Below are 138,938 nucleotides of genomic sequence, written 5' to 3' on the forward strand. Positions count from 1 at the left end.
TGGATGATCCACATCTCAAGTTTGGCGCTTATGAGTACATTGACCTTTACCTGAGGTTGGAGGATGCGTCGAACATTTTTTTTTTAAAAAATTATTATTAAGGGCAAGGAAAGTTCTGAACCTGGAATGCATGGCGGAAATCCAAAATCCTATTTACTAAAATATTAGACCATATGCATGCATCGAACTTAGAGTAGCGATTCTAACACTTCGATTTTAGTATCTGGCACTTCAAATCGAGTTTTCCTTATTTTTCCTTACCCAGGATGCGAGCGTCGTACGCTAAACCGGGAGTCTCAGAATTGCTACCCTTGAACTTGTAACTCTTGAAAAATCCACAGGGTTTGCTGACTTTCTAGTTAGAAAATGGGCAATGTATGTAGCAAAGACTTTTATTTATAATGTGAGATTTAGGTGAGGTAGGCAGCTGATTTGAAGACTTGAAGAACAAAACATGTAACAAATTTGGACTAATCAAAGAGAGAAAATACAACGATCATCACCCCCTTCCATCAAATTACAAAACAAACGCAACTCAGAACCCAAAAAGCTCTCTAGGCCTTCGGTGCTAGCTTAGACTTGATTTTGTTAACCTCCTTGGTTCCCACCTTGAACGTCTTGGTCAGCACATCATCCGGCACCTCCGGCGTGGCAGCGAACAACGTGAGGGCGATGTTCTGGGTGCCCTGCAGCTGAGAGTTAAACGCGGAAATCACCGAAGCCGGACTCTTCCCATTGTTGTTCTGGAAGTGAACCAACCCTTTGGGGAACACAAAGACTTCACCTTGCTTAATAGTTTTGCTGATGAGCTTGTTTGCTGTGGTGATAAATCCAACGTCCAATACTCCTTCTAGAACGTAGACAATTTCTGTGGCTCTGGGGTGAGTGTGGGGTGGGTTAATTCCGCCGGGGGCATAGTCAATTCTGGCAAGCGAAATGCCGAGGGTGTTGAGGCCGGGGATTTTTTCGACATTGGCTAAAGTCACCAAGGAGCCGAATGTGTTGTTGGTGAGGCCTGGTTTGGCTAGTCCGGTGAAGAAAAAGTCCTCTGCTGTTGCATTTGCCGCGTCCTTGCAGACGAATCCATTGACTTTCACCGCTGTGTTATATACCACAATTCACTTGGATTAAGCAAGAAATTGTACTAAAACTGATACTTAATTTCCAGAAATCACGAATTGGGTTTATTTTTAATCAGGTTCTAGTGTATTAGTGGATCAATTTGATTGTTTGTTGGGGGCTAATTAGGGTTCTTATTACTCGGAACCTCGGGTGCAAGTGAGGATGGTCTTAAACCAACTGAACTACAAGCTCTTTGCAGAAACATGATTAGTAGGCTCAACAACAATAAAGTGAGAGAAAATTGAGCTAATCAAAGGACGACCCCAACTCAACAAAACTTTCCGTTGTGCAAGAGTCAGGTAATCAAATCATGGATTTTTCTTAATTTTTTCCAGAAATCATGATTTGGGTTTACTTAATCAGCTTCAAGTATATGTTAATGGCTGAATGAGATTAATTATTGGGATGAGGATCCCATCCGGATCCAAATGGTGGGGATCCTAGGAATCTACATATCCTAGCTGTTTATCGTATGTCGTACGATGAGAAATAATTTGAATTTTATTATTTAAAATTAGAGAATTGTTATTAGCATTCCAAAATTCTTATTTGGCACTCCAAACTTTCTATAATTAGAAAGAAAAATACACTTGTGAGAAGTATCGAATGAGATTTTTGGAGTGCTAATAATAGTTCCTTAAAATTAAACACAAATAGTACCTAACGAAAAATGACCGCACAATATACAATGAACGGTTAGGATGTAAGAATTCCTAAGATCCCCTACATTTAGATCCGGATGGGATCCTAATCCTAATTATTGGAGACAATTAAGGACATGATTACCAGACATAAACACAATAAAGTGAATAACCAGCAAAAGAATTATAAATAAAAGAAAAGCTAAGAATATTAACGCAGCAAGTTACAGAAAAGAATAAAGAAAATACCAAATCTCTCCTGAAATCATTAGAACTTGAAAAGTTGCTAATGAACAGGGTCAACTTGTAATTTGCAATAATTGAGGGGACAAAGAAAAGTGGCAACTTTAGCTTTTTAATTTTATTTTCTTCTGTTCTTTTGACATGAATTTCTGTGTTCACTTTTAGCACTAGAATACTGAAACACTGGAAATATAGATGAAGAAGAAGAAGAAGAAGAAGAAGAAGAGGAAGTTACCGGCGGTGAGGTCGGCGACGCAAATGTCCTGAAGCATGTCGGGATCAGCGGCAGAGCTGCCTAAGACGGTGGCAAAAGCCACAAGAAAGAGAGCAAAGACAGCCGCCATTGGTGGTGGTGCTAATTAGAAAGAGGAAGAGAAGAGTCTGGATGTGTGAATGAATAGGAAATGATTGGTAGGATTAGTATTTATAGCAAAGGAGTAGGTGAAAGTTGAAGCCTTTGGTACGTACTGTGGTAAATATTATAAGAAAACTTAGAGCTGTTTGGTATCGTATTGAAAAGTTTCGTCATTTTTCAAAGATTAATGTTTAAAAGATTATATTTGTAGAAAAATTTGCGAACAAAGTAATGTGTCAAATTTCATAATTTGCAAACATCGGGAAAGCAAACCTAACATGTGCTTAGAAGTAGCTGAGTTACTTCTCATATTGTTAATTAATCTTACGGAAAAAACCTAATTTCTTTTAGAAATCAAAACAAGTTGTCATACTTATGAACGTAAACTTTAACGACAACACGTGCTCCACGATACGCGATTTGCAGAAATCGCTTTTCATAATTGAAACTGTTGCTGAAGCTGGTAATATTTGTTGTCGACGTTGTGAGTGAAGGTAAAGGTAAAGCATGAGGCATGCCCCCAAAGCAACGTCATGACATAAGAGTCCTTGACCATCTATCTGCTTCTTGAGCAAACCGTTGACCCCATTTGCAGCCATTTGCGCCTCCACCGGATCTTACCCTCTTGTCTTTGTTTTTGTTTATTTTTAGTATTTTTGTCTCTATGCATCTTTATTTATTCTACTAGTAATTGTACACAGTGAGATGTACTACACAATTTCATATATCAAAAGTTTAACTCTTCGTTTGAAAGTCGTTAATTTGATTTTTTGGCAATTACAGTTTAATAAGTGTGTATAATTTTTTTATTTATATTTTTTATGTATTATTTAATACGTTTTTGCGATATTTTGTAATGAGAATTAATTGTTATGTAGCAAATATTCGGCCGAAATTTTGGAGCATCTCTAAGAGAGATGTCAAATTTTAAACATCAAAATGATATTTGATGACTCATGTGGCAATTTGATATTTTGAACAATTTTTTGCTCCACTTAATATGCTAAATAATATGTCTGAGATCCAATTATTGAGACAACCAATCAAATACTTGAACACGCAACAACATTTATTATATATTGCATTAGATCCCTTAGAAAATCATTTAATAAATTTGACAGCAAAAGACTTTGTCTTCAATTAACTCAGTGTCACGTAAGAAATTGAAAGCTCGGTTGGAGAGGGTCTGTTACTATTTTTTACTGTGATTTATCTACTTGGCATTTGTTGACATCTCCTTTAAAAATTCTATTAGTAACCTAAATATGAAAAGTGAGAGAAATTGGAATACAAAGATTCACACTGTATTGTCATCTCGAAGCTTTATATTCATTCAATATGAGCTAACCCTAAATCTTACTTTGTTTTTTTTTATATAAACTCAATGACATATGTAGTGACACATCATTCATGATATTATTGCTTTGAATTTGACCTTTTGGTAAGTTTTTGGTTCCCAATAAGCAGGTTTTTTTTTTTTTAATAGATATAATATTATCTATATTAAAAAGTAAGACAGTTAACTAAATCTCACAATGGGATAGTTATATTAATTTTATTCAAATTTGCTTTCAACTGATATTAAGATCTCTCACTTACAAGTAAAAAAAAATACAACTAGACTTTAGTACTAAGCGGTTGTATTTTTTTTTCATTACGCTGTAGTTTTTTTCCAATAGATAATTAAGTAGGAGGGTTTTCAATTCATGGAAGGGGATAGATTTGATCATTTGAGTAAATACCAGGTAAAGGTTACGAGCCACCTCATTCTATTATATTCTATTCTTTAATTGACCATTTAACTTCAATCTGATGAGTAGACAATATTGCCTTCTTTTTGACTTATGGTTTTACACTCGTTCACTTCTTTTACTTTCTCACAACTGATATCGACATATAATATACTTATTAGTAAATATTATATATATATATATATATATATATATTTATAGATCTATCCTTATGATATTTTAACACATATTTTATTGTTATAAAAAATAGTGCATATGTTATTTAATTTTTTTTATTTTTTTTTTAAATAACACGTGTTATTTTTTTAATTGGACCAATCAGAAAATGATTATGTATGTTCGACAAAAAAAAAAAAAAAAAATTGTCATGAAGTTGAATTTCATTAATTTTGTCATTAGTTGTTCTTAACCTTACAAAAATAAATAATTTGTCCTTTTGTTTTTATATTTCCAATTAAGTTGGTACAGCTGAAATTTTCTTATAATAATGTCATTACAATATATTATAAATAAAAATGTTCTCTTGATCATTTCGTGACCATGATCAAAGAATCCATGACCACTCATTATTAGATCTGATATTACGAGTTGTATAAATTTAAATGTGCTTTCAATATCAAATCCAACGCAATGCGACCATGTAATATTAGTCATCACATGAATTAGACAAAGTGACTCACATAAATAAATTCTAAAACTAAGCGTTTTGGAAAAGTATACAAGTTTATTCTTTAACAAACTTGACGCTGCTAAATTGGTTAGGTTGCAATTGCTAACGGAACACTTGGCAAAAAACGAGTGCAGTAGCATTCTAGAAATCATACAGCTGACATCACTTAGTGGGATAAAGATTGGTTATTGCTTCTAAAGGTTGCAATTGTTGTTTCCTTTGGTTGAGCTGTTAGAAAGTATGGAAAGCCAAGAGTGGCTCCATCCTCCAACCGCCACAGTGGGCTCCCAAAAACTCCTTTATTTATTTTAGACTCCATTGTTTTAGGAACATTCTCTAGTTTTTTCTTCCCAGAATTTGACATGTTTTGGTGGTTGCTTCCTGCAAATGGCTTTTCTGTTATCTGTCACACTGTTTGCAATTGCACTAGAATGTCATAACTTTGGTTGGTTGGAGGGCCTCCATCTCCAAGTTTATCAATCATTTTCCTAACCCCATCACTAAACCACCTTTCTTAAATACTAATCATGCTTTGAGCAGCTGTAAGACGACCATGTCAGCATCATTAAGCGCCTTACTGGTTACATTTAGAAAATAAGATGGAAACTTTCAAGAGCATATGCTTGTTTTGGAGAATCTATGTCCTAGTGCGTGTTTGAAAATTAGCTGTACACTCCATTGACTTTGGGAATACGTAGTTGGGTTCACATTAAGTAACCAAACCCATTACTAATAACAACTTTGGTGAATTTTGTTTTGGTTATGTTTAGTGCGATTAGGGGCCAATAAAAAATGTGACAGTGTTTGATTGATATAAACTTGAGCTCATTGTAGACATTATTTATTTTTAACGAATATAGTGTGGATTTAGCGGAATGTTGGGTGGTAAAAAAACAATTCTTATAAAAAATGAGTATAGTGAAAATGAGAATGCTTTGTTGAATGTGTAGGTACACAAGAAAAGATATGATTAAGGGCTGGTTTAGTATTGCTGTGCTTTGAAAAAAAACTGTTTCTGCTATGCTGTGAGAATAAGCAGCTGTGAAATAAAGCAGCAGAGTGTTTGGTAAACATTTTTGTAAAAGTACTTTTGAAAGAAAAAAGCAGTATTATAGTGTTTGGTAAACTTTTATGTAAAACAGATGTGAAAAAAAGCCGGTTTTTCAAAGCTGGGTTTTGTAGCTTCTTGTTTTTGGCTTTTTTTTCACCCAAAACTGTGAAAAAATGCTGAAGCTAAATGTTTACCAAACACAAAAACAGCTCCCAGCTTTTTTTTTTATACCAGCTTTTTTCAGAATCACCTCAGTACCAAATCAGGTCTAAGAACAAGGATATCCAAGATAAAGTAGGATTGACTGCAATTGAAGATAACATGAGAGAATATCAGTTAAGATGGTTTGGACACATGAACCAAAAACTTGCAGATGCTCCAGTTAAAAGATGCAACTATAAAGTAGGGACACAAGGCAAAAGTGGTAGAGGGAGAACTAGGAAGACTTGAAAAAAAAATTTATGAAAAAATATGGAGTACTTGGATCTAACGGAGGACTTAGCGCAAAATTGAGCACAATGACGGTCTAAGATTTATACAGCGGATGGAACTTACTTCTATGTGCAGCTTATCAATTGGAAGTTACGAAGAAAGAAAACATGTCACATGCAAGCATTTAATTGCGATTAAATCCGTATTTTTATTCACAGATATGATTTATTATGCAAGTCAATTGTTAAAATTGCCATTCCTGATTCTCCAGTCTATACATATCTCGCAGAGTTGACATTGAACTGGATAAGGATGAATATAATCTGGAGCCCTAAAAAGGTATATTTTCCAAGTATTTATTAAAATAAAAGAATATTGAACAAAAAATGCAACCCCAAGCCAATAAGGCTCTCCATTTTGCGAGCACCAGGAGAGGAATGTCTGTTATACACAACCTTACTTTTGCTTGAAATGTACAAATTGAAGAACTGGATTTTGAATTATAGCAGAAATCAATTTGGAGATTAGGCCTCATTGTGTGCTCGTTTGATTCAAATAATCATTTAGATTGGTCACCAATAGTCTTTACATGAACACAATCCACCCTTGAAGTGATGAAACCGAACACGATCCCTAACAATTATTTCCCGATCGAAAGCTTGTGAAACAAACTTTGTAAACGAATGACAATCTCTGCAGACTCTCAGGTTCTTTACTATTCGTAAAGGCGTTCCTTCTGGAGTTCTTGCTAGGCCAAAAGCAATTGCCAGCTTCTCGCTGTGACATGAACCGGAAGTTCCCAAACAATCTGTGTCTGTGGAAGTAAGTTCAGACGCTGTCATGAGGGAATCCTCCTGCACGTAACCATGCAGAGCAGCTCGATGAACTATTTTCCTCAATTTTTGGTAAATTTCATTAGCATCTGGATGTGACTTGTCGTCCACGACAAATTTGTGAACCTGATCACCAATTTCAATCCAGCTCCAACCAGGAGTGGTCTTTACTCCCTCAGTTTTGATCAATTTTCTCATCTTTGCAACACCATCTGCATTTTTCTCTGTAGAATAAATCGAAGCAAGAAGCACATAGTCCCCTGCATTAGCTGACCCTAGCTGGATTAGATTCCTCATGGCAATTTCTCCTATTTCTACATTTTTATGAATCTTGCAAGAGCCAAGCAGAGTCCGCCAAAGGACCGGATCCTCCTGGGCACGCGAAGTCCCAATAAATTGAAGCGCCTTTTCGAGCATCCCAGCTCTGCCAAACAGATCCACCAGGCACCCATAATGCTTAATTCCAGGCTTGACACTGAACTTGGAGCTCATCACATTGAAGTACTCGACACCCTTGTCAACCAAACCTTGGTGACTGCATCCACATAACAAACCAAGAAATGTGATGGAGTTTGGCTGGACTCCTTCGACCAACATCCGCCCGAAAAATGAGATTGCTTCTTCTCCATGACCATGTACTCCATACCCAACAATCATGGAGTTCCAAGTAAAAACATCTTTCTTCCTCATCCTCTCAAAGACGCAAAGAGCACTATCCAAGTTACCACATTTAGCATACATATCAATAAGCGCATTCCCAACATAAACATTCTCCACAAGCCCCTTTTCACTAGCAATTCTATGCATCTGAACTCCGATATTCAGTGCGCCCAAGTGAGCACAAGATGAAAGCAACCCAACAATCGTAAACGCATCAAGACCCACATTCTCATTTCTCATAAGCTTATACGTCTTCAACGCCATATGGTGAAGACCCTTCTGAGAGTAGCACGAAATCATAGAATTCCAAGACACCAAGTCTCTCTCAGACATATTATCAAACACCTTCTCTGCACTCTCAATCAACCCATCTCCCGCATAGGATCTCATAAGATTGGTGCAAACAACGACGTCCTTTTCGTACCCATATCTCACCACAGCTCCATGAACCTCTTCACACTTCTTCCGGGCCTTCAACTTCTCGCAGGCCTTGAGCACGAAGGAGAAAGTGAATGTATCAGGAGGAGAATAGGAACCAGACGAAAGCATGCGATTGTAGTAAAAAATGGCGTGGTGAGGAGAAGGGCTGTTGGAGAAGCCTCTGATGAGGGAATTCCAATCCTGGGTTTGTGGGTTTTGGAGGTGATGATAGAAGAGCAGCTGCGCGTAGGCCAAGCTGCCGGAGACGGAGACGGCGCAGAAGTTGAGCAGCTTGTTTGAAATGGCGGGATCCGGTTGAAGACCGTTGGTGATGACGTGGGCGTGGATTTTTTTGAGCCGTTTGAGGCTGTTGCATCCTTGCAATAGGGATCGGATGGCTTTGGTTTTTGAAATTTGGCACATTTGACTTAATTTTGGGTTTGGGTAGAAGTGTGTAATGTTTTAGTAGAGGCACATACCGGTCCTTTATACAAGCGATATTGGAACAGGAGAATTGAATAAAGTATTTGTGTGACGTGAAAAAATCAGTTTGAACATGTAAAATCTTATGTACTTGGAGTCGAAAAAGTCATGAATCAAAAAGATACCGTTCAGGTATGAGATAACTAGTTTTACCATTTTAGGGTAAGCCCTACTTATTTTAAAACATGTTGTACCTTGCATACCCATCCATGGTTAGTAAACATCATCTAAATGTTATTGTCCACTTTGATGGCTTTACAGATCCGGTAAGCCATTACCGGATAGGGAATAAGCAGCAACCACGGCAGGAGACGTTCTGATGAACCGGGAGTTCGACATTTCACTGGTTGGACAATTCTGGTTACAAGAGATTGCATGAAAGGAGACTTACACACCAGGTTTGATCTCCTTAACCTCCAATTAAGGTGGCGTTAAAACACTGCATACTCTCTTCAAAATTTTACATCAAACATCCTCCGAAAACAACCTAAGTCTTGCAATCCTAACGTAAGAAAATGAAAGTGCGTCAATCCGTAGCGAGTTTGCTTTACTCAACTCCATCTCGCTTGAAGTTACAAAGCAAATTCAACTATTTTTTCTTTCTACCGCCACCAGCCTTTGCCTTTTTGTTCGTGGTTTCTTTAACCGTGCTTTGTGGTGTTTCCTGCAACAAGGATAAACAAATATTACAAAAACAAAACTAAAAGATGATAGAAAGTCCTATTAAAAAGACCTTAAAAAGGCAATGCAAGATGAGAGTGCAGGAATAAACAAGTGATTTTGCTATAAATTAGAGACATGGGGCCTTCACACGCACATATTTATGCTAATTACTACAGCTTGAGCTCAGGAAACTAGAACTGTAAGACCCCGGTTACAAGCTTTTCATAAAGTTCTGCATTCTAGCTGTGGCAAAACGCGATAGCAACAATTCATTTTTCCTATGATACTGATGATATAAATTAAATGAGATTGGATTAAGCACAGATTGTCTGTGAAGCTTCACCAAGGTTTTCAGCTTCATGTGCCAAAACAGACGCCTTTGGCTAACGGCATCAAGTGCTTGGAGCCCAAATGAAGAATTGGCAGACTTATGCTGCCAATGACAGTGGGCCTCGAAGGATTACAATCTTGTAGAAAGAACATCTTATGCCTGGTTGCTGGTTTGGGACATTTAAGCACACATTTGCTTCCCTGTCATTCAATGTAGCAAGAAAGAATGATAACCTGTTCCGCCATTTTGTTCTTTTCATGAGTTAGGGAGGAAAAGGCAATCTGACAGAGACAGATCAAAATCGAAATGAGGGGAACCTGTAATGTTTCAGCATGCAGCCTTACGAATTTCCGATTAAGATTCAATAAGATGTGCAAAGGAATGAATATCTTATCATGTAAAGCAACGCATTTAATTCATATCATCAATTCTGTTCAGCAAAGGGAACTTGTAATAACCTGAGAGACCACTAGTGAGTTCACAGTAATGACGTGTAAGACCAACAAAGAACTCTTAAGCCTCAAATAAAACATAAATAAATGCCCAAGGAAGATAGATGATACAACCAATTAATGCATAAGAGTGTTGTCTGCCTCTAACCATATATATAGACACAGAGAGAAGAAAAATGGAAGCTTAAAACACTTAATGGAACCATACCTTTCGTTTAATGGGTACAGATGGGTTAGCAGTCGGCTTGAAAAATGATTCAAGTCTGTGAACGATAAAATGAATGATGCCTTAGATCCCAATAAAGAAGGAAATTTGTGAATTCATAGCTATTCATACTAAATCACTCACCTTCCCTGCGATGACTTGTTCTTGGCTGCTTTAATTTTTTCTATTGCCTAATCAACAGAGAAGTCGAGATAAATAAAGCTTACAAGATACGGAAAAAGAATCAACTTAATCTCAGGGAAAGCACGTAAAATTGCTGAGTAGGAGCACACCTTTGTCACTCTGTCACTGTTAAATCCATTTTCATTCACCAAAAACACAGTCAGTCCCTGTAAAAACGAGAAGACGATTTGAGTACTTTGACATGCAAGAGTCAAAAAGATACATCATCATATAAAAACTGTCAACTGGCAAGTCATTTACTTCTTCATCTGGAGCTGTCCATTTAATCTCAACTTGTTCTTCATCAGATAAAGCAACTGGTTCCTTAAAAAGTCTCCGAGCCTCTTGATAGGGCCACTCCTCTGGTATTTGGTACCTGGAGATAGAACAACAATAAATGTGCATATAATTACAGCAGAAACAAACCAGGGCAATAGCACAAAGTGCACCCATAAAAAATACAAATTCATTTTCATGCACCGTCGTATATATAAAATACAAGTCCAAAATACAAGATGAACCTTTCTTTGTTTATGTTCTCGAGTATACTCTCAATGGAGCCATGCTGACGGATGAGCTTCAAAGCTGTCTGTCCTCCAATCCCTGTAGTGTAAATTTATAAGGTACTGAGTAATGGATGCATAGCTAAGATTTCAAGGAAACTAGAGAAACGAGTCTCAATATTATATATGAGAGAAGATGTGGTCACAAACTGAATTTGAAACTCCTATGTACCTCGAATGCTGTCACAATAATCACATCCGGAAAGAATGCACAAGTCAATGAATTGATCCATAGTAAGATTTAGCTCCTCCAAGACCTGAAGCAAGGCCACAATTAAAACCGTGAATCAAATATTAGGCAATCACGACATTCTTAAAAATTTGTAAGCACCTTAGCTATATCGAATTCCATGACAGGGATTTTCCTTGAGCTAGGATCCATCAAATGACGAAGAAACTTAGGTGCTCCAAATGTAAGGGAATCCATGTCTTCAGAGGCCACAGCATAAACCTGCAACAGACAGAAGTTTAATTAATGTCGTATATTTCTAAGGACATGTTCAGGCCAGGAAAGAAATGGCTCCTATTAATTCAACAAAATTTGATGCCGTATATCCCCCCTTGGAACGAAGCCTTTTTGCACAAATAGGGTCCACATAAATACTGTAGAAATATAAAAAAAATGAAATACTAAAGTAAATGGCATTCTTGTAAGAATCCTTAAACAACTCGTAACGAACTGGTCACTTGCCTTTCCAGATTTGCAAAGCACAGCACACTGTGCCTCTGCTTCTGAGGGAGCCTGTGAAAATCAAAACATCGTGAATTACAAACATTCATATTTGTTTTCACACTGAAATTCAAATCTGCAACAGCTTGCTTAAAATATATTATTTCCCACCTCAACTACAGGCACCCCCATGAGCCTTAGAAGTCTTTTGCAGTCATCATTGTGCTGCTTTGTCACCTGTCAATACAAGAACCACATGGACTCAAACATTCTATTTCTCATATAACATATCTTAAGTGCAGTGATGGTAATTATGGTTACAGATAACAAAAGAAATACAGGCAAACCAACCTTTACTGTTCGTTTACTGTACTTCTCAATATCTTCCTTATTGCCATCCTGGAAAGAGTTGAAGACAATAAAAACACTGTGAAATGCACTTTACGTTGTCTACATTTTACCAATCAAAAAGTCAAAAATAATATACACGCACCTCCACAGCCGCTGCCAAATCATCAGTGGCATCTGCCCTCTTTGAGTAACTGCATCACAAGTTCATTATGTCAAGCATTATTGAACAAGTGCATTGATCAGTAACCATGATTAAGGAATTAGTCAACAGGAAAGCTACCGCTTTGCCAGCTCTTGTTTCTTCAATTCTGGAGGCTTCCCATCGAAAACATAGCTGAAAAACAAATTTTTAGACCGACACTTGTCAATAAGCTTTTGGGTTAGATAGGACAACAAGAAGGACAATATCAAGACTAACAGAACATATATTAAGGGTAAAGAAACTAATTACAGTGGTTTAATTCCAGCTTCCAGAAGCCTAATCGTCCGTGAAAACATGCCTTGCAGATGACTACAATGAACCCAGATAAACAAAACCCATGTCATTATTTGCAAAATATAAGGTTCTTAGCAAACCCACTTAAGTAACTAAAAGTTTAGAACTTTAGTAAAGGGTACCTAGTAACTTCACCAGCCTCATTGGTGAGCATCTCAGTCCCAGTTCTTCCCACAACAATCTACAAAATTCCACAAAAACCCACTTCAAAATTAAGCTTCCTTAATCTAAATTCATGCAGTTAATACATAAATTAGAGAGAGAGAATACAAGGAACTGGTAAATGCTCATGCTGGCATCGATGGCGATCTTTCGGCCGAAATAGCTCTCGAATTTCTGCTCCTTCATGGCCTTCGGGGCATTGTCCGCCAGCAGCTTCGTTAAACCCTAACATCACAACGTCCACAAATCATAAAATCCCATTAGCCAATAAATCCCAGAATTAATTCAATACTATTAATCTGAAAACGAAAAATTGTACCTTTATACCCATTGCAGAAGAAAAGAGGAGAGAGAAAGAGTGAAATGGAAAGAGAGAGAAGAGAAAGGGTTTTGGCTGGAGGTTAGGGATGAATCTGCTTCCCGCCCTCGAACTCCCAAAGGCCAAAGTCTCTGGTGCTTGTTGGGGCTCGTGCAGGTGGGCTTACTCTTTTGCATTGGTTAGTCCCTTTCATGGGCTATATTTTGGGCTTTCTATTCCATATTGGAACTTTTTATTATTTGTTTAATTAAATATATTGGAATCTTTAATGAACCCATTTTTCATGAGGTAAATATTCCCGGATTCTGTTCTTATTGTCGAGAAATTTTTTAGTATGCTATAAAGCCAGTGCACCAGAAAAGAACGGGAACTCGGTCGATCTATTTTATGATGAAGCATCCAAAGCATAACTGCACATTCACACGATTTTTGGCGAGATATAAGAACATTTGATGAAACCGGTGAACCACACTTGCTTTTGGATAGATGCTCGTGGCCAAAAACCTATTTTTTGGTCCTAATTGATTGAACTTCACCTCACCCATGCTGCCTTTTGATGGGAAGTTTACTTGAGAATTTCAAGCTCATAGTTGACTGTACTATTTTTCCACTTGGAACCTAAATAAGTTATGGATTAGTTTTTCGTAGCAAATCTCAAATAATCAGAACGCGGAAGAAAGAAAATGATATACTAAATCCATCATCATTCCCACTACTATTTGTCTATGTCAATATTTAGTCCACTCAGTTGCACTAGATTTAACTTTGGGTTTAACTTTGGTAGTCAATTTAAAATCGAAATAATTGCATGTGGTAGGTTAGGAATCGAAAGGGAAGGATAGGAGAGGTGACCGGCATGAAGGGTAAAGTTAATTGGCATTTTTACGAAAGTCACTTTAGTTGGTTTTGAAATTTAGTAAGGCCTGGTTTGGTATTGATGTGATTCTAAAAAAAGTTGGTATAAAAAAAAGCTGGGAGTTGTTTTTGTGTTTGGTAAACATTCAACTGTAGTTTTTTTTCATAGTTTTTGGTGAAAAAAAGTCAAAAACAAGAAGCTGCAAAACCCAGCTTTGAAAAATCGACTTTTTTTCACATCTGTTTTACATAAAAGTTTACCAAACACTATAATACTGCTTTTTTTTTTCAAAAGCACTTTTACAAAAAAGTTTACCAAACACTCTGCTGCTTTATTTCACAGCTGCTTATTTTCATAGCACAACAAAAGCAGTTTTTTTTCAAAGCACAACAATATCAAACTAGCCCTTAGAAACATCTTTGTGAATATTGACCGGATTACCAGTGCCAACTTTCTAATTACTATGTACACCTGAATGAAAATCTAGTTTTCGTAGCCTATCGATCATTTGAACAATGAGCAATTGAGCACTGCTAATCTTTTAATAACTATGAACTTATGTATATAAATTTATTTTCTATAATATGAGTTTGTTGTATGTATATATTTCTAAAACACTTTAAACACCCGCAATATCACGCATACACTTTTGCTAGTTATCTCTTAGATAAAGTGGTTGTATGACCACCCAATGAATTTTATCAATTCCTCCTACAACACTCTGTTTAAGTGCTTTATTAACTACGTAATATTAATAGATTATGCCGCTTGTATAATACTTTAACTGAGATTTAAGGATATTACTTTAGAGGTTTGGATATCTTTGTTTAATTAGTCTATGATTAAGAAAACAGCTCTTAAATTAACTGCAATATCGATGGTACCGATACAAATATTCTTGCTTCGTCCGTCACAAGAAATGTGAAATTACCAAAGCAAGCCAAAGTTCACACTTTTTTCTGATGCTGGTTTCTGTTTTGGACTTGTAAAATGATTGGTGAATAATATTAAGAGAAATGCTAAGTGAGATTCTCTGTAGATTCTCTGCCACCTCGTAGTTACGTGTCAACATTATAAAATATTATGTCAAAACATGAGATGTCAAAGAGTCTATAAAGAGTCTCACTTTTGAGAATCTCTTTAGCATTTCTCATATATTAATACTTAGTTATTATCAGGCAGATTTTGAAACTACAAAGACATGATGAGAACATGAAATTTTGAAGCTTTGGTCCCAGAAAACATGGTGAAATTAATCAAGATCCCTTTGAGCTGCATTGTCTACTACTAAAAGAGTATTTGGATAAATGAGAAGACGGTTCACTTCATGTGCTTTTCTTCCCCTTTAAATTTGCAACTCGGTTGATGCTTTCAAAGTCTTTGGTTCCAGGGTTTCCTTTTTTGGGTTGTCCTAAGAAAAAAGACCGTTACATGAGAAATTTTTTCTAGCCATTGTTGTATCAACACATAGTGTGTACTAAAAGGGGACCCGAATCAAACATTCGAAGATTCTCCAAAAGACCTTCACATGCTTGTTTCAGGGCCTCCAGGCGGTCTTGGTATCACTTGGCCCCAATGTACATCCGTCCTTGCTCACATATCCTAATCATTGAAAAACTTCATGGAGGAATCAACCAAAAAAATGAACATAGAGTTCGTCGAGAGCATACAATTAACTTCATTTATCATAATCCAGACATTTAATCAAACCTAATGAAAAACGACAGGTTCGCAAATGCAAAATGGACAAAAATTCACAGCAAAAAAATAAGAAGGTGAAAGTTCCAAGTTGCATTCCTCCACTTGAGGGACACGCCATGACAAAAAGAGACAGAGAAAGACAGAGGTAGAGAGAAGAGAGACAGAATCGTAAATTTAGATATATATATATAGAGAGAGAGAGAGAGAGAGAGAGAGAGAGAGAGAGAGAACAAAGTTGACAACCATAAGGCGATCAATCCGATGCCTTCAACGTTAAATACTAGGCCTCTTTTTGTGCTATATGTTCAAGGGCTCGTGTCAAAAAACAAGTACTCTCAACTTATTCCCAAACAATGGTAAGTAAGAAAACCCTAAATCTTCTTTCTGTTCATGTCTGTGTTTTTTGTGTTACTCGTGTTAATGTGTTTCACAATGTTCTGCACACCAGGCAGAAGAGAATGCCAAGCCAACCTACAGCTCCCTCGAGCCGGTGGACAAGAAGAAGGGAGGACTCACTGCCTCCAGCTTCATTTTCGGTAAGTAGCCATTCTCAGAAAAAAGGGTGTGCGGAAATCCCTTCTGTGCAGAATTCTATCTGGTTATACTGCTTGCTTTTGTATATATTGGTTTACACTGCATTTTTTTCTTGCTTGTATAGTGTTGCTGGCGTTGGACAGCATGGGATTCGTCGCGAACATGGTCAGCATGGTGCTGTACTTTATGTACGTGATGCATTTTGATCTGGCGCACTCCTCCAACCTTCTCACAAACTTCATGGGATCAACTTTCCTCCTCACCCTCGTTGGAGGCTTCATATCGGACACATTCTTGAGCAGATTCACAACATGCCTGATTTTTGGCGTAATTGAGATACTGGTAAAGAAAAAAAATTCACATGATTTGGTATATTTTCTTCTGGTTCTCCAGTTCTACTTATGCCACGAAATTTTATAAAATTTGTTTCACTTTTAGGCTTTGGTGATGATGACAACGCAAGCTTATTCAAAGCATTTGCACCCAATAAAAACTTGCCCTTCAAATTGTGTCCAAGGCCGTATCGCTGCAATGCTGTATGGATCCCTGTGCTTGTTGGCACTGGGAACAGGTGGCGTGAGGGGAGCGCTGCCGGCACTTGGTGCTGACCAGTTTAACCGGAAAGAGGAAGCGAAGTCGCTGGCGACGTTTTTCAATTGGTTTATGCTCAGTACTACAGCTGGAGCCGCTATTGGTGTCACGTGCATCGTGTATGTGAGCATGAATGTAGATTGGTACTGGGGTTTCTTTATATCAACTATTGCAGCCGTTATTGGGTTCTCTGTTCTTGCAATGGGTAAGCCTTTCTATCGCCTCCAAGTCCCCGGCTACAGCCCCATCATAAGGATCGTTCAGGTCTGCCTCTCTCTCTCTCTCTCTCTCTCTCTCTCTGTTAAAGGCCTTTCCATCTAGTCAAACTCAATTAGCACAAAAACTTTATTAATTACATTTTAACACATGTCAGAATATTGTGACAGGTTATTGTTGTTGCAATAAAAAATAGGCGTTTACCGCAGCCAGGAAGCTCGCATGAACTGTATGAGATTAGTGAGAAGGAATCAAATTATACGGAAGAAAAAATTGACCATACACATCAATTCAGGTACCATTACATTAATTTATGATTAGTGAGAGTTAAATTTACCCTTATATGCCATGCACTGAAATTGTCAAATTACCTTTTATGTGCCTCACACGTGACGATTTCCAAAAGAAATTGGTGCCTTATATGTTATGACACATTGTACTATTTTTTTCTTCTAATGGTATCGAATCAGTTGTCTGGACAAAGCTGCCATACTTGGCAAAGGCTCCAAGCCCGAACCATGGAAGGTTTGCACAGTAACACAAGTGGAAGAAGTGAAGGTCCTGACAAGAATGTTGCCAATTCTCTTCAGCACCATCATAATGAACACTTGTTTGGCACAACTCCAAACATTCTCAGTCCAACAAGGAAGCATCATGGACCTCCACTTGGGCTCCATCGAGGTTCCGGCGCCATCTATCCCCGTCATTCCTCTCCTCTTCATGTCCATCCTCATCCCACTGTATGAGTTCTTCTTCGTGCCTTTCGCGAGAAAGATCACAAAGCACCCAGCAGGCATAACGCAGCTTCAGCGCGTTGGTGTTGGACTAGTCCTCTCCGCAATCTCAATGGCAGTAGCGGGCCTGGTGGAAGTGAAAAGAAAGAACCAAGCCAACAAGGACCTAACAAAGATATCTCTCTTCTGGCTTTCGTTCCAATACGCTATTTTCGGCATTGCTGACATGTTTACCCTAGTAGGGTTACTTGAATTCTTCTACAAGGAAGCTCCAGCAGGGATGAAATCGCTTTCTACTTCGTTCACTTTTCTTTCACTTTCTTTTGGGTACTTCTTGAGCTCAGTTTTCGTTGACTTGATCAATGCCGTGACGAGAAGAGTTGCTCCGAGCAAACAAGGATGGCTCTATGGAAAAGACCTAAACAAAAACAATTTGCAGCTATTTTACTATTTCTTGGCAATCCTTAGCTGCATCAACTTTGTGAACTATGTATATTGGGCTTCATGGTACAAGTACAAAGCAGATGAGACAGATCTAAAGCTGCAGCTTAAAACTTTGCACCAAACACCTCTCATTCACAATGATGCAAGTGTTGTTCAAGAAAGTGGAAGCAAGATTGATGAAGCTGCTGCCTCCACTGAGGAAAATAAAGAAGAAAAGGTGGCAACATGAAGGTCAAAATAAAAGAGAGAGAGAGAGAGAGAGAGAGAGAGAGAGAGAGAGAGAGAGAGGGCGAGAGAGCCAGAGACAGAGAGGCTTTGTTAAACCCTAACATCACAAAATCCACAGATCATGAAAAACCATTAGCTAATAAATAATATTGCTCTGAATAAAAAATATCGTACCGTTATGCCCATTACAGTAGGAAAGAGGAGAGAAAAAGAGTGAAATGCAGAGAGGGAAGAGAGGGTTTTTGGCTGGAGTTCGGCTGCACCGTGCTGATAGGGTTACGCTCTGTATTGGGTAATTTTTTGTATTTGGGCCCTCAAACTTTGGGAGCCTTCTGATTATGGACTCTAATTTGGGCTTTCTACTCCATTGAAATTTTTCTTAATATGTTGGAATTTTAGTGAAACGCATTTTTTATAAATTTTGTTTGATCGTATGAATCATATGAGATACATGTTTGATTGTATGAAATAAATTTAAAGTGATATTTGTTTGTTCGTATGTGATAAATATACCTCAACAGTTATATGATATGTAGTTATTCTGGTATGAAAAAGAATGTGCTCTCCTTATAGGCACCAAAGTTTAAATCTTTATTCTTGAAGTTTGGATTATCTGTTTTAAGCAGAATATTACTCCTATAATTTTTGTTGTTATTGAGAGTTTTGGGGTTAGCTAGTGACTAGTGATGATGGTTGGTAGGAGTAGGCAAGGTTTAAGTTTGTAATCCTTTAATTTCATAAAAAACGAAAAACGTATTTAATTTCTTTTTAGATTCTCGAGATGCTCAAAGGAAGATCCATAGATGGACCAAGGTTATCCCGGCACGCACCCAATGTCGGTAAAACACCAGTGAAGGTCCTCCGGGGACCCTCCAATGTTTCGACATGGAGACTGGTTTATGCCTATGGATATATACGGGTTATGTCCGGGTAATTTGTTTATTGTGTTAAATGACATATAGTTACGCCAATCAAAATTCTAGTGCATGATGCATCCACGGAGGAGTTGTGAAGTTGCAGAAGCTTTCTCACAAGGAAGAAGAGGCATGTTGACACACTTTTTTTTTCTTGGTCCTGTGTCAGTAATTTCTTGCTTTATCTTACTAACTTTAAATGAAATGAACTGTTTCACAGACATGACCCTCACTCAATATGGGTTAGATTTCAAATGAACTTAAAGAGTGAGAAACCCAATAAGTTGACCTTTTATTTAGAATAGCTAATTGAAAAACTTTCTTTTTCTTTTCTTTCTCCATGAAGTATAGTAAAGCTATATTTTATGATCTGGCTAAAAACAACATTGAGGTAAATTTTTGTAATTTACTAAATTGTAATGTTGTTTTATCATAATTTATGAATAAAGAGTGTTATTGTGTAACTCTCAATGTTATTTTCATCCAATTTTTTTTAAACGTTTTAAATTAGAACCTCTCAGTTAAAATTTTGAATCCGCCACTGTAGATATTTTTATTGTGAGTAATAATTTATTAGTTGCATGATGATTGAGATAAAGATAAAATGCATATATATGTGTGTGTGTGTGTGGTACTGGGGCATATTCTCCCCTAACATTGTGTAGCAGGTAGCTAGCTACTCTTACTGGAAGCCATTGGGGTTTTCTCTATGCACCTCCCATACCAGAATCACATAATTGAAAGTGAACATATGAACCCTTTTTTGGCACTGGAAAAGAACATGAACCTTAACAGATAAAATCTGACAAAACAAGTACTTACTATGAAGAATGTGGACTGATAAAAAGCTGCGGGAAAAAGGCTACAACTGACGGTAAAATCTTCGGGTAAAAAGAAGAGAAGGCAAAGGGGAAGGAGGTGGAGCATGCTGCATATGCAACAACTTTGGAAAAAAGCATACAAAAATCAAAAGAGGATTTGATGGAGATAAGAGAAAGAAAGATGATGGAAATAGAAATGGGAGGTGGGGGCAACTCCTGCTTTAATCATGTAACAGAATATTTCTGGAAAATGCATAGGCACTTAGACAGGAAACATCATCAGCAATCTCTGTGACTAACTTTTCTTACATCAAAGCCATTTTTGAGCTGAAGGTCCAACTATTTAGGGAGACTGGTTTTCCTTGTCAAGTTCAAGTTGTTGGAGAATTAAAACAAATTTCAGTTATTGAGTTAGAGGCATGAATAAGGATTAATGAAGATAGAAGCCCTAGAGTTGTAATGTTTGAAACTACCAGAGTCGGTCATAATATTTATTTCTCCAGATGTTTCAGCTACAAAGTTGTTCTTAATTAGCTAAATAAATTAAGATGTATTGTAGCAGCTATGAAAATCATGTATTGTTATCGGTTTTTGATGTGTGAAGAAATCTGAAAGTTTTCACGTTAAAAGCCTCTCCCTTCTTCACTACATAAAGTTTTACTTAAGATTTCTATCCCCCTTCCTCCTACAAATTGGTATCAGAATTCTGATCATGTCATTAAACCGTCTGAATCCGAATATTTTCATAAAGTTAATGAAAATTGAAATGCATTTAGAATCCAAACTTATTCCAATAAAGAAAATCCCGAAGTATTCCAATTTTTTTATAGCTAATTATTTACTAAAATTATATATTTTGTAATCATTTTTGTAACTTATTATTGTTAGTTTTGGATACATTTACATTTTGCTCATTGTTTTTATATTAACCACACAAGAAAATTTCTTGGATTTATACATCAACATATAACAAATATTAAGAATGTACAATAGCCACTTAGTACTACATTCTAGGGGTATTATTCTTTACTTGTAAATGAGATGTCTTAAGTTCGATTCTTGCTAAAGACGAATTTGAACCATATTATTGCTAACTCATTGTGAAGATAAACTCACCTCCTCCCTTTAGTGTAGATAATATAGTTTGTTCAAAAATAAAATTACAATAAAGTGCATGTAGGAAAAGGTTCGAGGATATTAAAAATTTGCAAAATATATAAATTTTCGAATTATATTTCAAAGTTTTTTAGATTACTCTTATCCCAAAAATTTTGAATTTAAAAATTATGGTCTGATTATGAAATTTTGTAATGAAAATTGGAACATTATTTTTGACATGATCCGTTATGAAGTCGTCCTTAGTCCTACCAAATAAAAAGTTAAAATTTTGTTGTTTGGAGCCTAGTAATCAAGGTGTCCTTAAAGTTGACAGTGACATCAAATTAATTGAACCTTTTCTTTGGTCCTAATTGATTGAACTTTACCTCACCCATGCTACCCATTGATGGGAAATCTACTTGAGAATTTCAATTTCATAATGCATATAGTTGACTGACACTGTACCCATTTTCGTTATAAATTTGATTAATTCTTAATTATCACTTGTTGTCAAATGTATCTCTTATGAATAATTCTTAACCATCATCTGTTGTAAAAAAGATATAGTCTCCAATTCCAATCAATCCAAATTTATTAGGCCTTTTTATAATATAATTCCCTTTAATTTTGTATTTTTTTTTCCATTTAATGAAGTTTCATTGACTAAAAAATAAAATCATCGACGGCATCTATTTTGTTTTTGTCTAAAAAAAATTCTGTAATATCACTAACTATATTAAATCACAAAATAAGAAGAAATAAACACACAGATATATACATATATATATACCCACACACAACTATTTAGAGGGAAATTCTACCCTTGCATGGCCACCCAATGAATATTGTCAATTTCTCTGAACAGCCTCTGTTTAAGTGCTTTATCAAATGGCATTGTCATCTTGCTTGGTAGCAACTCCGAAGTACTATTGGACGAAAATGGTGAATGGATAAGTGGATTAATTAGTATATAAATAGGGACCCATGACCTAAAGAAGCTTTCGATCAAGTCGAGTTGTACACGGTTGTTAAGGCCCATTTGGCTTGCTTCCTCTAATTTAAAGAAACAGGTATGGGAGCATGACCCCATAACCTAAAGGGTCATTATAAGTCTAGAATGATAGACGTGAATTATATCCATTGATTAGGGTAGTGTGAAATTTAAGAAATATTGCTTGAGAGCTTTGGATATCTTTCATAATATCGTGACGGTTCACTTAATTGTATTTGGATAAATGATAAAGCATATCAGTTGAGTATCAAATAAAATTTAACATGAATACGTGAGTAGTTAAAAAATGTGTGTTTATCATTTCTCTACTACAAATATTTAAGAAAAATGAAATTTTTTGAAGCTTTGGTCCCAGAAAACATGATGAAATCAAGATCCTTTTGAGCTGTATTGTCAACTACTACTAAAAAAGTATAATGAGATGAGGGTTCACTTCATGTGCTTCCCTTCCCCTTTAAGTTTGCAACTGGGTCAGATGCTTTCAACTCGGCCCCACGGTTTCATTTTAGGAGGGTTGCACTAAGAGAGTAGAAGTGGTACATGATAAATTTTTCTGTGTGATTGTCATGTTAACACGTGATATTATTAATTTATCGACACATAATATTACTAGTTTAGTTTTGCAATACACATATACATATAATTAATAGTACCATACCCCAACTCAGTAAAATATTAACCTTATTGTTAACATATATTATAATACATGACTCAATAACATCAAATTACTAGATAAGGCGAAAGAATAATATAAGTTATAAAGCTTGATCATGTGGTGGATCGAAAATATTTTATTAATGGTGCACTTGGCCAATAACAAATTATGGTCATGCCAAATCACCACCGCCGTATTCTAATGAACTGTTCAGTGTATTTGCTTTAGGAAACTTTAACGAAAAACTTCCGGTACTATTCATTTTAACGAAAAATCATATTTTTACTCTAAAAAGTCAATATTGGTACTATTCATTTTATCCTTTTTTTTTGTTCTTATTGTTAAAACTCAAAGTTTTCAAGCCCTTTTGTTAGGATTTCTTGCTAAATATACTTTAGGTTCTCATATGATACTTGTGAATTTGCTTCACTAAGATCTCTGTATTAAGGTTAATGAGATGTTCAATAAGTCTGTATTAGGGTTAATTAACAAACTAAAATACAGCATATAATGATAATATTACAATAATTGCATCGAGACTTTTTGCATATATTGTATTCACTTATTGAATTGTGCAGGTTTCATTTCATTTATACTTATCAACTTTTATCTCCTAACTAATTCGTTACAAGTTACAACTCAATATAACAAGTTTGATATCTAATTGTGGCTGATAGACAACATGTGATATTACAAATTGAGTGCTTTTTGTTTGTATAATTTTAATGTTCCGTGACTATCTAGTAAGACTGATCAGCGACATATAACCTAATCATTGAAATACCTCATGGAGAAACCATTTGAGCATAGTTGTCCGAGAACATACAATTAACGGCATTCATATGTTCAAAATCATCATAATCCAGACACTCAATCAAACCTAATGAAACATGACAAAAGGGTAAAGTTCCAAGTTGCATTCCTCCAACACTGAGGGACACACCATGAGAGAGAGAGAGAGAGAGCAAAGCTGGCAACAAAGGCAATCAATCTGATGCCTTAAATATAAAAAAACTAGGCATCTTTGAATGCTATATGTTCAAGGCCTCTTGTACCAAAAACAAACATTCTCAACTTAATTTATTCTCAATTTTCAACCATGGTAAGTCAAAAAGCCCTAAATCTTCTTTCTGTTTATGTCTCTGTGTTTTTTGTGTTACTCTTGTTAATAGGTTTCACAATGTTCTCCACACCAGGCAGAAGAGAATGCCGAGCCAGTTTACAGCTCCCTCGAGCCGACAGACAAGAAAAAGGGAGGATTCACCGCCTCCAGCTTCATTTTCGGTAAGCAACCATTCTCAGAAAAGGGTTGCAGGGAAATCACTTCCCAGCATGCTATTTATATCCTTGCTTTTGTATATTAATTATGGTTTACAATGCATTTATTCGGCTTGTGTAGTGTTGCTGGCATTGGACAACATGGGATTCGTTGCGAACATGTGCAGCTTGGTGCTGTACTTTCTGTACATGATGCATTTGGATCTGGCGCACTCCGCCAACCTTCTCACAAACTTCATGGGATCAAATTATCTCCTCTCCCTCGTCGGAGGCTTCATTTCTGACACATACTTGAGCAGATTCACAACGTGCCTGATTTTTGGCGCAGTTGAAATACTGGTTACAAAAAAATTTCACATATTTTGTTATTCCTGTTCTAGTTCTACTTATGTCACAAACTTTAATAAATTTTGTTATTCGCACTTAGGCTTTGGCGATGATGACAATTCAAGCTTACTCAAAGCATTTGCACCCAAAAGAAACTTGCTTGACAAAGTGTGTCGAAGGCCGTATCGCTGTCATGCTCTATGCATCCCTGTGCTTGTTAGCTCTGGGAACAGGTGGCGTGAGGGGAGCACTGCCCGCACTTGGTGCTGATCAGTTTAACCGGAAAGAGGAAGCAAAATCACTCGCAACATTTTTCAACTGGCTTTTGCTTAGTACCACAGTTGGATCAATTATTGGCGTCACCGCCATTGTGACCGTTAGCACTGAAGTAGCTTGGTACTGGGGTTTCTTTATATGCACGGCTGGAGCATTTATCGGGTTCGCTGTTCTTGCGATGGGCAAACCTTTCTATCGCCTGCAAATCCCCGGCGACAGCCCCATCATTAGAATCATTCAGGTCTGCCTTTCTCTCTTATCAAACTCTTTGCGCGCAAACTTGATTATTTTACTAGTTAATATTAACTAGTGTAATGTGGCGAAATGATGTGACAGGTTATTGTTGTCGCTATAAAAAATAGAAGTTTACTGCAGCCGGGGAGCTCTCATGAATTGTATGAGATCAGTGAAAATGACCCAAAGTATACTAAAGAGAAAATTGCACATACAGATCAATTCAGGTAACATTACATTAATTTTTTGTTAAAGTTCGCCAATAATTTGCAATAATTCAAACAAGGCTTACCAGATGGTATGTTCCCATCTTGGCATGCCAAGATTCTTCAAAATTGACAAGAAAACAAAAGAAAAACATATGACTAAGGAGGAAATTGATAATACAACGAAAAGTTCACATCAAAGTTTCTGTGCATGTGATAGGGTTTTGCTTTATGAAGCGAACTTTTTGGACCATGATATCTGTTTATTTATTTGAGGGGTAGACAGGATGTGAAGTTTTTGGAATCTTTTAATCATTTTTTTGTTGACTTCATTAGATAGCAATTTACAACTATGTAGATTACTTCATTTTTTTACTTCTAGAAAATGGGCGTGGCATTGTAGCTTACAGTTCTGAACAAGATTTCACAAAGAAGATCGATTAAAAAAAAAAAAAAAAAAAAGTGCTAAAAAACACGAGAAATTTCCATCTAGTTCATGTAGTAATACTTTCGTTCATGTATTTCCAATTGCACTGAATTTAGTTTTTGGAAGTATGCAGATTGTTTCATTCAAGAAATTCATCAACTTATGATAATTTTTCGTAAGAAACATCTGTCAAATTACCCCCGCCTCCAACCCATGTGTCGCGCACTTGACGATTTCATTCATGATATTAGCAAAAGTCGACGGATGTCCTTAAATTTAAATAGTTTATAAAGTTTCACTTTCGTTCCTTTATTTACAATTACTTCGAGTTTGGTATAAACTAAGAGATCAGATTTGTTGCAATTGAAAATATAAAATAAAAATAGATCTTCGTGATAACTACGTGGATTAAAAACGAATTTAGACCGTAACTAGGTAATTAGCGTCTTTTTTTACTGCATAGTATTGTACCTGTAGTTTAACAAAGTTCAAACTTTCATTCATGTATTTTCAATTGCTCCGCATTTCCTGTAGTTTGTAGATTTTTCCACCCAAAAACATCCCTCAACTTTTGTTGATTTCGTATACAAAGTCAGTCAAAATTACCCTTTCATGTACCCCGCACTGAAATTTGTCAAATTTACCTTTATTTGTGGCTCAAGTGACGATTTCGTGCAAGAAATTAGTGCCTTTGGTTATGACAGAGTAATGAGTACTAATTAATTACTGCCTAATGGTATTGAATCAGTTGTCTAGACAAAGCTGCCATACTTGGCAAAGACTCCAAGCCCCAACCCTGGAAAGTTTGCACCGTTACACAAGTGGAAGAAGTGAAGGTCCTAACAAGAATGCTGCCAATTTTCTTCAGCACCATCATCATGAACACTTGTTTAGCACAGCTCCAAACATTTTCAGTCCAACAAGGAAGCATCATGGACCGCCACTTAGGCCGCATTGAGGTTCCGGCACCATCAATCCCCGTCATCCCTCTCCTCTTCATGTCCATCCTCATCCCGCTCTACGAGTTCTTCTTCATCCCCTTTGCGCGAAAAATCACAAAGCACCCGTCAGGCATCACGCAGCTTCAGCGCGTCGGCGTTGGACTAGTCCTCTGCGCAATCTCAATGGCAGTAGCTGGCATAGTAGAAGTAAAGAGAAAGAACCAAGCCAACAAGGACTTCACAAAGCCGATATCTCTCTTCTGGCTTTCTTTCCAATACGCTATTTTCGGTATTGCTGACATGTTTACCCTGGTAGGGTTACTTGAATTCTTCTACAAGGAAGCTCCCGTAGGCATGAAATCGCTCTCCACCTCGTTCACTTTTCTGTCACTTTCTTTAGGGTACTTCTTGAGCTCGATTTTCGTTGACGTGATCAATGTTGTGACCAGTAGGATTACTCCGAGCAAACTAGGATGGCTGCATGGCAAGGACCTAAACAAAAACAATTTGCAGCTATTTTACTATTTCTTGGCAATCCTTAGCTGCATCAACTTTGTGAACTATGTCTACTGGGCTTCATGGTACAAGTACAAAGCAGACGAGGCAGATCCAAAGCTGCAGCTTAAAGCTTTGCACCAGACACCTGCCATTCACAATGATTCAAGTGTTGTTCAAGAAAGTGGAAGCAAGACTAATGAAGCTGCTGCCTCCACTGAGGAAAATACAGAAAAGGTGGCAACTTTATGAAGCCCAATTTAAAAGGGAAAAAACAGAAAAGAAAGAAAGGGAGAGATAGATCATATATAATTAACCAAGGGGAGGAATTATAATGATAATTAATGGGTTTATTTTCTCTATTTTTATCTTCTTTTTCTTTTTTTTGTGTGTGTGTGTGTGTGTTTTTTTTTTTTTTTTGGAATTGTAAGATATAGTGTGTTTGGGACATTGAATGTGTGAATTTTCTGTTTAATAAGTTTTTCTACCACGTTTTCATGAATAAAGAAAAGTGAATTTGTCTTGCAAAAACCATCTTGGCCATTTTGCATGTGTTAGTATACTGGTCCAAACAAATAAAGGCACTTAAGATTTGTTTAGAAGTGCATTTGAATAATTAAAAAAACTTTCTAATAATGTTTGGTGGTATTTCTCTTCACTTGTAAGTAAGAGGTCTTAGGTTCGAATTTCGTAAATGACGAATTCAATGCCCAATTAGGTTCCTCATTGTATGACTTAGCCGAACTTCCCCCTCCTCTTAGTGTAAAATATATTGTTGTGCTAAAAAAAATGGCAATTCAAGTGTTTTTGTTTTGCTATGTATACTTCTTTGAGGGCGAGCCTTGGCGCAACATAAGTGTTGTTTTTTGTGACCGAAACGGGTTGAAGTCGTGGAAATAGCCTCTTTGCAAAGTAAGGGTAAGACTTCGTACAATAGACGTTCTCCCCCACCCCTCTTCTCTCCTCTTTTGTGACCGAAACGGGTTCGAATCGTGAAAACAGTCTCTTTGCAAAATAAAAGTAAGACTTCGTACAATAGACATTCTCCCCCACTCCTCTTCCCTCCTCTTCAACCCTCGCAAGGCGGAAAACCATGCTGGCATGGAATCTCCTTTTTATGCATACTTTAAAAACCCCTCCAAATGAGTTGTAGAAGCAATTCCTGCGCTCAATCCAAATTGCATAGTCGTATTTGAATTTGACTATTAGGTTACGTAGGCTATATTTTGAGTTAATTAGAAACACAGTACAAGAGAGATTGAGGAATTCTGAAATTTCTACATTAATACATTTGTTATCTGTCTTCTAAAATTCCTCCATCCAACATTTTTGTTGCTCATTTCGAAGTGTTCCTAAGCTCATTAGCACATCCATGACGTCCACGTGCCCTAGGTAGAATTTGGGCCGGGCTGCTGCTCTACAGCTCAAATGATTAAGCCCAATGTCAGCTCAACCTACATACAGAATAAGACCCAAAAATGATGCCCTTAGCTTAAATTTGACCTAAATGAAATTAGCTCATCAAGTTTCCCAAACATGGCTTCAACCAGATTTTTTTAACTTTTCCATATGGCGTATTCTATAGTCTACTCTACATGCAGGGAGATTCTAACTCAGATACTAACGTAACTCACGTATACAGACTACAGCTTTAAACTAAAACGTAAGATTCACAATTCCATCTTTATGCCTTATTAGGTCAAACCCACGTTAGTACAGTGGTGTGGAGCTTTCAAGATTTTCCTGTTTTCTTTTTACTGGCTTCGCCATTAGTGAAGCTTGGAATCCTCGGACTAGGACTGTAGGACATGTCCATTTTGTGTGTCCTACAAAAATGCATGCCAAAAGATAATCTGCAAGCATTCCAGTCTTTGCATTATATTACAATTTATTCACGGAACATTTAATAATCATTTCGTTTTAAGTTTTTAAGTTTTTAGTTGTTTGGTAACTATCAATTTTCAAAAAAATGAAAATGTTAAACCAAAAACTAAAACCAAATTTTGAAAACTAAAAAGTGAAAAATGAAAACGAAATGATTATCAAATGCCTCTTAAATTAGTGTTACTATGATATTGTTTCTTGCAGGTTTTTTTAGTAAGGACCAGCTCATGTTATGGTCTAGGTCCTTAGTTGTTGAATCCTTAACTAATAACAATAACTAAGATCCAACGACTAAGAACTCTGAACTATGCAATGAACAGGTTCATATTCTAAATGGTTCTTGCTTGGATGATGAGTTCCACAATGATACTACCATGCTAATTGTGTGGTTAATTAGTGAAAGTAGGCTAATTAATGAGGAATTTTGGAGTTGCAAAAATAAGTGTGCAGACCAAACCCCGATTTGTTGGTGGAATACAATATGTGAGTAACAGCAGTGCGTGACAGAACTTGATGGGTTGTGCCATCAAGCTTCAAAAGATGCATGTGATCATGGGACCATGACAAAGAGCTCAGCTAGCTAGCTCACATGCCACCACCTCTTTTCATTAATTTGGTGGTTTTCCAAATTAACTGGATTCATCATTTAATTATTGTGTCTCTTACACGTGACTGCACCACACTTTTTTTTGTTTTTTGGTCATAAAAGACCAGCACACTTAATTATGTGGTTTAAATTAGATCCATAATGTGAAAGCATTCGCCTAATTGGATCACTTGTGATATAGAAAAATGAAGCATGGTAGATTTTGTAGCAATTGAATCGATCATGGGATGAAATATGAAGCAAACTCTATCTAACGTTTTTTTCTTATTCAAAAGATGATAATAGATTAAGTGAGTCAAAGTACGCATAAGGTTTAGTTATCGAACTAAAATAGTAGAAGCCTCACTCTCTAAACCTGTATAATGTGGATAGAAAAAACTAAGACCCCGGGATTTAGTCATGAATTAAAAGTAGGCTACTTCGTTTTATTCATAACGATTAGAAAATGCTAACTCCTTGATAGAACTACCCCCTCTCTCCCCTGATCCCCTCTCTCCAAAATTTATTAAATAAAGAAAAAAACGAAAATAAAAGAATGCAAGTAGGGGGATGAAGCCAAAATCCTCAAAGAGAAAAACAAAGAAACTTCAACGAAAAAGAAAAACAAGATGAAACTCAAGGTCATGAGCGTGGACAGCAACTACAAAATCTAAAATTATGTACATTGAATCCATGCAATTGAATCTGAATTTTCTTTTAGTTAATTATGTATATATAAATAGCTAAACTAATTAACCATGTACAAACTAATCATGTTTTAATCGATCGCGCACACACATATATATACAAGGGATATTAGAGGCGGAAAAGTACATACACATGATTAACAAACCTTTTGCATTAAGAGAACATATTAAACAAAGGGAACAAAGGGGAGGGATCTTGGATGTGTCGCTCATAAGACTGGTTTATAATGAAAGTTACTATTATATAATGCAGATCGGTACTGGAGCCCAACAAAACGCTTTGAGATCCAATAATTATTTTGAATACACTCTCGAATTCTTTGACTATCTCAAGATATGTAATATGCAAAATATTTAAAGAAAATTAACGAAAAGTTCAAAATTTATTTAGTTTTAATGAAAAATAATAAATAAAGGTGTAATGAATAGTACCAGAGAAATGTAAAAATATGATTTTTCGTTAAAAGTAAACAATACCGAAAATGTTTTGTTAAAACTCTCAAATATTTAAGGTCTATTTGGGATTGCTTTTTCTTAGAAAACATAAAAGTTGTTTTGACTCATAGACGTGATTTTTTTTTAAAGAAGTACATATGAGATACTGTTTTAGGAAGCATTTTCAAGTATTTTTTTTAATTAGCATTTGAATTTATACTAAAACTCTCAGCGTGTTTATTGTAAAAGTTCTTGTCACAGAGGTGTTTTCTAGATCCTAAACTGACTTTTAATCTTACATCTGCTCTCTTATTAGTCCTAACTAAGCTTCTACCGGCAACAGATCTTTTATCTCTGGCGAACTTTTGTATGCTTCTCTCTTTATGCGAATGGAAAGATTTTTACGCTGCTGCTGCCCAAAACGCAAAAACAGAATAATATATTTTTTGTTTTGGGTGCCTTAATCATCTCCCAAGATATACTTGACTATATATATATATAAGCCCAAGGCCCTTCCCACCACTTTAATCCTTGTCTAATTAACTACAATGCACAAGGGTTTATAAAGCCTAATACCAAATCAGATTTGAGCGATGGGGAATTGTGGCATGATTTATTTGTATTCAAACTCCAACAAGGACAATCACACTCACGGGATTCATTCATGGACCTAAGTGCTTTCGGGACTACTCAGAAGTCCGAATAAGCGCTTGTGAGGACCTTCGCTTCGAGGACCACCCAACAGTTTGGGCATGTGGTGAAAGAGAGAAAATCACCATGGCTGTGTAGATGCAGACTCTGTGCTACAAAATTTTTTATTTTTTGAAACAAATGATATAATCTATACTAAAAGGGTGGGGGAGTGGGCTAAACCTCATAATGTGCTAGCAATAATATGGTTCAAATTCACATTTGGCAAGAATTGAACCTAAGACCTCTCACTTACAAGTGAAAAGGAATATCACTTGACCGTAGTATTAAGTGGCGTGATACAAAAGCTTGAACTAAGAAGAAAGATCTAATTTCGGATTAAAAGGAACACAGAGAAGACCACCATGATTCTACTGTTCTCGGTCCTTGGTTGCAACGAAGAAGAAAGGCTTTTTTGTATAGTATTTAATAAATGCACTTAAATCTGTCTAGTCCACCTAAGCCCATGTCTAGGCCCTATTTAGACGCATATGCTCTAAGCCCCAATTCAGTCCAATCAATGCCTACGTATCTTGATTATGACCACTTAATGTTGGAATCTTGAATCTGCTCACGGATCTCACCTAAAAATCTTTTCACGAAGAGCACACACCACACACCACACACAAGTACATGAAAATTCATCCTAATGAAGCAATGAATTCAAAACACAGTTGACAAAAGAAAACACGAGTCCACAAAACCTAGATTACGCAACGTGTGAATGTATGTACTTGTACGTGGTGTCTATTAATAGATGACCAATTCGTTAAGTAAACGCAAAGCATGGTTTGTTGACCTAATCTTAAAAACGCATAGTATGGTTCGTTGTTACCACAAAAAAACATAAAAAAAAAAAGTATGGTTTGTTGACCTAATCTTAATTAGCATTAGCTACGGTAATTAAATTGTGACGTCTCCTCCACCTCATAATTAAGCATTGGGAAGAACGTTGACGTCTCCTCCACCTCATAATTAAGCATTCTCTAGTCTCTATAATTTGTTCATTTCGAACATTCCAAGCTTTTCGTTGGCTTCTAGTTAGCTGGCTTTATATTACAATGCTTTACCCCATTCACACTACAATCTACATCAATCTTCCCTATTATTTCTTCCCAAAGTTTTACGTCGAGATTAAATCTTCTCCACACATGTTGCACGTCATTTTTCTATGGCATTTATTATTGATTGACTCGTGTTAAGCCTATAACAATAAATTAAGACTGATTAAATTTATTAGTATATGTCAATTATGATAGAGATACAAAGAGATTGCACACAAAATGAATATGGAAGATTTGAACAACCTTACCTTGAGTTAACTACTTAAGTAAGTTCATCCTAGTTATCCGAATGAATCATCATATCAGAGATGTAGTTCTTTATATCTACAAGACTATAGTAATTCTATGAATGAAGTGTTGAATATGCAGCAAACGATGTAACATATATCAGTGTGTATGTATACAATATAAGTGTAGTATAGATAAGAGGATTCCGGTTTATACATAGCATACACCCCACCCATGGGCCATGCCATGCATACTAAAAAATCCCTCTTCATTTACCGTTCTCCCGTTTCTGTTTATCCAATGCTTACAATTCACAGTGCTATTTTCCAAAAGTGTATGATGTGCTTGAAGCTTATGTTGATTCTTTTATGACAAAAATTCAGGAGAGAGATGGGTAGGTGAATAATCTTAGGAACAAACCGTACAAGTAAATGTTGCTGTCAAAGTTAGAGAAATTTCACACCTTTTAGTCGTGGAGATTATACATTCTAACCAGGGACATAATTATTTTATTTCATTCTTTCTTATCATGTGATAGAGTAACGTACTCTCAGTTACATGATAAGAGTTAATTAAGTGGACGCAACCTTTTTTTTTTTTTGAGGTAATAAGAATTTATTAAGAAACCTTTAAGAACGTACATAGGACATGCATGTCGATACAACCAAAAGGTCATACAAGCCAAAAAACATCATACAATTTCACATTTACAAACTCGTCATGAATACAATTACATCCTCAACTACCATAGGCATGAAGACGCATATCTAACCAACAGGAAATATAACAACCTTGTGAGTCGTAGAATCAACGTAACAACATTACGAGAAACAGACCGCGCTACCTTTGATGATCTTGCAATTGTCAAAAAAGAAGTACTGCTACGAGTCATCTTCAAAAAACGTCGAGTTTTCTTCTCATAGTCCTTTGCCATGCTCAAAAACCAAAACAAAAACAAAAACCAACCTTAACTCTAAACAATAGCTATTCCTTAAAGATCTAAGTGTGATCCATAAGTTATAGCCATCACAAAAACTCTCCTTGACATAACAAGAGAGTGACCACAATCACGAAAGCTCTTCTTGACACAACGAAAGAACGATCACAACTAAAAAAGAAGTGCGTAAAAATATAAAAGGAAAAGACCAACAGAGATTGCCGCTGTTCTTAAGACCAACAGCCAGGGTCAGCGGCTGAGGGATTTTTTCTTTATATATTTTCTCTAGATGGTACCTAGCTAGGGTTGTAGAGAAGATAATATAAATTGGGTCATACTTAAATTTAAATTTTGCCTGACAAGGAAATTAATTGCCGCCAAAATTATGGATTAATTATACATGTACTTGTTTCCATTCATCAGTGGACAGGAGTCAATATCTTCAGCGAAAAACACTGCACATGTAAAATTTGAACTCCCAAAACTACAATATTCACGAACAAAAGATCAACGACAATAATGACCATGGTAGGTCCACTCAATATGGACCGTCGGATCAAGGTGGTCATGTGATTGTTTTTAGTGTTAAAACACATAAACAGCTGTATGCATCTCAAGCAAACAAATCCCCCACACCCACATTAAAGTCATAGCTATTTTCAGTGTTTCACCATCACCAACCCCACCACCACCTTCCTTCTGCTCTCCAACCCAGAGGAGAGAGCCAACCACTTTTAGTTTAGGGGTGTGCTATTCGCACATCTTATTTTACTTCTCACACATCTCTCGATACTTTATGTTTTTTGATATTCTTCAATTCATCTGATTCGACAACCGAAAATTAAAAAGGTATGTGAGAAGTAAAATAGGATGTGTGAATATCACACCCCTTAGTTTATGTAATGTCACCTGTCACAGCCAGTGGTCTTCTAAAAAGCAAGTCGCAGACCCGCAAGTAAACGGGTTGTTGGAATCCAAGTCAAAATAGGAGAATTACCCGGTTGAAGGAGCGGACTTTGTCGGAAGAAGATGAGAATGACGTACATAGAATGAGTTTATATGATATTATATTATTGAAATTAAATGTCATGCGGTGATAAATCAGTTCCATGCAAGTTACTTCTCAAGAACAAAGCACGATGCAGTGTAGTTTATGCTTGATTGCTATTCTCTCGAGTTGTTCTCTCGTTCTGACACGAAGATGTGTGATTCCACTAGTGGTGATGATGTTGAAGAATAGTTTGGCAAATATATCTTTAATTTCTCACACACCTTTATCAATTTTCAGTCATCAAATCGAATAGATTGAAGATGATCAATAACTACATATTGACAAAAATGTGTGAAAGTAAAAATGAGCATAGGAATAGCTCTATCCATATAAAAATAGTTGTTTTACATAACAAGGGAGACACTTCGATTGCCGGAAATAAAGTGATTTAATTCATTGCACATAAGTTTACGTAAAGCGTTATTTTTACAATTATGTGATGTGACTATCCATTTTATAACAGATAAATTTATTTTATTAATATTATACTTTTAAGTACATAAAATATCAAACCCATCGTAAATTAATTACAACACCTAGACTAATAACACTATATGAAAACCTAATTTTCTTGAAAAAAAAATGGACAACCTAATTTTCTCAACCTTTTGTTCTCACTCAAATCAACGGCTGACATTGTCCGCGACTGCCGTGTCCCTGAAATCCCGTTTCTCTAGCATTGCTCTCCTAAATTACGTAATTAAGATTCGAAACGTGCCTGTGGTGCAATTAAACCTTTAAAAGCCCCCCAAACACTCTTCTCTCTCACACTCTCTAGATTTACTGAGTTTTATCAGCTCCCAAGCTGAAGAAATCTTCCATGAAATGGTATAGCACTTACTGAAACCAGTCACTACCCATTTGGCCCATTTCTCCAAATACCAAGGTAAATCAAAGTTTGCATTTTTTGTTCAATTTCTTTTCCAAGATTTTTTGTAAGTAAAGTTTATATTTTTCAAAACTTGGGTGGTGGCAGAGAGATTTGAATCACTGAACCAGAGAGAGAGAGAGAGGAAAGATGAAGCTTTTTTGGGTTAGCATTGTAATTTCACTTGCTTGCAGCAAATGGGTTGCTGGGTTTATGGAGTACGGATACAATGAAACAGAGATTGCATTGTTGGAGGGCTACGGGGAGTCCAAGGTCGGAGCTAACTTGCTGATGGTCGGACTAACCCTCATTCGAGGAGCTGGAGCTAAACGAGCAGGTAAAATCTCCACTCCTATGATATACATTTTGCATAGTGTTACAAGACGATATTCTAAACTACTCTGATTTGATTTACGGGGATTGGGAATCGAACTCTGACGAACTGGCGTAGCCCACATCTGTATTTTTCATTTTTCGATTCGAAACATTTTGCATATTGCTTGATTTAGATAAAGTTAGTACCTTTTTCCTGTTTTTCTCTGTACTTCTTTCGGAGAGGTGAGAAAACAGATTATATGCTATATATTGATTGCTTTGTTTTGTCCCTCGATTTATGTATTTATTGTAGCTTGTATTGCAATTTTCCTGGAAACATCTTATTTATTACTTTTTGAAATTCTGTTTTCTGAGTTCTTTAATTCCTTCAGTGGTCTAACATTCTGAGTGAGATTCCTGCTTGAATGATTAGCATACTGTTTATCATGAAGCTGATGTGATTGGTGTTAAATTTGTTGTTTATTTATTTATTTTCCCATTCATATAGTGAATCATTTCTTATTCATTGTTCCTGAATGATAGTGACTTGAGTTTTATATATTTATTTGAGATCTGTCTTATTTTTATTTTGGCTTAATTTACCTGCTCGAGTTTTCTGATTTTGCAGTCTGCTTGGATGGAACCTTACCGGGCTATCATTTGCATCGCGGATATGGATCAGGAGCAAATAGTTGGCTCATTCAATTGGAGGTTTGTGATTCTGAGATAAATAAAAAAGAAAAACTAATGACAAAAGACTCGAAAACTTTGAGTTTTAACGATAAAGACAAAATAAAGAGTAAAGTAAATAATACCAAAATTGACTTTTTAATGTAAAAATGTGGTTTTTCATTAAAGTGAATAGTACCGGAAGCTTTTCGTTAAAGTTCACAAATAAAAAACAATGACATCTTGTAATTATGCAGTATTATCTTCATTCTTTTGTATATCAAAATCTTAAAGATGGTTTATGAAATACGAACTTCCAAGCGTGTCGTGAATGAAAATTATCAGATGACTAGTTTTAAAATCATCCGCAATGTTTTCTAAATATATAAAACATGTTTTTTTCATCTTACTTGTTGGTTGATTGATTTCCAAACAAGCCTCTCAAGTCCTTTGATTTGTTGACAATTTGCGTAGTTTAGGAATTGACTTGAATAAACATCTTGTGGCAGGGGGGAGGATGGTGTAACAACATTAGAACTTGTGTTTACCGAAAAACATCAAGGCGGGGATCATCAAAATACATGGAAAAACAGGTAGCATTTAGTGGAATACTGAGCAATAAAGCCCAAGAAAATCCTGGTTTGTTCCTCAAACTTAATGCTAAATTGTCTAAGATTATACTTGCATCTGCTTTTTTCTAGTTTAGTCTTCTTGACCCTCACCTTATCATGTATGGGGTTGCAGATTTTTTCAACTGGAACAGAGTAAAGGTTCGTTATTGCGATGGTGCTTCTTTTACTGGGGATAGTGAACACAAGGTTAGTAGGATGTTCTCAATGTTTACATTTTTCTACCAAATGGCGGTATTGATATCATTTGGCAGCTAAAAATTGGCTTCAGACTGATAAATCCAACATAAATATGGTAGTACTGGATGATAGCTCGACTATTTTCATTCATATGTGCACATGAGATGCTAAAATATAGTGTTTCTTTTAGGCTAAACAACTGCAATTTAGAGGGGAGCGTATATGGTTGGCTGCAATGGAAGACTTGAAATCAAGGGGCATGCGCTACGCCAAGCAGGTACAATACTTCTTGCTTATGATCTATTCACATGCTAAGCCACTTTTTACTGTATATTAACCAATTGTGTTTCAGGCTCTTCTTTCAGGTTGCTCAGCCGGAGGTCTGGCAGCTATTTTGCACTGTGATAAGTTCCGAGGTTTAATGCCAGGAAATACAAAGGTGAAGTGCCTGAGTGATGCTGGATTGTTTCTTGATGCGTAAGTACTATCCGGAATGCATTTTCTCTTTCCAGTGTGGAGGCATGCTCTAGCTTATTAACACAGATTTTAATTGGGAACCTGTATCTTGTAGGCATGACGTTTCTGGTGGACACACACTCAGGAATTTATATAGTGGCATCGTTGGCTTGCAGGTATTGACTCGATCTTAAAGAATTGTAACCCACTACCAATCCATGTTTTATCTTCATGTTTTTTGTGTGCATGTTTTCAATGTACGCTTATGGTATTATATTATGCTTATCACAGGGGGTGAAACCAAATCTGCCACATTTTTGCACTAATCACCTTGATCCAACTTCGGTAATAATTTCCTTTTCCCTTCTTATATATTTTTTCTAACTTGAAGATAGGTGGTTTGACCAAAAAAAAAAAAAAAAACTTGAAGATAGGTGGAAATGTAGAAAAGTTATGTGCACTGCTATTTAGTATTTACACTTCAATTACCATCCTTCCTTGCAGTGCTTCTTCCCTCAGAACTTGATCTCCAGCGTCAAAACCCCACTGTTTATACTCAATGCAGCATATGATTCGTGGCAGGTAAAGTTTCGTTATTATAGGATTTTAAAATTTGGTTTTACCTGATGTTATATGCTGCACAGTGTTTGAGAAATGATGGAATGATTCTGCCTGAAAACAGATCCAGTCCAGTTTAGCTCCACCAGCAGCAGATCCTGCCGGCTACTGGCGCGATTGCAGATTAAACCATGCAAAATGTACTTCATCACAGATCAATTTTCTTCAAGGTGATCCCACATTTGAGGAACTACTTTGAATCTTAGCATTTTCAGAAACAAATTAACTGAATTTGTACAGCTTGTTATGAACTTTTTTTTCCTTTTAAACAGGATTCAGGAATCAAATGCTGAATACAGTAAAACGGTTCTCTATGTCTAAACAAAACGGGCTGTTTATAAATTCATGTTTTGCTCACTGCCAATCCGAGAGGCAGGATACATGGTTTGCTGATGATTCTCCAGTTATTGGAAAGAAGGTGAGCCTCTGATGCAACATACTATATCCAGTTCTCGTCCAATCATAAAAATCAAGCGACCTTAAATTTTAAATTCTTATGTTTATGTGTGACCGATGATATGCAGGCAATCGCTATAGCAGTTGGAGATTGGTATTTCGACAGAACAAGCGTGAAGGCCATAGATTGTCCCTACCCATGTGACAATTCTTGCCACAATCTGAATTTCGAAAGAGCTTAGTTTTCCCTTTCGTTGAACGAAATAGCTTTATAGTTCGATTGAAAATTAATATAGAAGATAATAAAAAGGAAATCTGCTGAGAAAAGCAAATGCCATCAGCAAGCATTTCGCAATTGATGTAATGTTTTTCGTGCAAGTTCTTCATATCTTTGAGTATGTCTCCAACAAACTCAGTTGGTGCATTAGCAAATTAGTAGTTGAAGAGGTAGAGAGAAGTCTCACTTCTTTAAGGAGTTTGTAATAGATTATGTGATGATTTTGATTCTGGGTTCTGTTCAGTGTTTTATGTAAGGTGTTAGCAACTCTGTATTGCAGCCATTCGATTTTTTCCCGTTTCTGGGCAACTTCGGTTGAATTACTCCCACAAGAATTCATCTCCTCTGTTAAATTTTATTTCGATTTATGTTGTGATAAGATGGCCACGGTGAAGTAAGAACTCAATAAACATTCTGATTTAACCGAGAACCAACGCGCAGTCGAATGTTTTACCAGTTTAGGATTTGAGTTTCATTTTTATCTTCATATTTCGAAGGTGGGGGTGGCAGAGAGATTGAGGCAGAGGAGAGCCATGGTGAAGTTCTTGTGCGTCGGCACTGTGGCTAATCCTACCATCAGTATGTTATTTGAAGCCTTGGAACCTCCGTAGTTGAACTTTTGATTTATATTTTTCAGGGATTATTTGATAATTGTGATGGTTTTTGTGTTCACCAGTCACTGTCAATCAGCGTCTGTTACATGACTTGGGAAACACTCTTCTATACAGACAACTTACAGACTAAGTTGCGTAAACTCTGAGATAACAAAAACCGAAAGAGGGGACGGTTTTTGGGACTTAATCGAAGGATTACCTTGAAGCATCAACAACATCCAATGACAGTATCTGTATATATAACCATGCGGAATCGGAAGTAGTCTGGTTTACCATGGTGGATGAGAAAGGCCTTAATTTGTTCATTTCGAAATCGAACACTCCAAGCTTTTGTTAAATTGAGGAAGTTCATACCGGACATTTCTTCTTAGTTTTTCCCATTTCTGGGCAGCTTTAGTTGACTTAGTCCTATAAGAATTCATTTCCTCTTTTTTCAGTCCATTTCCTTTTATTTTCTGGTAAGTTGGTAAAAAATTGTTGATGGGACGTCTGGAGCTGCCAGATTTGACTAAGCACTAACGTACGTATGTTCAAATCCTCTCCAGTTTAATCAGGATTTGACTTTCGTTTTTATATCTAAGTTTCCGAAGGCTTGGGTGGCCGAGAGATTGGAGGAGAGGAGAGGAGAGCCATGGTGAAGTTCTTGTGGGTTGGCATTGTAACAGCACTTGTTTTCGGAATTTGGGTTGATGGTTTTGTGGAAGAGAAGAATTTTAATGAGACAGTGCCGTCTTTGTTGGAGACCTATGGAAGCTCCGAGGCTGCAAATGACATACTCATGGTAGGGCTAACACTCGTCAAAGGAGCTGCTGCCAAAGGAGCAGGTATGCCATACATTGATGTATACTCTAAAATTGTTGCAGTTCTCAATTAATCCTTATACCTTTTAATTTCCTACTTTGCAGTCTGCTTGGATGGAACAGTACCTGCTTACCATTTGCATCGTGGATATGGATCGGGGGCGAACAGTTGGCTCATTCACCTTCAGGTTTGTGAGATAGATCAGAAAAAATGACATATTTTATACGTTTCTATGTTGACATTGGGATAATTATATCGTAAAGATAGTTTGAGGAAAATAGCAAGTTCATGTTTCCTTTTAGTTATTTTCTTTTGGACTTCATGATTCCTTTTAGTTGATTGATCACCAAGCAACCCTCTGAAGTCCTTGTTGATGCAGGGAGGAGCATGGTGTAACGACACCAAAAGTTGTTCTAACCGCAAGCTTTCACCTTATGGATCATCAGCGCACATGGAACCAGAGATAGCATTTTCTGGAATACTAAGCAATCACTCTGAAGAAAATCCCGGTTTTCTCCTCAAACTTAATGCTACATTGTTTAAAGCTGATGCATCTGCCTTTTTTTTTAACTTGTTTAGCCGTCTTAACCATTATCATGTAAGGGACTGCAGAGTTTTTCAACTGGAATAGAGTAGAGCTCCGGTATTGTGACGGTGCTTCATTTTCTGGGGACAGCGAAAATCAGGTAGGTGGGATGATCTTTCCGTTTACAGTTTCCCACAAAATTATGATAGCGACTATAGTACTGCAGCTATTGGAACGAAAAATTAACTTCCTTGTATCGGGAGGTACTTTGTGTATTTCTGTTCCTGAGTGCAACTTAATATATACTAAAATCCAAACTCGGGTGGCACTGTTCTAGAGCAGTGTACTTCCCTTTTTACCCCTGCTTCTTTTTTGTTATTTCAACTTTGCCCTTCAACATTTTTGTCCGGTTCCTTTTCTTTCCTGTTTTTACAGTGATTCCTTTTCACTGCTTTTGGTGCATTTTTTTTTCCGATTCTTTTGCTTCTCTTCTTTCGTAGCCGTCTGCTCTCTCCTCTCTTCGCCTCTGTTGGTCTCAAAGTGGATAGTTTTGTGGTGAGTTCGTCTAATCTTGCATCCACAACTTTTTTATACAACTGTATGGATTGTGTTCTGTGCAATTTTAGATGTTAGAAGCTTTTAATTTTTTTTTGGGTTCAATTTTAAATGGGTTGTTGCTTTCGGAGTTTTCGTTTGATGACAGAGATGGGGTTTCTGGGGAGAAACTTTTCATCCGTGAGTTTTTTAGTTAGGTTGTGTTGTGGGTCTTGACAAATGGATTTTCTTTGTAAATGGATTTTCTGTTGAAATTGTTTCTCTTCTCATTTTTGGTTTTATTTATTTATTATTATTTTTTTTGTGCCATCGGGTTTTGCATGTGGGTGTATAATCAGGTTTTCTTTTGAATTTCAAGGGATTCAGGTTTTTATTTTTCTAGAACTTTTGTCTGCTGCTTTGGAAGACATTTGTGCTTAAGGTGAGAAACTTTGGTTGCTTGCTTTTGGGTTTTGTTGTAGAATTATTTTTTTTATTTTTTTATTTTTTAAGAGTTACATTCGTGGGAATTCATTTGGTCTTCTTTTTTCCTGCATCTGAAAAATGCCACATGATGTGAGTTTATAATTAAATATGAATATCAAAATGGGTTTTCTGTGCAAATTTTCTTTCTGATTTTATAGAACCGAAGAGGATGTTAACAATAACATTGTGTGATATGCGATCTAAAGTTCTTCGGTGAGTTATTTGGTTTTCTTGCCACATGGGATTTTAATATTTTTTTTTTCGTGGTTTGTGTGTGGTTCTCTGACGTGTTTTTATTTTTAATTTCAGGAAAAGTTAAGGATACGATCAAACGTTTACTGGTGAATTTTCTATTTTTCTGATTGTGTGTGATTTAATTTTTTTCAAGCTTTGGGTGTACTTTTTTGATCTGCTTTGATTTTTAGTTGCAGCAAAAGTTGTTGCTCGAATTTTCCAGTTTTTATCTGCGGCTTTGCAAGCTCTTTATCAACAAGGTATATCATTTTTATTCTTTTTGCTGAATCTTTTGTTGGATGGAATCGTCTTTTGTTTTTGGTGAGTTCTTCTAATCTCGCATCTGGTACTGTATTTTTTTTTCCGACTGTATAGATTGTGTTTTGTTGAATTTTAAATGGTAGAAGCTTCTTGGGTTCAATTTAAATGTGTTGTTATCAACTATTGAATTGCTTTCGAAGCTGTTTGGCTACTCCCTTAACGCCCTTTTTCCTTTTCTTTTCAGTTTCTTCGATTTGCAGCCCCCTTCTTTTTATTCCTTTTCCAGATTTAGCTTTTTTTCCCTATTTTGTATCTTTTGGATGATTTTGTGGATCTTGGTCAGTGCTGTGGGTATTGGTGAATTTCTAGCATGTTTAAGCGTGCAGTTTTTGTTATAATGTATGGATTGTGTTTTGTTCAATTTTAAATCTCAGAAGCTTTTAATGTTTTTTTTTTTTGGGTTCAATTTTAAATGGGTTGTTATCAAGCATTGAATTGCTTTTGGAGTATTCATTTGATAAGAGAGATGGGGAGGGGGGGTTCTTTTGGGTGAAACTTTTGGTCCGCGAGATTTTTAGTTAGGTTGTGTTGTGGGTTTTCGCAAATTTCTATCGTGTTTATGTGTGCATTTTTTTGTTATAGATTTGGAAGAACATAGCATTACAAGGTGTTGAGGGTTTGCTGGCGGGGGAAAGTAGTAGCGTTAAGATTTTGCAGGTGAGATATTAGGGTGAGAGAAAAACGGGACAAAGAGCATCGAAGACACATTTGGGATTAGGGGTAGCAAAACAGGGGAAAAGAATATGACAGAGGAATGGACTCTTAATTTTTTCTTGACTGGTTTGGGATTTTGCTTGCCTTTGGGGTTGTCATTGGCGTCAAGCCATTTGATGTCAAGTGGTGTCTGTTTTTTCATAACTTTTATTACTAATTTTTATGTCATTTGCGATTTTGTGTCCTGGGATTTCTAAATTTTATCGTTCATTGTCGGTTTTTAAAACTTTTTTTGTCTTCATATGTTTGTTTAATATGTTGTGTTTGTGCTGGGACGCCGTTTTGCAAGTTCTCTTTCCATTTGGGACCACTACATTTTATAAGTGATGAGGGTGAGGTTTAGATACTCAAAACACTCCATTTCTTTCCAAATATGCGCGTTTGGTTCTCTTCGGTTTTAAGTGTTTAAAATTAAATGGTTATTTTGAGAAAATGGTTTATTAGTTTGTCTAATGTGTTGTGATCAGGAATTCAATTGGATTGGATAAAATGCTTTATCAATTTACATTATAGGGAATTTTGTGTATTATGGTCTGAGTTTTATTGCTCATCGTTTGTTCCTTTTTCTTTGTTTGCCGGTTTCTTTTGCAGGGGATCACTATAAAATTGCTTGAGGGTAAGATTTTGATAATAAAATTCGAAACGAGGCGTTACTTTTCTTTTTGGAAACTAATTTAAAAGCTCTGCATAGATAGTTAACTGTGTTGAAATGTCTTGATAAAACCTGAACCTTTTGTTATATGTGAATGTTCATTCCTTACTACAAATATAATAGGCATAGTGGTCTAAAAAATTAAAACCCACTGACACATGACATCAGAAATTCAAACCAATTTCTACTGTTACCATTACCTTCTTTCAGATCATCAGCATGTAGTTCAAATCTAGATCAAACCTAGATGAAATTCAGGTGACATTATTTATTGTCATTTTTTCAATAATTTACATTGTTTTAGTACGTAGGTTTACAGCTTGAGCTGAAGATCCAAGATCATTTTGGCAGAGACTTGGATATTGAAGACACTAATTTTGCTCCTTATTTTGTAGTTTAATGTCCTACTTTTTACATGTTTTATACACTTATAACACCCGCAGCAACGCGCGGGCACTATGACTAGTGAGAAGCTAAAATATAGTGATTCTGCTTTTAGGCAGCAAAACTGAAATTTAAAGGACAGCGTATATGGTTAGCTGCAATGGACGATTTGATGTCAAGGGGAATGCGCAACGCGAATCATGTACTACATTTCTTTATGCTAAAGAAATTTTTGTGTTGCCGTGTTAAGCCACTTCTCAAAGCATATTAATCCATCATACGTTAGGCTCTTCTTTCTGGTTGCTCTGCCGGCGGTCTGTCATCAATTTTGCACTGTGATGAGTTTCGGGGCTTGTTTCCTACAACTACAAAAGTGAAGTGCCTGAGTGATGCTGGACTTTTTCTTGACGTGTGAGTACTGTATCCGTGATGCCTTTTCTCTGTCAATGTTCCTTGCTAGTTATTTACAGTTCAAATTTTATTGCTGATATCCTGTATGGAACTGTAGGGTTGATATTTCCGGTGAACGCAGAATGAGGGATTTTTATAGTGGTGTAGTAAGCTTGCAGGGGGTGCAAGAAAATCTTCCGCGATTCTGTACTAGTCACCTCGATCCTACTTCGGTAAACAATTTTTTTTTTCCTCTTGCAGTTTTGGATTTGAAGATAGGTGGTAACTCTAAGTAAGTTTTACACTGTTTCTTACTTTGCAGTGCTTCTTCCCCAAGAACTTAATTGTGAACATTACAACCCCGCTATTTATACTCAATTCAGCATATGATTCATGGCAGGTAATTGTTCATTGTAAATTTGAATATGGTGTTAATTATTTGAAAATTACTGAACGGACTTTTACTGAAAGAATGCATTGAATTGTACTTCCCCACTTGAAATCAGATCAATAACAGTTTAGCTCCACCATCAGCAGATCCGCACGGCGAGTGGAAGAGTTGCAGATATAACCTTGCAAGTTGTTCTGCATCACAGATGCAAATTCTTCAAGGTGAAATCCCACATACGAGGAAGTTTTCAACTCATAAAAGTTGCAACAGCTTGGGAAACAAACTAAACATGTGGCTTTTGTGACATTATTTCTCTGCTGTATATGGAACAGGATTCAGGAATCAAATGCTGAATGCAGTAAGAGAATTCTCAATGCGTAATCAAAATGGGATGTTCATAAATTCGTGTTTGGTGCACTGTCAAACGGAGAAAAGTGCATGGTATGCTAATGAATCTCCAGCTCTTGGAAAAAAGGTGAGCCTGTTTAACTACTAACACACACAAACAGAAACAGAAACACATGCATTATATGTAGAGAGAGTTTAAGGATATCCAAAACTTACCGTATATGACGGATTATTGCAGACAATTGCAGAAGCTGTTGGAGATTGGTATTTTGATAGAGCAGAGGTTAAGGTTGTTGATGAAACTTGCCGCCATCTGGCTCTCGAATGAGAATTGACTGACAGATTATTTACTTGGTCATTGTATTGAGTTGTCTGCACTATAATACCATCCCTTCTGCTTAATGAAATAACTTGTAACAACTGAAATCAATAGAATTCTACTACCAAGTTCAAGAACCAAAAAACAAATGAATGAACACCATTCTCACTCTTACATTGTGACAATGTTGAGTAGTGCAGTGATACCAGATTCCTTGTCTGGGCCATGTGTTAGTTCCTTGCCTCCAACGCAGTCAATCTCCCATCATGGTCTGGACACTATTTCCCCCTACTCCGCCGGACACAAATTCAAACAGTTTACGTGGATGTATGATGATATTTACTGTTGGATGCGTAAATTGTTGATGATATAAACGTACTTTATATAGCTAGTTACAAGTAACTTCTGGGTCTCACCAATATTAGAGAGTGTATCAACAAATGTGTCAGTTTTGAAGGTCGAAATAGCATCGCCCTAAAAATCAACGTACACGTAGGGTTTATGTGGTGTAATGGATTGCACATATGTAGTGAAAGTTGTTGGGAAACACAGATTAAAACATTCTTCCCTTTTCAGTTTTAATCTTAATTCCATCCGTTGACAAAGTAGATAATTGGCGTCTTCCCTGAACAACCATGTTTTTAGAGACTTCTCTGAGTTTGTATGTATGTATGCATGTATATATATGTATGTATGTATGTATGTATATATTTATATATGTGTATGTGTGTGTGTGTGTAAATATATAAAAACCCTTTCTACTTTGGTAATTGAATAACTAATTAATTAATTGCTATTTGCTTCAGCTGCTTCAGTATTCTGATTAAATTATGCCCCACAGTTCGAAACCAGACAAAGAGAGTTAATAACTTGTGTATTACGTTAATCATCCTACTCCCATGTTACCCTTCCTAATTTGGAACATATCTTAATATTTGCTAGAGAAGGTCTGGTGTTTGTGTGCAGTAAAGGAATCAAATTTCCTATCTCTCTCTCTCTCTCTCTCTCTCTCTCTCTCTCTCAGTTCACATTTTGGAGAGAGTTGAAATTAACAATCTTCAATGATTGTGGCAAGATATGAGACTTTCTCAAATTATTTGGAATGACTTGTGTGTAAGATTCCTCACCATTGACCCCTCGTCTGGAGGGATGAATAAAGATAATGGCCATTTGCAATTGAATAGCTTTTCCTTGATTTATACCCATGTTCTTCATTTGCGTTTCGTTTTTATATCTACGTCTTCGAAGACTTGGGTGGCGGAGAGATTGAAGGGAGAGGAGAGCCATGGTGAAGTTCTTGTGGATTGGCATTGTAACAGCACTTGTGTTCAGAACTTGGGTTGATGGGTTTGTGGAAGAGAAGAATCTTGATGAGACGGTGCCGTCTTTGTTGGAGACCGATGGAAGCTCCAAGGCTTTTAATGACACACTACTCATGGTAGAGCTAACACTCGTCCAAGAAGCTGCTGCTAAAGGAGCAGGTATGCCATACAATGATGTATGCTCTAAAATTTTTGCAATTCTTAATTAATCCTTATTCCTTTTAATTTACCTACTCTGCAGTCTGCTTGGATGGAACAGCACCTGCTTATCATTTACATCGTGGATATGGATCGGGAGCGAACAGTTGGCTCATTCACCTTCAGGTCTGTGAGATAGATCAGAAAAAATGACATATTTTATAAGTTTCTATGTCGATATTGGGATTATTATACCATAAAGATAGTTTGAGAAAAATGGCAAGTTCGTGTTTCCTTCTAGTTATTTTCTTTTCGACTTCATGATTCCTTTTAGCTGATTGATCACCAAGCAACCCTCTGAAGTCCTTGTTGATGCAGGGAGGAGCATGGTGTAACGACACCAAAAGTTGTTCTAACCGCACAACTTCACTTTTCGGATTGGGATCATCAGCGTACATGGAACCATATATGGCATTTTCTGGAATACTAAGCAACCAATCTGAGGAAAATCCCGGTTTCTCCTCAAACTTAATGGTACATTGTTTAAGGCTGATGCCTGCATCTGCCTTTTTTTTTCCCTTTAGTTTAGCCATCTTAACCATTATCTTGTAAGGGACTGCAGAGTTTTTCAACTGGAATAGAGTAGAGCTCCGCTATTGCGACGGTGCTTCATTTTCTGGGGACAGCGAAAGTCAGGTTGGTGGGATGATCTTGCCATTTACATTTTCCCACAAAAGTATGATAGGGGCTGTAGTAGTGCTGTAGCTATTGGAAGGTACTTTGTGTATTTCTGTTCATAAGTGCAAATGAGAAGCTAAAATATAGTGATTCTGCTTTTAGGAAGCAAAACTGCAATTTAGAGGACAGCGTATATGGTTATCTGCAATGGACGATTTGATGTCGAAGGGAATGCGTGACGTGAAAAATGTACTACATTTCTTCATTCTAAAGAATTTTTTGTGTTGCCATGTTAAGCCACTTCTCAATGCATATTAATCCATCATCCATTAGGCTCTTCTTTGTGGTTGCTCTGCCGGCGGTCTGTCAACAATTTTGCACTGTGATGAGTTTCGGGGCATGTTTCCCACAAGTACAAAAGTGAAGTGCCTGACTGATGCTGGATTTTTTCTTGACGCGTGAGTACTATATCCGTAATGTCTTTTCTCTTTGTCAATGTTCCTTGCTAGTCATTAACACTTAAAAATTTTATTGGTGATATCCTGTATGGAATCGTAGGGTTGATATTTCCGGTCAACGCACACTGAGGGATTATTATAGCGGTGTTGTAAGCTTGCAGGGGGTGCAAGAAAATCTGCCGCGATTCTGTACTAGTCACCTCGATCCTACTTCGGTAAACAAGTTGTTTTCCTCTTGGCAGTTTTGGTTTGAAAAAAGGTGGTAACATAAAATAAGTTGTACACTACTTACTTTGCAGTGCTTCTTCCCGGAGAACTTAATTGTGAACATTACAACCCCGCTATTTATACTCAATTCAGCATACGATTCATGGCAGGTAATTGTTCATTTTGAGTTTGAATATGGTCTTAATTATTTGAGAGAGGTATTCACCGAATTACCCCCTGAACTTGTAAGGAGTTGCCAATTTCCCCCCTGAACTTTAATTTTAGCCAATTACCCCCCTGAACTTGTGTAATTCACCAATTTACCCCCTACCGTTATATCTTAAAATTTTCCATCCAATTTTCCATCCAATTTGGTCACATGCTTGGCACATGCTAATGGTGTGAGGGTAAAAAGGTAATCATATACCACAACAAACCTAATCGATGTCGGGTATATGGGGAAGCAGGGGAACGCAAGCCGCATCCTAGGGTTACAAAGAGGAAAGATAATCAAGAAGCAGGGGAATGATGAGTATGGTGGTCAGAGATGGTGGACATCCTCCAAGATACAGTAAGTCTTCAATTTTTCCTTCTCAATTTCCTCCAAGATACAAACCAAGCAAATAATTATCAAATTATTCTCTCTGTCTATCCCTCACAAATGGCAAATATTCATAATGTTGTCCTTTAAAATCAACCGAGCTTCCATCAAACCTTTCTGGGAAAAACTCTTCTGGGTCGTTCCAAATCTTAGGGTCTCGTGCGATTGCTCCTTCATTCACAAGGATGAGTGTTTTGGGGTCCACATCATAGCCTTGGATTTTATTTTAATGCATTTGTTGGGTGAACCATCTTCATTCTGATTATATTTTAATGCATTTGTTGTAGGTAATCATGGAACTTGTTGTATTTTAATGCATTTAATTGGGTGAACCATCTTCATTCGGATTATATTTTAATGCATTTGTTGTAGGTAATCATGACCTATTCACACTTGAAATACACCATGGTGGTCACTTTAAAGATGGGCAGTATGTGGGTGGTATTGTGCAGTGGGTTGACAATTATACTAAAGATTATATGTCCATGCTTGATCTGTATGAGGTTGCTATAGTGCTTGGGTATAATAAAGAGACTGTGGGTTTTTACTATTGGCACCAAATAAAGGGTTTTTTGCAAATTGAATGCGATGCAGATGTGTTTCAGTGGGTTTCACTCATATCTCCTCAAGTTAGGTTGCATTTGTTATACTTGGTTGACTTAAGGAAAATCACAAACAATCTTGCGAGTGATCCGTGTGCAGCTACATTTGTTGATATGGATGTTCAGTTTGAGGGGTTTAATGCGGATGATGAATATGAAGAAAATAAGAGTGTGGAGGTTGTTGGAGACACTGTAGAAGGAATAGATGAAGAGGTTACAGATTCAGAAAAAGAGGAAGATGACGATGAGGTTACTCTTAAGTTCAAGGATTCTGACTATGAACAATCCGAGGAAGATGCTGATAAAGGTGTAAAAAATGTACAGGCAAAGGATTCTATTGAAGAAACACACAGAGAACTTGGTGAGATCTCCACTGAAGAATACAATTCAGAAGATTTAGATAGTGTTAGGTCTGAGTCTGAAGAGCATGAAACCAATGTGAGGGTTAGAAGAAGACTCAAAACACCTAAGCTACCTCAATATAGGAGAGAGTCAGATAAAATCAATCCCACTCTTCATCTAGGGTTGGAATTTCCAAACATGAAACAATGCAGGGAGGCAGTAAGGGCATATGGCGTGTCTGTTTGTCGACCGCTAGATTGGGCAGTGAATGATTCCAACAGATTACGGATCAAGTGTCTAGGAAAAGCTGCAGTACCTTGTCAATGGAAATTGTATGCCTCTTTTGTGGGGAAGGGACCAACAGTTAGAATTAAAACCTATAATCCTGAACACATTTGTGTAAGAGAGGAGCATTCTAAATTTGCCACCTCCTCTTGGTTAGCTGATCGGTTCGATGAGGAGCTTAGATCGAAACCCGATATGCGTGTGACTGGTTTCATGGAACTTGTGAGAAAGCATTATGGTATTGACATAACAAAAAACCAATTTTACAAAGCAAAGAGAATTGCCAAAAAAGTGACAGAAGGTAGTATAGATGAGCAATATGCCAAGCTTTGGGATTACTTGGAAGAGTTGAAAGTGAGAAATCCTGGGAGTACTATCAAGGTAAAAACAGATTTCCAAGGTGAAAACCCTATTTTTAAAAGGTTGTACATATGCTTTGCTGCATTGAAGAAAGGCTTTCAACAAGGGTGTAGGTCTATAGTGGGTTTTGATGGGTGTCATATTAAGGGACCCCATCCTGGTCAAATCTTAAGTGCTGTTGGTGTTGATGCCAATAACGGCATGTTTCCAATAGCATTTGCTGTTGTGGAGGTGGAAAATAGGGAGACTTGGACTTGGTTTTTGGAGATCTTTTTCGAAGATGTGGGAATTGAGAATGGAAATGCTTGGACATTCATCACTGACAAACAAAAAGGACTAGGCGATGCTATTCGGAGTCTGATGCCAACTGCAGAACACAGACATTGTGTTAGACATTTGCATAATAATTTTAGAAGTGCAGGTCACACTGGACTTGCCTTAAAACAGAGATTGTGGGCAGCAGCAAGAGCAACTACTGTACCTGCTTTTGAAGCTGAAATTGAGGTGATGAATAATCAATCTGATAAGGCAGTGGAATGGCTAGCTGATAAGCCACCTTGCCATTGGAGCAGATCTTATTTCAGAACATCGGTAAAGTGTGATTTGTTATTGAATAACATGTGTGAGTCATTTAATTCTGCAATTTTAGATGCAAGAGATAAACCGATTATTACGATGTTACAAAGGATTCAAAAATATTTGATGTTGAGAATGGCTAGGCTAAGAGAGGCTAAGTGGACGCAACAAGTTGGACCTAGAATTTTAAAGATTGTTGAAAAAAATCAAATGGATAGTTTCAGTTGTTTTGCCAATTATTCAGGGAATGATCAATATCAAGTGCATACTTTGGTTGGTAGTATGTTTGCAGTAGATTTGGAAAGGCACACTTGCTCTTGTAGGAAGTGGCAGCTATGTGGCATTCCTTGTCCCCATGCTATATCCGCAATTGCTAGGAAGGAGGCTAGTCCACAATTGTTTGTTCACTCACTTTACAAAAGGCCAGCTTATGATAGGTGTTATGAAGGGTATATTGCTCCTATGCCTGAAAAAGAACAGTGGAAGAGAACCTACCTTAGGCCTATTAAACCTCCTTTTTACCACAAACAACCTGGAAGACCTAAAGGCAAAAGAACAAAAGCACCAGATGAGATAAAGAAGGGGGCAACAAAGCTAAGGAAGTATGATGTTGTAATGCATTGCCAAACCTGTGGAGAGGAAGGACACAACAAAACAAGTTGTCCACAAGGGCTACTACAATCACAACAAGGTTTTGGACTCACAAAAGAGGTAATTTGATCAACAAGGATTGTATTTATTTTGAGTCTTGTTATATCACTTATCTAGTCGCTAAGTGAACATAAATAATGTAGAGTCATGGGCGAACATTCGGTACAAGCATATCTAAAGGGTCTAGCTCAAATGCAAAAGGACCTAAAACGCCAAAAGGAAATAACACAATAAGTGGTCTTAACTCAAAAGCAAAAGGATTGGCCACAGTTGCAAAGGTAATTGTAAATTGGACTTGTATCAAATACTTATATTGTGTTTGACTCTACTATATATGCAATTGTATGAAATTACTAATTGGGTATAAATGGTTTTGATGTAGGAAATTGGTGCACATCACCACTCATGGGCTGCTCCATCTCAAACTAGGCCACAAGGAACTTCTAAACTACATGTAATAACAAGAATCTGTCTTTTTTAATTTTAAAAAAAAATGTTATAGATTAATTTTTGTTGTTTTGGGTTTGCTAACATTTTTGTTGCTTCCGTGTTGAATTGAAATAGGTGAACCGAGGTGGTCGTGTGAATCAAGTCACAAGGAAGGCTAATGAAATGGCATCACAACCCCAACATGTTGCCAAAAAAGCAAGACCATGGAGAGTGTAACTATGATGTGTTGGAGGGCCTTTCGTACTGTTAATGAAAATCTTTGGTGTTGAGGTTAAGTTGTTCTTTTAATGGGATTATGCTGCAGAACTATAAAATTGATAGGTTTTATTGGTTTTGGCACTAGGTGCAAGTCTGTTGCATATTTTTTGTGGATGTTGTTAACTTTATTGTAGTAAGAATCGTTAATTTCGTTTTGGTAAACTGGGCGCTGAGCCAATATTTTGCAGTTGCTAATTAGACTTTTATGGTTAATTTAGATAAAATTGTTCGAAGTGAACTAGCAGAAGAGAAGAAGAAAAATAGAATGTCCACATTATGAATAAAATTACCTTTTTACCCTAAAAAAATTGGCACGTGCTGTGCATGTGACTGAGTTGGATGGAAAATTGGATGGAAAATTCTCAAATCTAACATCAGGGGGTAAATTGGCCAATTTTACAAGTTCAGGGGGGTAATTGGCTAAAATTAAAGTACAGGGGGGAAATTGGCAGTTCCTTACAAGTTCAAGGGGGAAAACGACAAATACCCCTATTTGAGAATTACTGGACAGACTTTTACTGAAAGAATGCATTGAATTGTACTTTCCCCCTTGAAATCAGATCAATAACAGTTTCGTTCCACCATCAGCAGATCGGTGCAGCGAGTGGGAGAGTTGCAGATTTAACCTTGCAAGTTGTTCTGCATCACAGATGCAAATTCTGCAAGGTGAAATCCCACACACAAGAATTTTTTTTTTTTTTTTGAAGTCTTAAAATTGAGAAACAAACTAAACATGTAACTTCTGTGACGTTAACTTTCGGTTATATATGTAACAGGATTCAGGAATCAAATGCTGAATGCAGTAAAACAATTCTCAATCCCTAATCAAAATGGGATGTTCATAGATTCGTGTTTAGTGCACTGTCAAACGAAGGAAAGTGCATTGTTTGCTCATGAATTTCCAGCTCTTGGAAACAAGGTGAGCCTGTTTAACTACTAACACAAGCAAACACAAACACATGCATTATACGTAGAGAGAGTTCGAAGATATCTAAAACTTTGTATGTGACGGATTACTGCAGACAATTGGAGAAGCTCTTGGTGATTGGTATTTTGATAGAGCAGAGGTTAAGGTTGTTGATGAAACTTGCTGCGATCTGGCTCTCGAATGACCATTGTTTGATCAAATTATTTACACGGTCATTGTATTGAGTTGTCTGCACTATAATACTACCCCTTCTGCTTAATGAAATAATTTTGTAATAATTGAAATCAATAGAATTCTACCATCAAAGTTCAAAGACCAAAAAACAAATGAACGAATTGGATGAAAGACGGTAAAAGCGCTGGCAGATGATTGAACAATATTCTCATTCTTCCATGGTGACAACGGTCAGCAGTGCGGTGACACCAGATTCCTTGTCTGGAAGATGTACTAGTTCCTTGTCTCCAGCACAGTCAATCTCCCATCGTGGTCTGGACACAATTTCTTCAACTCTGCCGGACACAATTCAACCGGTTTACATTGAAGTATGATGATATTTATTGTTGGATGCGCATACATGGCCTTTCTCATCTAGTTCTATGTACACGTTTCACGGTTGATTTGTATTTTGACATTCATAATTTATATGTGTATAGAGAAAATGGGGCCAATTCTTAAGCAGAATCCGTTCATCTGCAGCTGGAGCAGGACTTTTGCAACATTACGAAGAGACGTACCACAGTAAAGTAGGCACAATCAAATCTCCATTATCCCAGTAAAGTGTGCAGAAAATCAGGCCTCTTCCTATACAAGCGGGATCCATGTCGATAACATATCCGCAACTATTGTATTAGTATGTATACCGTTGACAATACGTTCTCCATGTGGATACCAATCCAGCTATGATTGAGTGAGATCCCTCTATAGAGAAAAGTATCAATCAAAACTCTTGTGCTTATCAAAATTACTGTGTTTGTTGCAGAAACACTTTATAGACTAAGTTGTGTAAACTTGCTGGCCAAGAAATAAGAGGGCATTTTTTGGCTTAAATCTAAGAAGTACGTTGAAGTATTAATCACTTCTTCTAATAGTTTTGGCTTACCATGGAGGAGTGGAAAGGCCATAAATTGATCGTTTCGAAAACTCCAAGCTTTTGTTAGATTTAAGAAATCCATCCATGCAGCTATTTTATCTTGTTTTCCCCATTTCTGAGCAGCTTTAGTTAATTTACCCCATAAAAATTCATTTCCTCTTTTAAAGTTAGAATGGATTAACAATTTAAAAACTCTCAACTAATATATATCTTAGAGAACTTCTATACTAGAGGGTGTTGAGTAAGGTGTTAGTTGCAGAGCCACTCGATTGTGGAGAAAATGATTAAGAGATTAAATTTCAATTGTTGAATATATTAAAATTGAATAACGATGATTTAAATATTGACAACAGAGCGATCAAATATTAATGACATACTGAAAAATCATTTCAGCAATTGAGATTTGAAAAGGATGGTGTTATCCACACATCCATTTTCACCATCCACATACCCATTTTCATCTTTTACACACACTTTGTTAATTTACGTCATTTGATTTTTTTTCAATTTATTTGACCCGATGACCGGAAATTGAGAGAGGCATGTGGGAGATAAAAATTGGTGTGTGATAGCACCACCGTTTGAAAATCATTTTGTTCAATTTTGAGTTGATAGATGAATTTGATGGCTACTAAACAACCCATGCACCAAACCTCCTCACTTAAACTATCGGGATTTAACAGCTCTTGTTCAAATATGTAACTTAAATGTGCATTTCTACGTGCACTGGTGAAAAGTCACAATATATATTGTATATACCTATATACAACTTATGTCGGCTTTTGCCAAATCTTTTGCAAAATGCTAAGGCCCAGTTATATCAAACCCATTTAGCCTAATATGCAAGTAAAGTAGTTGCTTGATTAACAGTTTGTTCATTAAAAAATGGTTAATGATACTACGTGCTCATATAATTTGGGCCATCTAACGGGTTGACCCGTGCCTTTCAACATTTGGTTTCCGAATGTAACACACTCGGTTGGCTTATGCTTTTTGCTTATATAGTTGATTAACATATACAATTCGACAATAAATAAGAACATTTTTCTTTTGACGGCGAGAGAGAACAACAGTGTACCAATTTGTAAACTTCAGGGTAAATTTTCAAATTTTGAAATCTTATAGACCACATTGTTACGCACCCTGAAAATAGCAATAAAACTAAAATGTTGGTAAGGGACTCCAAAAAATGGCATCAAACACCCCACTAAAGTGTATTTTTTCTGTATATTTCTATATGTTTGGAGTGTGCAAAATAACTTTTTTGGGAGTGCCTGTAACAACTCCCTCAAACTATTCGAAAACATAAAACTAACACACTTTGCTGACACAGACGAGTCTTACTATTGTATGTGGATCTCACCAATATTAGAGAATGTATTACTGACGCAGCACGAGCGTAGGAGGATTATAAGCGTAATTCCTCGAAGTACAAACTTATGGAATCCAACAGTTTAGAGAGAAAAATCTCAAAAGTATTTTTGATTAATTGTTGAATTGATGAGGTTACATAAACAACCAAATGGCTTATAAGGACACTAATTTAGCTCTAGGGAAACTCAGAGGCCTTAGAAAATTCAAAATACGATTTAATTTGGACGAAAGTCGAAATGTTTGATGTTTATTACAAAATTTCAAATGCTCTTTTGGAAGCCTAAACGGTCTCGGATGGTTAAAATTCATCATATATCACGGCAATCAATGAGTTGGAACTGCATCGTAGTTCCCTTTTCGAAAAGGTATCAAGGCCCAAATCAGAGCTCGGACGTCAAATTTGCAAATTCCCGTTGCGTTTTCCATCGGTCTAATTCCTTTTCAATCCACTCGACCATTTGTTCTACATTATGTATCAGTTTTAAAGGGACAAGTAGTAACGTCCTAAAAACCAACTTGCACGTAGGATGTATGTGGTATAATGGATAGCATAATATGTTATGAGAGTTGTTGGAAAACACAGAGTAAAACATTCTTCCCTTTTCACCATATCATAAATGAAGGGCACCCAAAATTTACTGCATTTTGCGGCGCTGGTAGAACCCTGCAAAAGGTATCCACTCCTGTGAACTAAACTATCACGATATGATAGTTTTAATCTTAATTCCATCCGTTGACAAAGTAGCTAGGGATCAATTGTCGCCGTCCCTGAACAATCATGTTTTCAGAGACTTCTCTTTGTATGCATCTTTTTATTCTCCTCTATCTCTAAATCTTTTTATATATAAACCTTTTCTACTTAGTTAATTAATTAATTAATTGCTATTTGCTTTAGCTGCTTCTCTGTTCTGATTAAATTATGCTCCAAAGTTCGAAACCAGACAAAGAGAGTTGATTTTAATTTGTGTATTATGTTGCATTAGTGATCCTACCCCCATGTTACTCTTCATAATTTGCAACATATTTTAATATTAGCTAGAGAAAGGTGTTGTGTTTGTGTGCAGGAATCAAATTTCCTCCCTCCCTCTCTCTCTCTCTCAGTTCACATTTTGGAGAGGGTTGAAATTAACAATCTTCAATGATTGTGGCAAGATATTAGACTTTCTCTCGAATTATTTGGAATGATTTATGTGCAAGATTCCTCATCATTAACCCTTTGATTGTCAGCAGGGATGGATAATGATAATTTATGATTAATTGTATTGTTCTCCGGGGCCAATTTTTTTCGGTGTTTTCTTCTGCTTCAACTCAACATTAAATTATCTATACATTGAAAGCTACTAAAACGGTGGTGTTATATACATTAATAGTTAGCTTTAATTTAAAATCAAAATAATATTAAGTAAACTAAAGAAACTCTCCATGATACTTTGGGGTTTAGGGTTTAAGAAAAAAAGCATATCGACAATTTGCCAGTTGTTACGGACTATATTTTATAAGTTGATGGCAAAGTGGTTTTACTCTGTGTGTGTGCGTGCTGGATGTCTATAACAATCATGTGAGGTAATAAATGTTGCACTTGCTATGGAGATTTCAAGTACTGTATTTGTGAGAGAAACATACATGTCACGGTTTATATCATTTTCTATCTTTCTCCTCATTTGATAAGTCGTTCAAAGAGAGAGATATTGATAAACAACTAGGAAAAGATATTAGGTAGTGCTGCCTGATTAGGACAGTTTCTCACATTTTGATGGTACTGTATGAGGTTGGTATGAACAAATTAAAAGAAGCCTAAATATTTTTATAAGTAATGCTCTATAAATGACGTGGTCGGTAATCTTAATTGTGCATGACGGCCATGCACTTATATATTGTCACAAATGAGAGACTATGCTGGTTTTTCTGTGCAGCAGATTCCTCGATGGAATCTCTGCCAACAAAGAACAACTAATTAATACTCGTATCACTTTTTAAATCTCCTTCTGAACCTCAAAGTGTTTAGGTGAAAAAGAACATTCTATGAACATCGATTCTAATGCAAGAAACATTAACACTTTTTAATTCCTGCCTTGTGTCGAAGTTCTTGATCATCTTGATATTTCCTGTACATTTGCACCAGAACAAAATCTTCTGACAATAATATTTTACTTATACGATCATCATTAGGTTAATCATTTTAATCACATTCCGTTCATCTCAGTTGTTTATAGAACTATTAGCATATTCGACCAAAAGAAGTATTAATATAATATATTAGAAGAAAAAAAGAAGTAAAGATTCCAATTTATTAAAGATTCACATGGTATAAGCATAACATTAAAAAATACCAAAGAAATCAAAATTGGCAACTGCATTACTGTAATCCCATCTTCTCCTCTCTCAGCCTGGTCAATATTGCAATGCTTTTTGTTCTTTACCAACACCCTTTAAATCGTAGGTCCCCAACAGTAGACCAATAATTTGGTTCACATGCATCTCCATATATAATATAAACACATAATGTTTATATATGTTTATACATAGTATATGTTTATATATATATTTATGTAAATATAAATTGATATTTATATATTAATCTGCAAGAGGGTGAGTCTTGAAGCAATGAAAAAGTTGTTTCTCTGTAATTAAAAGGTCATGAGTTCGAATTGTTAAAACAAACTCTTTGCAAAGCAAGAATATAGATGTGTATGATAAATGCTCTCCCCACCCTTACAAAGTAAAGAAACTTGTTAGCTTGAGATCGTCCTATTTATATATTAATCTGCAAAAGATAAAAAGAAAACTTGGGCATATTGTACGAGGGAAACCATACAACGATGTCTGTGAGAATGCATGGACAAACAAAATGGAGTCTGTCGTGTATTTCAGAGGAGGAAAGACGTGGCTTTTTGCACTTGAATAGCTTTTCCTTGATTTTACCCATGCCTCTATTATTTTCATCGTTTCTTTTTCCTCAAATGGTATGAAATAGTATATGGAAATTTTCGAAACTAAAATTTTCATTTTTATTTATCAAATTATTAGGCAGACAGGCACTGTAAATTGTAACAACAGAAATGGTAGAATAGTCATTAGCCACCAATGTACCAATGATAAAGTGCGTGTGATATGAATGGATGTACATATATGATATATTACCCTTTGTCTTTCTAAATAATGTAAAGATGCTCAATTCACCTCATGAGTCATGAGGACCATCCTCCACAGTAGTACTGTTATGAATTTTCTTTTTATGAGTCGAGTCTTTATAGTGCAAAGTCAATTCTTTTACCATCTATACAAGAGATTTTTTAGCGTCACTAATTGTATGCAATATGTGTTATGCGACGACAAGTATAACCGCTTACATGTGTGTATATGGTTGATGATCCAACATTTTTTTTCTCATTATGTATATACAGATCCCACTCAACTCTTCTCCTCCTCAGTACTGCTATTATGAATTTTGTTTTCTACATGAGAGATTTTTTATGTCATCGATTGTATACAGTTAAATGCTACGTGATGTTAGATAAAGAGTCATAACAATATATCAATGATGATTGATATCTTTTCTTTTAGCGTGTCTCTTTTTTATGTGTATGCCCTTATGTATATGTCTTTCTCTTTACCAAACACATCACATGAGGAGAAAAACAGATCATAGATTAAATATACCTAATTTCATGTTAGTTTTAGCCATGTAAATTGGTTATATTAATGCATATACAATGTTACTCTGTGCTTTTCATTCCCAATAGCAAGATTTACCCTTTGTCTTGCTACATAAGGTAAAGATGCTTGGTCATGACATGATTCATGAAAAGTTGAAAACCCTCCTCCACAGTACCACTACTATAAATTTCCCTCTTCATAATTCTGCAAAGTCAATTCTACCTTCTTCTACACGTTCCACTGCTAAACTCTCTCTCTCAATCTCGAGAATAACTTACACCACACGAGTTCATCATTACAGTGATGTCCTATGTCAATGAAATAAACACATGTACAAATTTTTTTGTTCATAAATCATTTTTCATTAGCGAAAAAAGCCATGTGTCAGTATACAAGTGCCATATAAAATATTTCTCTCCCACTTCCTCTTTTTCTTTGAAGTTTCAGCATCTTGCAGGGACCCAATTCTCTGTTCCTCACATATCGAAGTAGTAAAAGGTTCAGGCCCACTCTTGGGACACAGCACACGGTGTGCTAGCTCTTGTGATGCAGTATATAGTACGAAATTATATAGCTTTCTCACAATATGTCACCTTCCTCTAAGCTACTGTGCAATTAAATATCGATATTTCTGTGTACTGAATTGGAAGTCTATTCTTCTTAAGATAACGTTATAGCCACAGAGACTACGTAGTCTTTTGCCTATTTGCCACCAAGAAAACAATCAGACAAGAATTTATGGCTTTTATTGTATTACAAGTCATTTTTCATATGTTTTCTGACCGTTTCTAGCTAGCAGCTGGATTCTCATCAATATAGTGTTGGAATCCTGCCTCCCTCATCTATTTTCCATTTTAATTTGTCTAATTATTTCGAATCATTTTGTTGTTTTTGTATATGAGATTGACGTAGTAAAAGAAAGGCCATAAATTCATGTTTTCAACCATCAAGTCCTAGAAGAGGAGAGAAACTTTGTTAGGGCTTTTGATTGGAGCAGCTTTCACTACGAGTAGAATCAGCGTAAAAGGAAGACTGTAATTTCATTTCATGCCTTTAACCATTGAGTCTTTTGACCAATTTTATTTTTTTATTTTTTATTTTATATTTTAAAGGGATGTTTGATTAGGTCAGCGTTCACGTTGGATATGACCCACATAAAAACGCACTGAACCAAATACAAAAATTATAAATCTTTGTGAAAAGTGTTAACAGACGAATTGTCAGACATTCTTATCTAAGTTTTGTTAAAGCGAGTTTGGAAAGGAGAGGTAGCGGCATAGTGCCATAGACACTGTTAAAAACTTAAAGGTGAAAACATCTCCATCTCAAGCAAATAGTGACAAAAACTCATTTGAGAAAAATGGCCTCTTGAATTTTTGAACTTTAGAAAATATAATGTTCTGTATTTTTTTTCAAACCTGAAAAGGATCAAGACAGAAAGTGATGTATGTCATTTGAAAAGAAAAAAAACAATGGATCCCAGGAAACCAGATGTATTTTTGGTTGTCTTGCAGATTTGAAAGAGGTGAAGGCGAAAGAAAGTAATCATCCAGCTTCAAACCTGTATTTATGGAAACTTAATTCTATAGATACACGCACATATACATATATATATATATATATATGTATATGTATACGTGTGTGTATAGCTCTTGACTATATGACATCCTGGTGTGACAAGAACACATGAGATTCCTCGTCACCAGAACATTTTTTTTGAAAATTTATAGAAACGCTTTATTTTTATGTTATTTTTAATATCGAGAATTAATTATTCCCTCTCACTTTACACGCTCGAGATATTTTTCGAACAGTACACATCAGAGAGGGAAGAAGGCAAACTCGGCCGCACGAAGTGGCCACAAAATTCGTGCACACGGGCGAATGAATAATGTATTTTGATTGTTTGCAATTAAATCTACAATAATTGAATCAAGAACAACAATAAGAGACATAAGATGGAGGAGAAACATGAAACAAAAGCCCTTATTTCTGTAACTCTCAACCCTATTAATTTCATGGACAAAGGTGGGAGTTTTTTTATGAACATAAAGCTCAGATATTGGAGAGATCACAAATATATTAGTAACAATAATAAATTTGAAAAAGGCTGAAAAAATAAATTTGGTATTGGACACTTTACAAAAAATGAAAATCAAAATAAAAAATCAAAAGAAAATTCTATAGCACACACCTGTAAATTGTAAAACGCAGAAGAACTCTTCCAACTTCCAAACCCTTCTCTCTCACAAACTAGAAGTTAGCTTAGAGTGGGTTGTGCTGCACCTGGTTTGATTTGATTTGTTTTTTGGTTTTTTGGTTCTAAAGGGTTTGACCAAAAGATACAGCAAGTCTCTGAAGATCCTTTGTGTACATCTCTGAAGCTTGTAAAGCTTGCTGGTGCTGGTGCTGGTGCTGGTGCTGGTGCTGCTGGTTCTGGTGGTGCCAAGATGTTGCGCTCAAGCTGTTTGATAAAATGTGTGACTGAGATTCTGGTTTGATTTCTGAGTAAGTAGCAGGCTGAGAGGCTTGGTGGGTTCCCATCTGAAATGAGGTGTTGTGGAGATATTCAGACCATTTGATCTCTTCTGGGTCGTCGGATTTTACCGCCTCCGGCGGCCACCAAGAAAAGGTTGCAGAGCTGTCGAAGTAGCCGCCGCCACTGCTGTTGCTGTTGTTGGCATTGGAGTCCCAGGTGGAGGAGTTATCGGATGGGAGGCTGATGGAAGGCTTCACACGTGTGGGAGGAGGAGGAGGGGCGGTGAATATGGCGGAGCTTGATGACATGGACGGTTGCAGGAACTCTGGATTTTGATTGAGGAAGCTGAAAGTGGTGTTTTGATTTACTGCCTGCAGCCCCATATCTGACGACGAACCATAATTGTTTTGGTTATTGTGATGAGGAAAAGAAAAGTATCCCACAAAATCACAAGGCCCGCAACTACTGGGGGAGCCTTCATGTGTCAAACTTTTGCTGCTGCCGCCATTGCTGCTTATGAGTTTGGAGGTAGAAGAAACTTCAACCGGGTTGAACCGGTTTTCGGACGCTGAAGTAGGGTGCTTTGAACTCACTGCCTCAACCAGGCTCAGCTCATTGGATCCCACAGAGGCCTTCTCATTGCTTTTGTAAGTTGGGGAGAGGGTAATATTATTGTTGTTGTTAATTTCTTTGCCAATATTTTGATCAAGCACTTCTGAGAGTGGTTTGTGAGTGTTGGGGTCAATGCCTCTTTGCCTCAGCTTCTTCTTAATGCAGGAATTCCATAGATTTTTAATCTCATTGTCTGTTCTTCCTGGTAGCTGGGCTGCAATCTGAGACCATCTGAGATTGCAGCAGCAAAAAGATTTGATTTTTATAATTGCCCAGAAGATAAATAAGAACAAAAATCTTAAATTTTAAGAAAAAGAAAAACCCAAGTTATTAAAACTATAAAATATATATTACCTGTTCCCAAGAACTGCATGGAGTTCTATTATCAAATTCTCTTCTTGCTGTGAGAATGGCCCTCTCTTCAAATCAGGCCTCAGGTAATTTATCCACCTTAACCTGCAGCTCTTCCCACACCTCTGCAGACCTGCCAATATATCACACTATATGTCACCTGAAGAAAGACAACTCTTTCTGAACAGGACGATATTCTAAATTACTCTCTGGGACGGGCCATCACAACCGACACAACTTTAGTCCTGTGGTTTTCCCCCCCTTTGGAAAGTGATGAACAAATTGAATGGAGAATTAGAGTGTACCTGCTAGTTTAGGGACTGAGCTCCAGCAGCCATGGCCATGCTTGGTGATGTAATTGAGAAGCTTCTCATCCTCTTCAGGAGACCAGAGGCCTTTCCTTAGCTTCTGCTTGTAGCAACAAGAGTGCCTCCCCATGTGGAGTCCAACACTAGCTACACCTGCAATGCTGGCACAAAACTTTACAAAAAAGTGGCTGAGTTTTGATGTGAATTGTCAACAACAGCAAGAGAGGAAGCCTCTGATATGTATTCTTTCTAGGAAGTGAGAAAGTGGTGAATTTTGAGGGGGAAGAGAGAGAGAGAGAGAGAGAGAGAGAGAGAGAGAGAGAGAGAGAGAGATAAGGGGGGGTTAAGAAAATGAAATGGCAGCCTGGTAGGGAATCAAATTAATAGGAGAAGGCTCAAAGAGAAAAGTCACATTCTTGAGGGCGATTGGAGATTATAGTTTTGAATTAAATTTCATTTTCCTGAGGTAGGCTCCTCTGCATTCCACTGCAGGGTCGAAGTCAGCTCTTGACCCTTTATACGGGGGTGGTGGTCCGACGCTATCCGACGGTCCATATGCATTTGGATGAACCCTAGTAGACGGATAAGATCATAGGAGGAGTACTACTAGCTCAGGGAGATGGAGCTCCAATTATTTGACTTTGATATGTCTCATCAATGTTGAGAGTTTATAAGTATTTGGCAGCACTACTTGTTGGGCATTTCTTATGAGACATATAACCAATTCTTGAAAATTCAATTTCAGAAGCGCATGTTACCTGTAAATTTGAGCGTAAATAAGTTGATTAAAGAAGCATATTTTTTTTTTTTGCATTCAAGTTTGAGTTACCCACTTAGATAAAATATCATTTTCAATTAAAAGAGAAGCACATGCTAATTAAGGATTAAGGTGATGTAGATGAATATCAATCCATAAACACATTTGTAAAAATGGAAAATGACAACTCCGTTGTTTGCTTTGAGTTTTAAGTAAGACCCTATCTTATCAAACTCTTATCCTAAGATTCTAAACACTAAAGCAGCCACGTGTATTGGAAAAGGGAAATTTTCTGATCAAAAGAAATCTCTAGGACTAGTAATGTTTGCTCATATATGATTCTGTAATAAATTGTTGATAAATGCGAACGAAGGTTAGTTCAGTTAGTAAGAACGTGCTTATAGTTAACTTTCAATCCAAGTTTGATCTCTTCTGCCAACAGGATGTGCAATTTATAAAATTTCTATGTAAATCTATATCGACGACAATTAGTAATTAGATGTCATGTGTAAGTCTTTCCTTCTTCAGGTTGTGGATATGTCTTGGTGCTGATGTTAAGAGTAGTCAATCTCCCCCTAAGTTTTTTGTTACCAAAAAAAAAAACGGTTGATAAATGAATCTTTGCGCACTCACTATTTAGAATTATTCTTGTGTTTATAGTTTACATATTACGTATTTGAATTGTTAATGAAGTAAATTCTCAAAAAAAAAAAAAAAATTGTATGACTTAAATTGACCATTTGAAAAGAAAAAAAAACGTTAGGAGAGCGAACTTCTTAATCGTTATTTATCAAAAAATATTGTCAATTAAATGTTTCCTAATTATGTAGATGATTAAATACTGAATACTCCATTGATACACTCCTTTATTGACCAACTTTTCTGTCAGATACTTCTGGTATTATGTTGACTTTTTTTCTTTTCTATTTGCGTTTTGGGTAATTTCCCCAAATCATGATTACTTTGAAAAGTTTCATAATTGATGCAAAAGAATGAAATATTCCCAAGATAGCTGAGAAATTTCAAAGAAAAATAACCCAAATTCTGCCAACTCCTCTGTCGTGCCTCCTTGTTTCCAATATAAACGATATACTATATTAAATTTATCTAAATTACGTGAAGGATGATTCAAACTCAGATGCAGATGGTAGGGCACATTTTTCATGGCTAAGGGCTGCCTTAATTTTTTTTCCCATTTCATTTTATCTTCTTGCTGCATACAGCAAGTTGTATTACTGTGTGAAATGCTAATTAAAGGTATGACAAATGAAAGAAGTAATCACTAATTAAAGGCAAATTTCTTTAATATAAATTTGACAATAATGACAATTAGCATAGCTGTCCTTTTTTTAGTTGATTATGTATTTTGAAAGCTTAATGAGGACAAATGGAATGAATTATTAAAATTAATTGCAAGGTGAGTTCAATTAAGACGATGTGTTTTCACCATTCTGTATTAGTTTATCTATATGGAAAAAAACATAATTAAGAAAAAGGCCATAAACTTGTGTTGGCAGAAGCGTCTACTAATTGGACAATATCGATATCATGATAAACTTACATTATTGAATTGAAGCAAAATTTATACAGTTGAGGCACTATGGCTGCCATGGCTAAGGGTTTTGAAGGGGTTACATCAGCTCTATAATGAAAGGTTTTGGAGGTTAGAGAAGGTATTGTTGTTGCGGTGAGAAAAGGGGTTTTCGAAAATTGTTTTTGAGAGCGATTCCCTCCGGATCCTTTCAGTTATTCTTCGTCCAAGTCTTGACACACCACTCCAATAGGGTAATTAGTGATTGAGGACGCAAAGGAATTGTTGAAAGAGATCACTGGTGGTTTTGATACCCATATTTGTTGTCAAGCTAACTGTGTTGATCATCGCTTTGCTCAATTTTTATTGGATATTGGTGTAGTGCATTACTTGCTTGAGGAATGATCGGATTTAATTTTTGATATTCTTGTTGTTATATGTAATATTCGGTGTTACTTTTTCTTCTTTTTTCAAATGTTTTCCTACCAGATTTTTTCCGAGCAAGGTTTTAACAAGGCCACTTACCCAAAGTTCTCAAAATATACCGTGGCAAATGTTATAAGCAAAGACCTTAATATGGTACGAATAACTTAAATGTTCTTATTTATAAATTACAATAGTAATTTGATAAGCTCAATAATGTAAAAATCAGAAAAGAAAAGAAAAAGTGAAATTAATGAATATAAGAATGAATATATCATCTTCTTTATAGTTCTGGATGACGGAATATTCTATTATTCTGTATTGCAGAGTATATGCAACGAACATCCAAAACTGGTAAATGTTTATAGTTTCCCAAATAAATAAAAAATCTCCTTAATGATATTTTATTATTAATAATAATTTTTTTGTCTGTGATAGCCTGTCAACTTGTTCTTGTATTATGAAGCTTCCCTTGACCTTAGCAATGTCTGAATTCAGAACATCCTGCTGGGAAATTGGATATTAAAACCCTACGAGAAGATGCTCGTAATCTCCATTCCTCATCATATGAACCATATGAGCTGTTTTTATGAAGTCAACTATTTTTGCATGTTTATTCTCTCTTGTTCTTTTTAGGTTGGTAAAATCATATATGTTTAATGATAATCTGTCGGCTTTGCTGTCATTTTTATATTTTCACTTTTGTTTAATCTATGTTTCTGCATATTGAAACTGGTTTTTTTAATTAGGTTTACTTCTTTACTTATATAATATAATATTTTTGGTCCTTTTTTTATCTTTTTGACCCTCCATTATAGGGAATGAATCTCTGTCTTCTGCCATCAAATGATTGGGAAGGTTTAAAAAATTTCACAGTCCAACACATGTAACTTCAGTTTTTTTGGGAGGAATACTAGTTATCCTCTCTTTTATCTTCTCTCTTATATTATTGTCTAATGTTTCATGAACATCAAAATTGTTTTTTATATAATAATTCTGCATAAAATCAACTAAATTAATTAAATGAAAATTTATTAGTTGTCTGATTATATTCATTCCTTAATTAATCAAGTTGAATTAATACTAGTGTGATATTCGGTCAAAGAGTTATTCTCTGTATTTCACAACAGTTAGATGATTAAACATTTTACATGGTGGTTGGATTTTTGCATGGAACATCTTTGAAGGATGACCTCGAAGGTAGATAGTTTTGATCATTAAATCATTTTGCCAAATGAGAAACCTTAGGCATGGTAAATTGGTAACTGCAATATTACCTGCAGTTTCTTGGTGCATGCATTTAGTTTAAAGCCTCAAGAAAAACAGGCTAATCTTATTAAAGTTGATATCATCAGTGAAGATAATGTTTTCATTACTGTACAATCGTCACAAGGACAAGAGGAACATAAGGTTGTGGCTCTTAAACACTTAAGTAATCATGGCCAGACAAAGCTTGGGACAGATCTAATCCAAAATCACTTCTTGAAATTAATGTGTATTTGTATATTACGAATTGCTGAGCTGGACTTTGGCTACAGAAAAAAGGTTCAACTGAGTGAATGAATATATACTCGAGACCTTACAATATGAAGGAAGAAATATTGGTCCACCAAGTTTATCAGCTTCAAGGAAGAACACATCGAACTGAAATTGCATAAAAAAAGGTTTGTGGGGCTTTGTTAATCACCAATTAGCAAAATATTTAGGCCCATATATTGCCTTTATTATTAACTTAATAGTCCACGATGTACGTTGCCATAATGGAGAGATTATAACCGTTTGAAGGGGAGGAGGATAACATTTGCTCCAGTGTCAGTTGTATACAATCATATTTATGATCACATAATTAATTTTGGAATAAAAAATATCGACACATATATATAAATGTATCTAATTGGTAACATCTCTCTCTCGAAGACCTTGATCATAGTGACCTTGATCACTTATACAAGGTCATGAAAAAAAGTCTTATAAATAACCTTATATTAGTAGTATGAAATATCACGATGATATGAATCCCGTATCAGATAAGTTTTTCTACTAATTTGAATGACTTGTGTCTTTTGTAGTATCGTTTTAGTTATATAAAATTGTGTAAATATTTATTTATAGGGGAGACAGTGAATTTTTTTATTCAAACAGTCATCACAACACCATCATTGTGCTGGGGGCTTTCCCTTAAAATCAAGGCCGTGCATTTTTCTTTTTCCTCTTTCTTCTTTTTGAATTTTTCTACTTCTATATAATTAAACTACCTCTTTAACTGTGTCATGGTTTCTCTGTTGATTTGAAGTCATTAGCATTCCAGTAAAAAATGTCGACCAAATAAAAAAAATCAATTAACAGTTTATTATACATCAACATAGTGTCACGCGGTATGTCTTGCATCAAATAAGAATTAATGGGTTTGATCTTAGGGTTACAACCACGTTGGAGATAAGCATGAGCAAGCGCAAGCGTCCAGCTTGTGACAGACGGTGTAAGAGGAGGCCTAAACCCTAATCCGGTGTCACTCCGATGGATCAAGTCTTGTAATCTAGCTAAACTACTCACGATCAATCACATGACAAATCATACATGTACTGCAGAACTTGGTTATCTTCTTCCATTCATTCCTTCATGTACAAAAGATAAATATGTGAGTTCACTTTACAGAAATCTTCCACTCAGGTTTACATAGATTCTGTGGAAACATGGCAGTCTGTCTTATCAGATTTTAGTTTTCTGTATCTTAGGCAAAGTGTGATGCATCAAGTGGAAGGTTTTGATAACTAGTAGCACTACTTTAATAAAACTCATCATTCAAGTAAGTGTAAAATTATAACATCTAAGTACTAGAAAAGGCACAATGTAAATGAAATTCATGAAGGGAGAGGAGAGGAGATATTTAGATCATAATAAGTAGGGTTTTTATCACAAATGGTCCAATGGTCTCTGAAATTGAAAATCAATTAATATAGTCCCTGAAAATAGGTGTTGCAAATCAATGTGGTCATTCCGTTACAATTTTGGTGGTCTGGTGATGCAAAGAATGGTGAGGTCTCCCTTGAGATAATGAGGTTATAGCCGAGGTGCGTCTATTGTTGGTTGAAAAATATTTCCACACCCCCTTTTAGGCCTTGGTTAAGCAGTTTGTGCCTTCGAGGATTTATGGAAGGGATCTCTCTTCGGAGTAGGCCCTATTATAAGAAAAAATAATTTCATTGTGCAAAAAGGTATTTAGACAACTTTTTTAATTAATTATTAAACTCACATCAGCACATAACAAAAAACTTTACAGAATAGCAGTGGAATGATCATATTGATTTGCAACACCTATTTTCAAGAACTATATTGATGGTGTGGGTCATTTTCAGAGGTCATATTGATGGTGTAGTTCAATTTCAAGGACCATCTTGATGATGTGGGTCAATTTTAAGGACCATTTGTGATAAAAACCCGTAAATCTTGTGGGGCCCATTTATTTACCACATCAACACTTAACAGAATTTTTAACAGAATTGTGACGGAAGGACCACATTGATTTGCGACACCTATTTTCAGGGACTACATTGATTGATTTTTAATTTCAGGGACCATCTTGATGGTGAGGATCAATTTCAGATACTATTTGTGATAAAAACCCTAATAAATAATAATAAAAATAATAAATCATTGAAATGGAGGGAGGCACAATCCATATGCCCCTTGAAAGATGCCTCTTTTGCCTTATCCTTAAAGCCATCTTTTCATAAGCTAATTCACAAAACAGACAACTAGTTGACAGCAAAATCAAAGAAATGACACTTTTTTTGCTAACTAAATTGCAGAAATTAATTCCAACCCACTCAAATTAAGTCAACATGGGAAAACTTAATTTGGGGTGTAAGTGAAGTACATCCCTTATTATTAGCATATGTCACGTGATGAGAGAGATTAATATGAAAAAATATCACGTGTTATATATACATTAGAATATCTTCAATGAGGGAAACATTTACAAACAACCGAGGTATGCCCTCATGATAGCATGCACCACACTAAAAACAGTTGGAGTTCCACCATAAAATCAATTGGCAATATGAGAAGTAGTCCAATTACTTATAAGCACATGTAAGGTCCCTCATTTCTCTGATGTGGGATTGATACTCTCAACATCACCCCCCCCCCCCACAATCAGTGTAGCAAATTTTCAAGCCTACACATAGAACACAAATCTGGTGATGTAGAGTACGTGTGGTCGTTAGGCTTTACACGAGGGGCAAACTACTTTGATACCATGAAGAACATTCGGGTTCCACCATAAAACCAATTGCCAATATAGGGAATAATTCAAATTACTTTTAAACACATACAAAGTTCCTTCTTTCTCCAATATAGGATTGATACTCTCAACACATGATGTATATCACTCATCAGGTGAGCACTACATGAACATTGTGACAGCTAGCCAAGTCTTTCTCAATGTGAGTATGCAAGCATACTGACTGGCTTTGCGGTCATCTTACATATCATTTCCCTTTCACATAGTTAGGCTCTACCTCACTCAATCTTCTGCCTGCATTATCTTTCCAAGAGTAGAGCAGCTTTTAAGTTGCCCATAATCTAATTAAAGCTCAAAGTTTGCAAACCATCATAGCAGCCAAACAATAATATTCTGGATTTTTTGGATTTTGGTTGGGTTTTATGTGATTATGCATGTTTGTGCGCTAAGATTATGAATAAGATAGATACCCTTTCCACAAACTACCCAAATTTTATGGCTAGAAAGTGCTGCAGCAAAATCATTGTTTTACAAATTCTCGCTTAGGCCCTTACCTAGGCACTAAACAACTGGTTACTGTCTCGATTAATCTCTACCTGTTTGAAAATTAAGGGCACCTAGACTTGCCTAGGGGCCCGTCTAGCCCACCTAAGTACATGTCTAGGTCACGGTTCTTAGATAGAAAATAGATTAAACTTTCATTTTACATATTTTTTTCAATAAATTGTAAGAGACTTGTTTAATACTTGGATGAACACTCATTATATGTTTGTTCCCCAGGTTTTCAATATGTCCTAATACTTTATAATTTATATGTCATTTCGTTTTGCAATTTATGTATCCCAATACAATTATGTATTTTTTTTAAGTATAAGTAGACATTTATTTATATGTTGTACAATAAATTTAATTAAAATTAAAAATAAATAAAAATAAATAAATAAAAAACCGCCTAGGTCCTTGCCTAGACGCCCAGGCGCTAGACCCCTTCCCATCCAACTAGCACCTAGCATCTTTTAGAACATTGAGCAAAATACAGGTATGAAATGTAGGGGAAAAAAGAAAATTTGTGGGAAACACACCACATTGTGTTGCTGGGGAGATGGATCCAATGGAGCCTAGAAAAGGTTACATTTGAGATGACCTTAATGTGATCAACTCAATTGGCCCATTAGCGCCAATTGGAAACATAAGCACATGGCTTCTCATAAGAATTAAGTTAAATCACAACTAAAACTTAATTATCTTGTCCGAGGGAGAGTGATGATGATAGGAAAAGCACGAGAGCATCAGCATCATGAATCGTGACGTTCGTTTAATTACCATATATGGAAGCTTAAGATCTTATTAACAATCATTATTATGTAAAAATGCTACTATTAATTCCGCTGTGATCCCCATATATATGATAGTTATTTTAATAGGGTTTTAGCATCTTCAGCGACATAAAACCGCCTTGAAAAGAGAGGGGGAAGGTGCAAATTATAGTGGCAACCTTGTTTTTTTTTTTTTTTTTTTTTTTACAAAGAATACTTCTACAATTTACAATTAATAATGTGTCATAACTTAGTATTGAATTCACTTCAAATACATCATTTTTGCATTTATATATGTTAAACCCGAGACCTTCTCTAATTACTGTGTGAATTGACTTTAATAAGAAGATAAACACTAATTATAAGAAGGGTCTGAAGGTAGCCAATTAAGTTATTAATCCCATCAATTATCAAAAGCTTTGTCTGGTTGAAATGCTCCCCTTGTACCCCATCTTTGAATAATTACATATTTGCTTTTGCTTTATAGTGGGAAATGAAATGATAGTCAACTTTCTTGCCTCGTTTACATGATTACTTTTAATTTTGGGGGAAAGCCTCTGCCCCTAATTGAACTGTTTGAGATTCTAATGGGAATGATCTCCGAAATTGTCTTCTCAATCAGTGTGCTTCAAAGAACTGATGTCAGACTCTCATTGGGGGTTTCCTTAACAGATTTTGATTAGAGGTGTCTAATCAAATTCATAACAAAAAATAAAAAAAGAACAAGGAGGACCATGGCGGACACTTCAATCTTAATTAGGGCCTAATTTGAAATCCATCCCTTCCTATAATCTCAATTGCAAAATTTGAACTTCTATCCCTTTTTGTATGTGAATTTTACAATGAAATGGCATATACATATATCAATAGTTGATAATTATTAACATACGCATGAGTGATTGCAATTGACATACACGCGAATGAATGCGACTGGCATTCACTTAAATATTTTTTCCCCTCTTTTTGTGCTCAATAATATTTTCCCCCCTTTAACCACTCTTTACACGTACGATTTACCCATGGCGTTTTCATTAGCAGAGATTACTTAGAACTTGACACTTGATTAGGGTTTGTACATCACATCATACTTTTCTGGGTGGTTTAAACTCGAGATTCTTGAAGAGCACCAGCATTTTTGTAAATTCAATTTTGCTGGAAGCTTCGTTTAGGTAGACACCCATTGCTATGTAGATTAATGAAAAACTTTTTAATACAATCACACTGTCACTTAGTGTTACAAATTTACTCATATTATATTATGCGTAGTCCGTAAAATATCAATTATGGTTTACTCAAATCATCGCACGTAGATTACCAACATCACATGATAATGTGATCGTTACACCTAAATCTTCCAAGTTCAACAGCCTAAAGAGTGAATCTAGTTATCCAACATACACATTCCGTCAAATAGGTTGCAAGATGACAATTTCAAATGTGTTCTAATTAAGTTTAGAGATATTGAGAATACTAATTGGTGATGTTATAAATAACTGACTGTTTGGACTTTGCAACATTATCATGTGATAGTATTTCAGTAACACACAACAATTTTTTAACAAGTGCATTACAAATAAGATCTCAGCTAATGATGATATAAATTGGGTATATACGCTCTTAGGCCTCGTTTGTTTTAATTAGATAGGATTGGACTAGCTAGTACTAATGTCACAAGTTTGGTGTGGGATGTATGGCTTTGGATTAGCTTGGACTCGTGTGGACTCTGGACCTCGTTAAGTCGTGAAAAATTAGTCCCATGTGAAAGCAAGGGATTGCTAAGAAACCTTACTACACTGTCACCACGCCGCCACCTTTGCGTGAAGTGAATTGGTGAGAGCGAGCTGTTTTTCTTCATCAAAGCTATCTATCATCGAGTGAGCTTCATCCAGAACAAGTCTCCTCTCTCTCTCTACTAGATCGATATGGAATTGTGGGAGTTTTCTTTTCTTGTTTACTTTGTTTAGGGTTCTTTTCTTGGCGAATATTTTAGCAAGTTGTCGTGAAGCTCGCAAGGCCGTGAGGCCAATAGAGTTGCTCATGAACTTGGTCAATTTGCCTTAAAAATTTATAGTTATTTCTCTTGAATTGAAGAAGAGCCATCTAGTTGTCCTCTTTTCTCCATGCTAATGCTATGCCCATTTGAGTTTATCAATGCTGCACTAAAAGTTTCACTATTCTTATCCAGCTTAGTTCGAGCCAAGTCAATCTAACTTAATCCCCGAAGCCAATCCTCTCCATGACAGTCTGATGTAACAAACAAAACCTTAGTGGACTAGAATGCATGGGTCTGCATTTTTGGTTTCTGGGAAGGTTAGGCTTTGTGGGTACTTGGTAATACTGGATATAGAGCCTCTCAAACCTAAAAGCCAAGATGAAAACAAGAAGGCTCAAACCCAACCCTGAAGACCATGGGCTTTTATTCAACGAGGCATGGAGTTCTCTGAAAAGAGGAGGAAGAGACATCTATATAAACTTATGAAGCATTCCCACATGAAACGATGCCCACAAGTAGCTTTTGGGCTTTTCTTTTTGCTTTTGGTCCACTGGTGGAGAAATTTTTCCAAGTGCCGGGAACACCATGACACATGGTGTTCCCTCACCCATTAGGATTTAGTTTTATTTATTTATTGAAATATAAAATTGAAGGATATCCAATATGTCAAATCCTAATGGGTGAGGGAACACCATGTGTCATGGTGTTCCCGGCACTTGGAAAAATTTCTCCCACTGGTGGGCTCAAAATGTCCGTCACATCACATGCTTTACTTTTCCTTTGCTTTAGGGTTAGTAAAACTCTACCAACAAGTAAAGGTAACATGTTGTTTTAATTTCCATCACATTCATCCACATAGTAATAATACATTTTTAAACATGAGTTCGGGCATATGTGTTTTACCGCATTGGTGAAAAGTAATAATGTTTAATCACTTTGTTGCAGGTTTGATTTTCAACGATCTTCCTTCCCCTAATATTTAACAATTTAATCTATTAATGTTGTCGTTTGTTAAAAAAAAAAAAAAGTTTTGTTTGGGATGAGGTATTCTTAGATGTCATTTGGGGTTACATGGGACTTAGCTGCATCATAGAATTAAAGTACCTTATTTGGCAATTCGATTTTCGCAACCGGCCCCTGACCTGGTGTTTAAACCCGGAAACCTGACACTTTGATTCTCAACCAAGGGAGCCTAATCTTCGGACCATTCATACGTGACCAAGGATTCCAAATTTCACGACTTTGCAATCATTTCCATTCAAAATCCCATGACTTTTGAATCTCTCTTTTACATTTTCTCTTTTATCGTGTACTACTGAGTGGTTTAAAAAAATCAATGATTAGATCATGCATATGTTAGAGAATATGATCTCACATCAGTCATATGATAAAATAATATACAATTAGTATATGAGAGATTTTACCCCTATTATCACCGAGGCCTTTTATAATGAAACATTGCACCCAACGATTGGTGGTTAAGTTGAGACAATATCGGTGATATTGGTGGTGGCATGTGCTGGGCCTAAAATGTTTATCTTGGTAACAGAGCAAGCTATTATCTCGACATGTCATGGACCCAGGTTACTAGGCCTGAATTTGCTTCCTTAAGTTGAGACCAGTGATCATCTAGCTAGAGCTTTACCTGGAAACCTTGGCCGTGGGATTACTTGCCCGGAGGCGAGGAGTACTACTGTTTGCAAGGAAAGCTTTCGAAAAGTTGCGTAGCTCCAGTTTATGGGTATTAACTGAAGGATTGGGTCTTCCAAAAGATTGGCATTGGCTCCATTGACTAAATACCAACTGAGATGACTGGGCCTTCGAAAAGATTGATGTTTTCTCCAGTGATTGAAAATTATCGACCATATTGGCTTTAGCTCCAGTATAATGACTTAATCAGTTCTAGATGTGAGGTGGTTTCCTTTGTGACCCCGTGTGGAGCCACTCGTGAAAGAGCGTGTTAGAGAATACGATCCTAAATCGGGCATATGATAAAAAAAATATATCATTAATATAAAGGAGTTTTCACCCTAATATCACCTAGGGCTTCATGATAAAACCCCCACATTTAGCAATAATTAGTTAAGTTGAGGATAACATCAATGATATTAGTGATAAAGCGACTTGTACCTAAAAAGTTTATCATTATATAAGAATCTAATGATTTTTGCAATGGTTATATTTCGTATAAAGCTTGTACATAGCCGAATCCCCGTCTAGTTCCTTTTCCCAAGGTTAAAAAAACGTTTGAACATAAGATAAAAAAAAATCACAGTAAATATAAATATTATCAACTGGTTCTCCATATCTATAAACAAGTACACCCTGGATTCCAGCTTCTTGGGATTTATTAATTGGTGCTGTGCATGGCCGCCATGACCCCAACGACACTGACTCAATCATTTTCATTTCGTTAAATATCAGAAGCTTTTGGTGTTTTTTCACACCCCATGACCCCAACTTTAGTTATCACACGCAAGGAATTTGTATGTAAGTTAAATGTATTTATCTTGCATTTTGAAGTTTCAAATTCGATTGACCTTTTTCAATATTGTTGTTGTAAACACGAAAAATTCCTGAAACAAGAAACAAGAATACGTGTACAAAATATACTTTTTAATGATTTTGGGGTTACAATCTCTTTGTAATTTGATCCTCTGATTCTATCTTCGTAGGGCTTTTGAGCTTGATCTTGAAGACTGGGTGTATGGATTTCTTCAAGGGGGCCGTCGGGGCTTGATCTTGAGGGTTGATGGATGAGCGGATCTTCAAGGGCTTTTAGGCCTAATCTTGAAGACTGAGTGTATGGATTTCTTCAAGAGGCCGTCGGGGCTTGATCTTGAGGGTTGATGGATGAGCGGATCTTCAAGGGCTTTTAGGCCTAATCTTGAAGACTGATTGGATGTGTGGATTTGTTGAGGTTGTTGATCCAAAGGGCCGTTGGGGCTTGATCTTAGGACGAACGGATGATGAACACTTTCTTCAAGGGGCCGTCGGGGCTTGATCTTGAGTCGGCGGAAGTTCTTCAAGGGCCGTTGGGGCTTGACCTTTGAAGGAGGATTTGACGAAGAACGAAGAGTGTTTTCTTGATCCTTCGGGATTTGCTTGAGAGCTTTAGAGTTTCGAGGCTTCAAGGTTTTGGTGTGATGTAAACTCCTTTCCTTCTTTCTTCCTTCTTTCTTTCCTCTTTTTCGAAATGAATGCCTTGGCCTCCTATTTATAGAATTCCAAAACTTGATTTTTGGATTTAAATAATCAGATGAAATAAATCATTTCTGCCAGATATTGACACGTGTCCTATTTGATGACCTTTCCAATTTATTTCGATTTTTCGTTGAGTCACACGCTACATGTAAAATTTATGTGACACGTAAGCGTTGAAATTTTAATTATTGGTTAACATTCATTTCACCGAAATTTCGATGTCTACAAATGCCCCCACTTCAAGGCGCGTCGTTGACATGTGCTTGTCACGTGTATAAGATGCGTTTTGAAGTTCCTTAATGTAGATGTCGATCCAAGGGCCGTCGGGACTTGATCTTGAATTGGGCTGGAAATTTCTTCAAGGGCCATCGAGGCTTGATCTTGAGTTCGACTGGAAGATTTTCTGGTTTCCTCCAATCGTTGATTTTCCACAAGCTTAATCTTGAACTGGGCTGGAAGATTCTTTTGGTCTCCTCCGAAGGTCTGAACTTGCTCCTTTTATATGGAGTTGAATTTGATTCAAGGGTGGTGAACACTTGATTTTGAATCGGACTTGTGATTTCTTCAAGGGCCATTGAGGCTTGATCTTGAACTGGGCTGGAGGATTCTTCTGGTCTCCTCCGCTCGTTGATTTTCCTTTGTGCTACTCTTGAACTGGGCAGCAGGATTCTTTTGGTCTCCCCCCGAAGGTCTACGAGCGGTTTCAGGATATGGCAGGCAAGTACAAGGTGGAGGTGCTGACCTGTTTCTTTGTTCAATCTTTCCAATTCGTATTGAAGAGGGTTGGAAAGATTGAAGTTTCCTTGTCCCTTCTCTGGCAGTGTATCAACCGTTGAAGATGACTACTCGAGAGCAATACTAGGTAAGCAATCAGGAATAGATTCCAGGTAGTCGGTTCCAGATCGGAAGACTGACTCCAAGTGCCGCTGACTGCTCTCTTTCACTTTGCCATGCGAGTAATAACAAAGACAAAGGAAAAGACAGGGAAAAAGCATGATATGAGATACCTTTGCTTTCGAAGAAGCAGCAAATGAATCAGCACATATATTTGTTATGCTTGTCTCCACATGCTTCGATGTATCATTTTCACTTGCCTTACTTGCTCCCCTTTGCAGAAGTGGTATTTCCTTATGCAGGTTTAGCATCTTTTCTTGTAGTATTTGTCCTCCGATGCAGGAGTTGAATGCAACCTTTGCATTTAAATGGTGCTTCACTCCTTGGTGGCAACTGGTTTGAGTGGAGGTTCCGACATATTGCTTTCTTTGTCCTTGTCTTGGCAGGTGAGAACAAGGGCAAAGGAAAAGATAGGGAAAAAGCATGATATGAGATACCTTTGCTTTCGCCCTTGATGATATGAGATACCTTTGCTTTCGAAGAAGCAGCAAATGAATCAGCACATGCTTCAATCTATCGTTTCCTCCTGGGTCATCTGTACTCGAGGCATCTGGTATCTTCAAAGGTTGAATAGGTTTTCTCAAAGGAAGAAGAAGAATTGTGTATTTCGAGAGGCTTTGCTGGGAGTGCGCCCTCAGAGGTGAGGAAGAGTTGGGCATTTTCTTCAGGTCTGCCTTGTCATAAGAGACGAAGGTCGACGTATATAGGGATTTCTTAATAGCAAGTGGTGGTACCGTTCTTTTACCCTTGTCGACAAACGTCTCTTCGATATCTGAACGACGCCTCTTCGATTTCTGAACGAGCGCCACTTTTGACAAAGTTGCACGCGTTTTCTGAAAAGCAGAGAAAGCGTCGCCGAACTTTGCGCTTGTCGGCTAAAGACGTGTAGTCGCGATGATGGCCTCCACGTGTTTTCGACTTTGTCAGATATCTTTTGACAAAGTTGAACGCGTTTTCTGAAAAGCTGCGAACGCGTCGCCGAACTTCACGCAGGAAAATCCGGATTTTTGAATCGGTGGTCGTGTCGCCTTGGCTTTTTATAGCGGTATTGATCACCCCAACATTCACACTCTGAAGATTGCCCATTCTTGAAAAATTGTCTCCGACCCTTTGAAATTTTTTTTTTATATCCCTTCTCTTTGAACACCTTTGAAAAAATGACTAACTCATCGAACCTTTGCTTAGATTTGAGTCTCAGCAGCGATCCGGTTGTGCCCCGTCAAGGTAATGTATGGCGCCCTTCTTTTTTATCTTCTAACGGTCCTCTTACAGGTGAAGACTCTGTGATGAAGGACGCAACAACAGCTACGATAGTAGCTAGGAACCTCCTCACTCCTGAAGATAGTCGGCTGCTTTCAGGACGGTCCGATGAGTTGGCCGTTCAAGAGTCCCTCGCTCTCAGTGTTCAGTGTGCAGGCTCTGTGTCCAACATGGGCCAACGCCTACTTGCTCGCTCCCGCCAAGTTGAATCCTTGATGGCGGAGGTGGAAAGTCTTAAGCAAGAGATCAAACTGCTTAAGTACGAGAATAGAAGTTTGCATGTGCTTGCAAATAACTATTCGTCGGGCATGAAGAGAAAGCTTGATGAGCTGCAAGAATCCAATGGTCGAATGCAAAGTAACCGTCAAAGTGACCGTCAAAGGCTTGCGGCTTTCTTCCAGAGGCATATTTTTCCTGGCTCATCTAGTGTTCCACCAAGTATTGAGGCCTCTTCTTTGATGCCTCCCACTTCTGTAGTTTTTCCCAAGTAATGGGGCTTCACGTGAACAACCTTTGTGAAAGCTCCATCTTTTTTTTTTTTTTTTTTTTTTTTTTTTTGTACACACTTGTAATTTCTCGGAGATCAATGGACATGCTTTATTTTATTCAGTGTATTGTGCTAAATACAAATAAAACATATACATCACCAAGATTTTTTTTTTTTTTTTTTTTTTTTTTTTCGGTGGCTGATCCACCAAATTTTTTATTATTATTTATTTTATTTTATTTTTTACTACTTTCATCATTACTTCCCAACATAATCATTTCCTTTTACTTTATTTTATTATTTTTATTATTTTTTTTTATTTTTTTTTATTTTTTTGCTTTCGGTGGCTGATCCACGAAAGATTTTTTATTTATTTATTTTTTTTTTATTTTTAATTTTATTTTATTCTTTACTTTCATCATTACTTCCCAACATCATCATTTCATTTTACTTTATTTTATTATTTTTTTATTCTACACCATCATCATTTTTTTTTCTATATATAGTGATCTGAGGCTGTGGGTGAAAACCCAGGCTGAGTCCGAGAGAGAGAAGGCGGAGGATCTTTGGGTGTGAGTTGACAAACTTTGATTTTGTTGATCACATTCAAAGGCAGCAGCAGAGGCAAGCAGACGGATGAGATCTTTGGGTGTGAGTTGACAAACTTTGATTTTGTTGATCACATTCAAAGGCAGCAGCAGAGGCAAGCAGACGGATGAGATCTTTGGGTGTGAGTTGACAAACTTTGATTTTGTTGATCACATTCAAAGGCAGCAGCCATGGCGGAGGTGCAGAAGCAGCCAGATCTTGAGGCAGAGTGTAAGGCGTCGAGTTTGAAGACCGGCTAGTCGTTTGACAGCGGTCAATGAAGCTCTTCGTTGATTTTGATCATGGTGGCCAGAATGACGAGCTCGAGGTAGTGCAAGGTGTCAAGCCTGAAGTGGAGGAATTGTTGCATTGTCCCTGGGGAGGTTAACACTGGCGGTAGTGATTGCTGCAGTAGCCGTGGCTTCTGGTGGCTGCGATGGTGGAACTTTCACCTTTTTCTTTGCTTTTGTGAAAATAAGAAGAGTCAAGTCTTCTTTCTCTTCCTCTGCAAAAAGTACATTCATAGATTTCCTTGCTGTCTTTTGACAGATTACCCATGTTCACAATTGGTGGCAGCTTCTTGTGAATTTGGAATTGGTGACGGAGTGAGCAGGATGTGGGTGCAACTGTACTCTTTGCCTGGTGCTTGTTGCAGTGCGTCGCTTTTACCATGTGGGGTTATGCAAAAGACTGCAGCGAGTTTATGCTGTGTAGTGCCTTTTGATCATAATTTTCCTCGGTGGTGACGTTGTTGTGCCTCTTGCTGCTGCTTGGAGCTTGTTGCAGTGTGTCACTTTTACCGTGTGGGGTTATGCAAAAGACTGCAGCGAGTTTATGCTGTGTAGTGCCTTTTGATCATAATTTTCCTCGGTGGTGACGTTGTTGTGCCTCTTGCTGCTGCTTGGAGCTTGTTGCAGTGTGTCACTTTTACCGTGTGGGGTTATGCAAAAGACTGCAGCGAGTTTATGCTGTGTAGTGCCTTTTGATCATAATTTTCCTCGGTGGTGATGTTGTTGTGCCTCTTGCTGCTGCTTGGAGCTTGTTGCAGTGTGTCACTTTTACCGTGTGGGGTTATACAAAAGACTGCAGCGAGTTTATGCTGTGTAGTGCCTTTTGATCATAATTTTCCTCGGTGGTGACGTTGTTGTGCCTCTTGCTGCTGCTTGGAGCTTGTTGCACCGTCATCGCTGCACTGTTCGCTGCACACCATTGCACTGTCTGTTGTCCTGCTGTTCAAGTTTTGTGGCTGTTTTTTTTTTTTTTTTTTTTTTTTTTTTTTTAATAAAATTGACTTTCTTCTAATGAAACATTTATTTATTTATTTTGATGTGACTGTACTTGAAGTTTTGAAGTTTCAAGTTGCCTACGTACTCTTCCAAAGAAGAGATCAAGTCATAACGTAGTTCAAATGAGTGATGGTTTTGATGCTGGTTTTGCCGTACACAGTTTATGCTCTTGCGGGCCAGGAGCGTGGTGCGTTTGCTTTAGGGGTAGTAGCGCTTCAAAAATCTGCCGTTGATGGGGCCGATCTCCAACCCGTCTTCTGCCATGATTAAGTAGGCGCCATTGGTGTAGATCTCTTGTATTACGTAGGGTCCATCCCATTTTGATGTGAACTTGCTTTTTGTCTTATGAGTTGTAATGATAGGCCTACGCAATGCCAGCACGAGATCTCCAGCTTGGAAAGACCTTGGGCGGACTTTCTTGTTGAATGCCTTGGATAACCGTGCTTGGTAGCATTCCAAGTGTTGTTGAGCTTCGAGCCTTCTCTCATCCAGTGCTTCCAACTCCTGAAGGCGCAAATTTGCATTTTCTTCATCAGTCAAGCCTTCTTGTATAGCCATCCTTAGTGAGGGAATTTGACTTTCGAGCGGTAGAACAGCTTCTACGCCATATACGAGAGAATAAGGTGTAGCTTGGGTAGGAGTCCTATGTGTAGTCCTATATGCCCAAAGTGCTTCACTTATTCTTTCATGCCAGTCTCTCTTTGTTCGGCCGATTACCTTTTTCAGGAGGTTGCACAGCGTCTTGTTGAATGCTTCCGCGAGGCCGTTGGCTGGCGCATGATACATGGAAGACTTGTGCTGCTTGAACTTGTATTTGTCGCAAAGCTCGTCCACGAGTCGGTTGGAGAACTGCTTTCCGTTGTCAGTGATAATGTAGCGAGGCACCCCATATCGGTGGATGATATGCTCCTTGATGAAACGAACAACAGTTTCCTTTTTTACTTCCCTTAAAGGTATGGCTTCAGCCCACTTGGAGAAGTAATCTGTTGTAGCTAGGATGTAAGCGTCCCCTGCAGATGACTTTGGCGTAATTGGTCCTACAACGTCCAATCCCCATGCGTCGAACGGCCATGAAGCAACTGTAGGGTGTAATGGTTCAGGCGGTTGATGTATGAAGTTGGCGTGGAATTGGCAGGCTTGGCACCTTTTGGCGTGTTCCAGGCAGTCCTTCACCATGCTCGGCCAGTAGTAACCCATTCTTTTAAGCTGGAAATGTAGCTTTGGTCCAGATTGATGTGCCCCACACACACCTGAATGTGCTTCTTCCATGGCTTGATTAACTTCTTCCTCACCTAGGCATCTCAGGAGCAGTCCTTCAAAAGAGCGTCGGTAGAGTGTTCCTTTGTAGTAAAGGAAACGAGGCGCTCGTCGACGTATTTCGGAACGGTGTCTAAGATCATCTGGAAGCTTTCCGTGCTCTAAGTAGTCGATCAGCGGCTGTCTCCACTCTTCAGCATCGACTGGGAGTACTGAGATGACATTTGTATCATCTAGTGACATTTCATTAACGAGCGGAATCACCCATCTTTGGCAAACCGGCACGTCTGCAACTTCATCTTTTCCTAGTGTCATACTCGAGGCTAGATTGGCGAGAGCGTCTGCCATTTGATTTTCCTTTCTTGGCACATGTTCTAGTGTCACAGCTTCGAACTTTTGTAGCAGTTGGGTCGCTAGCCGGAAGTATGGGACGAGATCATCTTTCCTCACCTCATATTCAGTTAAGAGTTGGTTGATTATGAGCTTGGAATCGCCATATACCTCAAGAGCTGTGATTTCCATGTTGATCGCCATTTGGAGCCCGATGATCAATGCTTGGTACTCAGCAACATTGTTGGAGCATAGCTCATTCAGTTGGAAGGAGTAAGGTAGTATGTGCCTTTGTGGTGACATGAATACTACTCCTGCCCCCGCTCCATCTGCTCGTGCGGATCCGTCGAAGAACATCGTCCATGTCGGGAAGATGTCGATGTAGAACACCTCCTCGTCAGGCAAGTCGTCTGAGATTTTCCAATCAGCCGGGATTGGATGATCGGCCAGGAAGTCTGCTAGCGCTTGTCCCTTGACGGCTTTAGCTGGGACGTAGATGATCTCGTATTGATTAAGAAGCAAAGCCCATTTAGCGAGTCGCCCTGTCAAGACTGGCTTAGTCATAACGTATTTGACAGGGTCGGCTTTAGCAACCAAGTGGATGGTGTAAGCATGCATGTAATGTCTGAGTTTCTGGATGGCAAACACCAAAGCGAGGCACATCTTTTCTATTGGGGAATAGTTCAACTCAGCGCCGGTGAGAGTTCGACTGAGGTAGTAAAGTGCTCCTTCCTTTTGGGATTCATTCTCTTGCGCCAAGAGTGCTCCGATTGAACTTTCCTGAGCAGCAATATACAATATGAGTGGTTTCCCAGGCACAGGTGCCCCCAGGACAGGTGGGCTTGACAAATATTTCTTTATGCTTTCAAAAGCATTATGGCATGCTTTGTCCCATACGAATGGAACATCTTTCTTCATAAGGCGACTAAACGGTTGACAACGCCCTGCGAGGTTGGAGATGAAGCGTCTGATGAAGGCTAACCGTCCTTGTAGACTTTTCAGCTCGTGCAGGTTTCTTGGCTCAGGCATGCTTTGAATGGCCTTGATCTTTGATTGGTCTACTTCAATACCACGGTGCTTGACGATGAAGCCGAGGAATTTTCCAGAGGTGACGCCAAACGCACACTTTAACGGGTTCATCTTGAGGTTGTATTTTCGCAGCCTTTCAAACACTATTCGTAGATCCTTCAAGTGGTCTGATCTTTTCTTCGTCTTAACCACCACATCATCTACGTAACATTCTACGTTTTTGTGTAGCATGTCATTGAAGATTTTCTGCATTGCGCGTTGATACGTAGCTCCAGCGTTCTTTAGACCAAAGGGCATCACCTTGTAGCAGTAGATACCTTTTGGAGTACGAAAGGCTGTCAGTTCCTCGTCTTCGAGGGCCATGCGAATTTGATTGTACCCAGAAGAGCCATCCATGAATGATAATGCCTCATGGCCAGTGGTTGCATCCACCATGATTTCAATGATTGGCAAGGGGAAGTCATCCTTTGGGCAAGCATCGTTGAGGTCCCGGAAGTCTACGCAAACACGTATTTGTCCTGATTTCTTAAGGACAATGACGATGTTGGAGATCCACTTGGGGTATTGTACTTCTCGAATAAAGCCTGCTTCGATTAGCTTGTCAATCTCGACCTCGATTTGTGGGATAAGCTCAGATCGATAGCGTCTTTGAGTTTGCTTTATCGGCCATGTTCCAGGCCTGACCGCAAGATGATGAACAGCGATGATAGGGTCCAGGCCGGGCATTTCTTTGTAGGTCCAGGCAAAGACGTCTTTGTAATCTAACAACAGCTGATAATACTCCTCTATCTCGTCTGTACTTAATAATGCACTTACGAAGATAGGCTTTGGTTCCTTGCTTGTACCTAAGTTGAGTTCCTTGAGATCATCGATCGTGGCTTGCCCCCCATCTTCGAGCTGTGGTGGTGCAGCAGTGACATCTTCCTCGGGGATTTCGTCTTCTTTACCTTCTTGAACCGTGATGTGGAAAACATCTTGGATCTCCTCTTCAGTGCTGTCTTCTCGAGCTTGTTGGCATAAGGATTGTCTGGTGTCGTTAAGCCTCTTGAAGACAGAGGTTCGGTCTTGACCACCAATGCGATTAAGCACTGCAGTTCTGGAGCTTGAATGGCTCATCCTATCGAAGACCGACGTCCGAGGGGAGGGTTTAGGCTCTTCTTGGTCTCGTTCAATGCTCACGCTGATGTGTTGAGCGTTAGTGTTTTTCGCTTTGTTTGAAATCATCACAGGTGCATTTGGTGTGAAACCAAGTCCGGCTTTGTTGTTGTCAACTCCGTAACCATGCTCCTTCAACTTCTTTTGAGTTTTGGTGAGGTTACGTTCTTCGTCATTGACAGTGTTTGAAACCTTCTTTCCAGCTACTGCAGAAGAAGCGAAGTCGTACCCGGCCCTTGACATGAGTTTGTAGGCGTTAGGGTCAAAACCTTCATCGGTCCTCTTGGTTGGAAGAAAGCTTGATTCCACCTTCTTTGGTAGAGCTTTTATGAAGCCTTGTGGTAGTCTTGCGACCTTAGCACCCCCTAGCTGTGTCAAAGGCAAAACTGCATTTGTCTTGAGCAACTTCAGATTATCCGCATGCCACTGTGTGTCGGCTTCTCTTGTTCCAGTTTCGAATGGAGATTGACCATTCTTTCTTCTTGACATCGGGATATATCGAAATATGGGTGCGTTCGGTCCTTCTGACGGCATCCTACTCCCTTTGGTTGTTGCAGGTTTAGCAAACTCGTCATCGTCTTTGCTTGAAGATGGCACATCCTGCTCTTTTTTCCTTTTAGGCATGACTTGCCACTCCTGCTTTTTAGGTGCTGCTTTGCCCGTGGATCTGATGTCTTCCGGAAGGGCTTCGGGTACCATGTCTTCATCCATGTAGAACTTGGCGTCTGCAAAGTACGATTCGGCTTCGGTGAATGGCTTGGTATCACCTTGGATCACCTTCACCCCTTCTTGGTAAAATTTTAGGCATTGGTGAAGGGTGGACGGCACTACCCCATTTGCGTGGATCCAAGGTCTTCCTAAGAGCAAGCTGTAGGAAGTTCTTGCATCGATCACGTGGAATATCGTGCTTGATTTGAGCTCACCCATGGTCATCTCTACTCGGATCATGCCCATCGCCCTTTGTCCTCCTTGGTTAAAACCCTGGATCAGCAGACGGCTCAGGGATAGTTCATTCACCTTGATGCCGATTATGGTCATTGTTGATTTTGGCATGATGTTTATGGCCGACCCACCATCCACAAGCATGCGGTTGACTTTCTATTCCTTTATGTACCCGGAGACGAAGAGAGGACGGTTGTGAGGCTTTGATCCCAACAGTAGGTCTTCGTCAGTGAAGTTAATTACGTCATGGGTGGCACAACATGTGGCACATTCATGTGGCGGAAGCTTCGAGCCTTCGTCATTACTTTCTTGCACTTCGTGGTCGTCGGGACCTGCCAAGACTGCTGCTAGTGCTCTTCGCATCTTTTTTGGTAATGGTAGCGCTTCCTCGATGCTAAAGTGTGTTGGCAGACCTTCTCCAGGTGTAAGGGCCTTTTCTACCTCAGTGGCGATAGCTTTGCCTTTTGAGGGCTTTTCTATTTCTACTTCAACCATGTGACAGGCCACAGTAGTGCTCTGTTGGAAAAAGTCATTCGGGAAGTATTCATGTAAGGAAACGGGAATGCGTAGCCCCTGCTCCGTAGGTTCCCCAGCATATGTTGTCTTATCATGCTTTATGTTTCTTTTAGGCTTCGCATTGTTGCGGTCGTGGTGATTTCTTCTTTGTTCCACCTTTGGCTGTATGACTCGTGGTCTTGGTTTCCTTGTCTTTTTGTAGGTTACCAATATCCATCATTCTTCATCATCAGCATGTGCATCTTGGTTGCTTCTCTCCAGTGATGGTTGTGTAGGAGGTGCCGTGCAACTTGAGCATTCATGGGAACGGTCAGGTGTCGTTTGGAGAGGCACAGGATTAAACGATCCAAACGCAATTGTAGTGGTATGCGTTGCGGCCGTGTCCTCAAGGTCGAGCTCAATTTGCCCTTGTTGTGCTAGCTTCATGATGAGTTCTTTGAGAACGAAGCACTTGCCAACAGGATGACTCACAATACGATGGTACTTGCAGTACCTAGGATCGTTTGTGCGATTCATTTCTTCAGGACGCTTGCATTCGGGTAGCTCAATCACCTTTTTTTCCAGCAAGTCATCTAACATGGCAGCCATGTCAGAGTCAGGAAAAGGGTACGTTTTCTGTTCCAACTCTCTCAAGGTGCTCTTGTATCTGTCTTGGGTGCGAGAAGGCTCACTTGTCTTTATCTCTTTCGCTTTCTTCTTGGAGGAGATCTTGATGGGTGCTGATGAGGTCTTGATGGGCGCTGATGAGGTCTTGATGGGCGCTGAGGAGGTCTTGATGGGGGTAGTGTTGACGGTGAAAGCTTCCTTAGCAGGCTTCTTCCCGGTCTTGTCTACATTTGGGGCGAATACTTTTTCCTTATTGAAGTTAGTAATCGGCTCCTTTTTCCCGTGATTAGCGATACTCAGCTCCATGTCGTGGGAACGAGTTGCTAGCTCTTCGAATGTTCTTGGTTTTATGCCTTGGAGGATGTAATGTAACCCCCAGTGCATGCCTTGAACGCACATCTCAATGGCAGAGGTTTCAGAAAGCCGATCTTTGCAATCCAGACTTAAGGAGCGCCATCTATTTATGTAGTTGACGACAGGTTCATCTCTCCACTGTTTCGTACTGGTCAGCTCTAGCATGCTTACAGTACGACGAGTGCTGTAGAAACGGTTGAGGAATTCCCTTTCTAGCTGGTCCCAACTGTTGATAGACTCAGGTTCGAGGTCAGTGTACCAGTCAAAAGCGTTACTTTTCAGCGAACGCACGAACTGTTTGACGAGGTAGTCTCCCTCTGTCCCAGCATTGTTGCAAGTTTCAATGAAATGGGCGACATGTTGCTTCGGGTTGCCTTTTCCATCGAACTGCATGAATTTTGGGGGCTGATAACCCCTTGGCATCTTCAAAGCATCAATCTTCTTGGAGTAAGGCTTTGAGTACAGTACGGAGTCATGCGAGCTTCCTTCGTACTGTGTCTTGACAGTGCTTGCGATCATCTCCTGTAGCTGCTGGATAGATAGAGATCCCATGAATGCCGTTGTTTGGTCTAGCTTCGGCTTCTCTTCAACTTTCTCCACTGGTGGCTCCTCTTCTTCGTCGTCTTCTTTCTTTAATAGGCCAATATTTGGGTCGACTTTCACATCGGGCAGCGCATCTAGTTGGTTGACAAGTGCGGCAATCTGCAAGTCCTTCTCTTCCACAGTCCGTGTGAGCCTTGCGATTGCTTCATTCATCTGAGCTAGCTGCTCCTCGATTGAAGTTGCTCCAGTGGTCATGACTTGCATGGTTGTACTGCCGCTCGAATCAGCGTCGGAGAGTAGGGACTCTGAGTATTTCTTCGGGCTTTCCCCCCTTGATGCCCTTAGCGAGGCTAGGGTGATCACATGCTCGTAGCTTAGGTGCTCTTGTTCCTTTGACAGAGTCAATGCAGGGGCGGAAGCCGCAGCAAAAAGAGCTCTTGCCTTACTTCGGGTCATGATGCCTGAAATATCACCACTTGCGGCGATGATGTTCTTGTTCTTTGCTTTGATTGCAGGAACAGCTTGATCATTTCTTGATGCCATTTGCGTTTTTCGATGATTGGAGGATAGAGATGAGAGGTAGAGAGGTCCCACCGGGCGTGCCAAATTTGTAAACACGAAAAATTCCTGAAACAAGAAACAAGAATACGTGTACAAAATATACTTTTTAATGATTTTGGGGTTACAATCTCTTTGTAATTTGATCCTCTGATTCTATCTTCGTAGGGCTTTTGAGCTTGATCTTGAAGACTGGGTGTATGGATTTCTTCAAGGGGGCCGTCGGGGCTTGATCTTGAGGGTTGATGGATGAGCGGATCTTCAAGGGCTTTTAGGCCTAATCTTGAAGACTGAGTGTATGGATTTCTTCAAGAGGCCGTCGGGGCTTGATCTTGAGGGTTGATGGATGAGCGGATCTTCAAGGGCTTTTAGGCCTAATCTTGAAGACTGATTGGATGTGTGGATTTGTTGAGGTTGTTGATCCAAAGGGCCGTTGGGGCTTGATCTTAGGACGAACGGATGATGAACACTTTCTTCAAGGGGCCGTCGGGGCTTGATCTTGAGTCGGCGGAAGTTCTTCAAGGGTCGTTGGGGCTTGACCTTTGAAGGAGGATTTGACGAAGAACGAAGAGTGTTTTCTTGATCCTTCGGGATTTGCTTGAGAGCTTTAGAGTTTCGAGGCTTCAAGGTTTTGGTGTGATGTAAACTCCTTTCCTTCTTTCTTCCTTCTTTCTTTCCTCTTTTTCGAAATGAATGCCTTGGCCTCCTATTTATAGAATTCCAAAACTTGATTTTTGGATTTAAATAATCAGATGAAATAAATCATTTCTGCCAGATATTGACACGTGTCCTATTTGATGACCTTTCCAATTTATTTCGATTTTTCGTTGAGTCACACGCTACATGTAAAATTTATGTGACACGTAAGCGTTGAAATTTTAATTATTGGTTAACATTCATTTCACCGAAATTTCGATGTCTACAGTTGTATCAAAAAAGAAAAAATAACTATAGTTGTTACACCAGTTATATATGAGTAAATCTAGAAGATTAAATTTGTAAATCAAATTTTGTAAACTAAACGATATGAAAGTTGATGATTGGATTATTACTTAAGCGTTGATAAATATGCTCATTTCTTATGTCACCAATAAAAAATAAGTAAGCACATTACACATTAATCAAAGTTAAGTAATAATTCAATTATTAACATCTACATATTTAAGTGGATAAACAAAAAATAACCAAAGTGGTTTTCTAATCTAATCATTGCTGCTGTGGCAAACCATGTGATCTGGCCTTCCCAAAAGTTATTTTTACTTTTGCTTTTCTTTTGGGACTCTTACATTGCCTTTTTCCTCCTTTTTCTTTTGCTTCTGCTTTAGTCATTTGATCTTCACTTACTACCAAGCAGAAGCGTTAACTTTTTCTGTTGATCACTCTCATGGCTGCTGAAACTGTTGCATCACTTCAAATTCCTACCACTGATGAGGTTTGTTTCTTCAGTTTTTACTGTGATAATTAAGTGTTTTAGTGATTAAGTATATGAACTTTTTTGGGAATTTAAACTGGGTATATATGAAAGATTTTGTTCATGATTATGTATTTTTTTTGTCATCTGTATTTTTTTTCATCAGTACCAACTTGGAGCAACATAGAAGTATACCTTTTTTTTTTCTGGTTAATTCATAGGAGTAAACCTTGTTCTTAGGGTTTTGTAATTTTGGAGGTATCTGTTTTTCACTTGTATCCATCATATCATTACCTTTTTTTTTCTGTTTAATTAATGGAAACTGATCAGATAAGATATATTAAGAATATGTGGGGTATCGGATGTACTCTATGTAACTTTCATATTTAGGGTTTTGAAAATTTATCCCTACCATGAATAAACTGATGGGTGGTGTATGTTTAAGCTGTTCAGCAAGTGATATACATACATACATACATACATACATACATACATACATACATACATACATACATACATACATATATATATATATATTAGTTGTTTTGAATTTGTATACATATCTGGGATTTTATGATTTGAATTGGATATCAAGAGATCTATGTAAAATTACAGATTCCAAAAGAGATTAGAAGCAAAGTTATTTCTATGTGAAGTTCTCTTTCTGGACGGATTCATTTATTTTCCTTCCGACCATTCTTAACCATTGCAGCAAGTTGAGAAGAAAATAGAAGGCGAAAAGGGTTCTGAACAAGATGGTGTTTCCTTAACCGTTGCAACATCATCTGAGCCTCCAGCTGCAGCAGTTGAGGCTGAGAAGGCTGCTGATGCTCCTGCGCCAGATGTTCCGCTTGTAGAAGAAATAAAAGTGGAAAATGAAGCCATTCCTGCTTCACAAATACTCGATATCCCAAAGCAAGCGGTTGATGCTGTTGAGAGCCTGGCAGAGATTAAGAGCGCAATTAAGTCTGTAGGAAGAGAAGTGGCCATAGATAGCATTGAAATAGCTGATGCTCCTGTGCCAGATGTTCCGCTCGCAGAAGAAAAAAAGATGGAAAATGAATCCATTCCTGATTCACAAACATTAGATATTCAAAGTGTGGTTGCGTCTGTAGTGAGAGAAGCACCGAAAGAACCATCCATAGATAGCTTTGAAGTAGGGCAAGTGGAGGAACCGAAGATAGTTGATGCTCCTCTATCATCAATTGTAACCATTGAGAATCAAGAGAAGCCTTTGGAAGTCACTTCGGACGAAGGATCCATAGCAACAGTCAAAGACTTAGATGTGAAGGACAAACTAGAAGAATCTGAGCACGTAGAGCCTGAAGACATTGTGCAGGATGAGACGGAAAAAATGAAGGCTCTATAGCTGAAAAGACTGAGCCTACCAGAGTCTTGGAGGAAGGGATAACTGAAACAACGGACGCACCTAGTCTAGCTGTGGAGGAAGAACCAGAACAGCCCAAAATCGTGGAACAAGAAAAGAAACAGGATCAAGTTGGGCCTGAGGAAAGTGTTGATGTTGAAGAAGTGAAAGATGAAGGATTTTCAGTTGATAAGGTTGAAGATTCAACAGTCGTGGAAGAAGCGCAAAATGATGAAGATAACAAGCCTAGACTAACTGAAAATCTTGGAGCGGCTTCACTTAGTCGGGAAGCTCAAATTGAAGTACAAGATGAAGGGGATGCTTCTCTACCTGACGTCAAAGAAAAGTTAGCAACTGAAGACGAAAAGAAAGAACAAAGTGCTGTCAATGTGGTTGGGAAGCTAGCAGAAAAGCCAGCTATGGAGACTGAAAACGTCGGGGAAGAGAATGTGAAAATCAAAGAAAACGAGAAGAGGAATGTGATTCCTGAGGGTTCAACTCAAATAATTAAAGAAGATGAGAATAAGGAATCGATTGGCGTTGATGTGGCTGAGAAGCTAGTGAACGAGGCAGATGTGGAACTGGAAAAGGTTGGAGAAAACGAGGTGGAGACTGTAGAGGATGGAAAGAGAGATTTGGTAACTGAGGATTCAATTCAACCAATCATAGAGGAACAAAGGAAAGAATCAAATGGAGGTGATGTGATTGAGAAGCTAGCGGAGCAGGCTGAGGTGAAGTTGGAAAAGGTTGGAGAAGATAATGTGGCAAAGGATGTCGAAACTGAAGATAATGAAGACAGGAATGCAATAGCTGAGGATCCGGCTCCGCCAATTGAAGAGGGTGAAAAGAAAGAATTAGGCGGGTCTGATGTGGCTGGGAAGCTAGCAGAAGAGGCGGCAGTGAAGGTGGCAAGTGTAGGAGAAGAGGTGGTGGCAAAGAATGGCGGAATTGAAGAGAACGAAAAGATAAATGTGGTAACTGAGGATTCAACAAAACCAATTGAAATGGTTGAGAAGGTAGCAGAAGAGGCAGTGGTGGAAACAGAAAAGCCTGCAGAAAAGAATGAAACAAAGAATGTGAAATTTGAAGACGACGAAAACAAAACTGTACTTGAAGAGGATGTCAAGAACTCTATTATTTCTCTCAATGAATTTATAGAAAAATCATTTGAGGGAGCTGCGAAAGATGTTGAACCTGTGGTGGAAAGCAAAGCAGCAGAAAAGATAGAAAATGGGACTCCAGCTTAAGTTGAAACCAAGGAGGAGAAGCCGGATGAAGTCACTGGAGCTGTTGAAGTTGATGAACCACTTAACAATTCCGAGCAATATGAATTAGAAGTTAAAGGAAAGGAAACTGTTAAAACAGATGCTGATAAATTGGAGAAAATTACGGACGAAGTTGCGAAACCTGATCAGAATGTAGAGCCTCCTCCCACCAAGGATAGTGATCAGGCAAAACCCCCCAAGGACCTGCCAAAGGAAGTTCCAGCTAAGTCCTCTCAGAAACAGTCGAATAACCTTCTGTCAAAGGTAAAACAGTCACTGGTGAAGGCAAAGAAGGCTATCATCGGGGGGAAATCTCCAAGCTCGCGAACTCCTGCCACCGGAACCAGGGAGGCTATCAAAGTTAAATAACGAGATGGAATATTAATTTGCATCTGGCTTGTGTTTTTATGGTAAAAGGATGTGTGCATATAGAAGATATAAAGGCTCTGCCATAATCAGTACTGTAATGTGGTGTGTATATTTGTTAGTTTTCTTCCCCCCTTGATGCTGTTGATTTAATTGTAATTACTGTTTGAGTTTTCGGCGTTGATTCTTGTCAGTTTCATCGGGAAGGAAATTTATGAGCGTGAAAATGGAATGCAGATTTATGTTAAAAGTTGCAAATATCAGTATCATCATCTGATCACAATTTTTCTGATCATTGTGCAATTCGGTTGAAGCCATAAGTAGATTACATACAAGAGATCAAGAAAACTAAAAACACCAAAACAGAAGGTTTGCGAACACCCGCTGGGAGCAGAAACCGAACGTGGAACCTTGAAAACCAAGATTTTTCGACAAAAATTCATCATATTTCATCAAAATTTCTCATTAATAAGGAATTTCAGGACATAAAAAAGAAACCGATCATAACATATTTCATCAAAATGGCTTCAGAGAAAGATAGAAAGAACGACAGATGAACTAAGACATTACTATCATTTCATTAATCAACACATATGTCCGGTATATTCTCAACTCGTAGACATCGCATTAACTCACCGGCTACAAAGTGAATGTACAAATGCTAGAAGGTACTGCAGAGTCTTCTCAAGGACCAAAATCTGTGCAATATGTAATTGTACTCTCTCCTGAAATTAGAATTCAGATGGTTATTGCCGAGGTTCAAACAACCTCACCGACTCGTACTTTTTCAGTTTTTTGTGTACTTGTAAAATGTATCTACCCAGATCAGAAGCAAGGCAAAAAGGTCCAATCTCAGGATGCTGCAACATGGATTTCTCTCCTCCAATGACAGATAGAACTGCTAGTTAACCGAAACCTGAATATACAAGCGGAGATAAGTTCAAATTTCTTCCAAAAATGAATTATTACTGTGGTGTGTGTGTGAACATTAAAATTTGTGGAGAATGCCTTTATACACTCACTAGCTGCTCAACTAAGCACGACATCATTCTGTTATCTGTTAGCTCTGTTGTTGTTAGCATCAGCCGCTTGAACATTATTTCCAACCAATGCAGTCTGTCCAAATCCCTCATTAATTGCTTGGCCCTGGAAACACCAAAGAACAACAAAAACTTGATTTAGGCACGAAAATAACGCAACAATCCAAGGTTCTTGACAATTATCATAACGTTATCTCACACACACAAAATCCTGGGATTTTTCACACATTGTTAATTGATTCAGGTTTGATGCTCTAATGTAAACACTAACAAAGAACCCCAACGGATATGAAGCATCAATTAAACAAAACTCCAAAACTAACCTTCATATAATTATAAACAAAAATCGACTTCATAGTACATGCACAAACCTGACTAGATGTTGGATTCATAGAGCTATTGGCATTGTTGTTTTGCATCACTTGAGAGTTCATGTTCTGAACCAAATCCTTTGAACCAGAAACTGGAGCTGATTCCACATTTTGCACAGGTCCTCCTGAACTGCCTGCATTTAGTCCTGCAGATGACTTCACAAGGGGACCTCCTGATGAGGGAGCTAAGGGCGCATATTGCATCTGCATAGGAACTCCTTGACTAGGAAGCCCAAACATCTGAAGGTTAGATCCCATCATCCCATTGAAGGCGTTGTGCCCTGCCATATGTGAACCAGGGAAATGTGTTCCTTGCATGGGGGGCACCTGAAGCATAGGGTAACTAGAAGATGCACCATTCATGTCGGGCATACCCATCCCAAAACCCATGCCTAATCTCATTCCCATTCCCATTCCAACACCCATGGGTGAGAAATGAGCCACACGGGGTCCATGCATGTGTTGCATTCCTGGTGGTAACATCATTGGTGGCATATACATACCAGCTCCCATTGACATAATCTGCATAGATATTGAAATAATAACCGTGTTATACTCAAACATTCAGTTGATTGGACATTAACATCGAAAGATGACTAAGTTAAGGAGTGATAAAGATTATGTTTACCTGTACTTGGAGTTGAAGCGTCTTTAAATACTCAATAGCCTCATCAAGCATTGAAGCTTTGTCCACCTTATATGTCATAATGAATATTTCAGTCTAACCAAATTACAGAAGATATCAACCAATAGTAGGTTATGTTAAAACTTCCATGATTATCAGTAATATCTATTACATTAAGCAACCAAGTTCAAACAAAAGTTGAAGTTCGAAAGATTGTAGAGATACATTTCAGATTTAATCAATAGACTTTCGTAGGCATGAATACTATTTTATGAAATTGCTTTCACTCCAGGAGTTTTTAATTAGATCTTTGATTTAACACTAAAATTGTTAAACTTCTGAAATCCATCAAACATCACAAGCAAATTTTCGGAAAGATGATAAAATATAACACTTCGAAGAAAAAAAAAAAACCAACCTTATTGCAATTCGGTATGAGTTCCTGTAGCGCACGCATCTTCTCATTGATTCTGTCCCTTCGCCTCTGTTCAGAGAAATCCAGAATGAGTACAACTTAATGATCTTAGAGTTTGCAAACAGCATATTACGAAGGAACTAACATATTCCCTGTTATGAATACCATCAATGAATGGTCTTGCTCACCCTTTCCGATAAATTATGCACTTCTGCTGCTCTGCTTCTCTTGGAACCCGTGCCCCGAGCATGCGCTCCTTTCTTGACACCCACAGATTCATCCTCTACGTCCTGCACAGGAGGAAGTTTTCTTAATTTAAGGAAAGGGAAACATTAAGAAAACTCCAAGAAATATTGAATACCAAGTTTTCAACTTACATCACTATGGCATTCAGACTCGTCAGTCTCACGACATTTTCTCTTCAAAGCATGTGGTGGGTCATCTGAACCTCTCTCCACACTATTGCCTGAGCAAACAGAAGAAGCAACAACAGGTTCCAGAGTTTTTTCACCACCCGGAGATACCCTACTAGCACTTTCACAAGGTTTATCATTGGCGTTTATGTCATTCTTAGAGGTTTCTTCTTGGCATGCCCCCTCAGACCGCTTAGCAGTACATGGTTCCTCGAGAGTCTTTGTTTCTGTTGGCTTCAATTCATCACTGGACCTCACTAGAATTGGTTGGCATTGTGAATTTGACTCCTTCGGTGCACCACTGCTTGAATCAATTAGCATTGACTCGGGCAGATTGTTCCTAGTTGCAGCTGAAAACTTGTCCTTGTCTCCAATCCTTTCCATGCTTGATGAACCTAAGCCAGCCATTGCACCGTTGTTCTGAACATTAGCTTTCGCAAGAGCAGCTGGCCGTGAAAAATGGGTAAAGTTCATTATGGATGGATTAGTGTTTCTAGGCATTACTGGATCTTGCCTCTGCATCTTCATTCCAGGAAAACCGCCCGTAGATGAAATCTGATTTGAATTCTTGCCAACACCACGATGGGTGGCACTAGTATTATCACCAGCAGTATCTGAAACCCTTGATCTGGAAGATGGATACGATGCTTGAGATTGCTGCGATGATAACGAGTACAATTGACTAGTACCAGTTCTAGGTCTGCTAACATCAGCACGGCCGATTAAAGCAACCTTTCCCACATTCCTTTGTTGCAAACTAGCATCTTCATGTGCAGAATTCGGATTGGAATCCCTAAGCACCTGACTAGAACTACTCCTCTTATCGATCGAGGCAAGATTATGATTGGAGGAAGCCTCATTTGCAGTTGCACTAGAAAATTCAGGCAAAAAATCATGACAGTACTCATGATGTAAAGGCTCATCAATGGAATAATTCAACCAAGGCAACATGTCATCATCCTCACTCAAACCCATCTCAGAAGATGGCACCGACAACGGAATTTCATCCAATCCAGAATCCACCACAGACCCAAATTTCCCTGTCTTCCCAACGTTGCTATTTCCTACATCTCTATCTCGATTTTTCGGGGTGTTAGAAGACGGTAAGCTATTACAAGATGGATTCTTCCTAGTTCTACTGGACTGACCCTGCATCACAACCTGACCATTTTCCCATACCAACTCAAGAAAATCATTTCTGCATTAAATCCCACAACAAATCCACAAATTTTCAAATGTTAAATGAGATAGCACCCAAAACACAAAACAATTCAATGGCACGAATCAAAAGGGGCAAAACTGCAAAGACTGTAAAATTTGGAACAGAAAACTTACTCAAAGTCTTGACTTGAATCAACCCTTCCGGCTATCCGATAAAGCTCCGACAAAGGCATTGTGAGGAGCTGGAAAATCACTGTTATTCTGAAACGGCACACAGCTTCAAGAACACAGACATCATTGATCTTACAAAGTCCGATTACGGATTAGTAAACGAGCCATTTGTGCTGAGATCAAAGCACCAGAAATTAATACATATATGTGTACATATAGAATGCCAAGAAAGAGTGATTGAAGACAGAGACGTGAACTCCCAACCAAACCCCCAGTATAAGACAATCCCAGTTCAACCTATAGTGGGAAAAGAAAAGAAATATATATTCTTCACAGTTATATAATTTTACAGAATAAAATCTTACTTTAAATACTAAAGTCTCTGTCAACAAGAAAATAAAATATGCAGATTTTGAATTAAAACATAAAAAGTAAGCAGTCAAAGTAATTCTTTAATGGGTTCCAAAGATCCCTGAAAACCCTCTAAATTAAGCTACTTTGGGTTAAAAAATTGATTCTTTTCACTTCTTTTAATCATTGGACGAAGAACCCAGAAAACAGATTAAATTTACTTAAACTAATCAGCAATCTTTAAGCAAAATCTTCACTGCCCAAAACCCAGCTAGAAAGCTAGAAGGAAAGCAAGACACTTGATTTTGGGGAAATCAGAGTTTCTTGGATTAGCCAAATTACACTAATCCAGATGGTAAATCATATAAAACTCTTAAGAATTAGCAACTGAGCTCGAGCAAAGAGAACCCATGATTTCACAGAGTGAGAGATAGAGAATCCAAGTGGACGTGGAAGACGGCGAAAGGCTAGCTGGGTTGCGTGGGGACGGGGTTTGGTAAAAGCTTCAACTTACAACTACCAGTGCAGCTTGAAGCCATCAGTGGCTTTAACCATGGTCAAACATCGTATCATGCCTTGAATGCTTCAGCCATTTAACCTCTGAATTTTGATTAAAAAATGATTACCGCACACCCATTCTCTTACGTGTCTTATTTTTGTTCCCCAATTCGTTTCCTCGCATGTCTTTATTTTTTATGTACCATAATTATACTACCTAATGAACATTCTTCAGCTCCATTCAATCGAGAGTTGTTCATATTTACTTGGAAATTGCAAATTTATGTATATACTGAAGTGACTTATGAACAAGGCACATGCACCAAAATAAGGTAATGTTTAACAGAAAATGTAATTTTTAGCAAAAGAGACTTGTATATGAAAAGAGTCAGTATTTTCCTTATCATTACATCAAACGCTAATCCTAACTTAAATATCTTTCTTTTTTCAGTCAAAGTTGATTAGAGCAAATCTTCTGTATCCATTTTGTATGTGGTCTTGTTATGATCTCTATCATTGATTGACACGTGTTAAGTTTATGATAACAAAATTAACGAAAGTTAAATTGATTGACACATATTAATAAATGATCAAAATTACAAAGAGATCACATACAAAATGGATGCAAATGATTTGAACCGGTGATGATAGCTGCCACCACTAAGCCATACTCTTGTTGTCAACTTGTGCTTATCAAATCTGATCATGATCTCACTAGTTGCTACCTAAAACATGGTAGTGCTTTGACTTGGATGATCATAACCAAGCATTAATTTTTAGGGGTGTGTTTTCCACACATCTTTTTTTACTTCTCTCACACCTTTTATTAATTTCTGTCATTTAATCTTCTTCAATTCATCTGATCTGACGACTGAAAATTAAAAGGATGTGAGAGAAGTAAAAAGGGGTGTGTGGATATCACACCCCTAATTTTTATAATGTCTTGTTAGAATAAAGACAGACACATTTACTATTAAAAGGCATGAACATAGCCATTTTTATTGTTATGGCCCCTGACACAATGTAATTAGAGGAAATGATTAAAACTTGTCATTATAAATTTACTAATCGAATTTTCGAAGGTTAGAGGAGACGATTAAAATTTGTCATTGTAAATTTACTAATCGAATTTTCGAAGGTGCGGGTTACTAGGCAAAGAAAAACTTTCATGCACATCTTAATGAAACATGTGTCTTACATTTGTGAAATCAGGTGAGCTATACAAGGTTATAAATGCGAGACACTCGTTTCATGTAACAGATAAAAGAAAAGTTTATTTTTAATTACATCCTTTAAAACTGCATTTTTAATCTCATTTTGTCCTCTGTAATTTAAAAGTCATCACTGTATTCCTTCAAATTTAAAATTCATTCCACTTTGACTTGTGGACTATCTCCTCCTTAAAACTTATAGGTCGCCTCATAAAACATATATGGGACCCAACACCCAATAAGACTATGCCACATGTTCAATAAATTTCATTATAAGTCTCCATTATGAGTCAACATTCAACAATTAGAGAATATTAAATTTAAAAGAAATTGAAGAGATAAAAATAAAAAAATAAAAAAACAGAAATTGATTACTCTAGCTCACCCAAATCAAACCTACATAAGAAACTAACATATCTAAGGCAATGTGGAGCGAAATTTTTGAGTTTATAGAGACGACTTTTCAAGTTTCAAGAGGTAAACTAAGATCAAAATTGAGTTCCATGGGCAAAAGTGAAGCGATTTTTGAGTTTAGAGAGTAAAATGACAACTTTTGAATTACATAGAGTAAAGTAAAATTAAAATCGAGTTCCAAAAACCGTACCTAAAAATAAACCTAAAAGAAAATGTTGTCTCGACTAGATGAGGCAAAACAAGGTAATAAAAACATGAAACATCATTATAACTCCATGCTTAAACACCTAAAGTGTTGTGTGTGTACTTTGTATGCATTTGTTTATCTGTTTATTTAGTTTTCGTTTTGAGGAAACATGAGGGTTTAAGAGATGGAAGGACAAGAGGTAAACTATAGAGTCCTCTAACATCAAACAATATGCGCCTACTTTAGTAAAATTAAGCTCTTTGATTCACTGTTTAGTTTTCTATCACTTGAATTATAATTCCAAGTGTATGCTTTGGATCTATTTGGTAATCCCTTTCCCGATGCTTTGAATCCATTTGTTGATGTGCATTGATCATAAAAGTAGGGCCACAGCTGGCAGGTTGTTTTTTTTAATAAGATAGATGCATTTGATGTCCTTATACTCTCTACTCGAACAGAGCATATTATCCTATGGTATTTGTTAATCTTATCTTATTATCTTATAAATTTGGATGTGGATTTGGATTTTGTTGTGGACTTTATGTTTGGATTTAGAATGCAAACAACAACATCATTATTGAGTGTGTGTGTGTGCGCGCGTGTCTCTATCAGATATGTGACATCATTTTTTTACACACGTTTTTGTGAGCCCACCCTGTAATATATTTCAATAATTCGAATCTGAAACCATATCACCATTGGGTTAAGGGTTTATGGTTACTTTGTAGAAATGTATGAATCATTTTGTTCACTATAAATGAATGTTTTAATGGTTTTAGATTTGATTCTATATATATAAAAAAAAAATGGTTTTGTATTTGTCTAATTTTTTACAAGAATGATCTATGAATAATGTTCTAAAAGATAGACGGTTCGGACCGTTAAAATATATTACGGAGTGGACTCCACAAGAACTTATATAAAAAATTGTATAAAAAAAATATGATGCCATGAATTCCTATATATACACTAATATACATCGATCGTTATATGTTGTTGGCTGGTGTCCCTTTTTCAAATTTGAACTTAAATAATCACGTTAGATTTGAAAGTTAGGGATTAAGGCATAATGCATAAATAATCTATTGACCTGCATATAATTAACGAGTTTTAAAAAAAATATTCTTCCCCTTCATTTTTGGAGAGACTTTTATTCGTTATATATTATCGTCGGTTTGTAGCGGTGGCAGTGGCACAGCAATGACGTAAAGGTTTAGTCTTTTTTTTGTTTTGGTTGCAATGTTTTCCTGTAATTTTCAACTTTAATTACATAAATAATTAAACAGCCTTTTAATTAGATGATTAACGAAAGTTTACTTGAATCAAATATTTTGGACTTTTAGCTTGTTTCAATCCTCTTGTTGTGTAAGAGTGATGATATTACGAAACCTGATAAAGCTACTAATACTAACTATTTAGACTAGATTTTATAAACCATACGACATTGTTGTTAATGGTTATATTATTTTGATTAACGTGCTTATTTCATATTGGTGACACATTACATATAGTTTGCAAATATGGTCTAAAATTTTGATATACCTAGCATTGTTGTTATGAACCAGATGAATGCGGAGTGGGAACCAACCAAAGCATAGCACGCAAAAATTAATTTACAGTTTACATTCATCGTCGTCTGAATCACTATTTAGGTTAAAAAAACAAACCAAATCACCAATCTATGATATAAAAAAGTTACTCGGAAAAAAGAAAAAACAAACAGGGTCGATCTAAAGCTTTAGAGCGCATCATCTTTATCCAAAACAACGAATCGAATTGCTTTTGAAAAAAACATCACCTTGCAGTCTCATCGGTCGAGTAGAATCTATATCACAGTTGAATAATGGAGTTATATAGTGCTTCCCTTGATTAAGGCAAACAAAATGGCGAAGCTGCCCTCTAATTTATTGAAGCATAAGGGTTTATACCAAGGATATGATAGCCTTTTTAGTTTTCATGCATGGTGTATTATAAAAGGCAACAGTATTAGGGGACATCCAAATCACAAATTTTATACTCTTGGTTATTTGTAGGACCCCGGCCAAATTGTAATGTTAAAAACATATAAAAGAAGTTCAACAAAGTGATGGACAATCTAGAAGTTACTAAAGCCTATTAAATTAATCACTCATATCGTTCATATTTTGTGAATTTCACAAGCAGCATGACAGTCATAATCAATCTGCTTCAACATCAAAATTTCACATTTTGAAATGAAATTGTATCCGGTATAAAAGATTGTTGAATAAGAAAATAGCTAGTATTTTATTGTTCAATGAGAAATTAAATTTAAAAAAAAAATTAAACAAACAAAAAAAAAGAGTAATTTAATAGTGATAAGATATGATGTAACATGCAAGATAAAGAAATATGGATAACATAGTGAGCTCGTAGTCGGTGATAATCAGAAGGGCCAATTGATTGGATGTGTTTATATGTCTTCAATGAAGAGGACGATGTCCTTTAATTTATGCTTTTTTCTTTTCGTAGATGACATGAAAATGTTCATCAAACTGTATATGAATGGAAATGTGCGAAGCCAAATGCCAAACCAAAATTCAAAAGATTAGGGTTTGGGACTGCAGGTGGACCACTACACTGAAATTTTTTTTTAGTGTGCTGAGAATTAATTGTGCCGAACAGTTTTCGATACATTGAAAATCTCTTAACCACAGTTGTCTCAAGCATGGGTACGTAATGGGTTATGTCCACGTGGACCCTTCTTGACCCAACAATTGGATTTGGCGCCATCAAGGGGTGGACCCGAATATGACGGAGCATCTTTTTCTCATCTTCTGGTTGATGCGTGAACCGTTATTAACAGACAGAAAAGAGTCCTGTGATAGCAAGCTAGGGTTTCTGCTTTTTCAGAGATGAAGGATTTGAGGCCCTCCAAATTGACTAATCAGCAAAGATATTTGTAGGGTGCGGGATATTTAACCAGAAAAAGATATGGAAGGTGCGGGAATTCACGTGCACGTATGAAGTTCACGTGACTACTGTTTCCATGTCCCTGGAATTTGGCATCCAACATCTAGTGTGTCCAGTGTGTGCGTTTTCATTGCTTGAGCCCGCTAGGACTGATTTGAGAAGGATTGCATGGCAAAAGTTTACCATTATAGCGTTTCATGTCAATATTATAGAATATGTGTTAGTTTTTTACACATGTTATTGTGTTATTTGCACAAAACGCTATTATGAAGGTGAACCGTGTCATACAAATTATTGTCCTCTGGTTTCCATGGCATGCATGTCTTGCTTTCTATTTTCCTGCACGTGTCCCATATTTGAGGATGTATTATTCAAGTGCCCCAGCAAAGTGACAAATCCAGAAATTAATTTGTTTCACAGTGATTTTAGTTATATCATGAATTGATGTGCATAATGTATCACTGCCACTGATCTAAAATGTGGAACAAAAGTTTGGTTTCTTTGGGCCACTTAGTATTACGGTCAAGTGGTATTCTTCTTCATTTGTAAATGAGGTCTTAGGTTTGATTATCGCCAAAGATAAATTTGAACTATGCACATTATTGTTAGTCTATTATGAGGTTAAACCCACCTCCCTCTCCTTTAGTATAGATAATATCATTTGTTAAAAAAAAAATTCTATTTCTTTGGAGCTAGCTGGCAACTATGTAACGTCCTGCAGCTATGAAAGCTGCATACACATGTTTGTGAGCATGGATTTGAGTTCATTTACAAGTAATGATCTATTTTATGAGACATAACAAACTAATGTTCAAGTTTACTGCCATATTATGGCAGCTTGGTTTTTTATTTTATGAATTAGAGCGCTTTTTTTTTTTTTTTTCAATCAGAGTAGTTAAGCTAAGATCCTCTATGAATCCTTAAACCTTACACGTCTAAAGCCTAAGAACTATAACATTTAGAAAATTACAAAACCGGAGACAAAAATAGTCAAATAAACGTATTTGTAAAGCAGTACTGAATGGAGCTATTACTATTTATTTAAAGCAGGGATTAAACAAATGAAAACCGTACTTAGAGTTAGACATGCAGACAATGATTCATGGGAGAGAAAATAACAAATTTCTGTAGGCTAAACATGTTGGAAATGGCATGAAGATCCCAAGTAAATTTAAGGAAAAAAAGACTGATACAAAGATTTGTGAAGAAAATACAGCGGGATACAGGACAGCCATACAGGAATGTAAAGATGTGGGAAGAACAGAAGGATAATATAAATAATTGAAAATATGACCCTTCATGGGATCTGGATGAAAGAGGAAGAGGTTGGAGTACTGAGTCGCTGACCTTGTAATAATTTAAGGCATGCGTTCTTGGTTGTGGAGTCTTTTTTTTTTTTAAAATTAAAATGGACCCAAAACATGGATCGTGGTTTATCACACTAGCAATTCGCTGGCCATTGTCTGTCTGCCTTCCCTCTGCAATATGCACATGACCACCGGACCCATCCAATAACCATTTCTGCAGATATATCATTCATGCTTTTATTATTTTTTTTTTCCTCTTGTTTTTTAGGATTTTAGTTTTATGTAAGGATCCGTAATTTATTATTTTTTTATTCGCTTTTTTATAATTGAGATGAGAGGAAATGAATACAAAAATGAAGGACTAAGAAAGCTTGGGGAGAGATGTAGAAGAAAAAAAGAAGAACGAAGAAAACAAAATCTTAAAAGTGAAAACAGCTTATAATATGCAGTTTTTGGTCTTGTATTATCAATTTTTGTGCGTTTTTGCTTAGACTTTCAGTTTACATCTCTCCTTGGTGCTGATAGGACTTTAGTTTACCTCTCTCCCACCAAACTTCATCCAGTCATTTTCATATCTAACATTTCGTCTATATGATTTCCTCTTTACATTAAACACAAAAAGTGAAAACTACAAAAAATAGCCAAATGATTATCAAACAAACCATAAGATTTATGCAAATTGCTTTCGTTTGTGCCTAGGAAATAAGAGAAACACTCATACGATGGAAATATATTGGCTCTCTCCTTCTCACTCACTAGATAATCTCATGTGACAAAGAATGGTTTAGGTAACTATTTCTTCTTAAATAAGCCTTCATAGTTTGTGCACAACCACAGAATGTTGGAAATAAAATAGACGAAATAGAGAGAAACTAGAGAGGGATTGAGTAGAGAAATCAGAGTATCTTTTTTCTTCTTATTGGATTGCTTATTTATAGTCTTAAGGTTTATAGAGAAATGTGTTCATCTATTAAGATATTACATATTGGCCTCAAGTGAACAATCACAAAATTAACAATGTTTACAACAAAGAAGTATTAAGATAGCATTCTATTCAAGTGGATAAGATTATTGTTAGTAACTTAGTCCTATAGTTTAATCAAATTAATCAACAAGGTTTAGCAAATGTGGGATAAAACCATATATAATTATATATGTCCTCTTATTTAACTTTTTAGTTTGCACACACACAACTACACAAGGCATATGTTCAAAACACTTCTAAGTGGGAAACAAGCATAAATAAAGAGAGGAGTAGAGGGCAGCCTTTCTTTTTCTTTCCTTTTTAATAGTGTGATGAGAGCAATCATTTTTCAGTTTTGCCTAGGGCCTAGCTACCTCTTTCTATTATAATATATAGCTTAGCCCATGCTGCTCTTCATGTTTATGTGAGGGGGAGGGGAGGGGACAACTGTTAAATAACATGAGCGTGTGCAGGACCAATATAAGCATGACTTTAGAAAAAGATAATTAATTTGGGCAGAAAATGCTTAGTACCGTACAGTTGGCGAATGCACGAGACATTATTTTCCTTCACTGTTCATGTGTGTATATCAATGTAACTACACGTGATGAGAGAAATAATTTGCACGAGTGCGTACAAAGGGTGATATACAAACAATTCTCATTCAAAAATGAACGAGAACACTTTAATAGAAATGTAACAGTCCAGTGTGATCACTATAACTGTTGACATTTGGCTGTTGTAGGCCGTTTGCTGCTTTTATATGATAGAGTAGATGAGATAGGGTTTCAATCTTTAGAGATATACTAGAATAGTAGTCTTGCAAATGCAACTTGATCAAATGATGTAATATGGCAGATCCTATACAGATAAAAATTAGAGCATCAGATCTCTCAAACTATCCACATTTGCCAACAGATATGCAACTTGCTGTGTTACCAATATTTCTTTATGATTGAATAAATTAATTGAGCATAGGGCATGCAGATGCATATAAATGTATGCTTAACAGTAAATATAAACTAAGTTCTAAAAAAATTGTAAAATAAAGTAAAAATTATAATGGATGACTGTCGACAAATTTACCTCCTTATTTGTGCATCTTGTCTTTGGCTGCAGAGATGGTTTCCTTGTTTAGCATTCTGGCACAATTGGCCCAGAATATCAAAGAGGAAATGGTGGGAAGGAATAAATGGAATTCAGTGAGACGACAGCTCTGTGAAGATTCCACAACAATATGGGACATTGCAAATTTGGTACAGGCATGGAAGATTTCATCTGTTCGTATAGCCACAAGTGCCTAGGTCCAGGTTTGTCCCGCCATTACAAAAACCCTATGAGATATCCCTGCACTACGACAATAACTTACATGTAACCAGATATTATTGTACATGTTGTAGCATATCAATTACGCAGTGCAATATTACATGAGAAATTTTTTTTGTGTGCAATTTTACATGAGATAATGTGACATCTCACATCGTCCAGGGGAATAATCCTTATATGTATATTCCCATCTCTACCTAGCACGAGGCCTTTTGGGAGCTCACTGGCTTCGGGTTCCGTAGGAACTCCGAAGTTAAGCGAGAAGGGGGCTAGAGCAATCCCATGATGGGTGACCGGGAAGTTGCTCGTGAGTTTCCAAAAACAAAACCGTGAGGGAATGGTAAGCCCAAAGCGGACAATATCGTGCTACGGTGGTGGAACGGGTCCGGAAAGTGATCTGCCCCGGACCAGGATGTGACAGATATTATTGTACATGTTGTAGCATATCATTGTTCCATTTTTTTTTTTTTAAATTTTAAAAAACTAATCGCACTTCTTAATCAAAAACAAAAAATAAACTGCAATTGTTCACACACCCAGAATGTGTGTTTACTAGTAGTTGCATTATGACAATGTGAATGCACTAATATTAATAAGAGTGGCTACTTTAATATTAATAAGAGAATCTCCATAAGCAAATGAGTAGTCAAATTCTTTCTAATGAGCCACGTGAGCAAAATCAAATATCAATCGAGGAGTTAACTGAGGAGGTGAACTTAGCCCAACCCTTCAAAGAATAAAAGTTGGCAAAATTGCCTACTACTTCTGTGTAGGTAAAATTGAACCCCTCACATCTATTTCTAATAAAGTATTCCATATGAGGGGGAGAGGAATATAAAGTAAAAAAGAATAGTGAATATCAAAGGTGAAAGACAATAATAAAATAAAAGTTTACCTGCTTCATTTTCTTATTGCATTAGAATGATAATTTTTTTATGAGATAATTGAGTATATTTATCATGTCAATCGTTATAGTACATATTACTTTTTATATTTATCTCTACAATTGGAGATGCTCTACGGAATGTATTGCAAATTCGTGAGAACCCTCAACGGATTCTATTTGTGAGAATTTCAAAGTCATTATAGTACATATTACTTATTATATTTGCCTCTACAATTGGAGATGCACTGCGGAAGGTATTGCAGATTCTTGAAGATCCTCGTCAGATCCTCTTTGTGAGGATCCCAAAGATCCTCAAATCACATCGGTTCATTGTATATCGTGCACAATTAAAAATTATTGCAAATTTTTTTATTTAAAATTGAATATAAACAATACCTGACGAAAATTGATCGCACGATATACAATGAACAAATATAATTGAAAGATCTCCGGACTCTCACAAAGAGAATCTGACAAGAATCCTTTCTTGTTCCAGATTATGCTGGTGGTAAACTTTCAGCAGTAGTTCTTAACTTTCGATAAAGATATGCATTTACCAAGAAATCATCAAATTCCAATGAAATCTTTATTTGATAATGATGAAACCCATGCTGCATTGTACCATATGCTATATATCTAGCTCTATTCTGACTGTTGGCTCAACATCACTCACATTAGTAGTTATGATCTGAAATATATCAGAATATATTCCACCATCATATAATAACGTTGCAGAAGCTAGCAGGAACCCAAATCATTCACCAGAGAAGAACATGATGCAAAAACAGGAGAAGTTTACTAAGCTCCATATATATCTTATATAACTGTGTGTATATATGTGTGTGTTTAGCTTGGAGGCATTCGGTAAAACACAGTTTAAATAGGTTGGAATTTTCCAGGCACTAAACCCAATTCTATGTCGAGAAGAAAGTGAGAATTGATTAGGGTTTAAGAGGAGCACCTGTGCCACGACTGAATTGACTAGGGTTTAAAAATTAAAATAAAGAAACCAAACATCTTAAGAGTTCAATTGATTTGGTTTGCAAAATAATGTTTTTACCTGTTAAACAAGAGTCCTCATCCTCAGGGGCGGGGCTGAGGGGATGCAAGTGATGCCACCGCACAGGTCCCCCAAATTGGAAGGGCCTTAATTTTTCAAATTTGCATGTATATACATATATATAGCAGTATGTGTAAAACATTATAAACTTGAGTCTAAGCACAAGTGGTATTACCGCTTCTTTACATTGGCATAGGTGATGTGTAACATCTCACATCGTTCAGGGGAGTGATTCTTAAATGTATATTCTCATCCCTATCTAACACGAGGCCTTTTGGGAGCTCACTGGCTTCGGGTTCCGTAGGAACTCCGAAGTTAAGTGAGAAGGGGGCTAGAGTAATCCCATGATGGGTGACCCACTAGAAAGTTGCTCGTGAGTTCCCAAAAACAAAACTGTAAGGGAATGGTAAGCCCAAAGCGGACAATATCGAGTTTCCAAAAATAAAACTGTGAGGGAATGGTAAGCCCAAAGCGGACAATATCGTGCTACGGTAGTGGAGCGGATCTGGATAGTGATCCGCCCTGGGCCTGGATGTGACATGATGGGTTTGAAACTCGTCTCCATCTTTTTTTTTTCAGTTTATTTTTATTAAAATATTTTTTTTTTCAATTTATTTTTATTAAATACATAAGTTTCTACAAAATAATATAAAAATTCCACATACTAACATGAAAATTCGAACCCTGACCCTCTAAATAGTTAAGGAAAAACTATACGCCACCTTTCCACTTATTGATTTGTTAAATTTGTTTGTGCTATTAGAATTTAAAGAAACTCAAATGAAAACTAAAATTATTTTTTTGAACAAAAAAAATAAAATTCTTAAGTACTTTTTAGGGCCTCCAATTGACTTTCGCACAAGGCCCCTGAAATCTCAGGACCGACCTTGCTCATCCCTTTCTCGATCTTGAAAACTTCCCACCATGTCCATGTCTTCTTCATCTATCCCTAGTCCTAAGGTCATCTCTAACCGACACAATCAAAGAGTCAAGACCAAAAAAAGCCGGTTTTGACACGAAAACCGTCTCCAAACGAGGGCTAAGGCAAAGGGCTCATGGGCCCCACCTGACAAAAAATTGGAGAACCGGCCAACGGACTGGCCAATAGCAGCCAGCCAGCTAGCCCTATAGCCCAACCCAAACACATGCTACCTGACGTCAGGTTACTGTTAGATTTGATTTTTTTTTTTTAAGACGAAATTTAAAAAAAAAATCTAATTTTTTTTCCTATAAAGACCTAAGCCATTTCTCACGTATTTTTCACCATTCCATACTATCTTACCTCATTTAATTTCAATTCTTCACCAATTTTTCACATCATTTTCATTATATAAAGATAATAAATCCGGAGGCTTATTAATTTAGTGACAAATGACACTCAAAATATGTCCGAAAACCTTATTTTAATATGGTAGTTTAATTCAATTAACCATATTATTTCAATTAAAATAATAAATTATTAAGGGGGCTAAAAACTAGCCCCCTTCGGTTGGAGATGATATAAAATATGGCATGTCACTGTTCATTAAAAAATAATTTCTTGCATGGCTATAGGACTAAACGTGGCCCTTTGGCCCCCTTTCAGTTGGAGATATCCTAATGTTGCTCAATTCCTTAAGCTTTCCAACTCCAACTACCTAATTTGGCTTCATCAAAATCTTACATTACTAGCAGCTGCTAACATCAATTAGGCTCCATGATTGAACTTGTCACTCGATGAACCTACAACACATTTAGAAGCCCCGTTTGATAACTATTTTGTTTTTTTTAATTTTTGGCTCTTCCTATTTCTTCTATATCTCTCCCACCAACCTTCTTCACCCCTCCATTCCCACATATAGTTCCTCCCATCTCAAGCATAAAAAATAAAAACAAAAAAAAAAAAAAATATGATTATCAAACCTGCCCTAAATATCTTCCCATGTCTAATTACATGATCATGGAATAATTGGACCGGGATGCTGCAAGGTTAGCAGAAGCATGTATCAAGTACAGAAGACTACGAAGCAATCGCCAGTGTATTCTACCTAAACAAATATGTCTTTAATCACCGGAGTATGGGTTCTTCACAATCTTCCAAGACCTAATCGTTAATATTTATTTTCTAAACCCCACCAGTGTAGAATTGTAAGGAACAAGCCATCTCTCTGTCTCAGGGTTTCATCAAACACCTTCTCCACCAAATCGATTAATACACGGCCCACAAAAACATGGGTTTCATAAATGAATAGTTTTTTAGAACCCATTTACCAACGGGCCCATATTTGGTGCACCACTGGATTGAGGCCAATCTAATTGGAACAATTGCAATCCAACCAGTTTTTTTTTTTATAAAGAAAATTGACGTTTCACCATTAAATCCATTAATAATATGGTGAATAATCAAACTTATTTATACGTCCATGCAAATTTCCTGTTCTCTTCAATATAGTATTTACTCTCAATATGTCCCCTCACATATGGAGAATTTTCAAGCCTATCACGTGGATAAATGGGGTGACGTAGAGCACGTGGGGCTATTGGTCTTCACACGTGAGTCAACCTGTTATGATCCTATGAAGAAAGTTAAGGTTCCATCATAAAACTAATTGGCAATATGCAAAGTGGCAACTTATTTATAAGTTCATACAAGATCCCTCCTCATATCAATATGAGATTATCCTCAACATTTTCTTCCCAATTTATTGTAAGTTGGTACTTTTTTTCCTAATCATTACTATTGTTAGGAGAACTCTCACCATCAAATTTGTCCCCACAACCAATCAAGTGGATGAATGTTGTTATTGTATATCATGTGAGCTTCCTGTATATATTTTGTACCACTGTAGTAGGAGTTAGGTGCAACGGGTTTGTTGTCACTTATTTACTGTGACGTTCTAAACCATTCATGCCCTGAATTAATATCTTGAAATGCAATGGTAAATATAAACTTGTTTGCATGAAAGTCTGTAGTTTGGACCATAACCGCGAGGACATGAGTTTGAGAGTTGCAAAATATCAAACAATAGTTACAATACCATAGCGGAACTTGTCATGGGTTTCCCATTTTATCCTTTAACTAACATTCCTGCACGCACTGATGCACGTCCATACGAAAGCGGAAAAAAAAAAACATAAATACAAAACAATATTAAATTCTAATATCTTATTAGAATTTACCGAATAATGTTATGTTGAGGGAAGCTCTTAAATTAAATGCCGAATGCCTGCTTCATCGAAATCGTTTTCATCCTCACAGTACATGAAGTCAGAATTGCAAGAAAATGACCTATCCAGATATTAACCACTAATTTGGAGATGCTAAAAGAACGAAAATTTGATGTTAAAAACATGAATTAGAAGAAAAATTGGAATAAAAACATAAATCAACACTAATATCCACCCTCCAAACCTTCATCTCTACAAATCAAACACCCCCAATTTCACTGGAAACCGCCAAGTCTCGGGTTCCACAGTCGGTAGCTATCAGAGACATTTTATGATTATTGCCTGCTACAATGCATAATGGAATTACAAACACCAGGTTATAGTTTCCCTTGATGTCATCATAGTTATTTACCCTGAATTTAGTTTTGAGTGAAAATATTACCAAAAAAAAAAATTAAAAAAAAAACATAAAAACAGTTAAATTAATAGTGCCCCATAGGTCAGAGCGCTTACACCATTAATCGTGTAATGCGACACCATCAAATTAACTATTTTCATCTGGTAAAGTCACTGGCTTCGCAACAAAACCCTTCAAACACGAAAATACAAAAATTATAACTGCGATTCACACAGAGAGAGGTGGGTGTATGGACGTGAGGTTGGTTCTTACAAATGCCCATTGATTTAGCAAACCACTTTTGCAGTTTACGTTGATCAATTTTGTAAAATCTACGTGGGCATAACGTGGGATGAGAATGTGCACGTCTCTATTATTTATTTTGAAATTATTTGATCTCTTTTCCAATAATTTTTTTTTGCTTTAGTTTTTTTTGTATCTATTTTATGACAAAATTATCCCTGCATATTTTGTTCTATTATTTTCAGTAAGGTTTGAATTTTTTTTGTTTTAGGGACTTTTATGTCCATTTCTTTTAGAAAAACTAATGAAAAGAGCTTGAAAACTTTAAGTTTTAACGTTAAGGACAAAATAAAAGGTAAAGTGAATAGTACCAGGATTGACTTATTAGAGGGTCTAGTTTTTTTTTGTGAAGCCTTGAGACACAAAAACTCACTTCTGGCTTTCTAATATTAGAGATTGGAGATTAGGAATAGAATACTATACTTTTTTAAACTATAAAAGCATCCGTAATTCGAATGTGAAAATTCAAATACGAAATTGCATACAAATGTGACAATTCAAAGAATTCTTTAATTAGAAAATTAAGAAACTTTGCAATAATTTATAATTATTCAGATCAATCTTGCTGTTGCAAATGTATTTTAGAACTAAAACTCATTTCTTTTCACGGTATAAATACGTAGAGATTGACAGCCGGATAATAAGAGGAAAAGGGAGTTGCATAATTATGAAAAGAAACACTTAGGACTTATGGCTTTTTTTAAAATGAGACTCTTCATAAATTTTATGTCACTTCATATTTTTTTACATAATTTTTTATAATATTGATACAAAAAATAACACTATAAGATGATAACCCTTTCTTTGTCCTTAGCATTTCTGTAAGCCAGAAATATCTATGTTTACATCGAACGAACCTCTCAAAACTTAGATATTTTACCATGCATCGTGGAGGGTCCTTATCAAGAACAAAGTTAAAAAACATGTCGGCACGCTCAAATTCCACGATGCACCAGAAGCACATTGGAAACTAACACGTGTCATGATTACCCATTTATGGAAATGCATAATCCATTTTTCTTTATTTGGAAACTAAAATAATAAAATTGTTTATGTCATGTGTACCCAATGGTTAGCCTCCACGTGGCTCCATCAGCAGCGGAAGTTGCAGCTCTATATAACCGCCCTCTACCCTTTGCAGTTTCTGTCAAAGCAGTCGGACACTTCTTGTATAAACCACTCTCTACCCTTTGTAGTTTTCTTTCTCTGATCAAACTTGATAGGTATGGGTACAGCGACCTGCATCGACATCATCCTCGCCATACTCTTGCCACCTCTTGGTGTCTTCCTCAGGTTTGGCTGTCATGTAAGTTATTCTCTTTCGCGTCCATTATTTTATAGATGTTGTATGTCATACAAACACGTATTACATACTAAAATTGATTGACTCTGGATATTCCATCATACATACACGTCTCACATACTAACACTGCTTGAATCATCATCGTAGTGGAAGTCATAGATGTAACGTTCATCGTTGCCCTAATTTGTGTATGGTCTGTGTTTATGTGTGTTTTGAAACAGAATTTTCATGCAGTTATTTTTATGAGGAATTTTGATGTTTATATGTGGTGGTTTTGATGACTTGCAGTCGGAGTTTTGGATCTGTTTGGTGCTGACTCTGTTTGGTTACATCCCTGGTATTCTATATGCTCTCTATATCATCACCAAGTGATCCTTTCAATTTGTGTAATGTAAGCACCAACTTCTCTATCAATCAATATTTCTTGTTTTAATTTTTTTTTAATTTTTTTTATAGTTAAAGTATGATATTCATTGATGATCGAAGGAATACGTAAAAAGAGGATAAAGTGCTTTAAAATTGGAGCAGTGGTCCTTAAACTTTGGCTCAATTAGAGCTTAGTCCCTGAAGTAAAAATCCGCAAGTTTTGGTCTTTGAACTTCTTATAATGTAAAGCAATGATTTTTTTTTCTAACTCTGTTAGAACTTCTATTCAAAATAAAAGGTTTAAATATGCAAAAAATATGTGGAAGTTTTAATGGATTTAGCCAATATGACTATTGCTCCACATTATGACAAATTCAAATTTTAACACTCACGAAATTTTAGTTTAGAGACCTAAGCTCTAATTAAGCTAAAATTAAAAGACTATTGCTCTAATTATCTCTAAATATTTTTAAAAGGAATAAAACTTCCTCATTAAGCAAATATGCCTTTCTTTAGCGTATCAACCCTACTATGATTTAGTTCGACAGAGAAAATGATTTGGGTGTACTTGAAAATAACCTGCATTAGTTTATACTAGCAGAGAGCATACATTTTGTGTGTGAAAAATATTTTTTGTTCTTATATAAATATCTTTTTTAATATTACATAATTACTGTTTTGTCCTCTTTATATAAATATTGTGTATCAAAAATGAGGGTAAAACTAGAAAAATAAGTATATGATTGTCATTTTCTCAAAAAAAAAAAGAGGGTAAAATAGGAAAAATAGGGATATGATTGTCATTTTGTCAAAATGTATAAAATTACTATTTCCTCCTTTTGTCTATAAAAAATGAAGGCAAAATAGAAAAAAAAGAAAAAAAAGTTGACAAATAGGATTCTCTTAATAGATAAAAGATGACAAGAAGGTTTCTCTTCATAGTATAGATATTGCCATCCACCAATAATTATGTGGTATGTATGCTTTAACAAAGAAGGATCATGACTCATATTACATTCTGATCCTTTTAATGTTTTTTATTGGACAGGTAGGTAAAGGATGTGTGTGAAAGGCAGCTATGTCTTTTTGTTTATGTATCAAGGGTTTGTTTTCAACCGTTTGATGGATTGGTCATAATCTGGTGTAGCCAAATGGATGGTTGATCTCATTCGTGTAGCGCGTATTTACTGCAAATGTTCATTGTTTTTTCCTTTCATTTTGATTTGAATAAAAGACTCAGATTTGACTATTCCTAGCACTTACTCAACGCATTTAAATATAAAAAAAATTTTGCCAAAAAAAAATATATATATATATATAATATATTTGCTGAAAAAAAGAAAAAAAAAAAAAAGAAACTGCGCACGACGCAATTCCTGTTGTTGTTATAAGTCTTTTTGTGCGACGCATGTTATTCTTTCGTCGCGCAAACCCTGTTTTTACGGATTTTGTGCAACGGTTTGCGTGCGACGAAGACGTCATTGGGCTAATTTTCAGGCAACATTTTTTTACTTTGTGCGAAGAAGGTACATGCATCATGCAAACTATTTTTTGTACTAGTAACGTCATCTTTCACATCTTTCACCTAATCCTCGTCATCCCATCTCTCGAGTGACGATGTCGACCACGTCCTGCGAGTAGGTGGTCTTGAGGTTTTCTCAACGGAGGGCGACGGTCTTGTCATGGGACTAGCAGGGAGGAAGGTGGGGTTGGGTTGAGATGGGTTTACTTTACTGGGATTGGGTTAGCCTGGGTTCCTGGGTTTGTGGTGGAGGAGGATGAGGCTACAAGAGCGAGGGAGGATAGAAGAGAGGAAGGCTGCGGAAGAGAGAGGGTAGATAATGAAATTAATGAAAAAAATAAGGGGTATTGTTGTCCAAAAAGTTGCAAAATATCAAACAATAGTTACAATACCATAGCAGAGCTTGTCATGGGTTTCTCATTTTATCCTTTTATAAAATACCATACTTTTCCAAACTATAAACGCATCCGTAATTCGAATGTGAAAATCCAAAGAATTCCTTAATTAAAAAATTAAGAAACTTTGCAATAACATAATTATTCGGATCAATCTTGCTGTTGCAAAGGTAGTTTAGAACTAAAATTCAGTTCTTTTAACGGTATAAATACATAGAGATTGACAACCTGAATAATAAGAGGAAAAAGAGAACTGCATAATTATGAATATAAATGTTTAGGAGGCTCTCTTAAAAATGGAATTTTTACTATGTGATACTTCATTTTTTTTAACACAATATTTTTATTATTAACATGAAAATTAACATTAAACAATAAGATGATAGAAAATTAAAAAAAAAAATCCCACTTTCAATAGTTTTCCATTGCATTTCTCCAGGTCAGAACTATCTATCTTTAGATCGAAGGAACCTCTCAAAAAGATACTTTGCCATGCATCTTGGAGGGTCCTTATCAAGAACAAAGTTCAAAAAACATGTCGGCACGCTCAAATTACACAAGGCATCAGAAGCACCATGTATATATATCATCTTAGGTGATATTTGATATGAACAACCACATCATTTGAATTAATCATATTTTTAAATTTAGTTCATTATTTAATAAACTAATAATTAATATAAACTAGTTAATTAAATAATAATTGTGGTATACGAGAAATCTTTTTCCTTCATTTTCTTGGGTTTTGCAAATTTTTCAAATAATACGACTATCCACGTCAGATGTCATCTAAGGTGGTATAAAAATTTAGTATAAATAACATTATCGTTTTTCTAATAAAATTGCGTACGTGTACCCAGTGGTTAGCCTCCACGTGGCTCCTTCAGCAGCAGAAGTTGCAGCCCTATATAACCACCCCCTACCCTTAGCAGTTTCTGTCAAACTCTCTACCCTTTGTTGTTTTCTTTCTCTGATCAAACTTGATAAGTATGGGTACAGCAACCTGCGTCGACATCATCATCGCCATCCTCTTGCCACCTCTTGGTGTCTTCCTCAGGTTTGGCTGTCATGTAAGTTTTTCTCTTTCGCGTCTGTTATTTTATAGATGTTGTCTGTCATGATGGTGGATAGTCCATCATACAAACACGTCTTACATATTAACACTGCTTGAATCATCAAAGTAGTGGAATTCATAGATTTAACGTTCATCGTTGACCTAATTTGTGTATGGTCTGTGTTTATGTGTGTTTTGAAACAGAATTTTCATGCAGTTATTTTTATGAGAAATTTTGATGTTTATATGTGGTGGATTTTGATGATTTGCAGTCGGAATTTTGGATCTGTTTGGTGCTGACTCTGTTTGGTTACCTCCCTGGTATTATATATGCCATCTATGCCATCACCAAGTGATCCTTTCAATTTGTGTAAGCACCAACTTCTCTATCAATCAATATTTCTTGTTTTTATTTATTTTTAGTTGTAGTGTGATATTCAATTATTCATTGATGATCGAAGGAATACGTAGAAAGAGGATAAAGTGCTTTAAAATGGGGACTTGATAATTTTTTTTATTGGGCTTGTTTTGGTTTGGATATTTCATGAAATCGAATATCTTAATTTTTTGAGAAAATTGAGATTTTGTTCAATTAGAGATTTTGTGATCCTTGAACTTTGCTCAATTAGAGATTTTGTTCTTGAAGTAAAAATCCGCAAGTTTTGATTCCTGAACTTCTTATAACGTGGAGTTGGTTTTTTTAATTTTTTCTAACTCTGATAATGCTTCTATTCAAAATAAAGGGTTTAAAGATGCAAAAAATGTGTGGAGATTCTAACGAATTTAGCCAGTATGACCATTACTCCACATTATGACAAATCCAGATTTGAACTCACGAATTTTAATTTAGAGATCAAAGTACCAATTAAACTAGAACTTAAAAGATCCTTGCTCTAATTATCTCTAATATTTTTTAAAGGAATAAAACGTCCTCTTTAAGCAAATATGCCTTTTTTGGGTTTATCAACCCCATTAATTTAGTTCGACAGAGAAAATGATTTGGGTCAACTTGAATGACCTGCACTAATTTATATATTGCCATCCACCAATAATTATGTGATACATATGCTTTAACAAAGAAGGATTAGTGACTCATATCACATTCTGATCCTTTTAATGTTTTTTATTGGACAGGTAGGTAAAGGATGTGTGTGAAGGGCAGCTATGTCTTTTTGTTTATGTATCAAGGGTTTGTTTTCAGCCGTTTGATGGATTGATCTTAATCTGGTGTAGCCAAATGGATGGTTGATCTCATTCGTGTAGCGTGTATTTAGAGCAGTTGTTCATTGTTTTTTCCTTTTTTTTTTTTCCTTTCATTTTGATTTGAATAAAAGACTCAGATTTGACTATTCCCAGCCCTTACTCAAAACGCATTTGTTCAAAGTAAATTGCAAGCATCATCGACCACCTCGAGACGAGTTAGTGATTGAGGATGAATTTTAAATCTGTATTCTATATGATATGTTATAAGTTTCTTAGTGCGTGTAAATTACACATAATAATTAGAGGAGAGTGAAATATTTTTGTAATTCTTCTCGACCTTCAAAAAGGTAAATTATGGGTGTGGAGACATTGACTGGTCCCTTTCCTTGAGCATAATTTTTTTTGCAAGCATCATCAATTTCGTTGTAAACCATAAGCATTACAAATCCAATGCTTGTAAACCAAGACCTCAAAAGGTTTACTTTAAGAGGGCTGAACACATTCTTCCTACCGCGTAGGAAACACCATAATTTGGCTTCAGCTTTTAATCAAGTAAAATGACTTTGTTTTTTTCTTTTTCTCACTTCCTCTATCCAATAAATTAAAGAAAGATCAAATAATAAAAACAAAGGGAAGAGTGTTAAAAGAGAGATGAAGAGTGTAAACATCTCAACCCTTAATCAACCACCATTTTCAAAAATTTATTGAGATATTTTGCATTTTGATTTTAGTACTTAATACCTCATTCTAATTGTAAACACTCTTGAATACTGTCCAAATTGTCAATTCCCAAGTTTCATAGGAATACTGTCCAACTAATCACAAAAAATGAAGAATAATATTGTCCAATTGAGGTATAAACAATCTAATAAGATCTTCTCAATGTCCCAAGGGGCAACCCTACTCTTTTTCTTTGTGATGCTTTCCTTTAATTAAAAAACAATTGGATAACTAATCAGATGTGACAATAGTATTTTCTCTTCTTTTTTTTTATAAGAAAAGAGATCTAACTTCATGCTTAAGCACACAAGGCATCAACCTGTCTTAATCAACTGGTCTAATCAACATCGGTTCCTTTTTTGTTTTCAAACTGAGCCAGGTTTCTACTTCAAACCCATTACTCCACTAATAAGCTCCCACGTGTCCCATGTAAGAAGAAGAAGGTCTAGTCTTCTTCACGAAGATTATAGATTGGACTTTAGGTTATAAAATGCAGATGAGATCACGTGCATAGTGTAGGCGATTCAGATAAGACCCTATGTTGGAGATATGTCAACAATTTATAATAAAAATAAATAATATAGTGTATAAACAAAGAAATAATATTAAACAGAAATATTGAAGATCGAGGCTTGCGTACTGTAATGTTATTAAAACAGAAATTTCGTTCCTACTCAGTGCTTGTAGTTCTACGAACGTCTGCTTCACTAGGATTCAACGATCAAGTCAGAATTCCAACACCAGAAAACTTGACTTCTGTCGAATTTTTGTGTGATTCTTTCAGAAAGGATATTTGTGATTGTAGAAGAAGAATGTTGATTTTCTGTATGCTAAATGCCATGCAGATGGATGTATATATAGTAGGTGTATGCCTATTCGCAACAGGTATGAGAAAGGGATATGTCAGTTGGGAGACATCTTCTCCAGAGGGGCGCTTTGCTCTCTGCGTTCTTTCATCACTCTTTAAACTTCATCTGAAAATATGAGTGTGTTGATTAAAAATAATAAAAAATAAAATTTTAATTAAATTCGAAATTAAAGAATTTAATTACTAAAGAGCCAGAGTCCAAGGGTGAGCTAAATTTTATTCTCCAATGTCTATCACTTCAATCACTTTTTATAAAAGATAAAGCCTTATAAAGTGAGAAAACCTTTTGGTAATGACTAATGTGAGACAATAAAATTTCTATCCAAAATTTCCAATACCTCATTGGTCGCTGCATACTTGAAGCCTCCATCACGGCCGTAGTTCCGGCGTGTGCCGCGGCAACCTACGAGCCGTTATATTTTCCTGACAGCCTGGAGGCTGGTCGATACTCGATTTCATCCCAATGGTCGTCGGTGGCAAACATTGCAACATTTCACAGACCCCCCAACCAAAGTGAAAAAATGTGTTGTAATGAAAAAAGAAACGAAAGAAAGGATCTTTATGTAAGGAAAAGAAAAAAAATGGTGCAGAGGTATCCGATCACGTTATTTTGTTATAAAACATGTCTTCCAAAAGTCTGAGAAAATAATTAGCATCACGCAAATAATTAAATTCGATTTATTGGAGTGCTCGTGCAACAAATTAAATTAGACTAGAAACAAATTAGAATTATGCAACAATTCCTAATTGGTCATCCCCTACCGAATAGTTTAAATTTAGATACCAATGAAAAAATCAACCAAAATAATTATATAAATATTACTATAATTCAAAATAATTACATGATTGACACTCAATCCTACAACGTTTTTTCACTGGCCAACTTTTTCTTATGACCGGTTGATCAAATTTTCCAGGGTTCGGTTGATCAAATTTTTCTGTCTCAATGTCACTGTTCAACAGTGAACTTCAAAAAAACATGTTAAGTAATGAATTTTCTCATAAGCTTTCTAATTATATTATGTATATATGAAGAAAAACAATAAACTCACACAACAAAATATAACTGAAGATGAAAAAGTTGCACATATTGTTTTTTTTAAGTCATTGTTGAACAGTGACTTGGAATATTTTTACGACCAGAAAAAAAATGTCCACCACAATTACCCGTGGCCAACGACAATTTTTGGTAGTAGCATCAGTGACATGTGGGTCATGTGCAATGGAGAAAAAAAATATAAATATTATTATGCTTATAAGTGTATTTGCCAGTAACATGTCAATAAATGCAGTAATTTTTTTTTTTTGTTGAACAAATACATTATTTAATGAACAAAATTTGATTAATCCAAAACTATTGAAACTTGAAACACAATAAGTTCGACCGAAAAAAAGGAACGCAATATGGGTTATGAAACTTTGTATATACAAGAAGCACATGGGACTGATGTGAGAACCGCACGAGCCATGTTCACCCGTTTCATGAATCTGAATTTCTACATCAAAACTTAGCTGTATGATTCTTGCTTCTTTATTCGGATACGGATTCGGATTCTGCAGCATGCCATACCACGGTGTATGATTCTGATAGAACACCCAAAGGCCCCAACCCAAAAGTAAGATTTACTCGTCCTCCACAAAAAGAGACATTCAGTAGCGGACACACGGTCCGATGAATCAAGTTGTATAACATAATAGTTAAACACTTACAAAAATTTCAAACGCCTGTATTATAACACTTAATGTACTATAATATGTTCTAACGTACCAAAAAATTTATCATCCACAGATTTCACGGGGTTAAGGAACCGCGCAGTACATTGTATTGCTCTGTCTCCACTGAATGCATACCCTCTCCACGTGTCCCATCAGCACGCGGAGGAGCTGTATATATAAACCACTCACCGTTTCTGTGACACCACCACGCACATATCCATCAGTTGCCCTACTTCCTCTTCTTCTAAAACTCTCTCAGCTTTCCGGCAAAAAAATTCTCAGCAAGTATGCCGAGCGAAGGAACCCTAAACTTCGTTGACATCCTCATCGCCATCCTCTTGCCTCCTCTTGGTGTCTTCCTCAAGTTTGGCTGCCATGTTAGTACTCTTTCTTCCGAGTCGTTTAGTTTATAGAGATTATACGTCACACGAACGCACATGGTACCACCGTTTGAATCGTTAGACCAGTAGAATTTTACGGACGTGATGTTCCAGACAGTGTTATTTTCTCTAATTAATCTGTAAATATAATATAATTGTGATGTATGTGTTTTCATGGGTCTAATATATGGTGGGTTTGATGTTTTTTCAGGTGGAATTCTGGATCTGTTTGTTGCTGACCATCTTTGGTTACATCCCTGGGATTATCTACGCCGTCTATGCCATCACCAAGTAATACCTCAATTAATTTCTGTAAACACCCCTTTTTATTTTTAAACTTCGACGGGACGAAGAAAATTTTATTGAATTTTTTTTGTACTTTTAATTAATCATCTGCACTCTTGAGACAAACATTTTACTATTTTTTTCTACACTCACATGAAAAATGTTTGAGGAGGAGCGTTATAATCCCTGACATTTTATTCAAGTGTTTGAATTCCAATAAAACAAAATTTCTTTTATTTTTGTTAAATTAAAAAGGAGGGTTGAAGTTTAAATTACACGATTAAGCAAACGTATCTTTCATTGATGGACCAAGGGTAGGCATGGGTCCACGTGAGTCATGACGTGGCATGCACTTACTAAAGGAAGATTATAATTACACATCTCAAATTACTCGTCTCACACCATTTTAATTTTTCTTCTCTCTCACACCATTTTAATTTTTCTTCTCTCTCACACCATTTTAATTTTTCTTCTCTCACACACCTGTTTAATTTTTTAATATTTTTCTATCAAGTATTATTGATGTTTAAAAAATATTAAAAAATTAAAATGGTGTGGCAGGAGTAATTTGAGGTGTGTGAATATAATCTTTTCTTACTAAATTATTATGAATCTGAATCCTCTTTGTGCAGATTCCGAGGATCTGTGAATTGTGTGTGCGGTCAAAAATTATTTTAAATATATTTATTTAAAAATAAACATAAACAGTACTTGATAAAAAATTAATCGCACGATGTACGATAAACAGACACGATTCACGGATCTTCAAAATCTGATCTTGTCATGCGATCTACCCAAATAGTTTCTCACGTATTTCTGTTTTCTTTGTTTCCGTTGTTGGACAGGTAGTAGAGATGTGAAGGGCACATATGTCATTTTGTTTCTGCAGTATGGGATTGTTTTCAGCCGTCTGATTATCTGGTGTAGCCAAGTGGATGGTTGATAGTATCATGTAGTGTGTCTCGGTGTGATTGTTCAATTTATTTGTTTTTCTTTTCTCATTTTTAATTTTTATCCTCCTTCCTTCAAATCTCTCTGTTGTAAAGGTGGATATGGATGGTAGTATTGTGATTACTGATTAATGTCTCTTAAAACATTAATCATTTATTTTTCAATGTGATTTGTGTTCTCATTACTCTCAATTGGGTTACAAGTTATCCTTTGGTGTTTTGAATAAAATATATTCTAAACTTCATTAATTTACAAGAGCGAGATCCGAACTTTAGTTTTAAAGGGTGTGCATAATGCTCTCCCTAATTAACATAATTCACGTATGCAATATCACCAGTTTCAATGCTTCATATATTATTGTTTGCAACGTTATCAATAAGCAAAGGAAAAGAACATATATTATTGTTTGTAACGTTATCAATAAGCAAAGGAAAAGAACCGCTCCCCATCATATACATGCCGAATATAATTTATAAATAATATATACACAAAAACATGTAGGGCTTTGTAGAGGTTGTGTTCAAGTGGAGCAGAGTGGATGTTACCTTTTAACCCGAAAAAGAAAAGTTGTTCATCCACTTTTTGTGTTGAAATGCGATACATGATGATCGCCCGTACATTGCAAATTTGTAATAAAAACAATGGAGGAAGCTACCTACCATCCAATCAATTGCAAAACGACAAATGTTGGGGCTCCAGTCCATGTGCTTTCTTATCGTACAAGCGATAGTAGCAGAGGAGAATCAAACAGGACGACGTTACCTCAAAGCTCAAGAAGTAAACGTCCTTTCTTTTTTAACTAACTTAGGTACAAGCAATGTTCTAAAAAACGATCTAGGCATTGGACAGTGGTAAGCCGAGATGTTTTCTTGCAAATCGGTGGGAAAAATCAGATGGGCTCTACGCGGTGCTAGGCGATATTTTTTTTTTTTTTAATGAAATTGAAAAAATAAAATAAAAAATCATATCTAAGTCTGGTTTAAAATTGTGAATTTCTTGTAAATGTGTTATCTTACAATACTCCTCATTATGATTATATGACATATATGCTTAATGTGTTTTTTGTAAGTGTCAATATGCACTTATTTACAAGATATACAAGAAATTTACCTAAATCCGCCTAGGCCGCTTAGGAGCCCATTTAGACCCCGCCTAGCCGCCTAGGCACCAACCTGCCGCCCGACTAGCGTCTATTATTTTTTAGAACCTTGGGTACAAGTCCCGAGAGATTTTAATTTATAACCAATTGTATATTTTTTTTCTGCCTATCTTTCTCGTCGCATGATCAAATCAAGTAACGAAATACAAAAGTTATTTTAAGGGTCACTTTCTGAGTTGTGTTTTTAATCCTTGGTCAAATATTATGTTTCCCTGCCCCGATGTGAAAACAAAACAAAACGAAAAGAAAGGGTAGGGAAGTAACACAGGTGGTGTCTAATCTAGGCGTTTGCTTACCAAGTAAGTTAGAAAATATTTCCCAAATTGACATTAATAAAAAATTATCTTTTGTGATAATCCAATTCCAAATTGACATTAATAAAAAATTATCTAGTGTATTAAAATCAAGGTAAGAAGATTAAGAGCAGCAAAAACAATGGATGACCAATTTGAAGGGAGAACGTCTTTGTCAGCGGTTCTATTCGCCACCAACACCGGTAAAAGTCCTCGATGCATGTTTTAGCGGCGATCCTGAAAACCGCTGACAAAAAAGGTAAATATTTTTGCGCTTTCTCTGCTTCCTGAATCTAAATTGATGCACAAATTTATAAAACAAAAAACACCAAATGGGGGTCAGTAAAAAGCTCTACTGATTCAAGTTCACTTTTACGGAGGGATACAAAGAACGATTGAGAAGTTACGCCTCAAGACGGGGTTACTTCAGCACACATCATCCAATACACAACAGATATAAGGTGGTCATAATTTACATCAACCAGTATACAATCAAACGTTTGCAAACCTGCACTTGATGAGGGAGCGAGTAAGCAAGAATTCCCTAAAAGTGATTTCAATTTTTTTCTCTCATCCTTTGAATTGCCACTCCCTGCGGCACATGGGGCAATGCGCCTGAGACGTCTGTGAATTTACCCATTTTAAGATACAATGGAGATGGAAAGCATGGTTGCACGCGCCCCAAACTGCAAATAGAATAATTTATCGTCAGATTATATCAATAGAAACCATATAATTTAACGGGAAACAAGAAAAAAAAAACATAGACTAAAAGAACCGCAAATCACACTACTAATGCAAAACGTGAAATGTCACAATCTGGTTGGTCCAACGCAAAAAATAATAAAGGGTTTCCTACCTGAAATGCCTGCACTGTAAACAATTTGGTTGGGCAGCTAGATGCTATAACCAAATATACAGGGGTTGACTGTTAGCTTAGAAGCACATCATGCTAGCTGTGTGCATTGCAAACCATGTGTAACATGATGTCCAATGAAACCATGTGTAAATGATGTTCTAAGGTGTTGACACAGATCTGATGCTATGTATTATTTGGGAAATTTCATCAGAGAAAAATAAAGAATATCCAATGTCGATGTCTGTAAATTATCACTGAACCGTATATTCCATAATATTTTGCATCAAAGCATTGCTACGAGTTGATGCCATAATATATGGAAGAATAGAACTACCCACATAAATCATGACAGGAAAGTGTGAAAAAAAGCACAACCATGTGGACACAGGCAACATGAGCTTCACTTTTCGACCAGCACATGTTTACAGATCAACATGAACCTCAGTTTGTGGACTTGGATCTTAATAATAGAGGAAATGTAAGAATTTGGTGAAATATGAAACATGGTGCAAGGCATAAAGACAGTAATGTTAGTGAGTTACTTAGCGGGCAATCGTCCCCAGGGAGTTTACAATCGGGACAACAACCATCAAATGCCATCCTACAAATCCCACATGTTTCGTCTTGTGCATCCCATGTCCATGAAGCGACAGCATGCCACCTGCAGGTCCAAAGGGATAAGAGTTAGAGCTCCAAAGTAGATGAAATATAACACATCCCAGAAAAAAGGGCACATCAAATTTACATTTAGACACATTCACACATGCAGCAATTGATTATTTCCAATTGATTAATGAACATAAGAGATCGAAAAGAGGTAAAAAAGACATACTCTGTTTAAAATCCCCAGCAGATATCCGCAAAGAGAGAAGGGTCAAGAGAGAACAGTTACGATAAAATGCATAATACGTCCATTTCCCATCAAAGATGTTTCAAGTTAAAACAAGATCACGGAGCAAATGGGATTGTCAAATTATCACGATCGTTGTTAAAAAGATAATCGCACCGAATCATAAACAGGGGGAACATATGCAAGAGATTCATGACTAACATAATATATACTGATCTTGTGATTGCCATTCGTAACATTAGACTACAATTAAGGTAGTACAACTCTACAGCTCATTAAATATTCATAGTTCCAGAGGATGACAAATCATAGAAATTCAATACCGTCAGGCTGAAAGTCATTCCACCACCATTAGATGCAACAGTTCAGAGACGGGAAAGAAAAGAGCATTACAAAAGCTATTTCTAAATGGTATAAACTAGTAAATTTGAAAGAAAGAACAAAATCAAAATCACAGGAATTCGAAACTATCAAGCCAAAATTCATTCTACCATATGATTAAATGCAACAAAGTTAATATCTTGGAATAAAAGTATAGAAAATTACATGAGCTAGTTGCAAATGGTATATAAACTAGTGTAGTTTGAAAGAAAGAACAAAATAACATAAACACAGCGAGAAGGATACGCAAGATGTTGACTTTCATCTTCTCCTCCTGCAACTGCAAAACCCCACAACCCTACATTTCAGAGCAATGAAATAGAACAAATCCCCAATTTTCCCAAAATTCAGTAATTTCAAATTCGATATTTCGATTGGCTGATTGCAAAACCCCAAATCTACCTACCCTATACAAACTCCTCGATCAAAACTCAAGGGAGATCGCAAACTGAACCCTCTGGGGACTGAAAAGTGTGGCAAATCACTGCAAAAGTCCGATTCTGTTCTGATTCCGATTCCGGTTCCCATCTCGAGATCTCTGTGTCTGCAATGTATAAAAGGAGAAGTCGCGGTGCAGTTTTGGGCGGGTTGGGAGACCGGCACTTAATTGGGCTGGATTTGAATTCATAGTGTTTAGCATTTTGCACGCGAGCCCAATAGTAGATGGGAAATTTTTGGATCAGACGTCACACTAACACTTGATATTATTGTTTAAATTTATAATATTTTGAGATATGATATCTACACATTATTTTTTATTTCTTACACACCTTTCTAATTTTCAGCCGTTGAATTGAATGAATTTAAGAAGATCAAAGAAGAAAAAAATACCAAGGGGTGTATGGATTGCACATCCCAATATTTTTATAGGGATTGATGAAACGATATAGAGATATGAAAAATGTTTGCACTTAGTCTTTATATATTTGGGAAAAGCTTATGATAAGGTCTAAGAGAAATTCTTTGGAGGATTTTAGAGAAGAAATGAGTATGAGTAGCATATATTCAAGCAATAAATGATACGTATGATGGATCAAGGATTCAAGGACTACGACATGAATATCAAACTGAAAGCTTTGCCATAACCATAGGGTTATGCCAAGACTTAGCTTTTAAGTTCTTAGCTTTTAAGTTCTTACCTTTTTGCATTGGTAATAGATGAGTTAACGGAACATTCAATATGACATCCTTTGGTGTATGCTTTTTGCAGATGATACAATGTTGATATATGAACCGTATGAGGGAGTAAATGCAAAGTTTAACCTTCTGCAGGAAGTGTTGGAATCAAAAGATATTAATCTAAGTAGGTCAAGGACAGAGTAGATAAATTGCAAGTTCAGTGGAAATGAGGGTTCAAATGAGACAAGGGGATCATGAAGTACCTAAGAATGAATGCTTTAGTTATCTTGGATCTTCTTGGAAAATCACAAAGAAATAGATGAAGATCTCTCATCCATAATACAAGCTAGATGGATAATTGGAAGAATGCATCAAGTATGTTGGGCGACCGTCTTATGCCTCTAAAACTCAAGATAAAATTTTATAGGGCATAGTAAGGCCAACAATGCTTTACAACACGAATGTTGGACAGCCAAACACCAATATGTGCAAAAAATGAATGCAGCAAAGATGATAATGTTTCGTTTGGATGTATGGGCACACGAGAAAAGAGATATGTTATTATAAATAAATTATAAATTCATTATCGCATCAGAAGGGTGGGTGAGCATTTAAATGAGGCATGAATCTCTATTGGAGTTTGACTCGTTCGAGATATTTTCTTCTTAAGATGTTTTGTTTTTCTTTTTTAAATGCGAGAAGGTAAAAATCAGAAACTTAAATTGTCTTGTTATATAAAGTATATCCGTATGTATGCCAGAAAAGAAAGATAAACAAAAATTTCTTAAAGAAGAATGAATTTTACCTTGTAAGTGATAATCACCAAAGATATTTATATGTAATAACTCTCTTTTAATGAATGAATGAACCATATCGAAAAATTTGCGTTATAATACATGCATCTATGTATGAAAATTTCAAGATAAATTTCCATATAAAACCAAATGGTGGATAATATCAACAAAAATCCAACAAGGTCATGTAAACAAAATATTATTATGGTAATGAATCTCCAGCCTAGATTTCATATTCTAAATTTGATTTTCAGCGCAAATATTAGTGGAGGTGATGTGTACACATTTCTTTTTTACTTTTCACCATTGGATTGAATAAATCAAATAAAAATAATGGACATGATTAAACAAAGTTGCGTGAGAGATTAAAAATGGTTCGTGTTATTATTTTAAAAATATTAAATTTCGATTGAGGACAAAATATTTCATAATTGATTAAAGTAGCCTCTTGTAAATACTATAAATAGCATAAGCTATCTAGGGTTAAAGCACACCGACTGAAAGTCTGAAACCTAAAGTTGCCTTCTTCCCTTCATTTCCCTAGTTTCCATTTCTCTCTCTATTGAGAAATCATGACCAGAAAGAAAGTCAAACTAGCCTTCATGATGAACAACTCGTCGCAAAAAGCGACGTTCAGGAAAAAGAGGAAGGGATTCATGAAGAAGTATGAAATCAATAAACTTTGTGATGTTCTAACATGTGCTATCATGTACAGTCCAAATAAGTCTCAACCTGATGCCTGGCCTGATCATTCAGAAGTGCGACGCCTCATCGAGCAGTTCAAAAACATGCCCGAGGAGGAGCGGAACAAAGTGATGGTGAACCATAAGATGTTTCTGAAGCAGATGGTCGAAATGGAGCTGGAGAAGGTAAACAAGCTGGAGAAAGGGAACCGAGAATTGGAAATTTGGATGGCAATGAACCACTTCATTGCTGGGAAGCCCCTGAACGACTTGCAGTTCACTGATTTAAAGGAAATGAGGAGGATGATCGAAGAAAAATTGAAGGAATTTGAAGCGAATATCAAGAGCTGGAAGGAGGAGCTGGCGAAGATGAATCAACTCTTAGGTGCACAACCTACAGTAGCTGGTGAGAACATTCAGAACGTCATGCAGATGGTTCCATGGTCCATGTGGGACGTGCCGACCAAAAGTTCTTGATGTGGATGATAATGTGTCGACTTTTGGGCATTAGGACCACAATGTTCGGTGGTGCTGGATGATCTAAGAACCCCTTTAATTTCCCTTGAGCTATTTAAGTAGTTTTTGTATTTTATTTTTATGTTATTTTTCTTCATCGTTGTTTTAAGTTATTTCTAATTTTATGCTTGCTTATCTTCACCTCAAAACCACATGGTTCCTATGCCTCTTAATTTCTTGCATTTAATCTAGAAAAAATTAATTATATAAGGTTGTTTGGTAACTTTGGTTTGTATTCAACATTCTTAGACTACTTATTAGTATTAAGATCTAGTGGTGTTTCTCGTTATTTGTAAGTGAGAGGTCATAGGTCTGTAATTCATGGATGGTGGAGTCAATTTATCTTTCTCTCCTTAATATATAAACCTAACCCCTATCAAACTCACATTATTATGACAATAATGTAACACAAATCAAAGTTAGGTTGCATGATTCTTACATATAGACATTACACTCATTTAAACTATTGTGCAATGCCCAACGGTTTAATCAAAGCCTATATATGTGTGTGTGTGTGTATATATATATGTGTGTGTTATAGTTTTGCTATATATATATATATATATATGTGTGTGTGTGTGTGTGTGTGTGCGCGCGCGCGCGTATGTTTTTAAAAGTTCAAAAAGATGCTAAGTTCTAGCCGGACATCAATATGGGGCCTCGTGCCTGGATGGCTAGGTTGGACCTAGGAGGATTTAATGAAATTTACTATATAACATATAAATAGGTGCCTACTTGCACTCTACAAAAAAAAATACTTGCATTGAGAATTTAGGAAAGTTAAAATTTATGTTATCGTGGCATTGACATCGTCACAGACCAATGTATCAAAAATAAGAAAACCCGGAACCAAATTCGACAACTCAATAATTCCATAATCTAAAATTGAGGTCATCTTTCATCTTAATCAATATTCAATGAATCAATATATGTAAATGGCACGAGAGAGTCTAGGTGAATGGCAGCTACAACACCTGACGCATGTAAAGTCAGAGTTGGTGCAAACGGAGGTGAGAGAGAGGAAGAGAGAGAACGTGATTGTGCGAAGAGGCACGGAAAAGAGAAACAAGAAATGTGCGAGAGGCATAATATGAAAATTATTATTTGAACTATATAACATCTTTCTACACCCAATGTTTTAAAAAACTAGCCTCGGGGAGCGCCTAGGGCGTCTTTGAGACCGGGCGGTGAGGCTAACGCCTCTGTTTTGTTGAAGTGGGCAAAACGCTTTGCCGGAGATGCCTAGGCAGTGGAGGCGTGCCTCAAGGCGTCTCAGGCACCTTGTCTGGCCTTTTTTTTAAAAAAAAAAAAATACCACCCAAACCAAAACGACATTATTTGGGTAAGGATTTTCAGTTTCAAAATACAGATTCGACCACTTCCTTCTTCACCCTCTTTTCCCGCGCCAGAAACACACAGCAGCATCACCCCAGTCGATCGTCCTCTCCCAGTCGCCACACTGTTATCACCCTGCCGTCATCACCCTAGCGCTGTCAGCAAACCCACAATCAAATCCCCTATTTTAAAGGTTAAGGTTTCTTAAATTCTGAAAAAGTTAGGGATTTGATTTTTTTTTTTTTTATTTTAATTTTTTTTAACTAGTGTGAAGCCTTGGAGTTGGAAAGTAGAATAATAGAGAGGAGTGGAGGTATAAGGGGAGGAGGCTAAAGGCTTAAGGGGATGGGAGAAGGATTCGGGATTATGGCTAAAGGCTTAACGGGATTGGACTGTAGGTGTTGTGTACTGTGTACATAAAAATAATTGAAAAATTAGTCCCATGTTAGTATTGTACTATTGTTGGAAAACTTCAACTGTATGTGATACCTTTTTTTTTTTTTTTTTCTTTACTAATGAGGTTGTTTCTTCATGATTATGTGGTGCATCTCTAGTATGCCTCATGTGAATTTTTAATGATAATCTAAGCTGGTAATGAGTAGAAGTTTTTTACCAGCCTAATGTACAAATAAGTCCAAGTAATTAAACCAGGAGTTAAATAATAGCCACATGCTATGGAAAGATGAGATGCTATAAGACATTACCTCTTTTTGATCCAAAAGAGCTAGCGGCAATTTTTGCTCAGGCGTCATAAACAGTTCAGGCTTAGACATTTTTGCTCTGCATATATGCCAAAATCAATATGTGTTCATGAACATTATCTGATTCTTATTCAATAGTCATTTTCCAAACAATTTTTGTTGGATGTCCACGTTCTAGAAGTGTTCTATTAAGCTTTTTATTGGATTGCTTTATCTCATTCAAAAAAGTAATTGAGTATGGTCATTGGTCATCACTGTAATTGTTGCATAAATTAATAGATTGTTGGTTCCTTAACTGTATGCATCGAATGTTTATTGTTTAGGCATTGAAGAATATGGCTTCTTCTTCTACGAAAGATTTTGCTTGGCAATGGACAAAAAGATTTGGATCCTGTCACCAAGCACTTCTATTGTGTTTTTTTTTAACCACAAATGCATGGGTTCAATTTCTAGATTTAAACATCACTTGGGTGGTGTAAGTTCGGGAGAATGATAAGTTGTAAAAAAGTCCAAGAATGCTTTGTTAATGTTATGAGAACTAAAGAAAAGAGGAAAGCTAGCCATGAGTTGGGTCGTGGTGGTGGAGAAGAAAGTGAAAGTGTCGATATGGGCACAACAAGGACACCATATGTAAGTAGCGGGAGTGGGAGTATGAGTGCCACACATTCACAACAAACCGATTCTTTTTTACCACCTAGGTCAAGGGGACCACTTGATAGGTATGTTACATCAGAAGCTTGTCAAACCACATTGAATGCACCTTTCAAAAAAGAGGAAAGAAGACAAGCATCCCAATCACTTGCGCGATGGTTCTACACTAGTGCTATCCATTCAATGCGGCAAACAATGAATATTATGTTAATGCAATGAAATTGGTATCCGATTTTGGTCCCGACTTTGATGCTCCTACAAGCCATGAATATAGAACTTGGATGCTCAAAGAAGAAGTTGAGGATGTACAGAGTATGATGAAAGAACATCAAAAGGCTTGGAAGAGATATGGATGCATTATTATGTCGGATGGATGGTCAGATGGCAAAAGTAGGTGTTTAATCAACTTTCTTGTCAATAGCCCGCAAGGTACTTGGTTCTTAAAATCGGTTGATGCATTGGCCTCTATTAAGAATGAAGATTTGTTGTATGGCTATTTGGATGATGTTATTCAACAAATTAGGGAGGAGAATGTGGTTCAAGTTATATCTGACAATGCTTCGAAGTACAAGAATGCCGCGGCAAAACTTATAGAGAGGAAATAGAAGGTGTGGTGGACTCCATGTGCGGCTTATTGCATTGATTTGATGCTAGAAGATATTTCTAAGATGGCATGGTCTGATGACACGCTCAAACGTGCTAGGTGTATTTCAAAGTATCTATATGGGCATCAATGGGTACTAGCTTTGATGAGAAAGTACACCAACAGTTCAGAAATTCTTCATCCAGCGGTCACTAGGTTTGCCACTTCTTTCTTTACACTACAAAGCTTACAAAAGCAAAAGGAAAATCTTTGCTTTGTTTACCTCTCAAGAATGGTCGGAAAGTACCTATGCAAAATCCCGTGAAGCAAAGTTGGCTAAGCATCATGTGTTACATGATCGTGAGTTTTGGGGTCAAGTTTCCTTTTGCATTAAGGGTGTTCTTCCTCTTGCTTGTGTTTTGAGAGAGGTTGATTCGGAGGAGAGACCCCCTATGGGTTTTATATATGAGTAGATGAATGCTGCAAAAGAGAAAATTGCAAGCAATTTTAACAAAGTGGAGAAAAAATATATGCCTATTTGGAGAAAGATAGGTTGTAGATGGGATGATCAACTTCATCAACAACTACATGCGGCGGGTTATTACTTAAACCCATAATTTCGGTATGAGGATAATTTCTCAGATACTGATGAAGTGCGAAATGGGTTGTTTGCTTGCATGGATAGAATGCTTGGGAAAAGGAAAGAACGTGAAGAGGGCGATGTTCAATTGGATTTATATAATGATAAGCGTGGTCCATTTGCGGATTCTATGGCTATGCAAACAAGGAAAAAGCGAACACCAAGTAAGATTTAATTAGTTAATTGTTAATATCTTTTTATCATTAACCCTTAAATTACTTACCTTACTAATATTGTTCTTTTTTAGCTGCTTGGTGGAGCGCTTTGGGCATAAAACACCCCAGTTAACAAAGTTTGCTATCCGAGTTCTAAGCTTTACTTGTAGTGCGTCGGGATGTGAGAGGAATTGGAGCACATTATCAATGGTAAGTAAATATATTATTAGTATCTTAAGTATCATTTTTGCTTAAGATGATTAGACTTGAATAATAGAATTGATTTATTTGTAGATTCATACAAAAAGAAGGAATAGGCTTGAACACAAAAGGCTTAATGCTTTAGCCTATGCCAAGTACAATTTGGCTTTATAACAGAGAAGTAAGAAAATGAGGGAGAAGTATGATCCTATTGTTGTGGAAGAAATTGCCTCCGATTATGAATGGATAATGGAGACAGAAGATCCCGTTCTTCCTGAAAATCCTACATGGCTTGAGGAAGAGTTATTGTATAATGTTGAGGCCGTAAGGAATGTGCCATCCCCGGTTTATGTAGGTGGCTTATACATTCGAGAGCCTAGAGAGTCTTTTCCTCCTCCTTCTCCTCGTAGCCTACTCCTCCTTCTTCTCCTCCTCGTGAACCTCTCATCCTCGCGAGCCTACTCAACCTTGGGGTCCTATTACATACAAAAGAAAACGGGGTAATGAAGCATCCTTAAGTCGAAGAAACGTGGAGTATGATTCGGAAGATTCTTTTGATGAATTGATGACATACCCAACAAGTTCATCTAGAATTGGCAATGAAAAGGATGATGTTGCCTTTTATTTAGATGAAGAGGATTTAGATGAATGATTGATATCTTTGTTTGTATTTTGATTTATATGAAGAGGATTTGGATGAATGATTGTTTTCTTTGTTTGTATTACCTTTCGAACGATGAATTTGGATGATATTACCTTTGAATGATGAATTTAGATGATATTATCTTTTGAATGACTATGAATTTTGAATGAAAAATTGAGAATGAATGTTTATTTTACGTAGTATTATTTTTTTATACAATTATATGTATAATATATAAAACATATATATAAAAAAAATTTTAATCCCGTGAAGCTTCGCCTTACGCCTAGGCCGGGCTTCGACTCGGACGCCTCACGCCTCGCGCTTTTAATACATTGTCTACACCCAACTTAAACTTTAAATGTTAACTATATTTTTTACCCTATTGCATAGTTATCATCAGTACAAGATAAAATTATCAATAAAACTATACCAGTAATCAAAACCTATAATCACATAAAACGTTTCCACTATGCAATCTTCATCTTACGTTCATTCTAGCTGAAACCATAAGACGCTTTTATAGAGAAAAACATGCTCTTTTGTACCAGTTAATGATATTTTAACATTTTGAATTCTCCAATTAAGGTATGAATTGATTAAAACTTTTTTAGAGTTCAAGAAAAAAATCAACGCCTTTTCCAAATCATAATTGCTCACAAATTTGTTATGTTACCTTTATACTCAAATTTTTCCAAAGCATAGTTTAAAGAGGTGGACTACTGTTTCAAGTGTGATCATTGTAAGTGCTATATCGAACCTCACACGCTTGAATAGATTACACCTCTCGAGAAATCATCTTACGGATAAATATGGGATTTCTGCTTGTCAGATGATTTCTCCTCTAAACAAACCTAAAATCAAATATGGGATTTCTTCTTGAGAAATCCCCCACATCCAAACAAATGCCAACAGATGAATCCAAGTAATGATAAATATGCAGAAAAAAAGGATGAACCACGAGAGGTGTAATCTATTCAAGCGTCCATATAAAACCAGATGGTGGATAATATCAAACAAAAATCCAACAAGCTCATGAAAATAAATTTCTATTATGCTAATAAATCTCCAGCCTAGATTTCATATTATAAATTTGTTAGTCGCATAAATATTTGTGAGATAATTTTGACACTTTTATTTTATTTTTTATCATCGGATTTAATAAATCAAATAGAAATAACGGACATGATTAAACAAAAATGCTGAGAAACTAAAATTGTGCTTGTTTATCACCTCAAAAGTATTAAATTTCTATTGATGACAAAATATGTCATAATTAATTAAAGTAGCCCCTTGCAAAATACTATAAAGGAAAATACTTGGCTACTGAATGTTTCAGGAGGAACTCTTGCTTACACCCAATCCCAGGTGAACATGTGTCCAAGTTCAGGATTGGAGGTAAGCAGGAGCTCCTGCTGAAACTTCAGCAGTTAAGCAGCGTTCTACTATAAATAGGATTAGCTATTTAGGGTTCAACCACACCGTCTAAGAGTATGAAACCCTAAAGCCGCCTTCTTCCCTTCCTTTCCCTAGTTTTCATTTCTCTCTTCTTTGAGAAATTATGACTAGAAGGAAAGTGAATTTAGCCTTCATCATGAACGACTCGTCGCGAAAAGTGACATTCAGGAAAAAGAAGAGGGGATTCATGAAGAAGATGTTTGAAATCAATAAACTTTGTGATTTTCTAACATGTGCTGTCATATACAGTCCAGATGAGCCTCAACCTGATGTCTGGCCTAATCCTTCAGAAGCGCGACGCCTCATTGAGCAGTTCGAGAACATGCCCGAGGAGGAGCGAAATAAAAAGATGGTGACCCATGAGATGTTTCTGAAGCAGATGGTTGAAAAGGAGCAAGAGAAGGTGAACAAGCAAAAAAAAGAGAACCGAGAGGTGGAAATTTGGCTGGCCATGAACCAGTGCCTCACTGGGAAGCCCCTGAACGGCTTGGCGTTCACTCATATACAGGAAATAGGGTGGATGATCGACGGGAGATTGAAGGAAGTTGTCGCGATTCAGAGAAGAAGGAAGAGGAGCTAGCGAAGATGAATCAACCCTTAGGTGCACAACCGTCAGTGACTTCAGCGACAATTGATGAAAACATTCAGAACGCCATACAGGTGGTTCCATGGTCCACTGGGGACGTGCCGACCCCACAATCTGGTGATATGGATCATGTTGGTTTAAGGATTAGGACCACCATGTTAGATGGTGTTAGGTGGTCTTATAACCCCGTTAAATTCCCTTGAGTTATTTAAGAAGTTTTTGTTGTATTTATTTTCGTTATTTTGCTTCAACCGTGTTTTAAGCTTCTATTTTGATGCTTGTTTACCTTGACATCAAAACCACGGAGTTTCTATCTTTTAATTTCTTGAATTTTACGTAGGAAAAATTAAGGGTAAATTACACAGAACTACCTCAACTATTGGGTCATTAACAGTTTCATACATCGTCTTTAAAAAGTTTCAATGTCATACCGTATCTTCGAATTTGTTGCAATGTCATACCTTCCGTCAGTTGTCTGTCAATTCCTCCATTAAATGCTGACGTGACACATTCTATTAAAAAACTAATAAAATATTATTTAAAACTACAAAAAAATCATTTAATAATTGTTAATTATTAAAATAATAATTAATTAAAGAAAAGTTATTTAAAAATTAAAAAAAAAACCGACCCCATGTTTGTCTTCCCCCACTCCCCCGCCCCCCCCCTCCCCCGGGGAACCCCCTTCTTCCCCCACCCCCTATAACCTAGAAAGAAAGAAGAAGAAGAAAAAAAAAACACCCACCCCATGTTTGTCTTCCCCCCACCCCCTGCAACCCAGAAAGAAAGAAGAAGAAGAAGAAGAAGAAGAAGAAGAAGGGAAAAAAAAAAAAAAAAAAAAAAAACCCCATCTTCATCTTCCCCGACCCCCCTTCCTTGCAACCCACCCATTTCTTCCTCCTCCCGTCTTCCCTTTCCTTCCTCCTCCGCACCCACTACCTGCAACCCAAAAAAAAAAAAAAGCCATCTTCATCTTCCCCGATCCCACTTTCCCTACAACCCAAATCCCATCTTTCGCCGATTCCGCAGGTGGAGAAATTGGGCACGGAGAAAATAGGGGGAATGGGTGTGGATTTAAGGAGTGGGGTGTGTAGAGGAGGGAAGATGGTGGGTGCGGAGGAGGAGGGAAGAGGAAAACAGGAAGGGGAAGAAAGGGGTGGGTTGCAGCGAATGGGGGGTCGAGGAAGATGAAGATGAAGATGGGGGTTTTTTTTTTTTTTTTTTTTCTCTTCTTCTTCTTCTTCTTTCTTTTTGGGTTGTAGCCTTGTAGGGGGTGGGGGGAGAAAGTGGTGGAGCGGAGGGGGGGGGAAGATGAACATGGGTGGGTTTTTTATTTGTTTATTTATTATTATTATTATTATTTTAATTATAATAATTATTATTATTATATTTAAAAAAATATTAAATGATTTTTTTTTTAATAATATTTTATTAGTTTTTTTAATAGAAAGTGTGCCACGTCACAAGCCACGTTAGCATTTAACGAATGAATTGACAGACAACTGATGGAAGGTATGAAATTGTGACAAATTCGTAGATGAGGTATGACATTGAAACTTTTTAAAGATGAGGTATGAAACTGTTCATGACCAATAATTGAGGTAGTTCTGTGTAATTATATAAGAGTTGTTTGGTAATTTTGGTTTGTATTTCACATTATTCAGCCAATAGTGCTACATTATAATGGGATTCCTCTTTACTTGTTACTAAGATATAATAGGTTTGTACCTTATGAATGATGAGTTTGAAATTAATTTATTTTTCACCTCTTAATGTAAATATATAAAATCCTCTCTCGTTGAAGAATCCTTCAAAGAAAATCATTTGAGCGACTCTTGTGGTGCTCAGTGTATTTCAATAATCGAACTCCCTATATATCTTTAAGATATTTCCTCGAAAATTATCTCTATAAAAAAAATCGCCGATATCTAAAATCATATTACCATTGTATCAAGTGGTAGCCCTTTCGTGTTTTTTTTAAGGAACTGATTTTATGATTGATAAATGGGAGATGGAAGAGAAAAAAAAACTAAGTCTAAACATCCCTCATAAGTTCACTAATTACTTAACTATTTATTGGCAGGTCTCTTTGTATGTGTTGTCCGGAAAGATGAAGACTCAATGATTCTTTCTATGGGATCACATGTCTTTTTATTAGCTCCTATTTGTGGTGCACAATTTCGTGGAATGTAGGCAGTGGTTATGATCACATTGAGGTGCCAAACCTTCTCGTCG

The 138,938-nt window shown here is 36.8% G+C and overlaps 17 protein-coding genes, 2 long non-coding RNA genes and 1 pseudogene across 27 annotated transcripts; 14 read left to right on the forward strand and 6 right to left on the reverse strand.

The window, feature by feature from the left end:
• Window positions 1-378: 378 nt before the first annotated feature.
• LOC137722300 (germin-like protein 5-1) lies at window positions 379-2,408 on the reverse strand. The gene is made up of 2 exons (XM_068461266.1): window positions 2,242-2,408; window positions 379-1,099 (listed from the first exon to the last, which is right to left on the reverse strand). The coding sequence occupies exons 1-2, from the start codon at window positions 2,348-2,350 to the stop codon at window positions 555-557; spliced, it is 654 nt and encodes a 217-aa protein (XP_068317367.1). The 5' UTR covers window positions 2,351-2,408; the 3' UTR covers window positions 379-554.
• Window positions 2,409-6,701: 4,293 nt separating this feature from the next.
• LOC137723762 (pentatricopeptide repeat-containing protein At3g56550-like) lies at window positions 6,702-8,606 on the reverse strand. Its single transcript, XM_068462951.1, has one exon. The coding sequence runs from the start codon at window positions 8,599-8,601 to the stop codon at window positions 6,838-6,840; it is 1,764 nt and encodes a 587-aa protein (XP_068319052.1). The 5' UTR covers window positions 8,602-8,606; the 3' UTR covers window positions 6,702-6,837.
• Window positions 8,607-8,801: 195 nt separating this feature from the next.
• LOC137722583 (flap endonuclease 1) lies at window positions 8,802-13,197 on the reverse strand. Of its 3 annotated transcripts, XR_011066776.1 has the most exons (19): window positions 13,057-13,197; window positions 12,846-12,962; window positions 12,698-12,756; window positions 12,531-12,590; window positions 12,360-12,413; window positions 12,222-12,270; window positions 12,080-12,127; window positions 11,900-11,965; window positions 11,750-11,800; window positions 11,390-11,509; window positions 11,231-11,315; window positions 11,017-11,098; window positions 10,757-10,871; window positions 10,606-10,662; window positions 10,457-10,503; window positions 10,316-10,370; window positions 9,668-9,855; window positions 9,479-9,567; window positions 8,802-9,325 (listed from the first exon to the last, which is right to left on the reverse strand). XR_011066776.1 is itself a non-coding variant. In XM_068461621.1 (18 exons), exons 1-17 carry the CDS (start codon window positions 13,066-13,068, stop codon window positions 9,682-9,684), a joined length of 1,251 nt encoding a protein of 416 aa, XP_068317722.1. In that variant the 5' UTR covers window positions 13,069-13,197; the 3' UTR covers window positions 8,802-9,325; window positions 9,668-9,681. The 3 variants fall into 3 exon arrangements, 2 of the variants coding, with proteins under 2 accessions (XP_068317722.1, XP_068317723.1); XM_068461621.1 differs by lacking the exon at window positions 9,479-9,567; XM_068461622.1 differs by lacking the exons at window positions 9,479-9,567; window positions 9,668-9,855.
• Window positions 13,198-15,966: 2,769 nt separating this feature from the next.
• Window positions 15,967-18,361, forward strand: LOC137722128 (protein NRT1/ PTR FAMILY 4.5-like). The gene is made up of 6 exons (XM_068461105.1): window positions 15,967-16,005; window positions 16,062-16,149; window positions 16,272-16,489; window positions 16,586-17,002; window positions 17,125-17,249; window positions 17,425-18,361. The coding sequence occupies exons 1-6, from the start codon at window positions 15,967-15,969 to the stop codon at window positions 18,359-18,361; spliced, it is 1,824 nt and encodes a 607-aa protein (XP_068317206.1).
• Window positions 18,362-23,812: 5,451 nt separating this feature from the next.
• LOC137723378 (protein NRT1/ PTR FAMILY 4.5-like) lies at window positions 23,813-27,525 on the forward strand. The gene is made up of 6 exons (XM_068462569.1): window positions 23,813-23,962; window positions 24,057-24,144; window positions 24,260-24,477; window positions 24,566-24,982; window positions 25,078-25,202; window positions 26,357-27,525. Exons 1-6 carry the CDS (start codon window positions 23,960-23,962, stop codon window positions 27,294-27,296), a joined length of 1,791 nt encoding a protein of 596 aa, XP_068318670.1. The 5' UTR covers window positions 23,813-23,959; the 3' UTR covers window positions 27,297-27,525.
• A 7,857-nt stretch (window positions 27,526-35,382) lies between these two features.
• On the forward strand, window positions 35,383-39,303 carry LOC137722786 (pectin acetylesterase 10). 2 transcript variants are annotated; one of them, XM_068461873.1, is made up of 13 exons: window positions 35,388-35,512; window positions 35,603-35,831; window positions 36,438-36,520; window positions 36,988-37,117; window positions 37,223-37,296; window positions 37,478-37,564; window positions 37,640-37,764; window positions 37,859-37,919; window positions 38,035-38,088; window positions 38,248-38,325; window positions 38,426-38,531; window positions 38,634-38,779; window positions 38,886-39,303. In XM_068461873.1, the coding sequence occupies exons 2-13, from the start codon at window positions 35,645-35,647 to the stop codon at window positions 38,997-38,999; spliced, it is 1,245 nt and encodes a 414-aa protein (XP_068317974.1). In that variant the 5' UTR covers window positions 35,388-35,512; window positions 35,603-35,644; the 3' UTR covers window positions 39,000-39,303. The 2 variants fall into 2 exon arrangements, with proteins under 2 accessions (XP_068317975.1, XP_068317974.1); XM_068461874.1 differs by having other exon boundaries at window positions 35,383-35,831.
• A 958-nt stretch (window positions 39,304-40,261) lies between these two features.
• Window positions 40,262-46,294, forward strand: LOC137721788 (pectin acetylesterase 12-like). The gene is made up of 11 exons (XM_068460806.1): window positions 40,262-40,472; window positions 40,554-40,636; window positions 40,829-40,958; window positions 41,062-41,135; window positions 44,416-44,502; window positions 44,587-44,711; window positions 44,809-44,923; window positions 45,013-45,090; window positions 45,197-45,302; window positions 45,414-45,556; window positions 45,668-46,294. Exons 1-11 carry the CDS (start codon window positions 40,280-40,282, stop codon window positions 45,755-45,757), a joined length of 1,224 nt encoding a protein of 407 aa, XP_068316907.1. The 5' UTR covers window positions 40,262-40,279; the 3' UTR covers window positions 45,758-46,294.
• LOC137721789 (uncharacterized) lies at window positions 41,437-44,404 on the forward strand. Its single transcript, XR_011066717.1, has 4 exons — window positions 41,437-41,530; window positions 42,305-42,336; window positions 42,421-42,489; window positions 43,856-44,404. It is a non-coding gene; the product is annotated as an uncharacterized lncRNA (long non-coding RNA).
• A 635-nt stretch (window positions 46,295-46,929) lies between the features above and the next one.
• Window positions 46,930-53,788, forward strand: LOC137723459 (pectin acetylesterase 12-like). The gene is made up of 11 exons (XM_068462657.1): window positions 46,930-47,229; window positions 47,312-47,394; window positions 47,587-47,722; window positions 47,831-47,908; window positions 48,053-48,135; window positions 48,220-48,344; window positions 48,445-48,559; window positions 48,644-48,721; window positions 53,237-53,342; window positions 53,453-53,595; window positions 53,699-53,788. The coding sequence occupies exons 1-11, from the start codon at window positions 47,034-47,036 to the stop codon at window positions 53,786-53,788; spliced, it is 1,233 nt and encodes a 410-aa protein (XP_068318758.1). The 5' UTR covers window positions 46,930-47,033.
• On the forward strand, window positions 50,166-52,942 carry LOC137723458 (uncharacterized). Its single transcript, XM_068462656.1, has 4 exons — window positions 50,166-52,028; window positions 52,112-52,246; window positions 52,351-52,422; window positions 52,533-52,942. The coding sequence occupies exons 1-4, from the start codon at window positions 50,295-50,297 to the stop codon at window positions 52,632-52,634; spliced, it is 2,043 nt and encodes a 680-aa protein (XP_068318757.1). The 5' UTR covers window positions 50,166-50,294; the 3' UTR covers window positions 52,635-52,942.
• An 8,237-nt stretch (window positions 53,789-62,025) lies between the features above and the next one.
• On the reverse strand, window positions 62,026-63,780 carry LOC137723118 (transcription factor MYB61-like). Its single transcript, XM_068462287.1, has 3 exons — window positions 63,473-63,780; window positions 63,171-63,300; window positions 62,026-63,047 (listed from the first exon to the last, which is right to left on the reverse strand). The coding sequence occupies exons 1-3, from the start codon at window positions 63,603-63,605 to the stop codon at window positions 62,048-62,050; spliced, it is 1,263 nt and encodes a 420-aa protein (XP_068318388.1). The 5' UTR covers window positions 63,606-63,780; the 3' UTR covers window positions 62,026-62,047.
• Window positions 63,781-90,038: 26,258 nt separating this feature from the next.
• Window positions 90,039-91,532, forward strand: LOC137722328 (uncharacterized). The gene is made up of 2 exons (XM_068461297.1): window positions 90,039-90,179; window positions 90,871-91,532. The coding sequence occupies exons 1-2, from the start codon at window positions 90,132-90,134 to the stop codon at window positions 91,525-91,527; spliced, it is 705 nt and encodes a 234-aa protein (XP_068317398.1). The 5' UTR covers window positions 90,039-90,131; the 3' UTR covers window positions 91,528-91,532.
• Window positions 91,533-91,943: 411 nt separating this feature from the next.
• On the forward strand, window positions 91,944-93,158 carry LOC137722129 (CUE domain-containing protein 5-like). Its single transcript, XM_068461106.1, has 2 exons — window positions 91,944-92,723; window positions 92,784-93,158. The coding sequence occupies exons 1-2, from the start codon at window positions 91,944-91,946 to the stop codon at window positions 93,156-93,158; spliced, it is 1,155 nt and encodes a 384-aa protein (XP_068317207.1).
• Window positions 93,159-93,709: 551 nt separating this feature from the next.
• LOC137722327 (transcription factor PIF3-like) lies at window positions 93,710-98,336 on the reverse strand. 4 transcript variants are annotated; one of them, XR_011066753.1, is made up of 9 exons: window positions 97,355-98,334; window positions 95,984-97,217; window positions 95,795-95,896; window positions 95,610-95,675; window positions 95,195-95,260; window positions 94,567-95,088; window positions 94,178-94,301; window positions 93,976-94,071; window positions 93,710-93,880 (listed from the first exon to the last, which is right to left on the reverse strand). XR_011066753.1 is itself a non-coding variant. In XM_068461295.1 (9 exons), the coding sequence occupies exons 2-8, from the start codon at window positions 97,411-97,413 to the stop codon at window positions 94,209-94,211; spliced, it is 2,142 nt and encodes a 713-aa protein (XP_068317396.1). In that variant the 5' UTR covers window positions 97,414-97,524; window positions 98,217-98,313; the 3' UTR covers window positions 93,710-94,071; window positions 94,178-94,208. The 4 variants fall into 4 exon arrangements, 3 of the variants coding, with proteins under 3 accessions (XP_068317396.1, XP_068317397.1, XP_068317395.1); XM_068461295.1 differs by having other exon boundaries at window positions 93,710-94,071; window positions 97,355-97,524; window positions 98,217-98,313; XM_068461296.1 differs by having other exon boundaries at window positions 93,710-94,071; window positions 95,984-96,890; window positions 97,355-98,336.
• A 15,149-nt stretch (window positions 98,337-113,485) lies between these two features.
• On the forward strand, window positions 113,486-118,320 carry LOC137722883 (hydrophobic protein RCI2B). Of its 2 annotated transcripts, none has more exons than XM_068461996.1 (3): window positions 113,486-113,639; window positions 113,925-114,027; window positions 118,108-118,320. In XM_068461996.1, the coding sequence occupies exons 1-2, from the start codon at window positions 113,559-113,561 to the stop codon at window positions 114,006-114,008; spliced, it is 165 nt and encodes a 54-aa protein (XP_068318097.1). In that variant the 5' UTR covers window positions 113,486-113,558; the 3' UTR covers window positions 114,009-114,027; window positions 118,108-118,320. The 2 variants fall into 2 exon arrangements, with proteins under 2 accessions (XP_068318097.1, XP_068318096.1); XM_068461995.1 differs by lacking the exon at window positions 118,108-118,320 and adding an exon at window positions 115,051-115,251.
• Window positions 116,863-118,320, forward strand: LOC137722882 (hydrophobic protein RCI2A-like). 2 transcript variants are annotated; one of them, XM_068461994.1, is made up of 3 exons: window positions 116,863-116,989; window positions 117,246-117,345; window positions 118,111-118,320. In XM_068461994.1, exons 1-2 carry the CDS (start codon window positions 116,909-116,911, stop codon window positions 117,327-117,329), a joined length of 165 nt encoding a protein of 54 aa, XP_068318095.1. In that variant the 5' UTR covers window positions 116,863-116,908; the 3' UTR covers window positions 117,330-117,345; window positions 118,111-118,320. The 2 variants fall into 2 exon arrangements, with proteins under 2 accessions (XP_068318095.1, XP_068318094.1); XM_068461993.1 differs by having other exon boundaries at window positions 116,884-116,989; window positions 117,246-117,343; window positions 118,108-118,320.
• A 3,478-nt stretch (window positions 118,321-121,798) lies between these two features.
• On the forward strand, window positions 121,799-123,344 carry LOC137722884 (uncharacterized). The gene is made up of 3 exons (XR_011066812.1): window positions 121,799-121,857; window positions 122,072-122,151; window positions 122,991-123,344. It is a non-coding gene; the product is annotated as an uncharacterized lncRNA (long non-coding RNA).
• A 1,539-nt stretch (window positions 123,345-124,883) lies between these two features.
• Window positions 124,884-127,166, reverse strand: LOC137722130 (anaphase-promoting complex subunit 11-like). Its single transcript, XM_068461107.1, has 4 exons — window positions 127,052-127,166; window positions 126,863-126,936; window positions 125,950-126,085; window positions 124,884-125,234 (listed from the first exon to the last, which is right to left on the reverse strand). Exons 1-4 carry the CDS (start codon window positions 127,164-127,166, stop codon window positions 125,119-125,121), a joined length of 441 nt encoding a protein of 146 aa, XP_068317208.1. The 3' UTR covers window positions 124,884-125,118.
• A 1,957-nt stretch (window positions 127,167-129,123) lies between these two features.
• On the forward strand, window positions 129,124-129,711 carry LOC137722131 (agamous-like MADS-box protein AGL80). The gene has a single exon (XM_068461108.1). The coding sequence runs from the start codon at window positions 129,124-129,126 to the stop codon at window positions 129,709-129,711; it is 588 nt and encodes a 195-aa protein (XP_068317209.1).
• A 2,941-nt stretch (window positions 129,712-132,652) lies between these two features.
• On the forward strand, window positions 132,653-134,190 carry LOC137722132 (uncharacterized; annotated as a pseudogene).
• The last annotated feature ends 4,748 nt before the right edge of the window (window positions 134,191-138,938 follow it).

This window comes from Pyrus communis, chromosome 17, assembly GCF_963583255.1.
Source record: "Pyrus communis chromosome 17, drPyrComm1.1, whole genome shotgun sequence".
Lineage (NCBI taxonomy): Eukaryota > Viridiplantae > Streptophyta > Magnoliopsida > Rosales > Rosaceae > Pyrus > Pyrus communis.

Coding starts and splice junctions, on each gene's coding strand:
- LOC137723378 (XM_068462569.1), top strand. Junction 24,478..24,565: donor TTGGCGCAGTTGAAATACTG/GTTACAAAAAAA, acceptor ATTCGCACTTAG/GCTTTGGCGATGATGACAAT. Junction 24,983..25,077: donor CCATCATTAGAATCATTCAG/GTCTGCCTTTCT, acceptor ATGATGTGACAG/GTTATTGTTGTCGCTATAAA.
- LOC137722128 (XM_068461105.1), top strand. CDS start 15,967: ATGGTAAGTAAGAAAACCCTAAATCTTCTTTCTGTTCAT. Junction 16,006..16,061: donor TAAATCTTCTTTCTGTTCAT/GTCTGTGTTTTT, acceptor TCTGCACACCAG/GCAGAAGAGAATGCCAAGCC. Junction 16,150..16,271: donor TGCCTCCAGCTTCATTTTCG/GTAAGTAGCCAT, acceptor TTGCTTGTATAG/TGTTGCTGGCGTTGGACAGC.
- LOC137722882 (XM_068461994.1), top strand. CDS start 116,909: ATGGGTACAGCAACCTGCGTCGACATCATCATCGCCATCCTCTTGCCA. Junction 116,990..117,245: donor TCCTCAGGTTTGGCTGTCAT/GTAAGTTTTTCT, acceptor GATGATTTGCAG/TCGGAATTTTGGATCTGTTT.
- LOC137722131 (XM_068461108.1), top strand. CDS start 129,124: ATGACCAGAAAGAAAGTCAAACTAGCCTTCATGATGAACAACTCGTCG.
- LOC137721788 (XM_068460806.1), top strand. CDS start 40,280: ATGGTGAAGTTCTTGTGGGTTGGCATTGTAACAGCACTTGTTTTCGGA. Junction 44,712..44,808: donor GCTGGACTTTTTCTTGACGT/GTGAGTACTGTA, acceptor ATGGAACTGTAG/GGTTGATATTTCCGGTGAAC. Junction 44,924..45,012: donor GTCACCTCGATCCTACTTCG/GTAAACAATTTT, acceptor CTTACTTTGCAG/TGCTTCTTCCCCAAGAACTT.
- LOC137722129 (XM_068461106.1), top strand. CDS start 91,944: ATGGAGACTGAAAACGTCGGGGAAGAGAATGTGAAAATCAAAGAAAAC. Junction 92,724..92,783: donor CGAAAGATGTTGAACCTGTG/GTGGAAAGCAAA, acceptor GTTGAAACCAAG/GAGGAGAAGCCGGATGAAGT.
- LOC137722883 (XM_068461996.1), top strand. CDS start 113,559: ATGGGTACAGCGACCTGCATCGACATCATCCTCGCCATACTCTTGCCA. Junction 113,640..113,924: donor TCCTCAGGTTTGGCTGTCAT/GTAAGTTATTCT, acceptor GATGACTTGCAG/TCGGAGTTTTGGATCTGTTT.
- LOC137723762 (XM_068462951.1), bottom strand. CDS start 8,601: ATGTGCCAAATTTCAAAAACCAAAGCCATCCGATCCCTATTGCAAGGA.
- LOC137722130 (XM_068461107.1), bottom strand. CDS start 127,166: ATGGGAACCGGAATCGGAATCAGAACAGAATCGGACTTTTGCAGTGAT. Junction 126,937..127,051: donor GAGTTTTGATCGAGGAGTTT/GTATAGGGTAGG, acceptor TCTGAAATGTAG/GGTTGTGGGGTTTTGCAGTT. Junction 126,086..126,862: donor ATCCTTCTCGCTGTGTTTAT/GTTATTTTGTTC, acceptor CTCTAACTCTTA/TCCCTTTGGACCTGCAGGTG.
- LOC137722786 (XM_068461874.1), top strand. CDS start 35,645: ATGAAGCTTTTTTGGGTTAGCATTGTAATTTCACTTGCTTGCAGCAAA. Junction 37,297..37,477: donor CTGGGGATAGTGAACACAAG/GTTAGTAGGATG, acceptor TGTTTCTTTTAG/GCTAAACAACTGCAATTTAG. Junction 38,532..38,633: donor ACAGATCAATTTTCTTCAAG/GTGATCCCACAT, acceptor CCTTTTAAACAG/GATTCAGGAATCAAATGCTG.
- LOC137722328 (XM_068461297.1), top strand. CDS start 90,132: ATGGCTGCTGAAACTGTTGCATCACTTCAAATTCCTACCACTGATGAG. Junction 90,180..90,870: donor AAATTCCTACCACTGATGAG/GTTTGTTTCTTC, acceptor TAACCATTGCAG/CAAGTTGAGAAGAAAATAGA.
- LOC137722327 (XM_068461294.1), bottom strand. CDS start 97,413: ATGCCTTTGTCGGAGCTTTATCGGATAGCCGGAAGGGTTGATTCAAGT. Junction 97,218..97,354: donor GATTCAAGTCAAGACTTTGA/GTAAGTTTTCTG, acceptor GATTTAATGCAG/AAATGATTTTCTTGAGTTGG. Junction 94,302..94,566: donor TGAATCCAACATCTAGTCAG/GTTTGTGCATGT, acceptor TGGTGTTTCCAG/GGCCAAGCAATTAATGAGGG.
- LOC137722583 (XM_068461621.1), bottom strand. Junction 10,371..10,456: donor AACAAGTCATCGCAGGGAAG/GTGAGTGATTTA, acceptor TATCGTTCACAG/ACTTGAATCATTTTTCAAGC. Junction 9,856..10,315: donor CTGTACCCATTAAACGAAAG/GTATGGTTCCAT, acceptor ATTGAATGACAG/GGAAGCAAATGTGTGCTTAA.
- LOC137723118 (XM_068462287.1), bottom strand. CDS start 63,605: ATGGGGAGGCACTCTTGTTGCTACAAGCAGAAGCTAAGGAAAGGCCTC. Junction 63,301..63,472: donor CTCAGTCCCTAAACTAGCAG/GTACACTCTAAT, acceptor ATATATTGGCAG/GTCTGCAGAGGTGTGGGAAG. Junction 63,048..63,170: donor CATGCAGTTCTTGGGAACAG/GTAATATATATT, acceptor CTGCAATCTCAG/ATGGTCTCAGATTGCAGCCC.
- LOC137722300 (XM_068461266.1), bottom strand. CDS start 2,350: ATGGCGGCTGTCTTTGCTCTCTTTCTTGTGGCTTTTGCCACCGTCTTA. Junction 1,100..2,241: donor CGTCGCCGACCTCACCGCCG/GTAACTTCCTCT, acceptor TATATAACACAG/CGGTGAAAGTCAATGGATTC.
- LOC137723458 (XM_068462656.1), top strand. CDS start 50,295: ATGAAACAATGCAGGGAGGCAGTAAGGGCATATGGCGTGTCTGTTTGT. Junction 52,029..52,111: donor GTTTTGGACTCACAAAAGAG/GTAATTTGATCA, acceptor TAAATAATGTAG/AGTCATGGGCGAACATTCGG. Junction 52,423..52,532: donor AAGGAACTTCTAAACTACAT/GTAATAACAAGA, acceptor GAATTGAAATAG/GTGAACCGAGGTGGTCGTGT.
- LOC137723459 (XM_068462657.1), top strand. CDS start 47,034: ATGGTGAAGTTCTTGTGGATTGGCATTGTAACAGCACTTGTGTTCAGA. Junction 48,345..48,444: donor GCTGGATTTTTTCTTGACGC/GTGAGTACTATA, acceptor ATGGAATCGTAG/GGTTGATATTTCCGGTCAAC. Junction 53,596..53,698: donor TTCCAGCTCTTGGAAACAAG/GTGAGCCTGTTT, acceptor GGATTACTGCAG/ACAATTGGAGAAGCTCTTGG.